The 144,179-nt window shown below is 34.3% G+C and overlaps 11 protein-coding genes and 2 long non-coding RNA genes across 18 annotated transcripts in view; 6 read left to right on the top strand and 7 right to left on the bottom strand.

Moving 5' to 3' along the window:
- The window catches only part of LOC123660918, a 4,058-nt gene extending 1,947 nt beyond the window's left edge, over positions 1-2,111 (top strand). For both annotated transcript variants that reach the window (XM_045595940.1, XM_045595947.1), the window contains exons 5-7: positions 1-38; positions 1,043-1,291; positions 1,631-2,111. The exon at positions 1-38 is cut by the window's left edge and continues 97 nt beyond it. In XM_045595940.1, coding sequence (XP_045451896.1) covers positions 1-38; positions 1,043-1,291; positions 1,631-1,761 — 418 coding nt within the window. In that variant the 3' untranslated portion in view covers positions 1,762-2,111. The remainder of the gene's footprint in view (positions 39-1,042; positions 1,292-1,630) is intronic.
- A 238-nt stretch (positions 2,112-2,349) lies between these two features.
- On the bottom strand, positions 2,350-3,904 carry LOC123665552 (anaphase-promoting complex subunit 15-like). Its single transcript, XM_045599842.1, has 3 exons — positions 3,598-3,904; positions 3,280-3,376; positions 2,350-2,942 (listed from the first exon to the last, which is right to left on the bottom strand). Exons 1-3 carry the CDS (start codon positions 3,715-3,717, stop codon positions 2,767-2,769), a joined length of 393 nt encoding a protein of 130 aa, XP_045455798.1. The 5' UTR covers positions 3,718-3,904; the 3' UTR covers positions 2,350-2,766.
- Positions 3,905-30,574: 26,670 nt separating this feature from the next.
- On the top strand, positions 30,575-32,296 carry LOC123660907. The gene is made up of 3 exons (XM_045595929.1): positions 30,575-30,752; positions 31,303-31,964; positions 32,054-32,296. Exons 1-3 carry the CDS (start codon positions 30,620-30,622, stop codon positions 32,294-32,296), a joined length of 1,038 nt encoding a protein of 345 aa, XP_045451885.1. The 5' UTR covers positions 30,575-30,619.
- Positions 32,297-49,742: 17,446 nt separating this feature from the next.
- Positions 49,743-50,620, top strand: LOC123665522 (DNA-3-methyladenine glycosylase 1-like). Its single transcript, XM_045599817.1, has one exon. It carries the CDS (start codon positions 49,945-49,947, stop codon positions 50,521-50,523), a length of 579 nt encoding a protein of 192 aa, XP_045455773.1. The 5' UTR covers positions 49,743-49,944; the 3' UTR covers positions 50,524-50,620.
- A 7,809-nt stretch (positions 50,621-58,429) lies between these two features.
- On the top strand, positions 58,430-59,075 carry LOC123665530 (nucleoside diphosphate kinase). The gene has a single exon (XM_045599825.1). It carries the CDS (start codon positions 58,561-58,563, stop codon positions 59,020-59,022), a length of 462 nt encoding a protein of 153 aa, XP_045455781.1. The 5' UTR covers positions 58,430-58,560; the 3' UTR covers positions 59,023-59,075.
- Positions 59,076-59,272: 197 nt separating this feature from the next.
- LOC123665539 (zinc finger protein 391-like) lies at positions 59,273-69,137 on the bottom strand. Its single transcript, XM_045599834.1, has 10 exons — positions 68,598-69,137; positions 68,187-68,496; positions 67,771-67,896; positions 67,388-67,531; positions 66,546-66,674; positions 63,996-64,299; positions 63,039-63,129; positions 61,362-61,438; positions 60,583-60,740; positions 59,273-60,411 (listed from the first exon to the last, which is right to left on the bottom strand). The coding sequence occupies exons 1-10, from the start codon at positions 68,727-68,729 to the stop codon at positions 60,272-60,274; spliced, it is 1,611 nt and encodes a 536-aa protein (XP_045455790.1). The 5' UTR covers positions 68,730-69,137; the 3' UTR covers positions 59,273-60,271.
- Positions 69,138-72,129: 2,992 nt separating this feature from the next.
- Positions 72,130-86,875, bottom strand: LOC123665482 (general transcription factor 3C polypeptide 6-like). Of its 5 annotated transcripts, none has more exons than XM_045599807.1 (5): positions 86,733-86,875; positions 86,380-86,543; positions 86,089-86,262; positions 85,285-85,407; positions 73,769-73,857 (listed from the first exon to the last, which is right to left on the bottom strand). In XM_045599807.1, exons 2-4 carry the CDS (start codon positions 86,534-86,536, stop codon positions 85,289-85,291), a joined length of 450 nt encoding a protein of 149 aa, XP_045455763.1. In that variant the 5' UTR covers positions 86,537-86,543; positions 86,733-86,875; the 3' UTR covers positions 73,769-73,857; positions 85,285-85,288. The 5 variants fall into 5 exon arrangements, with proteins under 5 accessions (XP_045455743.1, XP_045455738.1, XP_045455763.1 ...); XM_045599793.1 differs by having other exon boundaries at positions 86,756-86,872; XM_045599800.1 differs by lacking the exon at positions 73,769-73,857 and having other exon boundaries at positions 85,282-85,407; positions 86,756-86,875.
- Positions 86,876-89,666: 2,791 nt separating this feature from the next.
- LOC123660899 lies at positions 89,667-91,538 on the top strand. Its single transcript, XR_006744270.1, has 2 exons — positions 89,667-89,750; positions 91,417-91,538. It is a non-coding gene; the product is annotated as an uncharacterized LOC123660899 (long non-coding RNA).
- Positions 91,539-91,691: 153 nt separating this feature from the next.
- Positions 91,692-92,521, bottom strand: LOC123660888 (endothelial differentiation-related factor 1 homolog). The gene has a single exon (XM_045595913.1). It carries the CDS (start codon positions 92,375-92,377, stop codon positions 91,937-91,939), a length of 441 nt encoding a protein of 146 aa, XP_045451869.1. The 5' UTR covers positions 92,378-92,521; the 3' UTR covers positions 91,692-91,936.
- A 2,875-nt stretch (positions 92,522-95,396) lies between these two features.
- On the top strand, positions 95,397-122,287 carry LOC123665463 (probable nucleoporin Nup54). The gene is made up of 13 exons (XM_045599768.1): positions 95,397-95,492; positions 95,600-95,719; positions 97,323-97,415; positions 97,784-98,028; positions 98,160-98,310; positions 104,099-104,255; positions 106,354-106,462; positions 106,851-107,034; positions 107,279-107,367; positions 112,521-112,688; positions 113,864-113,983; positions 121,096-121,183; positions 121,773-122,287. The coding sequence occupies exons 1-13, from the start codon at positions 95,432-95,434 to the stop codon at positions 121,904-121,906; spliced, it is 1,719 nt and encodes a 572-aa protein (XP_045455724.1). The 5' UTR covers positions 95,397-95,431; the 3' UTR covers positions 121,907-122,287.
- LOC123665474 lies at positions 105,972-124,523 on the bottom strand. The gene is made up of 3 exons (XR_006745049.1): positions 124,513-124,523; positions 124,448-124,449; positions 105,972-106,058 (listed from the first exon to the last, which is right to left on the bottom strand). It is a non-coding gene; the product is annotated as an uncharacterized LOC123665474 (long non-coding RNA).
- LOC123665451 (zinc finger protein GLIS3-like) lies at positions 122,281-124,197 on the bottom strand. Its single transcript, XM_045599759.1, has 4 exons — positions 124,069-124,197; positions 123,760-123,986; positions 123,449-123,596; positions 122,281-123,093 (listed from the first exon to the last, which is right to left on the bottom strand). The coding sequence occupies exons 1-4, from the start codon at positions 124,195-124,197 to the stop codon at positions 122,311-122,313; spliced, it is 1,287 nt and encodes a 428-aa protein (XP_045455715.1). The 3' UTR covers positions 122,281-122,310.
- Positions 124,524-141,423: 16,900 nt separating the features above from the next.
- LOC123665440 (2-oxoglutarate-Fe(II) type oxidoreductase ppzD) overlaps positions 141,424-144,179 on the bottom strand; it is an 8,194-nt gene continuing 5,438 nt past the window's right edge. The window contains exon 6 of the mRNA XM_045599748.1: positions 141,424-143,505. Within this exon, the coding sequence (XP_045455704.1) occupies positions 143,278-143,505 (228 nt within the window). The 3' untranslated portion in view covers positions 141,424-143,277. The remainder of the gene's footprint in view (positions 143,506-144,179) is intronic.

Raw genomic sequence — 144,179 nt, 5'->3', positions numbered from 1 at the left:
TATTGATGACATTGCTGCCACAACATCTAGATATTTACGTGAGTTTTTATTATATAATTATTTAGTTACTACCTTTCTGATTGCAGTTTTGTATTTTCTTCTATTAAAATATATTCTATGCCACTCAGTAATAAGGTAGCAATAGTAGCTATTAATAGAATTTTTAAAATAGGTCTATTAGTTTTTGAGTTTATTCATGACAAACCTTCAAAAATACGCATTTCTTTCAGTGCAATCTAATTTTTAGTCATAAAGTATACTTAATTGTAATAATAAATAATTGTGTTTGCTCGCAAACGAAAAAAAACCGACTTCAATTACATCAACGAGTAATACAACGTAGATCGACGAAAAATAGTCAAGTAACTACGCGTTATCAAAGATTACTCAAAATGTAGTTATCAGATCTCGATAAAATTTATATGTGACCACATGATAAACATCAGCTTTCGATTAAATTAAAAATTATCAAAATCGGTACACCCAGTAAAAAGTTATTGCGGATTTTCGAGAGTTTCCCTCGATTTCCCTGGGATCCCATCATCAGATCCTGGTTTCCTTATCATAGTACCAAACTAGGGATATCCCCTTTCCAACAAAAATAGAATTATCAAAATCGGTACATCCAGTAGAAAGTTATGCGGTATAATACAACGTAGGTCGACGAAAAAAGCGTCAAGTAAAAACGCATTATTAGATATAACTCGAAAAGTAGTTGTTAGATCTCAAATAAATTTAAACGGGACCAATTGCCACACCACCTTTCGATTAAAAGAAAATTTGTCGAAATCGCTCCACCCAGTCAAAAGTTACATTTATAAATAAAAAAATACAGTCGAAGTGAGAACCTCCTCCTGTTTTGGAAGTCGGTTAAAAATCTTTATGTCCTCTCTCACACACAACAGATACAAACTAAATTTTACAACGATTAAAAAAAAAGTAAGAAATTTCTATGTGGGACTATTGACTGTACTAAGAACCTGTACATAAAAACAATAATAAAATATGAGAAACCTGAATTGTACTATCTTATCAATTGCAGGCAATGAAAGTAATAAAGTCCATGTGACTATAGACTCATCAAACCTAATAATTCAAACTGCAAAAGAGTTTATGAACCAGTACCAGAATGAAGTTTATGAATCTGGTGTGATGCTCGTCAAAGACATTGAAAGTGTTCCATCTCAGCTTGCGATGGCCTTTCACTACTACTGTGATGAGTACAACCCTTTGGTGAAAAGAAGTGCTATTTTCTTTACATTGAACTGGGCAAAGTGTTCTAATAGTTCTGGTAACTTTTATGTCAATTCTTATTATAAAACAATACAATGCTGTTTTGTTTTCAAGTGATAATGTACTAAGTCCATATTAATTTAAAGTAACTGACACAGTGAGCAGTTTGTACTGGCATATATTTATTCTGAATATATAAACATTAAAAAAAATTATATAAACCGTGTCCTTACAATAATGAATACAAAAAAAAATTATTCAATTTAATGCAGTTACAGTTTGGTTGGTACATACAATTTCAATAAATATGTTCAATCATTACATAAAATTTAAAGTTTTAATCCTATTTAAATTATTTTTTAATTTACAGACTACATTTATCAAAATTTACTTACAGATAAAAAAGCAACTCATGAAAATATTGAAAAATGCCTTGCGAGCAGATGGAAAACTGTAGATGAAGAAAAAATCGGCCCACTGTTGACCAGAGTGGTTAATATTGTTGTGGATGTTACTCAGTCTTTTTAATTTAATAAAATTCGTGTGATATATTTGTATGATACTTTTTTACATAAAACAATTTAAAAGTAATTACCTAAGTTTGTTTAGCAATCTCAATTATGTTATTTTGCATTTGAAAATGAAGAATTAGTACTCAATACAATAAAGGGGGAATAGAGTAATGTAAATTTGTTTGTAAGCAGCATTTTTATGCTATTAATAAAAGCTTATTTGCTTGTTATTAAATTCATAACAAATACTTATAATATTTAAATAATCATCACTATCATGGCAATTATGTTTAAGTTTCTACTTGTGATAATTTTTAATGTAATTGTATGCATGTTGTTGGATAATATATTTTTAGTTGAAATTCGTTTTATGATTTTATTTAATTCTTTTAATACAACAATAATACTATTAGTGGTATAGATTAAATAAAAGACTGTTCTCTTTAATCATAATTTTATTTATAAAAGAATTTTTTTTTTAAATTTGCACTTACCATAATCTGACAAATATAATTATAGTTTACATAATGGCTTTTACTTTATCAAAAGAAAAAATAATACTTGAATTTTTTTAATTACCTTTGAAAAAGTTTATGAACAAAAATTGCAAAATATCTGCTAATTTAATAAAATAAAAATATACATTATTTATCCAAATACATAATCATACACTGCATAGGGTGATACTGCTTGAACCATTTTACGAATATATTTCTATGTTCAATAATGACTAGAACATGGAATTATCCTTGATTTAACTGTATTCAATTTAGAGCTTGCTTGTATTGAAAGAAAGAAGATTAAGTATATGGTTAATATAAATTTAATTTTTACACACTTATTGTTATGTAGGTAGGTTGTTTTTTGTCCACACAAACCAATTAGATTTCAAATACAAAATTAACATGTTTTATAGATTTCCTATTTAGTGTATCAGTTATTGAAATTAAGTATTAATTATAACATTATATGAAGGGGCTCAAGATTGAAGCATACCCTAGGTGTCAAAAATGACTGGGTATTACTGTATTGGCCAGAGAGCACTTTGGTCTGGAGTGTTTGGATCTACAGTTTCGTTGGGATCATCTAGAGCATCAGGTTCCAATTCATTATTATTCCTCGGAGGTGAATATGAACGTAGCTCCTCGTCCTCATCCTCATCATGAGACTCCTCAGATTCATCAGATTCTTCATTACCTAATTGAGAATATAACAAATTAATTAATTAATTAAAGTTATATATAATTTTAGTAAAGTTATTAGAAAAGTGGTGTTGGGTAATCTGAAAGAGATCGCTATTTAGTGATAAGATCGCCCATTGCACTACATGTATCTAATATTAAGGTTTGCTATGTATATTATCTTTAGTTGCAATAGTGGTTTATTATTATTATTATTATTAAAAGTATCAGCAATCTTTTTGTGTTTTTGGTCGTTACAAAAGTTTGAGAATTGCGAGTTGTCATGTATAATAAATAATAATATATATGCATAAATGCCAAACAGTAAAGAACACTAAAAATAATAGGCTTACCTTCTTCTTCATCTGAATCAGCCTCATCTTCCATGGGTTCAGAATCTACCTTACCTAAAGGTTGACGTTTCATATATTGTTGCCCAATAGAATTAAGCTGTAATAACGAAATTTATTTGAAACTAAACATATCAGTGTAGCCCCTTAACTAAGCATTTGCTTTGTTTCCATATACTAACAAATTTAGTCACTAAAAGAAACAAAAGCCATAGTACAGTCTGATAAAATAACTAATCAAAAAGCTATTTTCAATATACACGTTCACGGCACACAACCTACATATACACATAAATGTCATATTAATCTTTTTTTATTTACCCATTGTTGATGAGCTTGTTCCATGTTAGTTAATTCTGCATCCTCGTCACAAGGACTATCGGCGCTAAACCAAGAGGGATCCACTAAACGTGGGTACAATATTGGGAACGGAATATTCATTGTTAAAACTTAGTGTTAAAAGTAGTAATAACACAACGTAGATACAAGTTATTAACGCTCCTTAAGTTGTAACTATAGTTATCGTAGCCGAAGAGAATATAAGTAACGATCGTAGCGGGTAGGTATATATTGGTATATATTTTTGAATCAATGCAATAAATGTCAAGACTCGGTTTGACTGTCACTGTCATATGAACATACTACTAATTAATCATAGAGGTTCCGCTTGCGTTAGCTGTGGTCAACACACGTGTTTTAGTGATCTTGGTGTCTTATTTCTTATTGTTTACAGTGTAAATAGTAGATTATTGTGGGATTAGTGGTTAAACTAACATTATTATTGTAGGTAAGTGTTTAATTATAATTGTGTTGTAAGTTTAGTGTATATATTTAATTTTAAAAATGGATCTCGATCGTCCTCCAGACCCGCCAGATACGGGTGGTTCTACTGACGATAGAATTACATCTGAATCCTCTTCCTCTCATCAAAATATGAGAAAACGCCCAGCCATTAACTCTTCCAGCGACTCCTCTTCTAAAAAAATTATTGTACATCCATCCACGGCTAGCCCGTCAATACAATCTCTTTACACACACCCATCCTTTTCCGAAGGCCCTAAGAGTTACTCTGATGACGACAAAGGTCCCTTCATTGTCCATGTTGCCCGTGAAACCCCAGACCCAGCCTCAGGAACTACTATTCGCGCTTTGAAATTCGGCCAATTTTTACACACACACAAAATTGGCTCGGTTGTGAAAGACGGCGTTAAAAATGTAGGCAGAAACAAGATTTCTGTTGAATTTATTTCAGCTCAAACTGCAAATGATTTCTTAAAAAATCCCATATTAGGAATGTGTAAGTTCAATGCTTCTGTACCGACTTACAATATAACTAGAATGGGTCTTGTAAAGGGTATTCCGGTTGACTGGTCAATGGAGGAATTAGTGGAGTCATTAGAGCTCCCATCTGGCTGCGGTTCAATTATGAAAGCTCGTAGGCTTAATCGCAAAAACATTCAGGAAGGCGTAGTCACTTGGGTTCCAACCCAGTCAGTGGTTCTAACTTTTAGAGGTCAAATCCTCCCAAGTAGAGTTTATTCGTTCCATACATCATTACCAGTTGAGACCTATAATTTACCTACCATACAGTGCCTAAATTGTTGCCGTTTTGGCCACATTAAGACACAATGCAGGTCACAGCCAAGGTGCTACAAGTGTTCACAATCGCACACAGGTGAGTCATGCGACGTAACTAAAGAAAATGCCACTTGCTTACATTGCTCTGGTAGGCATTTTACAACCGAGAAGGACTGTCCTGAATACCTCCGTCAAATTAAAATTAAAACCGATATGTCCACGGATAACATATCCTATATAGAAGCATCCTCTCGCTATCCTCCTGTTCGTCGGTCATATGCAGAGATGACAAAGGAAATGTTCACTCCCCCCGTATATATTCCCACTTCCTCAACACCACCTCCTTCTTCACCAAATAGGTCCTATCGTAAAACGGTAACGCATTATCCTCGTCCTGTAGCCGCTCTAGGCAAAGGGTACGATAAACAAGCCCATCAATCCATTGTAGGTGACATCCCTTCCTCTCTCCCTAATGGTTGTGCACTAAACAACCCTCAAAGTCCCTTAACCCCTTATAGTAGTAACCTATTAGAAAACCTCGTCCAAATGATCCTCAGTATTATTACTACATGTAATGATATGTCCTTACCGCCCAACGTTGCCGCATCACTTGCTCAACTCTTTTCTATTCTTAAAAATGGCCCCACTCAGCTTCCTTCAATGGAACTGTAAGAGCATCCGCCCAAAAAAACATGAAATCCTATCCTTAATCAACCTGCATAATCCTGCCATTATTGCCATCTCTGAAACATGGTTAGTTCCAGGTTCTCGTTTTCGGGTTCCGGGTTTCTTCTGTTTGAGAGATGACAGAAGTGATGGGTATGCGGGTAGTGCCATCCTTATTCGGCACAAAATCCCCTTCTCCCAAATCCCCATATCCTCCCCCAGCCAGCACATCAATGCTGTTGCTGTTAGATCCTGTGACATTTCCTTTTTATCTCTGTATATTCCTCATCCTAGTCCTTCCCTTATCCCTGAACTCCGTTCTATCTTTTCCTCTCTTCCTAGCCCTGTTCTTGTCATGGGAGATTTTAACTCCCATCACACCTCCTGGGGATCCCACCTTACTGATGGTTTTGCTCTCCTGTTGTTGGACGTCTTTGATGAATTCAACTTTTGCATTCTCAATGATGGTTCACCAACTCGGAGAGCTTATCCTAATCAGAACCCCAAATCTGCTGTAGACCTTTCCTTAGCCTCCCCTTCCTTAGCTTCTATGTTGTCCTGGAAAGCCCTCCCATCCACTTTTGGCAGTGATCACTTTCCCATTATCCTTGCTATGCACTTACGACCTTCCCTGCCTTCTAACCCTATCCCTATTCATAAATTTAAATTGAATTTTTCTAATTTCTCTCCTTATGCTGAATCTGTTGATAGCATGATTGACATCCTCCCTGATTCTCAAGATGATGGAAATATTTTAATTTGTTATGATCTTTTTCTTAATGCTATTTTAAATTCTGCTAATACCCATTTTCCTAAAAAGCACCACTCAAAAACACGTTTGCTTTCCACCCCCTGGTGGGATGAGGATTGCAAACGCCTGGCTGAACTAAGATCGGAAGCAGAAAAGGCATACTCTCTGAACATGTGCCCTGAAAACTTTATCAGGTATCAAAAATTGGATGCCAAGTTTAAACGCTTGGTGTCAAAAAAGAAAAAATTTTGTTGGGTTCGCTTCTGTGAATCCCTTACTCCCCGCTCTCCTCCACGTCTAGTTTGGAACCAACTTAAAAAATTTCGCCGCTCCCTAGCCTCTGATAGCCTATCCTCTAATGATCCTTCTGTATGGCTTAATGATTTTGCAGACAAACTCGCCCCTCCCTTTGTCCCTTGTGAGGACAACATCCTTACTTCAATGCCAGCATCTATCTCGGATGAAATGGATGCCCCCTTTTCTTTTTCTGAGCTTCAGTGTGCTCTGAATGGATTGAAAGATTCAACACCTGGGGAAGATGGCATTCCATACTCTCTTATCCAAAATTTAAATGATAAAGCAAAACATTGCTATCTTAACATAATTAACACCTTGTTTATGACAGGAATCGTCCCGCAATCATGGAAGTCTCAAATTATTATCCCAATATTAAAACAAGGTAAAAATCCCTTAGACAGTAATTCTTATCGTCCTATTGCTTTATCGTCTACTCTGGCAAAAGTTACTGAGCACCTTTTGAAAAATCGCCTGGAATGGATAGTGGAAAGTAGAAACATTCTGTCTCCCTCCCAATTTGGCTTCCGGAAGGGTTTCAGCACAACTGACAGTTTAAGCTTACTCACAACAGACATTCGATTAGCTTTTGCTAAGGGAGAATATCTTGTAGGCATTTTTCTGGACGTAGCGTCTGCATACGATAGTGTCCTTCTTCCGATACTCAGGCAGAAAATGCACCAGCTGAGTATTCCGCCAAGAATGGTTCATTTTATATGTAGTATGCTATCTTGCAGAACAATATCTGTGAGACATCCACTATTTGTGCTTCCTCCCAGATTTATCTGGAAGGGTCTCCCTCAAGGCTCTGTCCTCAGTCCCTTGCTCTATAGTATTTATACACATGATCTCGATATTTCTGTTGATAGCTTTTGTAACATTTTGCAGTATGCAGATGACATTGTTTTATATCATAGTTCAAATTCAGTAGAAAATTTATCTTTTCGACTTAACTCTGCTTTGCATTACCTAGGCCAGTGGCTGGGTGACAATTTTTACCAGGAAAAGAGTAGCCCCTGTCTTTGATTTGGTTTATCAGGGTGAGCGCATCAACCTGGTGGACAAGGCAAAATTTCTTGGTATAATACTCGACAGCAAACTGAATGGATTTTCCCACATAGAATATATTTCCAAAAAGTGTGAAAAATCACTTAATGTATTAAGAGCAGTAGTATCAGGTGTATGGTGGGGTGCACATCCCTACTGCTTAAAATTAATTTATCATGCCCTTGTACGTAGTCATATGGATTATTGTCTGTTTGTTTTAGACCCTATTAGTAAGTCACTATCACAAAAGTTAAATAAAATCCAATACAAAAGCCTACGGATTATCCTAGGTGCCATGAAATCGTCGCCTACTAATGCCCTACAGGTTGAGTGTGTTGACCCTCCTTTGCAAATCAGAAGACAATTTTTAAGCGATCGTTTTGTCATAAAATCATTACAGCTGTCTTCCCATCCTCTTTGGCCTAAACTCAACAAGCTCTCCCAACTCTGCAACCCAAACCGGCCACGTTCCTACATTTTAATCAGCTACTCCAAATTTTCAAACCTCCCAAATCCTCTCTCAACCTTTTGTATCAATCCCTTATTCTCTACTTCCTTCAAAGCCCTTACCTTTAATGTTCCTATCGTCACAGATTTGGGTCTGAAAAAAGGAGATCCTGGTATAAAGTTAAAATTTCAAGAAATTCTTCATCAAAATTGGTTAAATCATCATCATATATATACCGATGCATCTAAACTTTCCCCGTCCAGCTGTGTTGGTGCTGCCTGCTGGATCCCTAAATTTAAAATCATTCTCCAATTTAAGTGTCCCCCTGAAACATCTGTGTTTACCGGTGAAGCTATTGCTATACTGGAAGCCATCCTCTTTGCCCTCTCCCATGACTTAGGACCGACAGTAATTTTCACTGACTCACTAAGTTGTCTCTTAGCCATTAAGGAAAATCCCTTTCGTAGCAAATTGAAAATTTCTATTGTTTTTAAGATTAGAGAGGCTTTGCTCTCTTGCAGTCAAAAGGGTCTGCATATTCTGCTCGTCTGGATTCCAGGCCATTCAGGCATTGCAGGCAATGAGACAGCAGATTCGTGTGCTAAAGCTGCAATCCAAACTGGTATCCTTGATCACTACAAAAACTCCTGCCAAGACCTTCGTTCCCTAGCCAAAATCCATATGGACAAGTCCTGGAATTTATCTTGGAGTTCATCAAAATTGGTAAAGGGTAAATTTTACTCAAATATACAACCAGACATCCCAAGACGCCCTTGGTTTTCTCTTCATAGACATGCTCGTCGTTGGGTTACATCTAGCATATGTCGCTTACGTCTTGGCCATGCGTGTACACCTGTTCATCTGGCCAAAATCAGAGTTCGTGACCACTCATTGTGTGAATGTGGCCTTGACGAAGGCACGGTTTCCCATATCCTTTTTTCCTGTCCCAAACTCATCCGTCCTATATACGACATCCTTCCCCATGATATTCCCCGCCCTATAAATGTTCAATGTTTGTTAATGTTGGTGTTTAGTCCCTATTGTAGATTTTTGTGTAAATATTTTGAAATAAATAAAATTAAGTTGTAAATAAATCATGTGTCTGTCCTAGTGTAATTATTTTGTAATAGTTTAGTTACTAACAGCTGTAGTCTTAGTTTAACATTAAATGTTTGTGTTGTTTTAGGTTATGGTGTAACAATGAAAGTCTGACTATTTTGCCTGTTTTCCAAATTAAATAGAGACTGTTATCTCTACTGCACCGACCAATTAATCTCCTTCGTGTGTTCTCCACTCTACGTGACATTGGCGGAATCAACCGTGCTACTTTGGCACAACTGAAAGCCATTAAACCAATCAATCAATCAATTAATCATAGACTAATAATAGATGCGTGACAGTAACGCCCATCGCCAATTCGCCACCCCTTTACACCCGAAAAAAAAAGTAGCAAATATTAAAAAAATATTGAATAAAGGGGATATCTAGGAGTCTAAAGAAGCTAGGAAAATTGCATAAAAAAATCCTTGAATTTTTAGTTTTCCTGAAAAGGCGTGACCCTCACGGTCGTGACTCTTAGACACAATCTCCAAGTCTCACGATCGTGAGTATTATCTTTTTTATTTGATTTTTCATAAAAATAAACAACGAATTAGCTAATTATCATTATTTATTTGTTTCAATGACCTCTTCATTAATCTGTCTTTATATTTGAACAAAAAAATGCGTTCATAAAAATAATTATATGACAAAAATCAACAAGTTTGTAAAATAAACAAAACAAGCCTCTAAAAATTTTAACATCACAGAATTACAATTATATTAACTATAAGGAACAAAAACGAGATCACAAATTATTTAATATGGTAAGAATAGTAAAATGTAACATATTTTGAAAAGACGTAACTGGATATTATGGTTTGAGGTGATAAAATTGAAAACAGTTTTGGTTTCGAGAAAGACACAGGTAAATATTTGGAATATTTAATCTTTGTTCGGCTATGACATCCCTCCATCTTGCAAGACCTTGGTGTTTTTATGTTATCAAACACAGCCAGGTGATCATACCCATCATATCTTTTGCCGTGTGATGGGCGTATCGGTTTGTATTGCCTAATGATAGGAGGTGGTTTGTTTTCGTCTTCGCGGCGATCTTATACTGGGAAATTAGTTAGAGAGTCAGCGAGATAAAAATATTTTAAACATTCTAGTCGTGGTTTATTTTTGACGACCTGACGCAAGGAACATCGGCCACTGAAATGTATCATCTGTTCATCTATGCAATAATAAGATGGAACTTTTTCCAATTTGTTGCAGGTATCCTGAACCCGTTCGATTATCGGTTGCACCTTCCAAAGTTGATTGTTCATCTCAGTTTCAGTTGGCTGATTGTGATCAACTACATGGAGAGCATCGCGTAAAGTAATTAATCGATCGCGAACTATTTTGTCTGCTATAAGTCCAATCCTCATATTAGCTCGCCAGTACATCGGCATTCGTGGGTATGATAGGCATCCCATGAGAATATGTACGCCAAACATGTTGGCTATTTCTGCTTTTGTAGTTTTGATTTCATGGCCAGTCTTACGCTTGCAATATAAATGAGTACAACGAGCAATCTCCTCCTAAAAACTTTCATCAAAATAATCAGCAAGATATTCGGATGGTGTACTAAATGGTTTTTCTGGTAAATTTGCGGTATATTTATGTGGCTTATCAGTAAAAGGAATATTCTTCCAGGTGTCCTCCAAGACCATGTGGCTGCAGATTTTGTCGAGTCACCGTAGTACGAGAAAGTTCTCTGCGTGATTGCATTATTTGCGAGACATTGCCAGTAGAACGCCTTCTGCTTCCAATATGCAGCGAACTAGTACTAGGAGAGGTTGTTCTATTTGGTGTCATTACCTTACTTGAAGGTTCGGGTTCTATTTTAGCGCATGAACCTTCAGAATTGTCATCCTTGCCAACAAGATCAGCGAGAACACGCGGCTCTTCTTCAAGACCTTCTTCTTCGTGGAACTCTTCAATTTCTGACTTGTTTCCATCCCTAAAGAGTTCCAAAATACGTTCATCAGATAGAGAAGAAGCACTAAAATAAAAAAGACAAGACAACTGCTTAGCCACAATACCAGTTTTTAATCAATAAACAAAAAACTACATTGAAATGCATTTTATGAGTCATAACCGAAGAGTCACGATCGTGCTACTTGAAGTTTATCTGCAATTTATTTCTAGTTTATAAAACGAAATAATAATGACAGTTTGTATTTAATTTGATTAATGTTTCAATAGTAAAATAAAACAAAAAGGATTCGCAAGATATATAGCAATAAACAATAAAACACGATACTTACACGTGCCGCCGGTTGGATCAAAAATCTCGGCCATATTGTACCTTCGATTGAGACGAACTACGAAACTATTCCACGAATCAGGCTACACTACGAGTGAATACACATCTCTCACGATAGATTGTTGTCGATTACGTTCACAAAAATAAATCCGCGCGGTCTTGAGATTTTTTTTAAAGTACCCGCACTATCGTGTACCTTCAGGTGTAAAGGGATATTATATACTAATACTAGCTGTGCCCGCGGCTTCGCCCGCGTTGAAATCAGTTTGTCACAAAGTTTTACCGGCAAACTTCCACTGAAACTCTCATCAAAATCCGCTTAGCCGTTCCGTAAACCTTCCTCTTGAAGCCCTCTCTTCATTGGTGAAACCGCATGAAAATCCGTTTAGTAGATTTTGAGGGAATCGATCACATACGCTTTTGGGAACTTTGTTTTATAATACACTAACTGTTGCCTTGCTTGCAAATGCAATGCTTAATGCAAATTATTTTTTTATTTTAGTCATTTGAAATGCTTATCAAACTGAGTAACTTTTTAAAAGGCACAATTTAGTATAATTTAATAGTTATTTTTATAAAACCTCTCTATACACCACATTTTTAGTTTTATTTTCAGGCTGCAGTATAAATAACCTATCAGGCGAACTTATATAGTTGCTGTATATGTTTCATACAAACTATCAACTCCAACTAAACCCCCTGAGCGGCGGAATATCGCAAAATCCGTTCTTAGCGGACGTCTACTAACTTAACCTTAACCTTTCTCTTTTATATATATATATATATATATATATATATATATATATATATATATATATATATATATATATATATATACATATATATATATATAGATTACGATGTATTATTTGGACACTTCCTCACCATCTAAAGAGCATACATTTTAAATTTCAAGTCTCTTACCTTAATAACATAGGACTTTCCAACCCCGTTTTACCTCATTAAGGATCGAGTTTCGTAAAATCCATTCTCAGCGGATGTTTACGCCCTATAAGGAACCTATCTGCAAAATTTCAAGTTTGTAGCAGTTAGTGTTTCGGAGATTTCGGATTTCGTTTCCTGCTCAAAATATGGAGCAGCCCGACTGGGGCAATACCTCGACCTTACAGAAGATCAAGCTAAATAATACTGTTTTCAAGCAGTATTGTGTTCCTGTTGGTGAGTAAGGTCACCAGAGCTCCTGGGAGGATTGGGGATTGGGTCGGCAACGCGCTTGCGATGCTTCTGGTGTTGCAGGTGTATATAAGCTACGGTAATCGCTTACCATCAGGTGAGCCGTACGCTTGTTTGCCGACCTAGTGTCATAAAAAAAAATACCCTACCATCCCCCGTTTTAAGCCCAAAAGGGAGTTGATTCCTAAAGATACATTATTTAGACACCTTCTCACCATCTATAAGAGCATACATTGTAAATATTAACTCTCTTACTTCAAAAACATAGGACTTTCATACAAACTACCAACCCCCGTTTTACCTCCTTAGGGGTCAAGTTTCGTAAAATCCGTTCTTTACAGATGTCTACACTCTATAAGGAAACTATCTGTCAAATTTCAAGTTTGTATCTGTTACAGTTTCGGAGATTTCGTGATGAGCGAGTCAACCTACCATCCCCCGTTTTAACCCCAAGAAGGGGTTGATTTCTAAAGATACATAATTTAGACACCTTCTCACCATCTATAGAGCATAAATTTTAAATTTCAAGTCTCTTACTTCAAAAACATAGGACTTTCATACAAATTTCCAACCCCCGTTTTATCCCCTTAGGGGTCGAATTTCGTAACATCCGTTCTTAGCGGATGTCAACGATCTATAAGAAGCCCATTTGTCAAATTTCAAATTTTTAGGTGTTATAGTTTCGGAGATTTCGTGATGACTGAGTCAACCTACCATCCCCCGTTTTAACCCTAAAAGGGAGTTGATTTCTAAAGATACATTATTTGGACACCTTTTCATCATCTATAGAGCATACATTTTAAATTTCAAGTCTCTTACTTCTAAAACATAGGACTTTCATACAAACTTCCAACCCCCGTTTTACCCCCTTAGGGGTCGAGTTTCGTAAAATCCGTTCTTAGCGGATGCCTACGTCTTATAAGGAGCTTATCTGCCAAATTTCAAGTTTGTAGGTGTTATAGTTTCGGAGATTTCGTGATGAGTGAGTGACCTTTCGCTTTTATATATATTATAGATTGATATTTGAAAATAACAATTTTTTTTATTGTTAAAATAACAATCAATATATGAAAAAATGTAGTGATGAAATTACTTGCTATTTTATATTGAATTGAATATCTAGAAAAAAAAACGTAAATATCATTGTTAAACAAGTTATTTAATATTCAGTACATCTTTAGGTTAATCAATTTTAAAGCATAGCAGAGACCAAAAATTAAATAAAAATAAAAACAAAAAGATAATTTAAGAGCTGAATCTTTAAGATAACATAAAATATTTATATTTTATTTTATTTTTTTAAGTTGATTTGTCGTTTAATGGTGTTGATATCGATAATAACGACGAAAACGAAACTTTACTTCTGAAAAGATATTTTACAGGGAAGGATTTGAATAACATATTACAGAAATAAAATATTTTATTGTCAGATTTGTATTATTTAGTAAAATTAATTAGTAAAAGTTTAAAATTAACTACTGCATTTTACTATTTAGCTAAGCATTACTATGTTATTTGCAAAATTCATTATTATTGTTTAATACATGTTTTATAGTTAAGTTTAGTTTCTAATTTTACTATTTCATAAATAAATATAAAACTAACTTTAAAATTTACTATTTCTTTTTGTACAATTTTGTTTAATTTTCATACAATTTTATTATTCAATTGTATACTAATTGTTAGTTAAATTTTACTCTGTTTCTTTTATACGATTTAATTGTAAAACTGTTCGAATTTTTATACTGTTACAAAATTATTTTGCAATATTTTACTATAATTTTTATTTTCTATTTCTATATTTTGTAATGACTTCTGAACTCTAATGATTTTGCTATTTCGAAACTTCGCTTCATCTTAATTTAGAAAAAGCTCAGTCAAAAGGGGGGGGCTGTTATATCCCATTTTACAACGCAGTAAAAGCTTCATAAGCATTAATATTATACACTGTATTTTTCCTATAGTTTTATCATTACTCAGCAATTGAATTATATTGTTTCTTCGTTAATATTATTTTTATTAAAAAACAGTCAGTTAGACTCAGAGCCCCGAGTAGATCGGACATAAATTAAAGTTCGGAAGTCAATTATCCAACATTGTGTCCAATCTTTTAAATAAAGCAGTTAGCGGTGTAGTATAGTTTTTTTTTAAAAAGACAAACAGGGTCGGCATCCTAACAAATTGGTGTCAGAAGTGGGATACTAGAGAAGTCTGACGACGTAGAGTCAAGGAACAGACGCTGGTATCCGAACAGAGCCACCCTTAATTTTTGACCGACAGTAAGCCTTGACCAAAGGTTAAGCCTGCGTCAACTACAAAGGACGACGATAAGCCTCCGCTCTTAAGCGTGAGCCCGCTCCAGCCGCTCAAAGGACGACGATCAGCCTCCGCTCTTAAGCGTGAGCCCGCTCCAGCTACTGCATCCAGGACGACGGTCAGCCTCAGCATATCGTCTGAGCCCGCTCCAAGTCTCCGGGTCTCCAGGTCTAGCTCACCACACCAAGCGAAAAAATTCCATCCGCTCCAGTTACAAGAGACGTCACCGCAACGCGACACCGGTTCCCACGCGACGACATGCGAGTGTGTGTTGCCGTTTTCTTGTAAGTGTTTTGTGATATTTTTAAAGTATCAAATCGAAAATTTAACAGCTAAAAGTGCTGAAATTAGTAAAGTTTTCTAAATCAGTGTTCTAAATCAGTGTTCTAAATCGTATCAACTCTGAATCTACTTAATTTAAGATTTAAGCATTTTTATTCTACCATTGTCATATTGTACTTTTTGTATTTTGTTGTCCTATTTATAAGCTCAGCATACCATAATAGTATTTTAAGCTAATGTCTCTTAAAGCGGAATCATTGAAAAAAACCGAAATGTCTGAAAAAATAACATTATCCTTTTTAACAAAATTTATCAAATCATATAGTGGGGATAGAGAATCACTCCCTGCATTTCTTACCAATTGTGAGAATGCGATGTCACTGGCTAATTTAGACCAACAACAAATTTTATGTAAATTTATATTATCGCAATTAGAAGGTAAAGCTCAGGTTGCATGCAGTTTAAAACATTTTTCAAATTGGTCAGACTTAAAAACATTTCTAAGGTCTACATTCGGAGAAAAGAAACACGCGACTCATTTATTGTCCGATTTACAACATTCTAAACAATTGCCAAATGAAGACGTAACAAAATATTCATTAAGGATAGAGCAAATTTTAACGCGAATACATTCAGATATCCATTATAGCTGTAAGGACGAGAGCGAGCTCCCAGGCCGTATAGCTGCCATGGAAGACCTTGCTTTAAATTCATTTTTATTAGGGCTTAACCCTTCAATTTCTAATATCGTTAGGTGTAAAAACCCTCTAACTCTCAGTGATGCGATACAATACGCAACTGACGAGGAAAAATTATTTAATTTATACAAAATTAATTCAAGATCTCAGAAACAGTGTTCAATATGTAATAAGGTAGGACATAGTTCCTCAGATTGCTATAAAAATAAAGAGCCTAAATATTCGCGAAAATTATTTCACATAAATCCAAATAATAATTTAAATACAAACTCTAATATATTTTATAATAAAACGTGTAATTATTGTAAACACGTCGGTCATACGATCATGGAATGTCGCAAGCGTCAATTTAATATGAAACGCCGTGTGAATACTAGCAACGTGCAACATGACACGTCAAATGCTAATTCTAATATTGCCGGTGCACATACATGTGAAAACGAATCACATAATTATATAAATGATTCTCAATCAATTAATCGTCATGAAGATTTAAATTAAAAAGGATTTTGGTTCCGTGTCTGCCAAAATCCATTCAAGGTCATAAGGACACGCCATATTCTAACTTTCAACACAAAATGTTGAATCCTATTACGAGTAACTCTACTAAATCCAAATCTCAACCAAAAGTGTTGAGTCATACTAAATCTACTAAATCTAAATTTCAACAAATAATGTTGAATCCTACTAATTCTACTAAATCCAAATCTCAACCAAAAGTGTTGAGTCATACTAACTCTACTAAATCTAAATTTCAACAAAAAATGTTGAATCCTATTAACTCTACTAAATCCAAATCTCAACCAAAAGAGTTGAGTCATACTAACTCTACTAAATCTAAATCTCAACCAAAAATGTTGAGTCCTACTTATTCTACTAAATCTAAATTTCAACTAAAAATGTTGAATCCCAACTTTACTAAATCTATATCTCAGCCAGAAGAGCCGAGTCCTACTATTTTTAAGGGCAAAACTAATCATTATAAATGTCAAAATGTTACTAACTCTAAGAATATATCATTCAAATCTAACTTAAATAACTCTAAATGTATGTCTCGATCAAATGAACTTAATTCTACTATTTCTAGTGGTAAAATTAATTGCCAAAATAATGCCCAAAATACTAACTCTAATATTAAAACTATGTTACATACATGTGACTTAAATACTAATTGCAAATCCAAACCTATTTATGAAATTAACAATTATAGCAAAAAGGTGTCTTTACCTCATATTTACTTAAATTCGAAACTTGCCTCGAATAAATTGTGTTTCCTTGTCGATACAGGATCATCTATCAGTATTATAAAAGGTTCCTGTCTTTTACAAATACCAAATTTATCGAATGAAATTGTCAAATTAAAAGGAATTAACAGTTCTGAAAATCCTGTGGAAACCTTAGGTACTTTTCAAATGGAATTTAATATCTCTAACGAAACATTTAAATATAAATTTCACGTAACAGGAGATAATATTAATTTAAATCATTATGATGGAATTATCGGTAGTGATTTTTGCAATTTTTTTAAATCAAATATTAATTATTATTCTAAATTTATGACTATAATGAATCATTCTATTCCGATTATATATACACAACCAACTTATATCATTCCGGCTCGTGCTGAAGCCGTTATCGAGTGCACTGTATCAAATTACTCGCCCGACTTATATCATAACAATGAAGCTCTCGTATTAAATCACACCTTAAGTGAAGGTGTTTATGTCGCTAATTGTATAGTAAAGGTAAAACCAAATAAGAAAATAAATCTTTCTATTTTAAATACAACTGAAAATAATATTGAAGTAAAGAATTATCATGTAAAGTTAACGCCAATTGAACGTGATTGTTTCGATTCGGAATCTTGTTTTAATATTAATTCTATTTCGACTAATAAATTTGATCGTGCAAATAAAGTTTTGAGCCTTATACGCTGTTCACATTTAAATGATGAAGAGCGAAAAGCTCTCTTAGAGTGTTGTTATTTATATACAGATATTTTTCATATAGACGGTGAACCCTTAACCTTCACGAATGCTATTGAACACACTATTAATACAGGTGATGCACCTCCTATTCATGTCAAATCTTATCGGTTTCCCGAGTGCCATAAAGAGGAAGTCGATTCTCAAATTCGAAAGATGTTGGACCAAGATATTATCCGACCTTCTATTTCGCCGTGGAGCGCCCCGGTATGGGTAGTTCCGAAAAAGATGGATGCTTCTGGCAAACAAAAGTGGAGAATAGTAATTGATTACCGTCGCCTTAATGACGTCACTGTTTCCGAAACTTATCCACTACCTCTTATCACCGATATTCTTGATCAACTAGGTCATTGCAAGTATTTTAGTACTCTGGATCTTACAAGTGGCTTCCATCAGTTAAAGACATGTCCCAAAGATGCCCCAAAAACAGGATTCACAATAAGCACAAATTCAAGCATGTCTGGACACTACGAGTTTACTAGAATGCCTTTTGGGTTAAAAAATGCCCCAGCCACGTTTCAAAGGCTAATGAATACCGTATTATCAGGGTTACAAGGCTTACATTGTTATATTTATTTAGACGATTGTATAATATACAGTCAAAATTTACAAGATCACATGATTAAATTAAAACTTGTATTCGACAAATTTCGCCAATTTAACTTAAAGCTTCAGCCAGACAAATGCGAGTTTCTAAGACACGAAGTTACTTACCTTGGCCATATTATCACCGACAAAGGTGTTTCCCCAAATCCTGATAAAGTAAAGGCCGTTTCACAATTCCCAGTTCCTAAAAATCCTAAAGAAATTAAGTCTTTCTTAGGTCTAGTAGGCTATTATCGCCGATTTATCGAAAATTTCTCCAAATTAACTAAACCACTTACTTCTTTATTAAAAAAAGGACGCTACTTTTCACTGGTCTCAGGAACAACAGATCGCTTTCGATGTTTTGAAAGGAAAATTAATTAATGCCCCGCTGCTTCAATACCCAGATTTTTCTCAACCGTTTATAGTAACCACGGACGCAAGTAATTACGCCGTAGGTGCAGTTTTATCCCAAGGTCCTGTAGGTAAAGATAAGCCGATAGCTTACGCGTCACGTACTTTAAATCGTCCTGAAGGTAATTGTTCGACCACTGAAAAAGAACTTTTAGCAATGTTATTCGCAGTCAAAACGTTCCGTCCCTATCTTTATGGTAATAAATTTAAAATTGTCACCGATCATAGACCACTAGTATGGTTATTTAACGTTAAAGATCCCGGTAGTAGACTCATTCGTTGGCGCCTAAAACTCGAAGAGTATGATTACGAAATCGTTTATAAACAAGGTCGCCTTAACTCTAACGCCGATGCGTTATCTCGCTGTCCCGTCAATGTTATAAATATTAACACTTTAAATAATTCTAGTTATGAAAAATATTTTAAGGATCAATTTACTAATAAACTTTCTACTTCGAATACTATAATTTTGGAATGCACAGAAGGATTACATTTATCTAAACAAAAAATCATTGTGTGTCCTGTCTCTTTAGATTTCGACTCATCGATACCTCACTGCGAAGAAATATTAGCGCAGTTAGAAAAGCCCGAGGACTTATTAAATTCTGAACGCGAACCTTTTACAATTCAATGCGTAAATGATAAGAATAAATCTTACTATTTTCTGTTTACTAAAGTTCATCATTATGAAGAAACTAAATTTAAAGATATTTACAATTTACTAATAAAACTTAGAAATAAAATTGTAATTGAGAATCCTGATATTACAGATCTCGCTTTATCAGACTTTTCAGATCCATTTTCTAAACTAGCTTATATTAAAATATATAACATGATTGCTTATATTTTCCATAACACTAACATTAAAATTCATATATATAAGAACCAACTAATTTATCCTACTCCCGTGGAAATTCCTAAAATTTTAAAAGAAAATCATGACTCACCTATTGCAGGTCATCCAGGGTCAAATCGTATGTATAATCGAATTAAAGCTGCCTATTACTGGAAAGGTATGCGCTCTGATATCGTAGATTACGTAAAGAAATGTCAATTATGTCAAATTAATAAACCATTGAGAATGTCCAATAAGGCTCCAATGGAGATAACTTCTACTTCTACTAAACCATTTGAACGTTTAGCTCTCGATATCGTTGGTCCCTTACCTGAAGCAGGTTATCAAAAATTTAAATTTATCCTTACACTACAAGATGATTTAACGAAATTTTCTAGTGCCTATCCCATGGCCACGGCTACCAGTGAAGAAATAGCCAGAAATCTTGTACATTTTATGTCTCTTTTCGGTTTCCCTAAAACAATTTTAACGGATTTAGGTACTTGTTTTACGTCTGAATTATTCAAAGAATTAACTCAAATCCTAAAAGTTAAAGCTCTATTTACTACACCCTATCATCCACAAACAAACGGAGCTCTAGAACGCTCACATGCTACATTAAAAGAATATTTAAAATCATTCGTAAACGAAAACCAGAACGATTGGCATTGCTATTTATTTACCGCAATATTAGCTATTAATACTACCCCTCATTGCACTACTAATTTCACCCCTTATGAATTATTATATGGTCATAAACCTAACATTCCTAATTCTCTATATGAAACCAATAACAATACAACTTACAATGAATATATTCGATCTTTGCAATATCGAATGCGTGTTAGTAGGGAAAAAGCTATTCAAAATATAATTAATAGCAAAGAAAAGTCTAAACAATATTATGATTATAGTTCACGCGAAATTTCATATAAAACTGGTGACTCAGTATATGTAAAATACCATCACCGACTCCGTAAAGCTCTATCACCGATATGGAAAGGTCCATACAAAATAATAAAAGTACACAATAAACATAATGTAACTATACAAATAGGTCGTAAACATATTAAATATCACACAAACGAGATTAAGCCTGCTATTTCTAGACCTTAAATTTATTCATTATTATATTTTTCAGAGCTTTATGCTATGGAAGCCGAAGCCACGCTGAATCGAGTATCATTCCTATATCTCATAGTCCTGGAATTTATTTTGAACCTATTACGAATATTAATTTTTATAACGATTATTGGAAAGTCATAACATATATAGACCTTATATCTTTAAATCCTTATCTTAATAAAATTGAAAATTTACTATACGATACCTTAAACCTTTGTTCAAAAATAAATACTGACGAATTTTCTCAATGTAAAGATTTTTCAAATCCCGTTGAAATTTTAATAAAGTACAATTACATTAAACTGCAATCTTTAGAGCATATAATAATTAATAATCAATCGTCAAATAAAGTCAAAAGATCTCTAGAATTTGGAGGGGAAATCCTTAAATTTTTCTTTGGTACTTTAGACGCAGATGACGCGAGAAAATATGACGCCGCGATAGAATCCTGTCGGAAAAGTGAATCAGAATTGTTCAATTTGTTTCGAGATAATATTCACATAATTAAATCAACAATAAATAATTTTAACGCCACGATTTATAAATTAAACCAGAATGAGTTAAGATTAAATAACCAAATTAATAACATGAATGAAATATTTTCGCAAGTTACAAAAACTAATAATTTGCTTCTTCATATTTCTAGAATAAATAATTTGCTAAATATAATTGAAAGTTCCTTACTTTCTATTTCTAACTTGCTAGATACAACTGTAAACGCTATTTTATTCTCAAAGTTAAATATTTTGCACCCTAGTGTAATAAGCCCCTTAAGTCTTTATAATGAATTAACTAAGCATATTAATCAAATAAACAAACACTTAGACTTTCCAGTTCAATTAAATATACATAATATTCATTCATTAATTGATGTTTCGAAACTTAGTTCATATTATTATAACAATAAGATTGTTTTCAGTTTGCAAATTCCGTTAATAACACCGGATAAGTTCACTGTTTATAAAAATATCCCATTACCGACTCCTCACGATGAGTCACATGTACAAACTTTTGCGCTTATCCAACCTTCTGATTCTTATACCGCTTTAAGTGACGATAGAATACATTATGCTATGCTTAATAATTTAAATGATTGTAAATTTATTAATAATAACTATTCTATTTGTGAACAAATTACTATATTGTCTAGCATAACTAATCCTAATTGTGAATCGAAATTATTAACAGAAGTAACTCTTTCTCTACCTTCTGAATGTAACGCCAAGTTATTATTCGGCCAAATCGATATATGGCATAAATTAAAAAATAACAGATGGATTTATGTACAATCCGATATTAATAAATTAATAATAAAATGTAATGATGATATCACTGATCATTCTATTATTGGCACAGGCATTGTCAAATTAACTGAAAATTGTATTGGTTATTCTAAAACTTTTCAACTAGTGCCAACAATTACTTACCAATTTTCTGTTAAATCAGCTATAGATATAAGTTTCGATATAACAAAAGACGATTGTTGTAAAAAGAGCATATTTAATAAAAGTTTACCACATTTAACGCCAATTTCTTTAAGTAAAATTAATTTAGATTCTTTGAAATACGCGAATCATCAGCTGAATAATTTAGAATTAGAATTAAATAATCTTCAAAATGAATCACATTTTATTAAATATGGCTCATACTATTCCGCATTCACGTATATTTTAATTGTATTCCTATTTTTATTCTTAACCTATAAGCTATTGAAATGTTTAAGAAATCGTCAAGGTAAAGATAGATATTGTATCCAAATATTTAACCAGTGTCATAATAAAAAGTCATCGAAACATAGTTCTAAAATTACAAATTCAATTGAGATGACTGATATGTCAACTTCTGAAGAAGATAATAAATCGGTAAAATCATTACCAAATTGTAACAATTATGAACCTTATAAAACTGTAAGCAAGGTTCACTATTCCTCTGCACGAAATCTTAATAACTAATTCATGTTCTATTTTATTTGTCAAGTTTTATTTTGTTAATACTAAGAAATGAATTTTAATTACTATAAAATTTTAATTTCTATGTCATGCTATTTTACTATTTCTACTATATTATTTTATCAATGTGATTTACTAAATCCTAAATCTTTTGTAAAACGACCTGTTTTACTTATTTAACAAATGTTATATTATAATAAGCTAATAAAGCTAATAAGCTAATAAATTTAATTGCTACATTTTTACTATTTAGCTAAGCATTACTATGTTATTTGCAAAATTCATTATTATTGTTTAATACATGTTTTATAGTTAAGTTTAGTTTCTAATTTTACTATTTCATAAATAAATATAAAACTAACTTTAAAATTTACTATTTCTTTTTGTACAATTTTGTTTAATTTTCATACAATTTTATTATTCAATTGTATACTAATTGTTAGTTAAATTTTACTCTGTTTCTTTTATACGATTTAATTGTAAAACTGTTCGAATTTTTATACTGTTACAAAATTATTTTGCAATATTTTACTATAATTTTTATTTTCTATTTCTATATTTTGTAATGACTTCTGAACTCTAATGATTTTGCTATTTCGAAACTTCGCTTCATCTTAATTTAGAAAAAGCTCAGTCAAAAGGGGGGGGCTGTTATATCCCATTTTACAACGCAGTAAAAGCTTCATAAGCATTAATATTATACACTGTATTTTTCCTATAGTTTTATCATTACTCAGCAATTGAATTATATTGTTTCTTCGTTAATATTATTTTTATTAAAAAACAGTCAGTTAGACTCAGAGCCCCGAGTAGATCGGACATAAATTAAAGTTCGGAAGTCAATTATCCAACATTGTGTCCAATCTTTTAAATAAAGCAGTTAGCGGTGTAGTATAGTTTTTTTTTAAAAAGACAAACAGGGTCGGCATCCTAACAGTACGTTTGCGTCGATTCGGCTTACCCCTACCATGACTGCGAAACCTAGCAAATACGATATCTACGAAACGATTCAGCCTGTAATATCCTACATATGCCTTTTTCTCAAAGTAGAGCGAGCGATCGATTAGAGCTTAATCCACAACGCTACCACACTGTGGGTTGGCAGATAAATGTTCCTATGATTCACGATTGCTATTAGGTATTTATGATAACAACCGCGACGATGGAACAGACGGCTTAACGTGTTTTCCAAGGCACTGTAGGGTGACTCACAAAGACAGACATCCAAACCGGAGAAAATTATTTCTACAAATGCAAATATCAATTCCCCGTCATTCGGCAGAGACGAAAATTACATAGGTAATCTTAAATCTATCTTTCTTTATAATACATACTATCCTTACATTACATTCTTTCTATTCTACTATACCCATACAATGGTCTATTACATTACCTATACCTACGCGTACATTTCGCGTCAAGTTGTAACTAGTCTAAGATCCCAGTATAGAACGACCTTCACCGAGCTGGTTAATGGATGAAAAGTATTTTATATCAAATTAAATATGTCAATAAATATATTGCAAATGGTTTATTTTCCAAAAAATAATCAGCCCAAAATATGATTATTAAAGAATTGAATTAAAATTAACATTTCATTGGTTTGGTTAATAGACAAATTCCATACTATTCGAAAGTATAAAACCTATAGAATATGCAAACATTATAGTTATTCTCACTATTTTTTCCCTGTCACAACTCTTGAGTAAACAGGTATAAACAAGTAAATCAAAACTAGTTCTTTGCACCGATCTGGTTAATGAATCAAAGTAAAATAAAAATAAAGATTATTTTATTACGAAGACGGTGGTATACTTCTGCGAAAAATCAGTCCTAAATTCCGGTTGTCGAGTGAAATATTGCTGTGAGTGAATACTACGTGCGACAGAGAGATCACAGCAAACCATCCCATACGATAGAAGAGGACTTAACATTGCAGCCGTGTGAAGTTCATCCATTGAATGAAAGAAAGTGGGCCACTAGGGTTCATTGACGATTATACACCTTTAAGGATAGAAGAAATCGTAAAAATAACTGAAAAAGAAAGCGATGACGAAGAATTTTCAGAGGTTGAAGATCACAATTATATGTCCGATGACTCGGATGCTGAATTTAAAAACCTTTTTATTTATATTTTATTACAATAGAAAGATTTTTTTTTTTCTATTTTCAACCTAGTTAAAAAAAGAGGAGGTTTTCAATTCGATTGAATTTGTTTTTGATGTATTCTTCCTCAGAACTTTTTACTAAGTGGACCGATTTCGGTAAATTTTTAAAGTAAACCTTTACGCATACTTGACTTGTGGAGTAAATAGGCTGGAAAAAGAACTTCGTTATAATTTTACTACAGTTGTATTTAAAGTATTATAATATGTTAACTTCTAGGCGCTATGTCAAGTTGAAGCCTTATAATAAAACAAATATGGTTCACATCACTCAAGGATCACTAACAATAACCCATCCAACTTCATTAAGCGTGACGCGGAAACAAATTACAGATAGGCATAAGTTCTAAAAATATTTGTTTTGGCTTATATTGATCTCATGAAGGTCCCCTGCAATTCTTTTTTTTTTTTTACTCTATTTCGTATAGACATCGTCCGTTTATAATTTTATTACATCCACCTGCAGATTGATAAAATAAAAGGAATACTGTGAAGAATTAACAAGGCAAAATTGTACTACTATCGCAGTGGTACCAATCATCGACACTTTAAGAAGATAGTGGCCTTCTTTATAAAATTAAAGGTCATTTAGTCATCTTTAAACCAAAAGTAACGATTAAGTATGGTAAGGTATATTCTTGATATAATAATAATCTCGGTCAATCTCGAAAAGTTCCAAGCAGATCAAGAAAATTTTTTGTTCCGTTTTGTGACTATGGACGAGACCTGGATCCACCATTTTGATCCCGAAACGGAACAACAATCGATGACTTGGAAGCGAGCCTCCTCACCGACGCCAAAGAAATTCAAAGTTTCAAGTTCGGCGGGAAAGGTTATGGCATCTGTTTTTTGGGACGCACAAGGCATAATTATGGTGGAATATTTGAAAAAGGGAGCCACACACGGGCTCTTACTACGTAGACCAAATAAGAAGATTACTGGAGGCCATTAAGGAAAAAAGACACGGCAAACTGCGAGCTGGAGTGCTGTTTCACCAAGACAACGCACCGGCTCACAAAGCCGCAGTTGCGATGGCTGCCATTCAAGAAACGGGATTCGCACTGCTCGAACACCCTCCCTATTCGCCAGGTCTAGCTCCTAGTGATTTCTACCTCTTTCCTCGGCTCAAGGAACGCCTCCGAGGCAAGATATTCGAAGACGATAGCGAAGTAATGGCCGCTGTTGAAGCGTTTTGGGAGGGTTAAGAAAAAGAATTTTTTTCAAAGGGAATCCCGGGTTTAGAAAAAAGATGGACTAAATGTATTGTTTAATGAAACACTTTTTTCGGATTTTATCGCGGTTTATTGTTAACTTTTGATTCCCGACGTTTCGGATACTTTACAGCAACCATGGTCACGGGAGGACTGAGGTGTCAGACATCGTATCGTTACAAAGTTATTCGAAACTACCCGACATACATCAATATTTTATTTAGTCCTATCTACGCAGAATGTGTAATTGAGTCTTTAATCGGTGGTAAATTATGCTTGGTTTTTGATTTAATTATATTAATAATGGGGTCCCAAGCAGGTGGTAATTGCCAGCCATCTTCTCTATTGAAATTTGGATGTTTTTTAATTTCAATAGCCTCACGGATCATCCTTGGTTGGAATCGGTGTTCTTTTGCGAGGATCTGTGGTTTATCGAATCGAATATAATTGCTAGCTGTGTCTAGACTGTGTTCACAGATTGCGGACTTAGTATAGCGACGATGTTTTACTTACCCTTCCAGTAACAAAAAATAATCAAGAAATATAATTTGGTTATTGTCATATTTCTATTTTATTTAATTTTATTTACGACTCACAAGATTCTGTGGTGGCATAAAATTTTATTTATGCTTATATTCAATTATAGCATCAAAAAGATCAAATAGCAATAACATTCTTTAATTTGTCGTAACTGCATAATTTTTTTTTTGTGATATGTGTAAACGGTGACTGATTTTTAATTATTATAGGTGGTAATTGTGGCTTTCCTAATAACGACTAACTAATTACTAATATCTATTGTTTACAGCAGGGATGATAAGTTCCCCTTGAAAAATTGAAAACAATGGCTATAAAAAAAATATTCTCGTTTATTTTTTAAGATAAGACGAATGTGTACGAGTCTACAGTCAGCTAAATTGTTATCGTCGTCATGAAACGAAAATTAATGATCGTTTGTTCTTCGTTTAATTTTGTAAACATTTTTTTGATAGATATACTTGCTGACTGAAATTATAGAAAAGTAAACTGTGTGTATCCATCCGTGGTATTAACACGTATACCAGCCAAATCAGAAATCATGCAAAAAAGTATCGGTAATTTAGTTACATTGATAATTGTAAGTTACTTGCTTGTAGTTATATTTCTAAGTCAAGTGAGTCGAATTTTATAATAGGGATTTTTGATTTTTATTTTGGGAAAACCACATCAATAGATGTCTAAAATCGCGAGATATTTTATAATAATATTATTTTTAAAAAAAAGTATTAAAGAACCTTCTCCTAAAGAAACATGAAAATATATAAAAAAATGTTTGCTACGGTTTCAGTTTAGGTGCGTTATAAAAATGGACAACTAATAATTTAGTATTTTCTGTGAAACATACTAAACAAAACTAATAATAATACTTTAATAGTAGATATTCTTATAAAATAGAATTATCACATGTTAAATGAGTGTATGTGTAGCTCAGGGGTGTCATATGATTGTACGCTCCTGCGGCTAAAATGACGGTAGTTACGATCTTGGCTTTGATAAATAAAACGATTTTATGCCATATCCAATAAACAAAAAGTCATTTTTCTATCTAAAAAACGGCAGTCATTGCTACTTTATTAGTAAAATTAAAATTTAAGCGAATATAAGAAATATAACAATGTATTTACGAGAACGTATTATCCTTTTATTATTTTTTTTAATTATTGTGTACAAAATAATTCGGTCCGAGTTTTAACAGGTGGCTTTAATTGGCACGTACATATTATGTTGTTTAGGAATAAAATAATACGGTAGATTCTGATGAGCTACTGAAAACTAGCTGACTACTAAACTAGCTGACTCGGTAAACGTTGTCTTGCCGCTAAATACTATTTAGAGGTAGGGGTTGATCGTAGAGGGTTGAACATTTAGGGTTGTATGTATTTTTTAATGTTGTATCATAAAAAAATAAAATAAAAATAATTTATCTAAAAATTAAAAAAAAAATAATTAGGGGTGGACTACCCTTAACATTTAGGGGAATGAAAAATAGATGTTGTTCGATTCTCAGACCTACCCAATATGCACTCAAAATTTCATGAGAATCGGTCAAGCCGTTTCGGAGTAGTGTAAAACAACACCGCGATACGAGAATATTATATATTTGATTATGCTTTAATTTTTGAAAAAAAAAAAAACTTGTTATTGTTGAATCTATACAAAATTTGTTTTAATTTCTTGCATTTGCGGAAGATTTTGCTTTGCTGCTTTATTTTGAAGAATTATGCAGATAAAGCGCAGATAATACAGTAATACAAGTACAGTAATAAATTCAACTAATAAAATACATGGAGAAAGGTTTCGACGTTTCAAGAGTGGTGATTTTAGTGTTGAAAAAAGTCAGGTCAGGAAGTCTAAAAAATTCTATGACAAGATATTGTACACAATAGTCGATGAAAATTAGATTTAAACAAAAGTGAAGCTTAATTAATGACTAGTAGTGACACAATAAATAGTTTTACTATGATTAAAAGATACGGAAATACTTTTAAAGTAAGCTAATGCGTGCCATAAGAACTGAAGCTGAAAGTTGTAGAAAGGTTACTTTGCACTTGGAACTCTGGTTCAAAAACAAAGATTGGAACATTATGATGGAAAATGAAAAGTAAATGCCTATTCTTTGACACTTTTAAGAAAAAAAAAGAGTACGTCAAGCCCTTTAATCATTTTTATCAAATCTAGTATCAACACTAAAACTCAGTATCCACTTTTTGATGATAATGTTGTGCATCTGGTGTGACCAAAAGAGTATTGTATATATATATAATTGTACTTAACTGTCTGTAACTGTAATCTTTATACTTTGTTTGTAATATATTTGTGGTGTTCAATAAAGTATAAAATTAATGAGCTAAATTGTCGCCTGGAGGAAATAAACTAATTTACTTATACACGGGGTTCGTAAAAGCATTTGTTGAAGTACAAAGTAGCTGCTAGAGGATAGGTGAAATATTAACTCGAAATAATATATTACGAAAAGAGAAAATTTTATATAATAAATAATCTGCTAAAACCTGGTGATTCCATTACATACATTCGTAATATAATGCAATTGATACGCTTGACCCGGGTCTTACGAGAGATATCTGCGTAGAAGATCATCGTGGTGAGTGTGATCGTGGGCTGTAGCTACTGCTCTAGCTGGCCACCCCCATGGGAGCTCGTGGCGGAGGTCCATGCCGAGACTACTGAGACGTCTCGGGTAGGAAGGCTCTCGATGAGAACGCCACGTTGGACGGGAACCTACGGGTGCGCCAGACGGAGTAAGAAGCACTAATGCGGAGGTGGGGGAAAACCTGGCGGAGCAGCCGTATGGCACACAAGTAACGGCTGACTTGCATTCGGTCCTAGAGCGGTGGATGCGCCGTAAGCGCAATCCCCTCACCTTCCGTCTGACGCAGGTTCTCATCGGACACGGCTGCTTTAGTGACTACTATGTCGGACGGCCCACAGAGAGCCGACGACTGGATCTCATGATTGTGGCGTAGCGGTGGACTCGGCCCAGCACACCCTCGAGGTGTGCCCGAGATGGGTGGCTCTGCGTCGCGATCTGACGATAGTCTTTGGAGGGGACTTGTCACTGCCGAGCGTCATCACTGCGATGCTCCGGGACGACGAGTCCTGGAAGGCGATGGTCTCCTTTTGCGCAACAGTAATGTCCCAGAAGGAGAATGACTAGCGGGTGAGAGAGGAGGCCTCGTCGGCCTCTCTCCGCAAGCGAGAGTTCCACTACCACCTTGAAACTTATAAAGCTGACCGATGGTGGGATAGCCATCCAACCACTGGCTTTGAAATACACAGACCAAAGACGGGCCACGGCGTCTTCGGTGTGACAAAGCCAGTCCTGTGGTCACCAATCCGCCTGCCCAGTGTGGTGACTATGGGTAACACACATGAGTTCACGCCATTTTTGGCCCGAACTTGTGGAGGCCTATTTCCAGTAGTGGACTGCGATAGGCTGAAGAGAGATAGAGAAAGAAGTGAGATCATTCACATTTCAGATTTACGTTGGGACATTAATTTAAAATTATTAAATAGCTAGTATGCGGAAGATTTCACCATTCCTACTGTATTTCCCGGATATGGCTCTTTAGGATTATAGTGGTCGTTTGCATGGAGTATAATTCAGCAAATCGCCGGTTCACTTTTTTTCGGGAAAATTAAAATTTTTATTAATATTTGGATGGCTTCAAAAGATGAAATATTTTTAGAGATAGAATTTGAAAATTAACTGAAAGATGTGAAAAGTGGTAGCTTTCATTTCTTTGATTAATCAGTTAATTTCGTGGGACAGTACAGATTAATCAAAAAAAAAAAAAAAAACTGGCTGAATTAATTTGTAGGCCCAATAAGAATGTTCCTATTTAGTTTTATATCATTAAAATTATTTAAAGGTTCAAGTAGCAAATTCAATGTCAATACAAAAACATTCTTCCTTAATGGATAATAATAAACCAGAAAATGACATCGTGGAATTTATGAGTCCTAAAGTATATTTACCTGACGAGGCGACGTTACCACAACTATCAATAATGAAAAATTCTAGTAAGTATTATAATGTTATAAATGTTTTTTTTTTTATTTATGTTTTTTTTTATGCATGTATGCTCCTTTACACGACGCGTTGGCGCAACGGTCATAGCACTGGTTTGTGGCTGTTGCGCTGGTGGTTGCGGGTTAGATCCCCGCTCATGACAAACATTTTTATGGGCCATACGTGTTTACCGTGGTCTGGGTGTTTGTGCAGTCCTTGTGGGTCTCCCACCGTGCCTCGGAGAGCACTTTAAGTCGTTGGCCCGATTGTTATCATGTACACCCGATCGTTACTCAGAGTAGGGAAGATATCCGGCAACCAGCATTTAGGCAGCGCGGTGGATTAAGCTCTGACCCTTCTCCTACATGGGGAAAGAGGCCTTTGCCCAGCAGTGGGATATTATTAGATTTAGCCGGCTAAAGCGAAATATACGTATATGTTTATACGTATATGTATATACGTATATGTATATACGTATATGAATTCAAGATGTAACAAAATGCTCTAAGATCAGAGAATCCACTATAGAATTGTGTTAATCTTGATATAATTTACTTTCAGAAGACGATGCTACATACATATTATCCAAATTAAGCGACGAAGAATTGTTAAGACTATTGAACGTTGATCCAAGTAAGAATATTTATGATCTAAATGATATTGTACATATAGCACTTGAAGGTAAAACTCTTCAAAATGAAAAAATATCTTTTCCGAGTCAAGATAGAGAAAATATGGGTAAATTGACAAATGTTGGTAACAAGAAACGCCTACCAGAAATAAGCAATAGTCAAACGGCTTTTTATAAATTAAATCATAAAGAAATAGTTTCTCAAAGTCAAAAGAATAATGCAAATTTTTTGGCTCTAAAAAAACTTCATAGTTTGATACTCAATCGACCTCGATTATTATTTGAAGAAGAAAGGCTAGCCGAAGGAAAAAAGGAATTAATCTTTGATTTTTTGGTTGCTCAACTAAAAACTTTGTGTTGTAAAGGTACAATTAAAAAAGAAAACCCGCAAATTAACTATTCAAACAAATCACAATCAGTCTCAACCGATAGAAACAATGAACTTATGTTTTTAATTTTGAATGAAGAAATCAAAAGTAATGATAAGGACGATCTAGTACTGGTAGACCCTAACACCCTAGAAAGAAATAGTAGTGTCTTGATTTTAGGACCTATTACAACTCCATTATCCGATAGACAACTAAAATTAGTCGTAAGTAATAAATTTTATAATAATTGATAATTTATATAGTTATAATTTTATTTTTATTTTTCATCTAATATGCTTTCCAATCGTTTCAGATGAATCGTGTTTCAAACGAATTATCAAAACCTGAATATGCAACACTACTTCAACAGCTTTCTAATGGTACACTTAACGATAACAGTGTTATGAAAAACGTAATGTATGCCCCTGAAACACGAAGATACATAAAAGCTCATAGATGTAATCATCAATCAAAATTAGCAAAAATTTATGGTGGACCAAAATGGTTGATTTGTACTGGTTACTTAAATATAAACACACCGAGCTTATATGATTAATATTAAACACCATAATAAATTATAATATTAAATGCCATAAAATATATTATTATATTTTTGGAGTATACTCCTTAAGAATTGATTTTCATATAAGGCCTACGATATGAAAAAATGACGCTGTGTGGCTACGGCAGTAAAGAATATAGCTACCCTCTCTCTTCCCTTGGAGGTCGTAAGAGGCGAGTAAGACATAACACAGCTCCACTACCATCTTGGAACTTATAAAGCCGACCGATGACGGGATAACCATTCAACTGCTGACTTTGAAATACACAGACCGAAGACGGGCAGCAGCATCCTCGGTGCGACAAACTCAGCCTAGTGTTCAACAAGCCGTCTGCCTAGCGTGGTGACTATGGACAACACACATAAGTTCACGCCATTTTTGGCGCAAACTTGCAGAGGCCATAATAAGCCTTTTTTGTACCTAATTAGACAGTCGATCTAAAGGAGTAAACTCCAGTCGTTCGTCGGAGCTGGCACACACACTTTTTTAACACTCTTCAAAATGTTGAATTTGGATAAACGCATAACAGCGCTTAGGCTTATAGGTGGTTTGCTTTCAATTGTTAATAATTTCATGAGCACTTAAATATTCCTTTACTAGATAACTCCTGGCTTTCAAGATTGATCGTTATCAGATATTTATAAGATCACCCCTCTACGTATCTGTTTTGTGTGCTTTCTAAAGGGTCTGCAAGGATATGCAACACATATTGGTACTTTAATACATAATTACATAATTCAATGCCAAGCAGAAATCGAAACTTAAATGCGACTATCTATATTTACATACTGATCTTCGATCCATCGCCATATCGTTTAATTAAGACGTTAATGCATAGTTTTTAAAATAAATGCAAGAAATAAAGTTAATAATTCAAAATATTTAAAATCAAGGTAGCGTGGAGCTGATTTTCATTAGTGAAGTTCATTAGTTGGCTACCTCACCTACAATTTTTTTATCGCCACACTTAAATAATTAAATACTTAAGATTTTAACCCCAAAATAGTAAGTTAGTGGTTCCAGGCAAAACGATAATTAAGTCACACAGTCCCCACATCACTAAAACGCTAAGAAATACTGCACTAGTTTAAGGTTGTCTGTCTACTTGGTGGAAGGCCTACTGACAATGCGTTTAGCAGTATGCAATTACTGTATGGATCATCAGCACTTCTAACCATTCTCCCCACCCATGGTTATATTCGAGCTAGCAATTCTTTAAACTAATTCTTCTAAATCGATTACGTAGTAATCACAATTCTAAAGTTTAAACCCGAAAAAATGCTGGTAATAGGAATAGTCATGTGCGATATCTTTAAATGACTGCTGTTTCTAGTTTATGGATAAAATAAATAAAGAAAATCATATAGAGGATATGAACTTAATAGCTGCTGTGAATCGAGTGCAGTATAAGTATTGAGATCAAACATTCAAAACGGACTGCCTATAGTATATATTGTATTTCATCATGAAGTACAAGCAGAATGTGCGTATATGTATGCGTAGCAGTATATCTCCGTTTTATCAACTTATTGCAAATTTCTCACTAGTTTGGTGTTGCTAAAGTCAAGATGAGGTATTATAATATACGGTAAAATTATTTGTATCAATGTGGGCAATTTTAATTTAATAAAAAGCTTTACCGAATTCCATTAGCGGTTTTTCCCTTTTGAATTTTTACCTCGCGATTCACCCGTTTTACGGTATATGTTTATTTATTTATACTAGTGGACCGACGATCTACGTAAGATTGCCGGTGTAGGCTGGATGAGGATTGCGGAGGACCGGGATGTGTGGCGCGAACTTGGGGAGGCCTATGTCCAGCAGTGGACTGCGATAGGCTGAAGTGAGAAGTGAGTGAGTGGTCGCCCAAAGGTCGAAACTCGAACAAAATTAAAAATTTAAATAAAAGAAAACCACAAAATAATGAAAATATAGAACCTTTTTTTAAACATTTTCAATTTGACTCATATTTGACTACAAACTTTTACAATCAACAAATGCGTATGTGTGTCAAATATATAGTGGTGTGTAATGTTTTTTTATTGATTTAATGTACTTTTTATGCATATTTTAAAAAAAATATGAGCATTCTGCCCTCCTTCACTATATTAACTATACGTGTGCGAAATTTCCACTCCTCCCAAAGAAGACATTTATTTTCTAAATGTATTTGTTACATTAAAAAGTTAATAAAATATAGTCTAGCTAACGAAAGCATTTAATTGGGGAATATCTAGCGGAAACCTACTAAGATTTAAATCTAAATAATATTAAAACAAATTTAAAAACCTTAATTATTCCAATTACTAGTTACTACGTCTGAAAACACAATTAGAATTTAAACAATACTCGGCAATATAAATCTTGTTATAAACATTGACAAATTTCGGCGATTTTAATAGAGATTGGGAAGAATCGGAATTAGAATATAGTAATAGTTAAAAAAAAAAACAAATAAACAAGATGACGTTTGATTTTTTTTTAAATATGCCACGTTTTTACCTACCCCACCGCAGCCTGCAAAATAATGATACTTGTATTAGAAAAAATACTAATCGATAGATTTTCAATAGCTCAATTCAACTATGTTGTTCTTTTAAATTGCTCACCTTAAACTATTTAATTAAAAATCAAAAAAGTCGTTGAAAAAAAATCATTTATCAATATTTTCAAACTCCTTTAACTTTTGATGTATACAATATTTTAAATTGCTCAAAGTGTTAAAGAACTGCTCAAGTTGCATTTATAATTTGGGGGGTTTGAACCCCCAAAACCACCCCCTGGCTACGCCCGTGAAACCTGCGGTTTTATTTACGCCTTAACAAATACAGATTCAACAACCGGTCGGGTACAGAAAGAATATAAGTTATTTACTATAGAGGTTCCGGTTGAAGATACAAAGGAAGCAGTGAAATGGTTTAAGGCCGACTGAAATTAATCATTGATTCGATAACTCTGTTTTGTAAATAAATTTTTGTTTGGTGTTTGTGTTTTATTATTTTTGAGTACCGTGTCATAAAAGATGAGAGTGTGTAGAGAAAGAGATGAGTGAGTGATAGCAAATAAAAAAATAAAATATGAAGAGTAGATCGTGAATGAAATGTGAAAGTGGATACAAGGAATACTATTTTACAAGTTTTTGAGTTATTAACCTTTTAACAGGCAACACCGAACACCGTAATATTACGAGTACATTCAGCTATATAGCTGAAGCTTCAGCTAATTGTAAATAATTTTATGAATTTTACCAAAACCGAAAAATCGAATGTCGATTTTCAAGGGTGAAATATCGATTCACTGAATCAATTCAGTAGAACATATCGATTTAAAAATAGATTTATTTGGTCCGATCCAAAGAGCAACACGGAGGGGAGTAGCCATGTACAGGCGTTCCCCTCTGTCAAGGTATAAGGCCAAATGGCCATATGCGTACAATAAAACTAGTTGCAGCCGCACTGATCACTAGACTAAATCTAGTTGCGCGATTGAATCAACGTCCTTCAAAAAATGCCAAATTATTCTGTTTTTTGCTTCAAAAAAAGATCTGCCACGTCAAATTTACTAAAACATAGCGTTACCTTTCATACGTAAGTATTTTTTAATCACATTATTACTTGTATACTACTTTTAAACCTTTTTTAAACTTAAAAATTACAAATATTATCGGTCGTGTTGACTCGATTTGTTTACCAACATAGGCCGCTCGCCCTCATACAATATGCGGATCGGTCGAGCGACTGATCGGAGTCTATTTCCGAGAAGTCACTGTCGCTGAGCGATAGTGTTGTTACCGGTTTGTTTGTAGATGGTTATCGATAAAAATGGCAAAGGCAAAAGAGGAGACAGACATTTTTGAGATCTTGATTTATTTATAATATAATATTGCTAGCTTTTTTTAATAAACATAGTTTTATAATAAAATTGCATTAAATTAAATATAATACGCGTATTACGAGTATTAATACATTTTACTAGAATTACTTAATGTAAACTTCGACCATAATGTTTTATATAAAAATTTGGCAGGTTTTCTGAAAATCCAAATTTAAGGGATACATGGAAAAAAATTGTAATAACAGACAGACCTGGACGCCCACAAAAAATAGTGTAATTTGTTCAGATCATATCAATACCACTAACTTTCAAGTGTTGGCGAACAATAGAAGGATTAGTCGAGGGCACCAAACCAACACTAACGCCACACTGTTTTTGTCCCGTAAGTTTTTTTTTTGTCTCATGTACAAGGTAATTAAGATATGGTTCACCTTTGTCATAGTAGTGAAACGAAACTTAGATTTGTCAACTTTGAAAATTAACAATGTTAAATCCATCCTTTCAGAGTCATCAACAAATCATTCAATCTAGCAGATGACAGGCTATCATCTTATGATGCCATTAGTGCTACGCTCCCTATTCCTGATTCGTTGACATCACAGTGTACATCATCAACTCCTCAAAATGTGGGTTAATTTTAAATCGTTTATTGTAGACTGGCATTGTTTGGCACAACAACGTTGCACCAAACGTATTGTGACATAATTATAATAGTTAGACATATGCTGTCACGACACTTTTTTACCGACTTCCAAAAAGGGAGGAGGGTCTCAATTCGAGTGTATTTTTTATGTATGTTACTTCAGAACTTTTGACTGGGTGGACCAATTTTGATAATTTTTAATTTAATAGAAAGCTGATGTTTATCATGTGGTTGCGCTTAAATTTCATCGAGATCTGATAACATCCTTTTGAGTAACCTTTGATAACACGTATATATTACATATATTGTATTACTTGTCGATTTAATTGAAGTCAGTTTTTTTTTTTCGTTTGCGAGCAAATACAATTATAGTAGATAATGATGTATTCTACAAAGTCTTACTACATTTTGTATTTCTATTATCATTAGTTTTTGCAGCGTACGCAATGTAAAGAATTTTTTAGGATATTTTTTTATCCCTTGGGTTACATTATTGGAGTTTTAGTAAAGATCCCTAATATTTTTAAAAATATAGTATAACCTATGTCGCTCAAGAATAATGTAGCTTCTCAACGATGAAATAATTTTTTGAATCGGTCCAATAGTTTCGGAGCCTATTCAATGCTAACAAACAAACAATCAAATCTTTACTCTTTATAATCGTTTATTTTACATGAAGATGTTTGATTTGTAGTATATAATAAATTAAGTCTATTTTTATAATAATATCTTACCTTTGTATCACTTTAAAAACATTATTTCCCTAACGGAGTAGTTGAATTTATCGATAATGCATATCGACAGTTGTTACAACCACGGCTGTTAGCAACTTTTCAGTGTAGTTGCGGCGTGTCATTATACTGTAATGACATAGAATGTATCTATGTGTGTGTGAAAAATGTAAGTGTGATTTTAATTTAGTATGTGTGAGTTTCGTAGTGACAGACGATTATTTTTGTGTGGGAATTAGATAAAGTGTGCATGTGTGTAATTTCCCCCCGCAAAAAATGACAGAAACTTTTGTATCGGTAACAAACGCAATGGCCACTCCCCTCCGTGTTGCTCTATGGGTCCGATCGTGGTCCGATCCGAAGAATCGATTCTTCGATTAATCGATTTTAGATCACCAATTTTTTTTTACGTGGGGAAAATCTATCATGGATACCCTCCAGCGCGGGGGCGCCAGAAGGTCAGTCTCCTACCGACTAAAAAACCACCACGTGTGAGCAGTCGTCCGCCTGGGTGGGGTGAGATGGGGTCGCGCCTGCATTCGCCACCTAGATCCCCATGACCCTCGGACTATGATTCTTATTCCGAGCCATCATGACCCATGCCTAATCGAAATCTTTTGACAAATTGACAGTATTGACAGTTGAAACTAAAAACCTATAACTAATCATTGGACAATAGCATAGAGAAAAGTAATATAGGTACTTAAAAGACAATAGTCTTTTGCCTTTCCCTATTGCAACCTACCCCACCCCAGCCTGCAAAATAATGATATTTGTAATCAAAAAAATACTAATTGATAGATTTTGAATTGCTCAATTCAACTACGTTGTCCTTTTAAATTGCTCACCTCAAATTATTTAATTAAAAATCAAATTTAAAAAAAAAAACAAATATTTTCAAACTCCTATATCTTTTGATGTATACAATATTTTAAATTGCTTAGAGTGTTAAAAAACTGCTCAAGTTCCATTTATAATTGCTCAAGTATAGTTTGGAACAGATCCACTTCCCTTAATTTTGAAATAAATATAAATAGTTTGAAAAAATAAAATAATAATATTTGTAAAAAAAAATGCTAATCGATACATTTTCAATAGCTCAATCAAAGAGTATAATAATATATAGGGAAAAGCTCAATTCAACTACGTTGTCCTTTTAAATTGCTCACCTCAAATTATTTAATTAAAAATCAAAAAAGTCGTTGAAAAATATTCTTTTATCAATATTTTCAAACTCCTATATCTTTTGATGTATACAATATTTTAAATTGCTCAACGTGTTAAAACCCTGCTGAAGTTGCATTTATAATTGCTCAAGTACAGATTTGAACAGCTCCACTTTCCTTAATTTTTAAATAAATATATAAAGTTCGAACAAATTTAACGTTTACATCATAAGATAAGGTGAGCGCTGCGGATGCGCATAGACAATGATGGGAAGCCAAAAAAATTGTGGATATTCGTAATAAAAAGATGCTAATCGTTCGATTTTCAATAGCTCGATTCAACTACGTTGGCCTTTTAAATTGCTCACCTCAAATTATTTAATTAAAAATCGAAAAGTCGTTGAAAAATATTCTTTTATCAATATTTTCAAACACCTATATCTTTTGATGTATACAATATTTTTAATTGTTCAACGTGTTAAAACCCTGCTGAAGTTGCATTTATAATTGCTCAAGTACAATTTGGAACAGCTCCACTTTCCTTAATTTTTAAATAAATATAAATAGTTTAAACAAATTTAACGTTTATATTATAATACAGGTGTACGCTGCGCGTGCGCATAGACAATGATGCGAAGCAAAAAAATTGCGGATATTCGTAATAAAAAAGATACTAATCGATAGATTTTCAATAGCTCAATTCAACTTCGTTCGCTTTTTAATTGCTCACCTCAAATTATTAAATTAAAAATCAAAAAAGTCGTTGAAAAATATTCTTTTATCAATATTTTCAAACTCCTATATCTTTTGATGTATACAATATTTTAAATTGCTCAAAGTGTTAAAGAACTGCTCAAGTTGCATATATAATTGCTCAAGTACAGTTTGGAACAGATCCACTTCCCTTAATTTTTAAATAAATATAAATAGTTTGAACAAATAAAATAATGATATTTGTAAAAAAAAATACCAATCGATAAATTTTCAATAGCTCAATTCAACTACGTTGTCCTTTTAAATTGCTCACCTCAAATTATTTAATTAAAAATCAAAAAAGTCGTTGAAAAATATTCTTTTATCAATATTTTCAAACTCCTATATCTTTTGATGTATACAATATTTTAAATGGCTCAACGTGTTAAAGAACTGCTCAAGTTACATTTATAATCGCTCAAGTTCAGTTTGGAACAGCTCCACTTTCCTTAATCTTATTATCTATTATCTATATATATATAAGAATCAATTGCTGTTCTTTAGACTCGCTAAAACTCGAGAACGGCTGAACGGATTTATCTTATCTTGGTATTGAAATGTTCGTGGGGGGTCTAGGGAAGGTTTTAAAGGTGAGAAAAATTCGAATAATTTCCGGGAATACGGTGATTTCCCTACGCCCGGATCTCCGTCGACGGGTAGGAAGTCTTGTAGGATTAGTATTTTTTTTTTACAAATATCATTATTTTATTTGTTCAAACTATTTATATTTATTTAAAAATTAAGGGAAGTGGGTCTGTTCCAAACTATACTTGAGCAATTATAAATGCAACATGAGCAGTTTTTTAACACTTTAGGCAATTTAAAATATTGTATACATCAAAAGATATAGGAGTTTGAAAATATTGATAAAAGAATATTTTTCAACGACTTTTTTGATTTTTAATTAAATAATTTGAAGTGAGCAATTTAAAAGGCCAACGTAGTTGAATTGAGCTATTGAAAATCGAACGATTAGCATCTTTTTATTACGAATATCCACAATTTTTTTGGCTTCCCATCATTGTCTATGCGCATCCGCAGCGCTCACCTTATCTTATGATGTAAACGTTAAATTTGTTCGAACTTTATATATTTATTTAAAAATTAAGGAAAGTGGAGCTGTTCAAATCTGTACTTGAGCAATTATAAATGCAACTTCAGCAGGGTTTTAACACGTTGAGCAATTTAAAATATTGTATACATCAAAAGATATAGGAGTTTGAAAATATTGATAAAAGAATATTTTTCAACGACTTTTTTGATTTTTAGTTAAATAATTTGAGGTGAGCAATTTAAAAGGACAACGTAGTTGAATTGAGCTATTGAAAATTTATCGATTGGTATTTTTTTTTACAAATATCATTATTTTATTTGTTCAAACTATTTATATTTATTTAAAAATTAAGGGAAGTGGATCTGTTCCAAACTGTACTTGAGCAATTATATATGCAACTTGAGCAGTTCTTTAACACTTTGAGCAATTAAAAATATTGTATACATCAAAAGATATAGGAGTTTGAAAATATTGATAAAAGAATATTTTTCAACGACTTTTCGATTTTTAATTAAATAATTTGAGGTGAGCAATTTAAAAGGCCAACGTAGTTGAATCGAGCTATTGAAAATCGAACGATTAGCATCTTTTTATTACGAATATCCACAATTTTTTTGGCTTCCCATCATTGTCTATGCGCATCCGCAGCGCTCACCTTATCTTATGATGTAAACGTTAAATTTGTTCGAACTTTATATATTTATTTAAAAATTAAGGAAAGTGGAGCTGTTCAAATCTGTACTTGAGCAATTATAAATGCAACTTCAGCAGGTTTTTAACACGTTGAGCAATTTAAAATATTGTATACATCAAAAGATATAGGAGTTTGAAAATATTGATAAAAGAATATTTTTCAACGACTTTTTTGATTTTTAATTAAATAATTTGAGGTGAGCAATTTAAAAGGACAACGTAGTTGAATTGAGCTATTGAAAATGTATCGATTAGCATTTTTTTTTTTACAAATATTATTATTTTATTTTTTCAAACTATTTATATTTATTTCAAAATTAAGGGAAGTGGATCTGTTCCAAACTATACTTGAGCAATTATAAATGGAACTTGAGCAGTTTTTTAACACTCTGAGCAATTTAAAATATTGTATACATCAAAAGATATAGGAGTTTGAAAATATTTGTTTTTTTTTTTTTAAATTTGATTTTTAATTAAATAATTTGAGGTGAGCAATTTAAAAGGACAACGTAGTTGAATTGAGCAATTCAAAATCTATCAATTAGTATTTTTTTTATTACGAATATCATTATTTTGCAGGCTGGGGTGGGGTAGGTCCTATTGCAGGGGCGACAATCTTAATACAATGAAATTGGAAATTTTATTATTATTAGTATGCTAAATAATGAAGCAACCTGAAAGCATTGCATTGTAATGCTATAATATACTTTTTAATTTGGTAGCATTAATTATGTGATTGTACTACTGCACTCAAATATAGATGGCAGTGCGTACACTTCTGCTACATGCTTTTATAAAATAGTTTGGGTATTATGTGTAAGATGGCGTTTTTTATCCTAATTTTTTGTTAGTGTGACCAGTGCAATTTACGAAAATTTGTAATTAATTTTATTAAATATATAATGAATATAATAGTTATCCAACAAAGCGATTCAATAAAATTAACGCTTAAGTTAAATTATGTAATTTCGGAAAGCTCAAATCCATGTCAATAATGTTTTTCAGTATCTAATTTTTTTTTATGGGCAACACTAACTTCAACTTCCCAGTAATGGCGGTTCACAGTGTTTGAAATTTGAATTGTTTGAATTCTTGTTGTGGCTGTCGTTTGCGCAAGAGTGCATTCGGCTATTACTATTTGTGTTCTGGTTTTCAAGATTTTTTAATTGTTTGAAGTGCTTATCTCCACCTAAGTCCGTTGAGTTGAGTTGTCGCTCCTCCGGCTATCTCGAGTTTGTGCTTACAACGATATAAATCTTTGAACTGAGACAGAGACTCTTATAGTGACCTTCGTGGTATTTTATTTGGAAAAGACTCTTTCTAAAACCAGTGTGGTATTTGTTTTTTTATTGAGATAGGACTCTTGGCACGTTTTGTTATATTTTATGTTAAACATTACCATGTCTAACAAAAGGTGTTGCGTCCCAGGATGTGTGAATTTAAAAGCAGCAGGTAAGTGGTAATTTGATTTCATTACCCTAACGTGGACTGAGAAAACAAATTAACTTCACATACTGTTAGAAATAATTTTTTTGTGTCTTCTTACGCTTTTTATTGATGGGAAGAAATTCAACAATTTGGGTTATGTCATAACTGTTAGTGTATATGCATTAAATTACATTATTTAATAACAGTTCTTACTAATATTACTTACCTACTACCTGTATAATATTATAAATGCGAAAGTAACTCTTGTCTGTCTGTCTATTTTGTTATGGAGACAGTTTGAGTCCTGAGGCAGGACAAAGACTATATATAACTCGGGTGAAGTTGCAGGCAACAACTAGTATTAAATGAATTCAGTATTGTTTATTTAATACCCGTAAATGCTTAATCAAAATGTATAGAAAAAAAATAATATTAGTATATGTATATTATGGAACTAATTAAAAAACATCAGAAATTGAAATTATGATATTATTTATTTCAGGAGTAACGGATACTTTGCATAAATTTCCTAATCCTGTTAAGGATAAGGAGCTTTTTAATTCATGGGTTTATGCCATTGGAGGTGACATATTACAACTTGAAAATATACACATTTTCAAACATCGTCGTGTATGTCATATCCACTTTGAAGAAAAGTATTGGTGTCGGAATAATCGTCTTAGTAATATTGCTTTACCAACAAAGCATCTGCCTGGTAAGTGAATAAAATTTTATACAATAACAATAGAATATTTTTGAGGGTTCCCTAATAGGCATCATCAGGCCTTTATTACAAAGCCATTGGTCCAGTATGTGTATTGGTATGTTATTCAGATGGACAACATGCTAACATACATACAGATCTGTGTGTTAGCGGGTTGTGTCTCATGAATCATAAAAGTAAACTGTTACAGTGTCTATATTGCTGCTATATAATAGTATGCTCTTACTTATAATAGTCCCCACTCTCCATCAGTCTGTCTGTTAGCTAGCTAGATGTATCTCATAAACTGAGTATGTTAACACATGGAATTTTCACATAGTATGCATTTCAGTTGCTACTTCAACAAATAGTATAAGGTGCTAACTGAAGTCCAGTGATCCAGAGTTGGCAAAAACATTACATTAAAAAAAAAAGACAATACTAATTCTCTCATGATATTATGGTTTATATTATATATTATTGCAGGTTTGACAGTATCCAAGTTTATTATGGCTGGTACGACAGTATCCAAGTTTAAAAGTGAAGAAAGAGTTTTGAGAGGAATACAAACTTCAGAACCCTCTACATCGAGAGGTATGCAACCATAAACTTAAATTACGTGATAGTATGTGTGTAGATATATCAACGTTTCCTTCAAATGCACATTATACATAGCAAAACATTATAACTAACTGTAGAGCATTCATAATTGGGATATTGATTACTTTATTTACTCTTATGCAGAAAATAATAATTGTCAAAAGTAACTTACATAAATGTTTGAAAAATGGTAAATTGATACATCACCAATATTCAAAAATCAATTAAGTTAACATGTTTCGTATTGCTCTCCTGAAAAGTTTAATTTAGGCGACTCTCTGTCTGTCTATTAAACCGTCCGTCTTATAAAAACAGTCAAAGAAATTAGTATCACAATTAGGATATGTGATATGATATTTGGATATTGTGTACAAGTCAGACCATTACCTAAATAGTGGATAGATAGCTTCACTGTTTTATTTATAACTAGCTTTCACCTGCGACTTCGTCCGTGTAAAAATACCCTATGTCCTTCTCTGGAACATTACGACGATCGATTCAGTAGATAAGCCATGAAAGCGTAACAAATATACAAACTCCCTTTTGCATTTATAATATTAGTTAGGATAGTTAGGATTAGGATATATATGTAACTATAGATATGTAAATTTAACCAAAATAATTATATTTGCAGATATTGTGGCTCCAATATTTAAGCTGCAAGGTACAAACGAAGATGTTGAAATGAAGGAGAATCTTGGTAAGTTCTTATTTATTTAAAACTGTGACACTTATATTAATTCTTTGCTGTAACCATTATGAAATAATACAAATTATTGATACAAACAACCAGTTTATAGAATTAATATATTTCTTCTGTTCATAAAAATAGTTAAGGTATTTATCAAAATGAAATTACCCACTAATATGTTAAATGCAAAAGTAACTCTTGTCTCTTCACCTTCAACTGTGGAACCGATTTAGATAAAATTTTGTATGGAGATAGTTCAAGTTCTGGGAAAAGACAAAGGCTATAGATAATGCGGGCAAAAGCTAGCATATCTATATGAATGAGATCACAATTTAATTTCTTTTTAAATTTATTTCAGATCCAAAAACTTTGAATAAGGATGCTGACTTACAACTGCATGTTCAAACAGTTATGGGAGATGCGGAAATTAAACAGAATTCTGGTGAGGAATACATAATTTTTTATATTAAAAGGGAAGGTTATTCTCACCAGCAGAAAAATATTTGAACGTTTTCAACAATTTTAGTCCTTCCTTATTCCCAGCATAGGCAAAAACTTGAACCTCATTTTCATAGGTATCGGTAATTGCTGTGATACAACAGACCCTAGGCTTTGACGCATCACAGCTTAGGACGCAACTGGGGAAAATGCATGATAAAGGAAGAAGAAATTTTATCTTTAACACTAAAAAACTGACTAGGTGTTTAATTAAGTATATTAAATAATTGTTCTACACAAGTCACATAAGACGATTTGAAAATCTGCCTTTCCATGCCCAAAGAGCCTATGTACATTCTAATCTATTGTCATATCAATTTCCAGAACTTATCATCAGTACGCCTCATATGGATACTGCATCTGTACAACTTTCAGGTCCCACTTCAATTGAGGATAAGAATACTAAGGAAAAAACTGGTAAGTAACTAATCCTACTAATCCTACTAATATTATAATCCTACTGGACGTAGAGAAGGGTTTGGACATGAAACCCACCAACCACGCTAGTCCAATGCGGGTTAGTGGGTGCACAGTAAACCTTACTCGGCCTGTATAACGCTCATCCGCCGCCGCCGATTGATACCCTGTACTGGCACCAAATGTCCAAACAAACCTCTGTATTTGAGCTCCGGTTGGTGTTTTCGACAGTTTAACGTCTTATCGAGGATGATCCCTTCCATCTTAGATAGTTTAACGTTTTATCGAGGACTTCTCTTCTCTACTATCCTACTAATTCTACTTATATTATAAATGTGAAAGTGTGGATGTTTGGATGTTTGTTACTCAATCAAGCAAAAACGAAAAGAACATAGGCTATATATCACGCGGACGAAGTCGCGGGGAACAGCTAGTACAGTATATTTTTGCTCTTATATGGTGATAGTTTTCAAATAAATTCAGGACAAAACGAACGCATATTTTTATATTGTTTGTAACGTATTTGATAAATCTACTAATTACCATTTAATGCACGTTTCCAGAAATTATCGTTAATTCATCTCATCTTGAATCTACCCCTGCACAGTTTCATGCTCCAAGAACTATTGATGTACTTTTTAAGAAAAATATTGGTAACTCCTTAATCTCTAGTCTTTAGTGTTAAAGTTATTATCAGTAAAGGAACAAATTCATAAATATCATTTTTAATATTGTACAAAGGTCTTGGCATACACCCTGTTATAAAGAGGTCCGCGCATGAGGTCATACTCAGAGCAGTATACACAAATTTTATTTTTTCGTCATCTTGGGAACGGATGATAATGGTTCAGATGACTTAATCTCATTTTAATGTGTATCTTACATCCCATGGGATAAGAATAATTACGATTACCAGTGAATTTATAAACATTAAAGTATTTCTCTTAAGTTTTGTGAGATATTATGTGCTTTTACAACTAACATTTTTTGTTACAGGAACTTCCAAACAGAATAGTCGTAAGAATGCGTCTCATCTTATTCGGAAACAACATCTGAAACGTATTGCTGTGACTGCAGAAGAGAACGCTTTGTATGCTAGGCTTACACGAGTTGGTGTAAAGCTTAGTAAATGTAGAAGCGAAATTAAAAAACAAGCCATCAAAATTAAATGTTTACAAAATCTCAATACTCATCCGCAATTTTTGAAAACTTTGGAGAACTTGTCGAGCACCTCAAAACTTTTGACTCTCCTGCAATTTAGAGAACACAAGAAAGGCGCTAAAGGTCGACGCTTTACAATGCAAGAAAAAATTGTGGCACTAGCAATGATGAAACAAAGCCCAAAAGGATATCGTTTCTTTAGGAGAATATTTATGCTGCCTTCTCGCCGAACGTTATTAAACGTAATTAATATGGCAAATATAAACCCAGGGATAAATGAGAATATATTTGCTCAGATAAAAAAATCTACAGAACAAATGAAAACAACACATAAACTTTGCGTTGTTTTATTTGATGAAATGTCATTAAAACCAAATGTACAATACAACGAGAGAAAAGACAAAGTAAGTGGATTTACAACGGATGGTGAAGTGACGTATCCTGAATATGCTGACCACGCTCAAGTTTTTATGATAAGAGGATTGATAAAAAATTATAAACAACCGGTTGCATACACATTTTCACAGTCTGCCATAAAGGGGCCCGAATTGGCCAAGCAATTAAAAAGTGTTATAAAAGAATTACAAAATGCTGGCCTCATAGTGGTAGGAACTGTATGCGATCAAGGCACTAATAATGTCAACTGTATAAAATATTTGCTCAACGAGTCAAGGGCCAATTTGTTGAGAATCGGGGAAGAACCCAAAGAAAATATCATTATAATAAATGATCATGAAATTCTTCCCCTGTATGATCCGCCGCATTTAATAAAATGCATAAGAAATAATTTATTAACGAAAAATTTAAAATATGCTGAAAATGAAAAAAATAAAATAGCAAAGTGGGAACATATCAGGATTCTTCATAAAGAAAATCCGGCATACAGAGGTATACGCTGCATTAAAAAATTAACGGATGCGCACTGTGATCCTGCAAAAATACCCAGGATGAAAGTGAAATTCGCCACCCAGGTCTTCAGCCAAACTGTAGCATCAAATATGGGATATTATGCAGGTAATTTTGGAAATTATTTAAATAAGTCGCATACAAAAAATGTTTGGTATTCATCACATGGAAATGAAATTTAACATCTAATCTTTAAGATATGAAAAGAAATAGGTTTTTATTTTTAATCTCGTGTCTATGGCATTTTCTCTAATACTTACGTCGCAAACTAGTGAAAATTGTTGTTGTAATTTGTTCTGCACTCACAACAGGCTTTCTATTTTACAGATAAGCGTATACTACCAGCAGAGGCAAAAGATACTGCTGACCTTCTCTTGTTTTTCGACCAATTATTCGACTCTGTTAACGGAAGCTGCGGGAAATCGAACAAGAAGGATAAAACATTCAGCAAACCTCTCCTTGGACCAGTGAAGCCGAATTCTATCCACCATAAAATATGGAAAAAATCTATATTAACTTTAAAAACTATGAAATTTATAAACAAGAATTCATTAAAAAATGAATATGTACCCACAATAAATAATTGGGTGTGGACATTAGAGGGAATAGAAACTCTATTAAAAATTGTAAAAGAAAAATATGGTGTAACATCGGTGTGGTTGCGGCATCTCAATCAAGACCCAATTGAAAACTTTTTTGGGTCAATTAGGAGCCATGGATGCCGTAATATTAACCCTACACCAGACCGATTCGAATCAGCATACACTACTTTAATGATTAATAGTCTCTCTAGTGTTCACGCCCCTGGAGCTAATTGTGAAATTGACAGTGGATATGCACTTTGTGAAACATTACTCACAGGTGGGACTAGCAAAGTAAACAAAAATTGTGAAATGTATATTCCCGATATTATATTATTACCCCTTGAAGACAAAAATGATCCCCGCGAAATTGGCGGGTTACAATATGTAACTGGTTATTTTATAAAAAAAGCACAAGAAAAGGTCTTCAAGGGGTGTGCACAGTGTAAAAGTGACTTTATAAGCAATGAAGAGCCAGAATATTTAAGATATCGGGAGTATACAGATAAAAAATGGCTTTGCAGTCCCACTAACTCTCTCCTTAATTGTGTGTCTAATCTGCAGGATATTAATTATACAGTAATAAAAGAAAATTTAGAAAAATTATACCTAATGGAATTAATAAAAACAGTTGTTTTTATGACAATGGAATTTAATTTTATAAAATGTCAAAAACACAGAGTTAATTTAATAGAATTCCTACTGAAAATATCCTGCAGATTTTTTATAAATAATTACTGCAAAGAAATAAACAATATTTTAACGAATAGGAGAGAGTGTGATGATGATTCAGATTTATACAAATTTAAGGCAAAAAAGCTGTACCATAAATGTTTTAAAAGAAAAAATAAATAGCTAATACCATTTATGTGTTTTATTTTGTTTAATAAGTATTACGGTTGTAAGTAGTAATAACTAGATATACCTATAAATATAGCTATATATGTAGGCTGCCGCTCTATATATGGTATATATACGTATACGGTATTTATAGCTATGGCTAATTCAGAAACTTAATATCAGATGGCGCCACTTTCGTTTCCCGTCTAGGCCGTCGAGTTACATCTCTATTTCCTATATATAATAAAGTACTCTGTGCCCTATTGGGTTTGGGGTAGGCATGATCGATATTAGAAAAACATCGATGTTGACATCGATGTCATAATCGAAAGCCCAACATCGATGCTCGATATTTATCCAAAACTAAACATCGACGTTGGATAACATCGATGATTTTTACATTAATAATTTACAAAGAAATAAAATGCAGTGAAATAGTTTGAAATAGGGATGATCGATATTAGAAAAGCATCGAGAGTAACGAAACTATTGGAACAGCTTACTCTGGTTATCATCGGTTACGTCATCGGTGACATCTAGTGTATAATATTTAAACTTAATATAACCCAGCACGCCAGATGGCCCTAAAGAGTATATTGAATTATTGACGTTCCCATATTTTATTCTCAAAATATCGATGTGTCGATATTATCGAAGTTCAAACATCGATGTCAAAACATCGATGTTTTCTAGCTAAACATCGATATTTATTCACCATCGATGAATATCGATCATCCCTAGTTTGGGGATACATTTTAAACCAACAAGTATAACAAAACAGTCCTTAGTCTTTTGCCTTTCCCTATTGAGGATAAATTTTAATTATTGAGGATATTTTTAAGTTGAATTAAATATAAACCAGAAGCATCTTAGTGGTTTTTCTTAGTGACGTGTTTACTATTAACTAGACATGTTAGTATCAAAAAAAAAACATGCTAAATAATGTTAATAAAAATGCAAAAGAAAGAAATAATCAGATGTGGCTGGCTAAATGAAGATCCACTTTATATATCTTACCACGACAATGAGTGGGGCAAGCCAGTATATGAAAATATATATCTTTTCGAAATGCTTTGTTTAGAAGGTCAACAAGCTGGCTTATCATGGATAACTATTTTGAAAAAAAGAGAAAACTATAGAAGGCTTTTTTATGATTTCAACCCAAATAATATTGTACAGTTAGATAGTAATGATGTATACAAACTTTTATATACCTCAGACATTGTGAGGCATAAAGGCAAAATTGAATCAATCATACACAATGCTAAATGTTATAATAAAATGAAAAACAATGGAGAAGATTTTTCTAAATTTATATGGAGTTTTGTGGACAATACTCCTATAGTAAATAATTGGTCAAACCATAAGGAAGCTCCAACAGAAACTCAAACCTCTATTGCACTTTCTAAAGCTTTAAAACACAGGGGATTTAAGTTTGTTGGGCCAAAAATTTGTTATGCATTTATGCAAGCCTGTGGCTTAGTAAATGATCATATAAATGATTGTATCACTAGGCAATAAATATGATGTCATGAAAACATTTTATAGTTTGTTTCTTACTGTTACTGTTATAAACTACAAAGTTGAAATAAAAATACTAAACAAAATAAATAAAAAACTAATTACGATAAATAGGCTAGCTAAAACATAAATAATTTGTAAGATAAGTTATAGTAAATCCTAAGAATAACATTCATACATGCCATTTCGAATAATTTAATCCCATGAATAATAATTTCCAAATTAATTTTCACTATCATCGGCTGGACTTTTACGGGACTTTCACTGGCACATAGCTGATGTAATAAGAAGTTACTTAGGCTACTTTTATTTTATAAATTTATCTATTTTATCACTGCTAACTGAACAATAACTTTTTTGTTAAATTCCACACGGACGAAGTCGCGGGCACAGCTAGTTTTAAATAGATGTTTTTTATATATTTTCATCTTTATATTTATCATTAATATGGCCGCCAAATAGAATATAATTTAATAATTCAGAAAGTTTTATCACATTTTACACATAGTTGCACAATTTAGATTCTTATTAAGTATTTATTTCTAATACATTTATAATTTAACTAAAAGAATATTTGTTATTGACCTTAATTACTAATGGTGTTTCCTGTTAGAATTTACTTGTCTTTTTTCTTTTAATAGTTAGATTTAGTATTTCGATTTAACTTAGTGAATGAAATTATTAGAACTAATAAATAAAAATAAATAATTGAATAATATTTTAAATATTGTTAGAAATTTGTGGAGTTTACTCCTAAAAAATCGATTTTCATATAAGGCCCCCAGTATGAAAAACATATGCGGAGTAAAATTATTGAACGAATGACCTCGTTACGTTTCTCGTATCGCCATCTATCAGAACTCAATAGGGTTCCGATAGACGACGACTTTTTCTAATAACGCCATCTATTACGATATTATATACCTCGAACTTACATCACAACTAAATAACCCTTTTTTAAGCAGTGTTGTATTCCTGTTCCTGAGTAAGGTGACCAGAGCTCCTCTCCCCTCCGGCCCCACACACATGGCAGCACAGAATATGCAAAGACTATCCCAGGAGAACCGGAGAATCTCTAGACTTCCGAGCTTAGGTGCAGGTCCTGAGCCTGACTGAGGGGGAGGGGGGGCAAATCTGTGCTCAACACATTAACTGCCTGGGGTAAACAGAGCAGTCGGCAGAAGTCCCCTTAGACTATGACCGTGGATTTCTGTAACATCAGGGGGCTTCATACCAATCTCAACGCCGTCCACTACCACCTCCAGACGGCGAAGCCAGCCTTGCTCTTTTGACCGAGAAACAGATATCCTCTCCAGCTAATACCTCTTATCTCTCCTGTCTAGGCAACAAATTAGAATACTTTTTTGTACCGCAGGCTGGAGTTTGCGCGTACGTCAGAGAGGATGTCTGCTCTCGTCGCTTTGGCATTCTTGAAGGGACCTCTCCATCCGCTGGTTACGCATAGATAGTTACGACCATCAACGTGTCTATGCCTGCTTGTATATGTCCCACAGCGGTAATGACGAAACCGATCGACTTAAGGCGCACATCTAAATGGCTACAGATTCCGTGCTCGACCAGCAGGGCTATTCTGTAAATAACCATTTCGATATCGAGCTTCACCTGAGTGACAGCGCTCACTTCGAAAGCGAATCCACTTGACCTTGGTTTGGAATTCTGTAAACATTCCGTCCGCACAAGCGATGTGAAGTGAGTGTCGAATCGAAGAGCGGCAATTTAGAGCTGTGTTTATTTTATCGATATTCTTTTCCTATGACTTTATTTTAGAATATGTGCATGAAGTCAAGTGTCGAATCAAGTCTCGAATTGTGATGTGTGAAGCGGGAAATCCCCTTACAAAATACCGAATTCATACTATTAAATGTCAACGTTCTCACGCAACAGGGTTCGACTCGTCACCGCACTCACAAGTGTGGCGCTACGGGACTGTCGAGTTTTAATGAATACGAATTTGATATCTCACCGCGGAATCCGCTGTCGAGACACGAAAATGTTCTTACAGAATAGCACTACAGATCCCATGCGCAGAGATCGTGATACTTGGTGGTTTTAACGCCCATCACACCGAGTGAATCGGCTGGCTCACAACCGATCATACGTGAAGATCTGTTTACGACTTTGCCTCAGCATATGATCTGACACAATTAGTAGTACCACCAACGCATAACCCTGATGTGGAAGAGATGCGACTTCCCTGTTGGATCTTCTGCTGACCTCTCATCAGGACAATTATGTGGTTTCTGTTGACGCTCTACATGGCTCGTCGGACCACTGTCTAGTTTGGAGTTCTGTGCCCGTTACACGCCCATCATGGCTTCGCTTTGCGGGCAGCCGCTGCGTTTGGCACTATAGGCGTCAGCTGATTGGGATGGAATGCAGTCCTTCTTTGCAATGATGTCTGGATAATCCAGACATCATTGCTGATTCTGTTGCCAAAGTGGTGCTGCAACCCATGGAAATTTTCATTCCATGCTCTGCGGTGCCTATAGGTGGCAAATCCCAGTTCTGGTTTGGTCGACCATTCAAAATAGCTGCAAGTCATAAACGAGAAAGCTACCTTTCAGCTTGGGCCAATTCATCGATGTCCCAGGATGTAAAAACCAGTGCACTAAAAAAGGAGTATAACTTTGCCTCCAGATCCTTCAAAAAAGTGCCGAGATTGCCGAGGCAAAAGCGGAATACGTGTATAGAATTGGCGAGAGATTGGTTCGACTTCCTTCGGGAACTCGTGCATTCTGGTCGCTCGCCAAGGCTGTCCAAGGGAATTTTTGTAAGCCATGATGGTATCATTGCACACAAGGGACGACTCGTTAGCCCACACAGCGAAGGAGAAGGCCGATCTTCTAGGCTCTCTTTTTGCTTCCAACTCGACTTTGGATGACCGGGGAAAAATACCACCGACGATCCCTCGGTGATAGGATCCGAATCATTAATGCCAGAAATAATTTTCCGATAGAACTCCGTGCTCAAGGCCTCTTTTCGTTGGACATCAATAAGTCGTCCCTCCGTTAGTCCTACGAACTTGTGATCCTGAGTTGGCACCCATCCTTACGCATCTTTTCCGGCACTCTTATTCATTAGGCGTCGTCCCGCGCTCGTGGAAGATAGCTTTAGTGCACCCAATCCCCAAAAAAGGGGACCGCTCAGATCCGTCCAATTATAGACCAATAGCTATAATATACTTTGTTCTCAAAGATTATGGAATCCATAATCAACTGCCAGCTCCGGCGGTATTTAGAGAAGCACCAGCTGATTAGCGATCGCCTATATGGCTTTCATTGGAGTCCCTCGGCTGCATGGTTATAACATAACATAACATAACAATACACTTTATTGTACACCAAAACAGAAATAATACATAATATGGACTTAAACAGAGTATCATTAGGCACAAAGGGCGGCCTTATCGCTAAAATGCGATCTCTTCCAGGCAACCTAGGGGCAGAGGAGATGGTATTGTGTCAGTGTAGGTGTACAAATTGAGACATAAACGTTTGAATATATTTACTTATTTACATACATATATACATAAACATATACATAAATACATACATACGTACATACATACACATATACATACATATATACATAAATACAAATATACATAAACATATACATACACAAACACATACATACAAACATACATACATACATACATATATATATAATTTTATTCACGTTGGATATCAAGATAATGCTTCCTGACAGCCTTTTTAAAAATAGAAAGCGATTGTACACGTCTAATATGCAAGGGTAAAGAATTCCAAAGTCGAGAAGCTTGAACAGTGAAAGATTTAGTATAAAAGGAAGAGGAGTGAGGGGGAATTTCAAGAAGTAAGGTATTCTCAGAACGAAGACTGCGTTCATGGATATCACTAAGAAATTTAAATCGTTGCTTTAGATAAGCAGGTGCAACAGGGTTAAATAGAATAGAGTAAAGTAAGTTAAGAATATGCGTATTCCTGCGAAAGCGAATAGGGAGCCACTTAAGTTTTTTACGGAATTCAGAGATATAATCATATTTACGAAGTCCAAATACGAATCGTATACATAAATTCTGGATTCGCTCAAGTTTATTAATCTGCTCTTCAGTAATGTCAAGATAACATGTGTCTGCGTAGTCCAGAATTGGTAATAGAAGACTATTTGCAAGAGCAATTTTGGTGGGAATTGGAAGTAGATTACGCAGTCTGCGAAGAGATCCACCCGAAGCAAAAACTTTACGACTGACTTCACAAATCTGCGGGCCCCATGATAGATGTTGATCAAAAATAACGCCTAGATTCTTCACATTTTCACTATATGGAATTACAATACCATTAAAAATTACAGGAGGTAGTTGAGATCGATTTATATGGCTAAATAATTTAGAACTTCCTATAATTATAGTCTTAGTTTTGGTTGGATTTACTACTAATCCGTAAGCTTTACTCCATGTAGTAATGGCAAGTAGATCACCATTTATACGAGATACGCATAGAGGCAAGTCACTCACAGTAGAATGAGAGTATATTTGGAGATCGTCTGCATAGAGGTGGTAGAGAGAAGTTATAATATTACAAATGGAATTAATAAATATAGAAAATAATAGAGGGGAGAGCACACCACCCTGGGGGACACCAGCAGCAACCAATGACCAGTTTGAAAATGTGTCATTCAATTTAATTCGCTGCCGGCGACCCTGCAAGTAGTAGTAGTAACTTTGAAACCAATCAGTGGCCTCTGGAGATATGTTAAGAGAACGCATAATGTCACAAAGTATATCAAAGTCTACAGTACTGAAAGCGTTACTGAAATCAAGCAACGTCAATACTGTAACCTCGCGTCTGTCCATGCTAGATCTTATGTGATGTTATCTTCTAATATTCTTAACTCAGCGATAGGTGGAAGCAGCTCAGAGCAAGGGAGAAGCGCTGGCGGTTAGTTTGGACATAGCGGATGTCTTCTATCGGGTGTGGCATAAAGCATTTCTAACAAAGCTACCATCCTATGGGTTTCCCGAGAAATTATGTAAATGGATCACCAGTTTTTTGACAGATAGGAACATCAAAGTCGTTGTTGTCGGTGCATGCTGATGTCTGTCTGATGGTGCTGTCTGAAATCAAGTCTCTTTTAGCCAAAGCCTTGCAATGGATGCGACTTTACCTAGTTGAGTTTAACCCCTTTAAGACACAAGTTTGCGCGTTTACCGCTAAAAAATCATCCTTCGTCGTACCTCTCCAATTTGAAGGCACCCCCTTAATCTCCTCGGCCAGTATTGGAATACTTGGCGTCGACATATCAAGCAGTGTGCAATTTAGAGGTCATCTGGAAGATAAAGGCCAAACTATCCTCTAAGAAACTTAGTGTTCTCAGTAGGGCGAAGCAATATTTCATGCCTTCCCACCTCCTACAATAATACAAGGTGCAGATCCGGCCCCATATGGAATACTGCTTTCACGTGAGGGCTGGAGCGCCCCAATATCAGCTCCTTCCATTTGACCAAGTTCAATGCCGGGTGGCTCAAATCGTCGGCGACAATGTTCTCTGTGATTTGCTTGAGTCGTTGGCGCTGCGTAGAGATGTCGGGTCACACTCTGCATCTTCTACCGCATCTACCACAGGGAGTTTTCTGAGGAATTATTCGAACTAATACCTGCAAGTCCATCACCGGACATCCCGACAAAATTTCAAATTCCACTCACATAACCTTCCTTCACCACCAGCCTTCTCGAATATGCTAGTGTTGTTTGGAACCCCACCTATATTGTGCACTCACAGCGCGTAGAAAGTATACAACGTACTTTTACGAGGTATCTTGCTTTTTCTGCCAGTGGCATCTCACACAGACAGCCATACAATCAACGATTGGCTTGGTTTGGGATGATGAGCCTTCGGGACAGGCGCGCACTTCTCGAGCTATGCTTTTTATATAAAATTCTCCATCATGATGTACATTGTAGCAGCTTGGCTGAGCGTATATCTCTTTCAGTCCCACGTAGGTACCCAAGAAATAAAATCCATAACATCTTTTATATTCCAAAATCAAAAACTCATATGGGAAATCAGGCGCCCGTGGTTAAACTGTGTTTGAATTATAACAAAATTGCAAAAGATTTACCAGGCATTGACATATTTGGTGATCATTATAATGCATTTAAAAAGAAACTTATTGCTCATTTTCACAAATAATATAGTTTTTTTTTTCTTTTTTAATATTCTCTTTTGTAAACCTTTTTTATGTTCTACTTGTAATCCTTTTTTTAAGTAATTAATAGTATTATTTTGTGTTATGCAACCTGAAAAAAAAATTGAATGTTATGCATGCTAGTTATTGATATATGTATTAAGGACCTTACTGTATACCTAATGTGCTTATTATAACAATGTAAAAATATGTATATTGTTAGTATGCTTAAATAAATAAATAAATAAATAACCTCAATGTCCGGAAATCTACAACAACTCGTTTTTTACGCCAATTCCTGCCTCGCACGATCACTGTATGGAACCAGTTGCCACCTACGATATTCCCGAACCGATACAACTTAGGACCTTCAAAAAAAAAGAGCATACTCTTATTTGATAGGCCGGCAACGCGCCTGCTAATCCTCTGCGGTAGCAGGTGTCTATGGATGTTGCTTTCACTTACCAACTAGTGAGCCAACTGTCCGTTTGCCCCCTATTCTAAAAAAGGGCGTCATTTAATTCGTTTATTTACCATTTGATATGGTATTAATCTTTTTTTTAGTCTAGTAAGCCTTTTTTGTGCCTATTTAGGCAGTCGTTCTGAAGAAGTAAGCTCCATTCGTGCGTCGGAGCTGACACACACACATACTTTTTTTAGTTGAAAAAGGATACTCCACCAGAAGGACCAGCATGCAGCAGTATCTTGACATACTTAATACCTCAAAGGGGGCATCCATTAATTACGTGAGCTGTTTTTCGATCAGTTTAAATTTAAACTTTAAACCCCACATAAGATGAGATTTAGTGAGATTTGCCTGGACCCCCCTCCCCTTACGTGAAGATTGACGTTGAATATAATAGAGATTGACGGGAAATAATAAACTGTTCAAATATACTGTAGTTAATTTATTTAAATTAAATAAAATTCGAAGCGAAAACTAAATGAAAAACATTGATAATGAAAAAAAAAATTCGGTACCATCGAGTTATTTTACTCCCTCAATTACAAACACACACACTTTTTCGTTTATTGGATCCCTCTCCCCCCATTCTGAGCTCACGTAATTAATGGATGTCCGCAGTCCGATGTCCCCAAACGAGTTATAACCGCGGTCTACACAGGTCGTGCAACAACAGTAGTGGGGGTTCGTCACCGTCAGCTTAATTGTTGCGTTTTTCTTTTCAATTTACGGCCACCAAAGGTATGACTAGCCCGTTGGTGCACTTTGTAGTGGCCCTGCTTTTGGTTCCGCGGGCTGTGAGTTCGATTCGCATCTGAGTCTGGGTGTTATATTTGTATTTATATATCCATTGTTGCTTACCATATATAACAACAAGCGATCGTGTGTGTATATTACCTATAAGATATTTAAAAATTTATTTATTTAAAATTTAGGTTATTTCTGTTTCTTCATGATTTCATTCAAAAATGAAATGTTCTTATAGTTTTCACTTTTGGTTTTCACATAATATGTTATAATACCTATTATTTAAAAAAAGATACTTTTCAGTTTCGTATGGTGGATTTATAATGAGAACAATAATGTTGACTTAATTTAACATCTTATAAGAGACTTTATTGTGGGTGTAGTGTAATTTTTGATCACGCGGAGTCACGCCACACGTATGCACTACGCAACGATAGTGTTTTATTTTAACTTTTAAGATTTAAGCTTAAGCTTTAATTTTTTTCAATTTCTAGTCTGACAACACCACTTACGTCATATCCTTATCCTATATTTTTTGTCATTAACCGGCTGCAGCTTTGGTGGCGATTATTCCTTTCATTCTTGTCGTAACGCGTGCTTTGTACATAACCTGTACCGGTAAATTTAGAAATTATTCAGAATGGCCGAACAACGTGAAAGAACTTTCATCATGGTCAAGCCCGATGGTGTACAACGAGGTCTTGTTGGAACAATCATCGACAGATTCGAGAAGAAAGGCTTCAAGCTTGTAGCTCTTAAGTTCGTTTGGCCGTCGGAGGAACTTTTACAGAAGCACTACAGTGACCTTGCATCGCGTCCATTCTTCCCTGGTCTAGTTAAATACATGAGTTCAGGACCCGTTGTACCTATGGTATGGGAAGGACTCAACGTTGTGAAAACCGGACGTCAAATGCTTGGTGCTACCAACCCCGCTGACTCTCTGCCTGGAACCATCCGTGGTGATCTCTGTATCCAAGTTGGCCGCAATATAATTCACGGCTCAGACAGTGTGGAATCCGCTAAGAAAGAAATTGGTCTCTGGTTTACCGAAAAGGAAGTCGTCGGATGGACCCCTGCCAATGAGAACTGGGTTTATGAATAATTTCTATATTTATTCCAATGTAATTAAGTAAACTAATAAACAGTAATACAATTTATTGTCTTAATTTTTTTAAGCCTTTTTATTACACATAAAATAATTAATTTTTTAAATTTGGAGTCTTTGATTTAAGGAATTAAAAAAGCAAAATATATTTCAAATATACATAAAAGTTATTTAAAGAAGTTCTTTAATTAATACTTTTAATTTTTTTTTAATTTTATGGGTAGTGTAGTTAAATAAAAGAAACCAAAACTGTCTTGTTTCTTTTAATATGCTTTTGGGTCATTCTTAAATAATAAACGATATCTAGTAACTACAGAAATGCATCATTTGGGTGCATTTGATTTTACAACTTTGTAGTTACATCTCTGACCAAATTCAATTTATTACAAGAATTGTATAAAAAAACTACATTTCTTTCTATATAACACGTTAAACGCCGCCTTGATTTTTTAGTTTTTCTGTTTGGACTATGGGTCCGTTGGTTCCGTGGCGGACACTGCATGACCGTGAGAAATAGGTATGGTGGTGGAATAAAAACTTATCATTAAAATTTTGTAAATAAGCTCTTTAAAGTGGGCCCAATAAGTGATGCCCAACTGGTGACCCCCATGGTGTTCAACGTGTTAAGAATAATTAAGTAACCAAGGTCGACTTATTTAGAATTTTACAGTATGTGAATTAAAACCACTGAATACAACTTGACCATCTTTATCCTACGATATATATTTACATGTGTGAGCGAAGAGTAACACCAATACCAGGTTCCTAATTTTATATCAAAATTATGATATAAAACATAATTTCTTAATTCCACAGCCAATGATAATCCCCTAATATTAATAATTATATTACACGAGTACAAACATGGAGCCCATCAAATAGCCCACCTATACAACTGGACACAATGTATTGCTAAAAATACAAAAATAAATGTTGATGTTATATTAAATCTTGCACTAGTATGTATTGGCAGTGTTGTGTCGCTCCTTGTATCCAATTCACTCTTACAACAAAATAAAGGGACCTGCTAATATAGACTACTTAGGTAATAAAACCACATTTCCATATTTCATGATTTTTCCTTGTAGTGTTACATCTACATAAAAATAACTCCTGTTAAATTATACTTGATTCTATGAGTTATTTAAACTATGTACAATTACGTAACTATGTTTCTTTATATTTATCTAGTACAAATCTTACAATGTGGTGGGGAATAAATATTGAACTTAATTTAAAACTAAACTCATAGAGTTTGATCATTCCGAAGTTCAACTTCAACCGTTGTTTGCGTTCCTTGTTGTTCACTACTCTGTTGTTGTTGTGACCCTTGTTGCTGTTCTTGCTGATTTTGTTGTATTCTTGAAGGTAGTGGAGCAGTTTGACCTGGAGTTTTGGATATAATTAGAGGATCATTAGTATGAGGAATGTTTTTTTTTATCATATTAAAAAAAAAAAATATTAGGCAAAATGTTAGTCAGGAACACCTTGTGTGTAAGTCAAATTCTATATTTTTAGATTTGGATGTAACATTGATAATTATTATTGTAGTTATACCATATTTATCGTGTATCCCTCGATGTCGTTTTAATGCGAAGCGATCAGCAAAAGCAGCAGTACATATATCACACTTAAAAGGTTTCTCGCCAGAATGCACTTTAGCATGGTTTTTAAGATGTGCTGCTTGACTAAATGCTGAACCACAAGTTTCACACCTATTACAAGAAATATAAATTTTAGCATTAATAATAATAATTAATATCTTAACAAATGTAACTAATATTTTAAAACTATTTCACTAAACATCAGACTAAAATTGCAAGTATGTGGAATGAATTGAATACTGACTAGATTCTTAATATAAAAATATGTCTTTTATACATATAATTAGCAATAGGTACCCGTGCGAATAATTCGCACTAAATATCGTCAAGTCAATCATGTTGACGTTGTTCTAAAATTAAAGCCGTCATATATCATATATAATAATACTCTAAAGTTAAGTTGTTTGCCTCCCTTTTTAACCTTAGCGTAAACATCTTAACCTTAGTGTATTAATTATGTACCTATATGATTAATATAGAAGACTCAAATTATAACAATTGTTGCTATATACAATTATTGAATGTTGGTATTTCTTACTAATAATAACAATATACCTAATAAATATGTTTATTTAACCCTTTATCTAAAATAGTTAATGTTTTAAATAACACAAGAGACGATCCATGTGAAACTTAATTACCTATCTATTACTATGCTTATTTTTTCACTTTTAGGGCCTCAATGAATGTTTAAGTTATTTCTAGGCCGTTTTAACATCTCTGTATACTTACTTGTAAGGTTTCTCTCCGGTATGTATACGTCGATGATTCCATAACGTCGCATGCCTCGCAAAACCTTTATCACAGACCTGCATAACAAAATAATCGTATATTACACCTAAATTAAAGTTATTTATATATAATTAATAAATGTAGTATATAAAGCAGTTAAATATTTGTATGAACAAATATCGTGACGGGCTTTGGTGTCTATAATTCAATTGATTTATAAAAAATTAAAGTATAAATTAAACTTCAACGCGGATGCGAGCGCACGGACTGCGTTATGGTCTAAGATCCACACTAAACCCGTTTTTCTTTTTCTTTTTAACAGACTTCAAAAAAGGGAGGAGGTTCTCAATTCGACTGTATTTTTTTTTTAATTTTTTTATTTATGATACTTCAGAACTTTTGACTGGGTGGAGAGATTTCGACAAATTTTCTTTTGACCGAAAGGTGGTGTGTGTCATTTGGTCCCATTTTTTCGAGTTATATCTAATAATGCGTTTTTACTTGACGCTTTTTTCGTCGACCTACGTCGTATTATACCGCATAACTTTCTACTGGATGTACCGATTTTGATAATTCTTTTTTTGTTGGAAAAGGGATATCTCTAGCTTGGTACCATGATAAGGAAACCAGGATCTGATGATGGGATCCCAGAGAAATCGAGGGAAACTCTCGAAAATCTGCAATAACTTTTTACTGGGTGTACCGATTTTGATAATTTTTTAATTTAATCAATAGCTGATGTTTATCATGTGGTTATATATAAATTTTATCGAGATCTGATAACTACTTTTTGAGTAATCTTTGATAACGCGTAGTTACTTCACTATTTTTTCGTCGATCTACGTTGTATTACTCGTCGATGTAATTGAAATCTGTTTTTTTTTCGTTTGCGAACAAACACAATTATTCAGTAACAGTCAAAGAGTGACACAGAGTGAGACAGAGTAACACGCAAACCGTCATAAAACCAGACTTTATGCAGATATCCAACATATTCGAATTATTTATTAAATATGTGGATGACTAGTAAGTATCAATATACATCATTATACAGTTATTCCTGACAATCCAGTAGTTATGCCAGGAAAAAAAGCCAACCCCAACATTTTGTTTTATTACAGGCTTTATACTGTCACTTTGTATTAAATTTATTATTTAAACTCATTGGTGCGATTATAAACAAAAAGTAATTATTCAATTTTTTATGAATCCTGGTCAAGAATTTTTTACCTAACCAGTTTGCGATTTATTTTTAATAATTTTCATCCATTAAACAGGTGGTCTCTAGTTCAGATCTCCTACTCCATTAACTTTGGTTAATTTGATTAAAGTGCGTTCTAGAAATCTAAATTTTTGCATAAAAAATACATATTTTTATGCATACGTACATAATCACTGTACATTTAAAGACAAATAGACATAACAGTTATTATGAGTAATTATTATCAATTATTTTTTACATTTTATTATTTGATGACGCGTTAGCGCTGCGGTCACGGAATTGTTTGTTGCGCTGGCGGTCGCGGCTTCGATCCCCGCTCACGACAGACATTTGTATTGGCCATATAGATGTCTGTCCTGGTCTGGGCGTTTATGCTCGTGTATTGTGTGTTCCCCTCTACTGGGGGCAGTTGATGTAGCGTTTATATATATTTATTTTGTCAAGAATTTACTTACCTCACACACATAAGGTTTCTCTCCTGAATGTGTTCTTTCATGATTTTTCAAATGCGGAGACTGAGAAAACTGCATTCCACAAGTTTGACATCTATTAAAATGAAATAAAGTAATAATTTAACGTCTTGCTCACACAAACACAATCGTATTTTTTTTTTTTTTTGTTCAAACTAGTTAAAACCACTATCATGAGATTTAGAAGAAAGAACTTAATATATATATAATGGCTTAGTCACAATTAAGTCTGTAACATCCTATTGCTGGCTCGAAACTTAATCCACTAAACTGTACCACTGCGGGTTGGCGGATATAATCCCGACTATGAGTAACGATCGTTATCAGGTGTATATGACAACAACCGGACCCGACATCCAATCCGGAAATAAATCTTTGTAAAAATACAAATATCGATCCGGAGCGGGAATCGAAGCTGCAAACCGTGTACGTAGGCGCCGACACGGCACACGCACTACTAGACAGGAGCGGCTGTTTTTTTTTTCCTACCTTGTACCTTTTTCCTAAACCTAAATGAAATTTCTCTGTGACAAGTTTCAATTGTGCAAATTTAAAAAAATCGCTATTATTATATTTTGTACTAGCTGTTCAATTAAATTGGTGAGGTGGAATTTAACAAAAAAGTAATTGATCAGTTTGCCGAGTAATAAAATAAATAAATTTCTAAAATAAAAGTAGCCTAAGTTACTCCTTACTACATCAGCTATCCAGCATCCAGCCAGCGAAATTCTCGTCAAGATCGGTCGAACCGTTTCAGATATTAGCCGAAACGTTTGTTCCGGCAGACAGACAGACAGACAAAAATTGTAAAAAAATGTCATTTTGGTATATATGCCTATATATCCATATGCACTTAGTTAACACACGTTATTTTAATATTACAAATAGATACTCCAATTTTATTTATTTGTATAGATTATTTATATTAAAAAAGTTAAAGACCTGTAAGGTTTTTCGCCGGTATGGATTCTTGAGTGATTTTTAAGGTACACGGCTTTCGCAAATGCAATACCACATATGCCACATTTGAAATTTTTTTCACCAGAATGTAACTTTTTATGTGACCATAATGAAGAATATCTTGAGAAAGAGCCTCCACATATGTTACAATGGAATGGTTTGTCTGCATTTGCTTGGTTATTTTTGTTTTTATTTCCACCAACAAATACTATACCAGAACCATTACAGTTCTGACATTTTGTTACTGATGCTAAATTTCTTTTTTTCACAGGATGGTGGCCTGGCACTGTAAAAAAAATTAACTAGCTTAATATACACTCAAGTTATATTCATATACTAGATGTGCCTGCGACTTGGTCCGCGTTTTGGGTATTTACAAGTTCAACACGATTCTTTAAATTGGCATAACTTTTTTATTTATGAACTGATTGTCATGAAACAAACACTAAATGTTAAGTGAAGCTTATCACAATATATTAGTGAAAACCACATCTAAATCGGATAAGCTATTTCTGAGATTAGCATGTGCACAGACAAACAGACAAAAATTCTAACAATCATTGTTTTAGGTGCTATTTGCGTTGATAAAGGGCCCAATAATATTTTTTTCTCTTATATCTTCCATGTACAGACAACGATCTGTTAAATTTTTATTATATGTATTGATGTAATAATATCTAAAATCTCTATTAATATTTGACGTCAACTATAATTTTTTTGTAATCATCACTAGATAGAGCTACATAGTATAAAATACTGCAGGTTATAAAAGATTGACACTTTTTTTTTTAAATATGACTTGTAGTAGTAGTACAGTAGATATAAATGTGACCTAGTAGCATAAAATTTATTATAGAAATCTATTATATATACATGTCTTACTGGTTGACATTTATTAACAACAAAATTTATGTACCAAAATCGTATAAAGAAACTAGTTGTGCCCGCGACTTCGCTCACGTGGAATTTAACAAAAAAATTATTTTTCAGTTTGCAGAGTTATAAAATAAATAAATATCTAAAATAAAAGTAGCCTAAGTTACTCCTTATTACATCAGCTATCTGCCAGTGAAAGTCAGTCCAGCCGTTTCAAAGATTAGCTGGAATAAACAGACAGACAGACAAAAATTGTAAAAAATGTTATTTTGGTATATGTACCGTGTATATATCCATATGCATTTAGTTAAAAGCGGTTATTTTAATATTACAGACACTACAATTTTATTTATTTGTATAGATAAATATTATATTTATAAAAATAAATATTATATTTATAAAAAACGCTCCCATTTTTTGGAACATAGTTAGGAGTCAAATGTCCTATATATTTATTTTTATTTATTTACTGTTTATTGTACACCACAATATGCAAATACAAAATAATAATAATACAGACAAGTAATGTAGTACAAGAGGCGATCTTATGGCGAGTTAGCCATTTCTTCTAGACAACCCGAAATAGGATTGAGTATTATTTATTCGAAGATCGCGTAGGTGGTGCAGTTATATTACAATAAACTTACATACAAATATCGACACATTAATACTTACAAGCAATACATATATACATTAGAATAATATAATATAATAAACTAATAAATATAACAACAGTATCATATCATAGTACTTACAATCAATTTTGCCATAAAAATTAAAAATTAAAAAAAAAATTAATAAATAAAATAAATAAATTTATTTGGAATCGCCCTCAGTATTAAGGTAATGCTTTTTAACTAATTTTTTTAACGTTGGGAGTGATTTGGCTTCTTTTGTATATAATGGTAAATTATTCCATAGCTTAATTGCCCGAATGGTGAAAGACTGACTGAAAAATTTTGTTTTATGAACAGGCAATTTTACCATTAGTCTCCTCGAAGATCTTAGGGAAGAATGATCCCCAAGAAATTCAAACTTATCTTTTAAATAAAAGAGCCTTAGAGTCGAATAACACAGTACAGAAGAGATAAAATATGCAAGTTTCGGCGAGAATGTATTGGAAGCCACTCGAAATTCAAAAACATGGTCATATTTGTGAAGGCAGAATATAAACAGTATAGCAGCTCAAGCCTATGAAGTTGGTCCTCTGTTAGATTAATATAGCTTATATATCTATCTAACTTACGCACTGTCATTGGTTCCTGAGGTAAGCAACTTAATGCTTGTTATAGGTAACAGTCGACTGATATAGCAAATTTTTTTTTCATCATGCCCCGTGTCATCAAAAATAAGTAAAAGAAAGACCCTACCCTTCTTTGGTGTTTACGTAATGTTTGTTTGGCCCGAAACACATGCAAATAATGCTTAAATAAATATAAATAATACACCTAGACTCAAGCGGGAATCAAACCCACAACCTCTGGAGCAGAAAGGACACTACAAACTGTTAAAATGGGCTAGTCAATACTACTAAAATAATAATGTTGAAACATTACTCATTATTTGATTTGTTCTTGTCAAGTGATTTTGTACGTCCTATCTTTTTTAATCTTCATTTTGTACCTATAACAGTTTTATGATTATAAGTGTCCTTACAAGGTTTTTGTTGTTGTTGATTGTTCTGCGCTGTTGCTAGTGGATCAGTTGAATTTTGAACTCCACTCACACCACCTACTTCAAATTTAACATTATTTTCTGTTGCTACAAATATTTGTGCTGAGTTAACTGAAAATATAAGAGAACAATATTATTTTACTGAATAAAATATTTTCAATAGTCTAACAAATTAATACTCAACTATGTATCGAAGAACTAACATAATTATTAGCATACAAAATTATACAGGTGGTGCAATAGAATGTGCACATTGCATCATCTTTTTTGTGGGGTAGAAATGCACAGGCAGGAGCTTACTACCGTTGGGTAGGCACTCTTATTGAGTTTTATCTACAATGAGTCACTTCCATGGAAAGCATCACACATTTTACGAGAACTGTCATTCATACATTGTTACTAGGTGACTATATTGTTTTTATTAAGCTTTGAGTGCTAATTTATTTAAAATGTGGGTAAAATGTTTTGAAGGGACTAGTTCTACGTTTAAACGATAAGCAAAAGGTCGTTTTCGTAATTCCTTAGTTTTATTTTAACTATACCCTATAAATATGCATGTTCTATTGCGCTTTCCTGTATATGCTTAATCACAACTGAAGAGCACAATAATATTCACGATTTTTATGATATTATTTGTGTTACCAAACAAAACCACGCAAAACTAAAATAAGTTAAACAAAATTACAGCTTTTAACTTGTTTCTAATATGGTTCACAATATGCAATTGTCAAATACAAGCAATAAGTAACAAACAATTATATCTAAATATACTCTATGTTTTGTTTTAACTTTTCATTATCTCTGTAAGCAATTAATTAACTCACTTTGATTATTTCTTTGTTCGACTGAATCTTGAGCTATGCAGTTTTCACACCTAATGAGTTTCGGTCCTTTTCTTTTAGGATTATTTGCTATTGGTCCTCCACATGTAATGCACTTTTGGACTTTGTCAATTATTACTGGTTTAGCTGAAACGTGGAAAATACTATTTTTAAAAAACAAACCTTTTTACAATATATGTTATAGATAATATCTTATATGTAAAACATTCTGTAAAAGCAAAAATCTAAGCAAAGTCAAACATTTCTATTCTTTCAAAACAATATTTATTTTATTTTTATTTTCCACAACAATTATAGATTTGTACATGCAAAAATCACATTTTAGTAAAAACTATCTTATTACAGTTAGTGTTTCAAATACTTACTGTCTTGTATTTGCACGTGATGCTGTTGTTGATCATTAGGATCTGCTGAAAGAATTTGAATATGAGGTGGCATTGTTACTTCGTTTGAGGTGCTGACTCCTGTTGCGACTACTGTAATATTGCTATCTGAAAAACAAAAAAAAATTAAGTAAACAAATATCATAATAAATAACTGTTTTATAAAACAGTTTCGCTCTGAAAAACACAATAATGTTCACATGTAATGTTATCAAAATCAACTACATCCAAAATTATCAATTATATACAAGCAAATCTGCATTTTTACAATAATGTTCTCACAGATATGGATTTATTTATTCCGATTTTATAAGCTTAAATATATGAAAAAGAATTTTAAATATCTTTAAATTATTTTACAGTTATACTGTTGTAAAGTAACAATATTCTTCACTGACCTGCATCTTGAGCATGAATCCGTTTATGAGCATTAAGAAGTGTGAGGTGGCCAAACATTAATCCGCAAACATCACATTTAAAACTAATATTTGATATTGTGTTTTGAATACCATTGGGTGCTATTTGCATTTGATTTACTAAGGCATAATTGTATGAGAATGGTTGAGCTATGTAGCATGTCTTGTCATCACTAGTGGTCAGTTGGGCAATGTTCACTCCTCCTGTGACACCACCTGCTCCTCCAGCTGTCTCAGTACCAATTTTGCCAATCATATTAACATTAGTTGTATAACAAAATGTGGGAAATTCCTAAAATAAATGATAATAAAATAATTTAAATAGTTGACAACGTTTTTTTATGATAAGTACACATTTTTATTATTAAAATGAAGCCAGGGCACTATTAGTACCTGTTGTGTTTGTTGTGTTTGCTGCGTTTTCTGTTGAGCATTTTCAATGTTTTTTCCTTGCGATTTTTGTGGATGCTCCTGGTATTGTAGAGTCGGTACTGAGCCGGCTTGTACAGCGTTTGTAGTGAACATTGTGGTTTTATCTCATTACAACTTTATTATTCTGAGATTTGCTTTATAATACACTGCGAACTATTATTTAGGATTAAGTTATACGATTACATTGTTGTCAAACCAAAAATGTTGCGATAAATTTAAAAGCGCGGCTAATTGTATACGCGAAAGAGAAACTCCCAAAACATACAGTGCGAAGGTAACGGGGAATATTTCTTATCAGTCTACTCTACTCGTAAAAAGATCATTCGCCGATGAAAGCAGTGTCTCCGTAAATAGTGTCGATATAATGTAAGAAAAGGATGACGGACTATCTATAGACGCGCTTCAAGTAAACTACAGTCGCCATTGTTAATTTCTTTGCCACTGTTTGATAAATGAAAGCTTTAAATGCCATCAAAAAACGGTCCAGACTTGAATAAATTTAGGAGTTGTTTATAATCTCTTACCTAATTATATTAAAATCGATTTTTTACAGAAATACACTAAATTCAGTAATATGATTATATTATTTCTATCTCACTTTGAAATCTTCAATTTTCCATCTCACTGAATAAATGAAATGGCGATACAAATAAAATGGCGACCAAATAGTATAGATAATTAATATCCAAACTCGAGTTAGAAATAGATACTTAAAAATTAAAAATATACTACTTTTAATGTCGGAGTTACTAAAGTTAAATAATTCAATCATTTTAAAATGAATTTATGAAATTAGTCTTTCATTTTACTGTTTTTTTTTTTTAGTGAATTAAATAGTGACCAAAATTAATCTCATGTCACAATGTTAGTTAACATACTCCTCCGAAACGAATGGACAGATTTTTATGAAGTTTTGTGTGCATATCGGGTAGGCCTGAGAATCGGCCAACATCTATTTTTCATACCCCTAAGCTAATAAGGGGGATGAGGATTAAGGGGTTTATTATCATATATGGCAAAACAACGGTTGCGGGGTCAGTTAGTTAAAATAGAAAATGACAAAAAATTTAAAAAAACTAACTAAAAGCACGTCTAATTATGTCACGTTTGGTAATTTTAATATACGTTACTCTTAAAAACTCATATCATATTGCATTGTAGAACGTAGATAGTTCAAACGTCAAACGTGAAAACGGCGTGCCATAAAATTACGTCCCTAGTACACAAAAAGCTAGTACAGTACCTACGTATGTCAACTGTCATCGTAAATCATTCCATTCACCGTGTTCACTACAGCTACTCTCTGCCAATCAATCAATCTCGTACAACATTCTGTAACAACATTTTCGTATCTCGACAGCGGAATCCACGGTGAGATATCAAATTCGTATTCATTAAAACTCAACAGTCCCGTAGCGCCACACACGTGAGTGCGGCGACGAATCGAACCATAGTTGAACTCTGTTGCGTGAGAACGTTGACATTTAAATAGTATGAATTCGGTATTCTGTAAGGGGATTTACCGCTTCACTCATCACAATTCTAGACTTGATTCGACACTTGACTTCATACATATATTCTAAAATAAAGTCATAAGAAAAGAATATCGATAAAACAAACACAGCTCTAGATTGCCGCTCTTCGATTCGACACTCACTTCACATCACTTGTGCGTACGGAATGTTTACAAAATTCCAAACCAAGATCAAGTGGGTTCGCTTTCGAAGTGAGCGCTGTCACTCAGGTGAAGCTCGATATCGAAATGGTTAGGTATTTACAGAATAGTCCTGCGCTCTGTGGAGCATGGGGTCACCACTCACCAATTCACATTTAAACTATAGAATTTATGCGATTTTAATGGGTTCTGTAGAAAAATCTGACCAGTTTCAATAGATTTTTTTTTATTGTTAGATGATTTAATAAATAATATTATACTAAATAACATTATACATTAAAAACATTTTTTAATATAACTTCGGGTATTAATAACACTGTTTGATTTAATTTCAATGAATTTTGTGTCATAAATCTTATTTTTACTTGCATAAAAATAAAGAAAAAAGGTTTCTAGGCTTTGTGAAATCAAAAAATATATATATTTAAATGTATTGTATTTGCGTCTAAAATTCGCAAGAAATAAAAGGCTTTTTTATTTTATTTATTTATTTTATTAATAACACAAAAATAGTATTTGAAATACTAGATCATTCAATAAGTCCCGAGACTAACCTGGAAATGGCGCATATATTAAAAACTCTTTTGATTTTTAAAAAGTACTGGCTATCAATACAAGAATATGTGTCAAATTTTTAAAAATGGAACAATAAAATTATTGATTTTGAAACATTTATGTGACGCTACGGTTGTAATTTCGATACAATGGAAAAAAACGAGTTTCGCGTGTTGATAAAACATTGTTTTTTAATGGGAAAAAATACCGTTGAAGCACAGCAATGGCTTATAAAATGTTATGCAGGATCAGCTCCCTCTAAAGCAACCATTTGTCGGTGGTATGCCGACTTCAAACGCGGTCGCATGGACACCAATGATGGAGAACGCTCAGGTCGTCCGAATGAAGCAGTGACTCAACAAAATATTATCCAAGTCCTCAAAATCGTATTGGAAGATCGGAAGGTAAAAGTGCGAGAGATAGCCGAGATAGTGAAGATTTCAGCTGGTAGTGTTTTCACTATTTTACATAAAAATTTGGCCATGAAAAAGCATTTTTCTAAGTGGGTGCCGCGTTTGCTTACAACTAATCAAAAAGAACAACGTATCAATGATTCAGAGCGATGTTTGGCGCTGATGAATCATAATAAAAAGGATTTTTTACGTCGGTATGTAACAATGGATGAAACCTGGATATACCATTTCACTCCGGAATCCAATCGGCAGGCAGCGGAGTGGAGAGCGGCTGGTGAAAGCCGCCCGAAGCGTCCAAAGACTCAGAAATCGGCCGGTAAGGTTATGGCGTCTATATTTTGGGATGCGCATGGAATACTTTTACTACTACTACCTTGAAAAGGGGCAAAATATAAATAGTGACTATTACATGTGCTTATTGGAGCGATTGAAGTACGAAATTGTGGATAAACGGCCTCACATGAACAAAAAGAAAGTGGTGTTTCACCAGGACAACGCGCCTTGTCACAAGTCCGTGAGAACGATGGCCAAAATTAACGAATTGGGCTTCGAATTGCTTCCTCATCCCCCTTATTCGCCAGACTTGGCCCCCAGCGATTACTGGCTGTTTGCAGACCTCAAAAAAATGCTTCAGGGTAAGAAATTTGACTCAAATAGTGAAGTTATCGCAGCAACGGAGGCTTATTTTGAAGCCAAAGACAAATCGTTCTACACACATGGGATAGAAAAGTTAGAAAAGCGTTGGAGGGACTGTATCGCTCTTGGAGGAGACTATGTTGATGAATAAAAATTAATTTTATAAAAAAGACCTTTTTTAGTACTTAGTCTCGGGACTTATTGAACCACGTGTTACATAATAATTACAGCCTAATTCAGTAGACAGTTTTGCATGCTGATTATAAATAAATACAGGTTGTTTATTGGTAACATAAATAAAATGTACTTATTTGTTAGTTATTCTGTTATTCTCAAAGTTTAGGAATTCCTGGTATAAAGACAAGTCTAAAATAAAATAAAGTCACAATACCTACAAGCGTTATAAAGTAGAAACAGGCTGATTGCAATGCACACAATGCGGGGTGCATTGATGACAGACCTATCCTATTAGTTCACTGCATGCCTGACACTGGTTGTAGGTATGGTAGATATTGTAAGCTGCAAGTTTACTGATACTCGTATTTAAGGTTAAGTACAGACCTCTCAAGGAGTTTGTTGCCAAAACACTTGAGTTAATGAAATATTCCAACTTTTACATCAATGTTTACAGCTATTTACTCTTGTCTGTTACAACAGTGTTTTTGGTCTAACAGATCTACTTTCTCTCGTCAACTACTGTAGCATTCTGTATGCATGTGTACCGTATCGAACTATAGGGGCTATAACACCAAGCTAAGCTGGATTTATTTACTTTTAACGAAATAATCAAATATAACATTATGATCGAATTTAAGTCTCTTTTCTATGTCTGTTAGTATGTGACAAATTCGGTTGTGCCAATGGTGACAAGTTTCTGGTTTAATTTTTTCTAAGATGTTATGGCTAGGGCACCAAAAGTTTGGTATATTGTGATTACATAGGCTTTCCTTAAGTTTATTTAACATCTTTAGTACTAAAAAAGATAAGGAATTTTTGCACCAGTAACTCTTATCATTGCTGGCACATTCCCAAAAAAATAAAGTTTTAATAAAATAGCTCGTAAGTTTAGTAAAACCTTGTACATCCCTAAACTGCTTAATAATTCGTATAGTGCTTTTTAAATTATTACTGTTTTTAAGAAAATATCGTTCTTGAAAAGGAAATGCTAATCTCCAACTATAATCATCACTATTCGGTTTAGGAACTACAAAATATCGCAAGATTTTTGTAGACTCAACCCTTGTAAACAAAACTTTTGAATGAATAGGTTTTTTTGGTAAAGAAAACGCAAAAGATGGCACTAAGTCGATGTTAATTACATCATTGTCATCTTTTACAATTGTTATCGTGTTAGCAGGACCCGACAGATTCGTATGAAGTTTATATTTATATTTGTTATCAACTTTCAAGACCCTCATACCATCTTCCAATGGAAGACTATTTATAGCAACATCAACAGTTCTTTGCATCCAAGATCGAAACTTTACCACTGACAACTTAAACTCCTCGTTGCACCAAGAGGTAGTTTTTACAAAACCTTGATTACTTGTTGCAGCAATTTTTGATAATCTTCGGAATTCGGATGGCATTACGATAGCTGTATAGTCGTTCGATGAGTTAGCTGCATCCAATATTATTTTATCGTAATTAACTGGGAATTTTAAGATAATGTTAATATCGTATTCATTCGGCTGACCAATGCGTAATCTATCAAAGTAGCTGCCTAAAAAATCTAATTTGGGCCTTAAACTGTCAAACAGTTTATCCCCTTTTCGCATGATGTGTATAAGTTTTTTCAAAACTATAAATAATATACGAGTATATTCTTTTTTCTGTTTTTCTTTCAATCTTATGTAGTGTCTGTTAATTTGATGAAAAATGGCTTCACATCTCCCTGCTTTTATCATAGTTTTCTTTTTTCTATTTTGTTTCATTTTTCCACCTGAAAAAAAATTATTTTTAGGAACGTGTATAACAACATACTTCAATAAGTTGACAGTGAAATAAAAAGCGTATACTTTTCCCTATTGAAAATAAATTAATATACCTTGCTACAATATATCGTCAAGTTTTTCAAAATATTTAAAAATGATGATTTGCAACTTAATTTAACTTAATTGTACTTAATAATAAAATTATACCCAAATAAAGTAGTAAAAAACAAGATCACAGAGAGCATGTTGGCAGTATCTCATTAAATACGGATACCATACATTAAATAGCAGCGATCCACCGTGCAATCCGATCTCGAGGGAACGTCTCGAGGGAATGTAAGTTGTGTTGTTCAGGATCTCCAAGTTAAATTTACAATTAGGTCCGAAGTTTTTGCAGGAAAGAGTACCTAGCACACGCGTACATACATACATTTTCATATACACTGTCGCATTTATAATAATTCTATATCTATATAATATATTATGTACATATATATATACAGGGTGTCCCAAAAAGTAGTGATAAGCGAAATTCCAGAGATAGGGCACCCCTTGGGGTATCCGAATCACCCCTATGTATGTTCAGCGATTTTGCATAGTTTTCGAGTTATGAATTTTTTTATATGTTTTTGAGAATTTTCCACCTGAACAACTTTAAAAATTTCTAAAAAAAATTGAAGACTTTTTAGAATTTTTGTTTTTGTATCTAAATATTCATGAGCTGTAGCTTCCCGTTTAAAAGATTCAGCTTCTTAACTTTGATGGAAATTGTGAAAATCTAAGTGTAAAGTGAAAATTTTACGTTTTGAGAACTATGACTTCAATTTTCAACTTAGAATTAAAAATCTAAACAGGCGATTTTATGGTTTCTAATTAGGCTTAAAAACTTCTCCAGAGTCTCAGCTTTCATAATCATAAATAAAAAGTTGTACTTAATGGGGCTACTTTTGCTAAAATTTGCCTTCAAAGACATCAAGGTGGAAAATTCTTAAAATTACCAATTTGAATAAAAAATATTTTTTTGTTCAATTTATTATTCCTTTAAGGTTAATTAGTCTGTTAACCAACCAAAAGATTGCAAGAAAACTAAGATCGAAGATTTAATAAACATTTGGAGGTTATTTAGGTTTAATTAATAAAACGAAAAGTAATCGTCTTAAAATTATTTATTATAAAAAGTTTTCAATATGTCGACCTTCGTGCTCGATACATCTTCTACATCGTCTTAAAAAGTTTTCTTTGAGTCTTACGAATGCTATTCTGTTGTTTTTAATTGTTTCTTCTGCCTGTCTCAATTTTCGTCTTAACTCCGCTACGTTGCTAATGTTTTTAGCGTAAACTATTTCTTTATAATATCCCCAGACAAAGAAATCGATTGGATTCAAGTCTGGGGACCGCGGCGGCCGATCCATCTGTCTCTAAATCTTTCTAAAATTTTGTCTGACTATTCTTGCAAAGTGGCATGGTGTACCATCGTTTTGGAAAATCATGCTCCTACGCGTTAACAGATCGACGTCTTCTAGTAAGACGATCGACGAAAATCCACACCTGACACTTGAATCCAATTTTCAAGAACAGTTTAGCGTAAAGTAATGGTCAGGCATCTTAAACGGGCAGCTGATTGGACCGTTCGAATTGCCTGACCGTTTGAACGGCGAGGCCTACTTGGAATTTTTAAGAAATGACCTACACGTAGCCCCATTAAGTACAACTTTTTATTTATGATTATGAAAGCTGAGACTCTGGAGAAGTTTTTAAGCCTAATTAGAAACCATAAAATCGCCTATTTAGATTTTTAATTCTAAGTTGAAAATTGAAGTCATAGTTCTCAAAACGTAAAATTTTCACTTTACACTTAGATTTTCACAATTTCCATCAAAGTTAAGAAGCTGAATCTTTTAAACGGAAAGCAAGAGCTCATGAATATTTAGATACAAAAACAAAAATTCTAAAAATTCTTCAATTTTTTTTTTAGACATTTTTAAAGTTGTTCAGGTGGAAAATTCTCAAAAACATATTAAAAAATTCATAACTCGAAAACTGCAAAATCGCTGAACATACATAGGGGTGATTCGGATACCCCAAGGGGTGCCCTATCTCTGGAATTCTGCTTATCACTACTTTTTGGCACACCTGTATGTATATATATATATATATATATATATATACTTTATTGCACTCAAAAAATACATGTAAAAACAACATAATAATAATGTTTATGGCAAAGGTGGACTTATCTCTAAAAGAGATTTCTTCCAGTCAACCCATGGTCATGAGTAAGTGTTTAATACAGCGAGGCAAACAGTGCAAGAAGATTTACTAAGAACAAGAAGAAAAAAAAACGTAAAAAAAAGAAAAGATGATAAATTTGATAAATCTATACATATATATTCAAATATACATACATACATATATATATATATATATACATATATATAGATATACATATACGCAAACACATACACATACATATACGCAAACACATACATATACACATACACACATACATACACACACATATACATCTATAATATACTACATACTAACAAATACATGTATGGATACATACCAAAATACAAAAATACACTTGTACACATACATAAACATATACAAACTCACTACAATACATACGTAAATACATACATATTCTATAGATGATTACACATTTGCTAGTGAAAGCAAGTGTTTCTTTAATTTATATTTAAAGGAAACAAGGGAAGGACTAGTTCTGATGTCACCTGGGAGATTGTTCCATAGTACGGAGGCGCGTACCGTAAATGAATTTAACTTAAATTTTGTCTTACATTTCGGTATATCTAACATAGCTTCACGGCCAGGGCGCCTGGAACGAGTAGGAGAGGGCAGGGGGTGAAATCAGGATTGAAGATACAACGGAGCATTCGGATCATTAAAGATATTGAAGAGGGTGGACAGGATGTGCATATCACGCCGAAGACGAATAGGGAGCCATTTTAACTGAGCACGAAAGTGAGAGATGCGATCAAATTTTCGCAGGCCAAAAATGAATCTTATGGCAAGATTTTGGAGACGCTCTAACTTTCTAAGTAGCTCCTCAGTCACATCCAGATAGCATACATCAGCATAATCAAGGATAGGTAGTAGAAGGGTTTGTGCAAGCATAATTTTGGTATGAAATGGAAGAAAATATTGGAGACGCTTGAGAGAGTGGAATGTGAAGTGTATTCTTCTGCTGACTTCGCTGACATTAGCTGCCCAGGATAAATTGCAGTCCATAATGAGCCCTAAATTCCTAACTTTATCACAGTAAGGAATCGGAACCCCAGAGTATGAGATTTTAGGAACCAATCCCCAATCAAGCCTGCTTCTCAATCGACTACTTCCAATAATAATAGCTTGTGATTTAGCAGGATTGACCAACAACCCAAATATTTAGCCCAGACCTGAACTGCAGCAAGGTCGCTATTTAAAGTTTCAACAGCCTCATGCAGCTCAGTCAACTTGAAGTATCTGTATATTTGTAAGTCATCTGCATACAAATGGAAGGGCGAAGTGATAACACGAGAAACATTATTGATGAATACAGAAAATAGCAAAGGGGATAAGACGACACCTTGTGGAACACCAGCAGTAAGCTCCATCCAATCTGATGTGGTGCCGTTGAAAGTAACGCACTGCTGACGTCCAGAAAGATAGGAGTGAAACCAGTCAAGGACAGCGGTTGAAATGTTAACCGCGCGCAGGGTACCAAGAAGAATGTCATAATCAACTGAGTTAAAAGCGCTGCTTAAATCAAGCAAGATCATGGCATATATATATATATATATATATATATATATATATATATATATATAATATTATAAAATATATATAAAAGCGAAAGGTTACTCACTCATCACGAAATCTCCGAAACTATAACAGCTTCAAACTTGAAATTTGGCAGGTACGTTTTTTATAGGGCGCAGACATCCGCTAAGAACGGACTTCACAAAACTCGACCCCTAAGGGGATAAACCGGGGGTTGGAAGTTTGTATGAAAGTCCTATGTTTTTGAAGTAAGAGACTTGAAATTTAAAATGTATGCTCTATAGATGGTGAGGAGTAGTCCAAATAATGCATTGTAATCTATATATATAAAAGAGTAAGGTCACTGACTCACTCATTACGAGAACTCAAAAACCGCTAGATGGTCCCATCCCTCCAGGATGGACAAAGATGAAATTTGGCAGGGAGATAGATTATAGTCTGTTACAAATGAAAATGCATTTTTTTTAAAATACCGTGTATCCACTGGTAAGTGCTACAGTATCTCTTTTACGCGCAACCATAATATAATAAAAATCAATACCATATTGACGGAACTTTGTCGCAACAAAGGTCGGAGATCCGGGATTTAGGGGTCATTTTTAATTCGAAATTGTTGTTTTTACCTCACATGAATAACATAATTAGTAAAGCTTCTAAAATGTTAGGCTTTATCATTAGTAATAGTAAACTATTTCGCAAGCCAACCACAAAAATTACTATCTATAACACTTATGTACGGAGTCACATGGAATACTGTTCTGTAGTTTGGTCACCGCATTATAATGTACACCAACTCAAGAGCGCATTCAGAAACGCTTTCTAAAGCACATTGCTTTGTCGTGTGGGTTACATTCATATGTCGATAGATTAAAACATTTCAAAATGCACGGCCTATCGACGCGCAGAAAGCTGCACGACATAATATTTCTTTACAAAATAGTAAGAAATAAATTTAAATGTCCTGCCCTCTTGAGTTCGATTGAATTACATGTTCCACGTCATCTGCCTCGAAGCGTGCTTATAAATTCGGGTTTGTTGCATCAGTCATTTGCCAGAACTAACCTTAAAAAATTCTCTGCCATATCCCGTATATCGAAGATATATATAAGTATATGTGAGAAAGTGGATGTCTGTAATGATAAATTAGCCTTCAAAAAAGTTGTTTTGGGATTGGTGAGGGACTAATTACCTACTTTTAAATTATTTTTGTGTTTGTTGTTTATGTTTGTTTTTAATTTACTACATCTATTTTTAATTATACTCATCTGTATTTCAATTTGTAGATATAATATTTTATAATACTTACTAGTGTTACATCTCTTTTTAACCGACTTCCAAAAAAGGAGGAGGTTCTCAATTCGACTGTATTTTTTTTTTTTTTTTTTATGTATGTTACATCAGAACTTTTGACCGGGTAGACCGATTTCGACAAATTTTGTTTTAATCGAAAGGTGGTGTGTGCCAATTGGTCCCATTTAAATTTATTTGAGATCTAACAACTACTTTTCGAGTTATATCTAATAATGCGTTTTTACTTGACGCTTTTTTCGTCGACCTACGTTGTATTATACCGCATAACTTTCTACTGGATGTACCAATTTTGATAATTCTTTTTTGTTAGAAAGGGGTCCTCCTGTTATCCTTAGTTTGGTACCGTGATAAGGAAACCAGGATCTGATGATGGGATCCCAGAGAAATCGAGGGAAACTCTCGAAAATCCGCAATAACTTTTTACTGGGTGTACCGATTTTAATAATTTTTAATTTAATCGAAAGCTGATGTTTGTCATGTGGTCACATATAAATTTTATTGAGATCTGATAACTACATTTTGTTGAGTAATCTTTGATAACGCGTAGTTGCTTGACTATTTTTTCGTCGATCTACGTTGTATTACTTGTCGATGTAATTGAAGTCGGTTTTTTTTTCGTTTGCGAGCAAACACAATTATTGTGCATATTGTGACAACTTAAAACGTTGCACATTTAAGCTTAATATAGTTTTTATGTGAAAATTGTAATGTAGCAACGACTGTTTGTCCAAATAAAATAAAATAAATGAAGTAATGTAATATTATTAAAATTTATACCCACACATTTATTAACGTCTCAGCAAAAAATAAAAAATATTCTATTCGAAATGGCCACCTTTAGCTTTTATACAGGCCTTATCTATTTGGCCTCGAATCTATGGATTTACGCACTGTTTCCAGGGGAAATTTCCCCACTGCTTGCTCCAAAGTTTATTTAAGAGACTCAATGTCACCGTGTCATTTAGAGCAGGCCATGTCCTCTAAAACTGACCATAATTTGAAGTTTAAAGGGTTGAGGTCTGGCCTAGATGAGGGCCAGTCTTCAACTCTTATAAAGTCCGGAACGTTGGTTTCAAGCCAGGCTTGGGTAGTTCGTGCCTTGTGACCAGGTGAAGAGTCCTGCTGGATAGGCCACGGTATATTTTTAAAAAGTGTATTGCTGAGAGGTTTCACAACATAATCCAATACTGTATCTTGATACAATTTGGCTGAAGTTTTCACTCCTTTTTCACAAAAATGTAGTTTTGTGACTCCTTGATAAGACACGCCCCACTAAACCATCACTGACGCAAGATGATGACCACGTTGTACCTTTCCGACAACTTGAGCAGCTTCTTTAGAACTGTGAGCGTATACTTTATCATTTTGCTTATTGTAGTGTTCTACAATCGTGAAATTTTTTTCATCGGTAAAGAGGATATTTCTATGCCTTTTACACGCGTATCGCGACAGAAGGCGTTTTGATCGATCGACTCTCTTTAAAAAAAAATGATTTAGTGCATGTCCTGTATATCGGCGATAAGCACCGAGCTTCAGGTCTTGTTTTATAATACGCGACAGAGTCCTAGCGGGAATCTTCATTTCTCGCGATAGGATTTTTTGCTTCCTAAAGGGGTTTCGACAAATTCTTGCTTTAACAGCATTAACAAACTTTGTAGTTCTAACAGCACGCGGCCGCTCCGATCTTTTCTGGTCTTCGACATACGAAGTGTTGCTGTATCTGTTGATAGTACGATATACAAACATGCGGCCGATACCAAGCTTTTGAAGTGTCTGGAATAGGATCGACGGCTCCATACCCACTTTGTGCAAGGCGATCACTGCAATCCTATTTTCTTTAACACCCTATTCCATATTGCAATTTGATAATGAACACGAAAAAATATGTGAAATGGCGCAAAATCGAAATAAGTTTTTAAAATAATATAAGTACGTGTTCCAATTTCAAAATAATTAAAAAATTGAAAAAAAGAAATTTTTTATGTAACAGTATTTATGGCCAGACTAGTTATCTATTATATAAAAATGAGTCGCTGAATGTGTTGCTAAGCGCAAAACTCGAGAACGGTTGGACCGATTTCGCTAATTCTTTTTTTAAAATATTCCTTGAAGTACGAGGATGGTTCATACAGAGAGAAAAATTCTAAAAAAAAATTTAAATTTCCTGAAAAAGTCTAAAAACAACACTTTTCTATACTCCCATACAAAAGATTTGTGATAATACTTAAAAGTCAATTTGAACTTTAATACCATACCACGTTTGTGTTAGGCGATACGAAGTTCGCCGGGTCAGCTAGTAGTACATAGATAGATATATAACTATAACTTCTGTCCTTCTTCATCAAAAAAAAAAAAAAATAATATCGGAATAATTATTGTAAAAAAATCTTTGAGAATCAAGTACCTACTTAATAATATATAAAAAATAGGATTAAATAAAATACAAATCTTCAGCCTCACATCCTTCCTACTAAAGACCTTGGAGAGACTATGCGATAGGTACCTGAGAGATAACGTACTACCAAAAGTACCCCTACACAAGAATCAACATGCCTATAGTGCAGGTAAATCTACAGAATCAGCCTTACATGCTGTAGTGGGCAAGATCGAAGAAGCACTCATAATCAAGGAATCCTGCCTAGGCACCTTTATTGACATCGAAGGGGCTTTTGATAAAACAAATTTCAACAGCATAGTTACAGCGCTAAACCGCCATAAAACCAACTATAATTACTTGGATCAGAAACATGCTGGCAAACAGGATCGTAAGAGTAGACAATGACAACAAATAAGGCGCTATCGTTGCTAAAGGATGTCCCCAAGGAGGGGTATTATCACCCTTGCTATGGAACCTTGTAGTAAACGATCTAATATCCTTGTTAAACGACAACAGACATTATACAATAGGCTATGCAGACGACCTGGTTATACTCGTGGCGGGCAAGTTCACAAGTACACTTTGTGAACTAACTCAGACAGCCCTGCTATTAGTAGAAAGATGGTGCGAGGAGCATAATCTATCCATAAACCCGAACAAAACAGAATTAGTTACGTTCACGAACAAACGAGACTTGGGAAATTACACTCTACCTAAACTCCTTAACTTAACCCTGAATCTAACCTCAGAGGTAAAGTATTTAGGTGTAATACTAGATAATAAGCTAAGCTGGTCCGAACACATAGAAAATAAATTAAACAAAGCCAGCATCATCTTCTGGCAATGCCGCAGGATGATTGGCAAGAGTTGGGGACTTACACCCAAACTGACCCTATGGCTCAACACTGCGGTCATTAGACCCATAATCAGCTATGGAGCTGTGGTGGCGCAGAACACTCCTCACCACAACGCAATCCAAGCTACAAAGCTGGCAGAGGTTGGTGTGCATGGCAACCACGGGCAGCATGAGAACCATACCAACAACAGCAATGGAGGCCATGCTAAATATTCTGCCACTTCACCTATTTATCCAACAAGAAGCTGCAGTTACTGCAGTAAGACTAAAGACTCACAAACTACTGTGTTCAACAGGCATACCACACATAAAGATTCTGGAAGAAATAGCCAAAGACATTCCGTTCATGGAAGCACCAAATGACGGAATACAGATCAAATATATTTTTGATAAAAAGACAAAATACAGCTGGAAGAGGATTCACGTGTAGCCTCAATTGGGCGAGACCTGAGTATCTTCACGGATGGCTCTAAAACGAAAACAGGGTCAGGAAGCGGTATCTTCTCCGAAGACCTAAATATTAATATATCACTACCCATTGGTACCTATAACACAGTGTTTCAAGTAGAGTGCTTGGGTATACTTGAGGCAGCCAGAACAATCGGGAGGAGGAACGTAAAGGATTCCCACATCCGTATATTATCGGACAGCATGTCAGTACTACAGGCATTGGATAGTAACTCGACCACGTCAGGTATAATCTATGAATGCCATAACACCCTGATGCAGGTAGGTGAAAATAATGACATCACACTGCAATGGATCAAAGGTCACAACAACACACGCGGTAACGACAGGACAGATGAGCTAGCAAGAAGGGGGTAAAGTATGACGGCTATAGGGGCCGAACCGATTATACCGTTACCTTCTTGCTGGCTCAAAGGCCAAATTCGACAACGCATGAAACGCAAACATATCACACTATGGTCCGAAATTGAGGACTGTAGGCAAGCCAAGTTGGCGCTGCCAGAAATTGATGCCAAATTGGCAAGAATTCTAATAAATCTGGACAGACGCCAACTGAGACTAATAACTGCGGCACTGACTGGACACGGTCCGTATAACAAACACCTATTTAATATGGGCATTACCGACAGTCCCCTGTGCAGAGCTTGCATGGGAACAGAAGACGCATACGAGACGGCTACGCATGTACTTCTTTACTGTCCAGGTGTAGCGGCTTACCGGGCACAACATCTTGGCACCCTGAAGACACTTCCGGAGATCTTCAAGAAGCCAAAAAAGCTTCTGAAGTTTCTGGAGGAGCTTGGGTGGCAAGAGTGAATCGAATCACTCCCACACACGCAAAATAGGCGCAAAGTCGTCGAGTTGCGGAAACCAGCCCGTGTTAACCATACCATACCATACCAAATACAAATCTTACCTAATACTGCAATTATTTTATGTAAGTAAAACTCACAACAAATTTACTATAAACAAATAAGAGGACAGAAATAAAGATGGATTGTTCCAGTTAGTGAAATAAACGGCTTCTTGTCAAATAACTTAATAACACTGAGCAATATGATACTGATACTGTTTTAAAACACGTTACATCACACAGGATTTTCCCGTTTTGTTTTATGCTTACATTTTCTCACGGCAGTCAATATAAAGGCGAATGAACAAACCATAGATCTGCGATTAGTGTAAACAATCGTAGCAAATGTATGTCAGTAAAGCACACAGCAATTAATATACTTACTTCCTTGATTAAGTAACTAATTATTTTATTTAAAAATAGCTGTACCTACCCATGACTTCGTCCGCGTGTATTAGTGACTTTGGACAGCATTTTTTGGATATACCTATTATATATATTATTTTGGATTATAAACACCGTCGTTTGGGTATTTACAATTTCAACGTGACTCTTTAAATTGGCATAACTTTTTTTTTTTTTATAAACCGCTTGGTATGTAACAAACACTAAATGTTAATCGGATAAGCCGTTTTAAGTTTAGCGTGCACAAACGCACATACAAACTGACAAAGATTCTAACAATAATTGTTTTGGATGTTATTTGCGTTGATAAATGTCCCAATAATCTTTTTTCTCATATATCTTCCATGAACAGACAGCGATTCGTTACATTTTTAACGTATGTATTGATATATCCTATTCCAATTATCATTACATAGCATAAAACAAAGTCACTTCCCGCGGTCTGCATACTTATAGATCGTTAAAACTACGCAATGGATTTTGATGCGGTTTTTTGTAGTAAAAAGAATGATTCCAGAGGAAGATTTTAGTTCGCAGTCCGAACTTATTCTTTTAAACGTCTTATTGAGACTCATGAAGATTTATTTAAGATTTTTTGCAGTTATGAAGACTTTGTATTACTATGAATAGCCTATCAATGACCAAAGCTTTGACAGTGTCCAGTTAAGCCGATCTTAATCTACCATAGTGTCTGTTATAACTGAGGTAATGTACAGCAGGAATTTCCTGCTCAAAATATGGAGCAGCCCGATTGGGGTAGTACCTCGACCTTACAGACCACAGCTAACTAATACCCACTATTTTGGTAATACCCACTATGTTAGAGGTAATTTTTTTGATAAGTAGCATTACGATCTAATTGATTAAATTTTCCAAAAATTAAAAAATATATATTCTTTGATATTTTCTTTTAATAATTGATTTGGTGAAAGTTTGTGAATGCTTTTTGCTTAGTTGTGATTCGGAGACAACTTATTAAGGTGCGTTCGGCTAAGATCGAACAAAAGGGTAAGATAATACAAAACGAAATACGGGACATTTCTTAATGTTGATAACATAGAATGCAATACTGTTTCACTACTCACATGCACCACTCGTCGATTTGTATTTGAGTCGATTTTGCATTTGAGTTTGAGTCGATTCGCATTTGCATTGTTTTTATTGTATTTAAAATTTAATAATATAATTCAAATGAATATTTCTATAGAATCTGTTAATATGTTGTGTATGTTTACAGACCCTGCCACAGGATTCATATCCTGCTGGGGGGTCGTTGAATGCAAGGCCAACTTTAGAAGTAAGGATAATATATCCAGATTAATTTCATTAATTTAAATAAGGTTAGTAAACATTATTGTAAATAAAAAAGTGATACATACAAAGTTATGGCTTTAAGTTTTGCGCCCACTCTTTTTTGAATTGTTCTATAGCATCTGGAATAGTCTTAAAATCTGCTGGTTTTATGTCATCCTCCATAGAATCAGGCACTTCAACTGGTTGATCTGTTAATTTTTTTAAAAATATATCACTTGATTATTATAAGTTATTATGTTGAAATTTGAGTGATAAGTCCCCTATGAAGTATTATCTGTAGTTTATCAAAGTGTTTTGTCTAATTAACATTATTTAAAAAATATTATAAGTTTATATAATATTTTAGTTTTTCTCTTAAATCCACACCAGGGGTCCATACCAGTGGTGATAGGGAGTTAAAAAGTTGCTAAAAACAACACATGATTAATGGAAGACCCCTATAGTATAATTAAATATCATCATCATCATCATCATCATTACAGCCTAAACAGTCCACTGCTGGACATAGGCCTCCACAAGTTTACGCCAAAAATAACGTGAACTCATGTGTTTTGCCCATAGTCACCACGCTGGGCAGGCGGGTTGGTGACCGCAGTACTGGCTTTGTCGCACCGAAGACGCTGCTGCCCGACTTCGACCTGTGTATTTCAAAGCCAGCAGTTGGATGGTTATCCCGCCACCGGTCGGCTTCTTAAGTTCCAAGGTGGTTGTGGAACCTTGTTATCCCTTAGTCGCCTCTTACGACACCCGCGGGAAGAGAGGGGGTGGCTAAATTCTTTAGTGCCGTAGCCACACAGCCTACGCTTAAATACACTAAGTACATGTAAAAATGTATATTAATATTTTATCAAGTAAGTAATCATATATACCTTCTTTTCCTTCTTTTGGTGTTACATAGGCATGCTCTACAGATATTAATTTCCTTGTCTTACATACATACTTAAGATATTTTTCTGGTAATTTGTCAAACAATGAATCTTCACAATGAGGTGATGGATCATCTTCAAAGAACATAAATGTCCCTAAAGGATTTTCTGTAGTACCTGAAAAGGGATTTATTCATATTAGTGACTAAAAAAAACAGATATAGACAGATTATTTACACATTAACGGCGAAAAACGGCCGTTAGATAATCACAATGCTTCATGTATTGATGTACCTGTAAAAAATGTGTCATCTAGTTGAAAAACTGGATGTTTAGTTTCAATGCCTAATACATGAATACTGTTATATTTGTCCAAATTAACACTGTCTTCAAATTCAGCGAAAACTAAAATTTCTTCGACGTCATCTGAAGCGGTTCCTGTATCACTCATGTTGTTTCTAGAGTAAATTATAATATATTATATTATTCAATAATATTACTTTTGATTATTTTTTATTTCTTTAACTTAATTGCATAATATATTATTTATGATTTTGTTTATTTGCTTAAAAATAATGGCACTAAAAATGGAAAGTGAGAAAGTGTGTTGACTCGTGTACTGAAAAAAAATAAGAAACAGTAGGTACTATATACTATACGAAACACGGACCCACAGAGCCACGGCGCTTTTATTAAGTCCAAGTTATTTTCAAGTTTCCAACCGCGGTTTCCAACGCGCAATTGTCAACACATTGTTTTGACTTTTGAAGTTTTGCGTTTGTCATTCAATCTCTTGTCATGCTCCATGCTCTTGTCTAGTACATTTTAGGAATAACTAGTAAAAATCGATATTATTTATTCAAACATCGATATTTAAAGAAAAGGAAAGTTTTCAAAGTAAAAGTTTATTTCATTCGAGTAGTGTTTTAAAATACTTTCAAGCTAAAAAACAATTAAATTTATAGAATGCTAATTTTTTAAGAATAAAGATTCAAACATACTTTTAAAATTAGCATTCCAAGAGAGTAAATTGAGTTGTATGTCCTACCAAAAGCCAAAATCTTAAAACTATTAATTTACTACATAATTTTTTTATTCCTAGTAGGTAGGTGTTTATATATAAAAGAAAAAAAAATGTTGTAGACCACACGACTGAAGTAAAACTTACGAAACGTAACTCTCTCTCTCTTTCTATCTTCACTTATTTATATCTACCTCTCAACTTCCATTTGCCTCGCTCAATCACACTTTTCGTAACGCTCTCGTCACGCATTACTCCCCAAACAAGCGTTCAAAAAACAATGCTTATACCTACATTGACATATTATGACGCATACTTAAGTTAATGTCAAGCATTAAGTAAGGAAATTACAAAAAATCAATAATATCTTTATTTGCGATTCATTTTCCATTAGTACTCTTCATATTAAAAAAAACAATATTTCTGTGACTATATATACTCTTATTATACTCTAACGCAATTATTAGTATACCTTTATCTTTTTAAAAACACCCGTAGGCAGACTCGAGATCAAAATTATTAAATGTTGCGAATAATCTTTTTACAAAATAATTAGTCTTAATATCTGTGGCATTACCCCACGGCAACCACCCTTAGAAATACCCATTTCCACTGAAGTGGAGCTGGGTGGAGTAGGGTCGAACATCATTACAGCCTATACAGTCCACTGCTGGACATAGGCCTCCACAAGTTTACGCCAAAAATAACGTGAACTCATGTGTTTTGCCCATAGTCACCACGCTGGGCAGGCGGGTTGGTGACCGCAAGGCTGGCTTTGTCGCACCGAAGACGCTGCTGCCCGTCTTCGGCCTGTGTATTTCAAAGCCAGCAGTTGGATGGTTATCCCGCCATCGGTCGACTTCTTAAGTTCCAAGGTGGTTGTGGAACCTTGTTATCCCTTAGTCGCCTCTTACGACACCCACGGGAAGAGAGGGGGTGGCTAAATTCTTTAGTGCCGTAGCCAAGGGGTCGAACAGTACCAACATAATTAATTGACGAACATTCCTAACTGTGAGCATGCCGAAAACGTGGGTCTTCTAGTCAAGGATAACAAATGGAAATTCCCCAGAAGCTTATAATCCAAATTTACACCAAAGAAAACTTTAGTGGCACTGACAATAACTTTCAATGTATGACGTAGATACTATATGCATTTAAGCAATAACGAGATATTCGAAGCAATTTAGACCTGCTAGAAATGCTTTCATTAAATTTGTAGAAACAAAACTGGTAGTCTATCCGGTTTTATTACGTTTTTCTTATCCCGTGGGTTATACAGGGCGCGTTCCACTAAAGGCTTTTAATCTGATGGGATCATCATGAGATCCTGGTTCCCTTATCATGGTACCACACTTAGAATATCTACTTTCCAACAAAAAAAGAATTATCAAAATCGGTTCATAAACGACGAAGCTATCACCGAACATACATAAATATATATATACATACATACTATGCTGTGTGGTTACGGCATTAAAGAATATAGCCACCCCCTCTCTTCCCGTGGGTGTCGTAAGAGGCGACTAAGGGATAACACAGTTGGAACTACTACTGGTTACTACCTTGGAACTTAAAAAGCCGACCGATGGCGGGATAGCCATCCAACTACTGGCTTTGAAATACACAGGCCGAAGACGAGCAGCAGCGTCTTCGGTGCGACAAAGCCAGCCCTGCGGTCACCAACCCACCTGCCCAGCGTGGTGACTACTGGCAAAACACATGAGCTCACGCCATTTTTGGCGTTAACTTGTGGGGGCCTATGTCCGGGAGCAAACGCGGCTAAGGCAGTCTTGGCTCTGGCTTGGCGCGGTGCACTTGTTGTATCCTGTTAGTAGCTTAACCTAGACTATTTCAATAATTAATTTGTACAAACGAATTAATTGTTACCTATTATATTACAGTTCTTCCGTGCCCATGGCGCATGGAACTGCGCCGAAATATCGGAGCCTCAAATATAAAAAGGTACATGGTATAAATCCCGAAAAAACGAATTCAAATAATGTTAAGAACCATGGAAATTTAAAACAATATATTATTATATTACGATCTATAATTTGGCTAAGTAAGCTTTGGCCGTAAAGGTGGAAGGATAGAAAGGGCTTTACGGTCGCGTAGTGGAACAAGGCCACAGTCCTCGAGTTATGATCATGATTCATATGCATAATATTATTATGGTTATGAATCATAACTTATGATCAAAGATAATATAAAATATAAAGGTAGTTATGATGAGCATTTCAACTGATGTTAAATAGAGTTGATCCATCTAGCCTTGCGGTCTATATCACTGAAAAAAAAAGAGCGATATATATCACTTTAATCTTAGGATATATATCACTCTTTTAGCTCTTCAGCTCATTTAGCTCAGTGAAATAATTTTTTAATGCAACCTAATGTTGTCAACAAAAAATACCTTTTCGCTTGTACAAAGCAAGACCTTATTCTTGACTCTTCTATGACCTTGTGAAATATGAATCGAAAAGATACGGAGACATAGCTAACTCTCTCTTTCGCATGATAAACGCCATCGTCCGATCGAGTGGCTGTGGCTCACTAGCTCAGTCTCGTTTATTCTCGCTCAGTGCGTCAGTATCTCGAAAATGAATCATAAAGCAAGTGAGCTAGAGATATATTTGAAACGCAAGTAAGCTGATGAGAGACTAGTTCACTTGAAAAGATATGTTACATTTGTAATTTGTATCTCACTCAAAGAGTAAAATAACTTATTGTTTTCTAATGTTTACGCGAATTTTACTCATTTAATAAAACACTTTTTTCGGATTTTATCGCGGTTTATTGTTAACTTTTGATTCCCGACGTTTCGGATACTTTACAGCAACCATGGTCACGGGAGGACTGTGTAAAGTATCCGAAACGTCGGGAATCAAAAGTTAACAATAAACCGCGATAAAATCCGAAAAAAGTGTTTTATTAAATGAGTAAAATAACTTGCTTAAAATCTCACTCATGTGTTACCCAAGTCTAGATCCATCAGTGGATAATAATTATATTTTAAGATTAAGAATGCTTAAACTTAGAAACTTAGGTGTTGTTTAAATTTTCGCAAAATACTGAAAACCATTGAAAATGAACTTAGGTACCTATTATATTATGCGAAATTTTTGAACAATTTGCAATTTTCATTATACTCAGGCTTGTCTTTGACGTAATGTCAAAACAAGTAAACTTTGTAAGCTATAAAGTATTTGTATTCATTTTAATATCGATAAAGATATTTAAACAATAGCGTGACTGCAGCGGTAATTTAGCGTGACTGGGACTAAGTACAGTTTCAAATATATTGTGATAATTTAATCACACTGAATTCCCCTCTAGTGTTCTTTAGAAGCCGGAGACTTCACGGAACTAAATTATGCCGATAACGGTCTAATTTTGAGGTTAGGTCCTATGAGATTTCTTTTTCAATTTTTTCAAGAATGGTGCATTACCTTGGGTAAAGCTTTAGATTAGGAAAAACTGAATTTCGGGACCGTGGGGGGAAGGGGGGGGGGACGCTACCCCTGGTACCACTGTCACACCTCAGAACCCCATGGTTATGGAGATATCCATGGTTAAAGTTTTGAGGTTAGAAGAAGAATTTCGTAGCTGAAATGTGAAAATAACGTGTGAAACGTTATTTTCACATTTCACACGCGTTTTGTCAAGTTAATCTACCACCTTTAAAGTTAGAGGAACGCTTGGCTCCGGCGCTGCGGGAAGTGCAGCCCTTCCGCCCTTGCGTGCGAAAGCACGCTCACTCACGCTCCGTTCCGCAGCGGATATTTTCACATTTCAGCTACGAAATTCTTCTTCTAACCTCAAAACTTTAACCATGGATATCTCCTCTACGCATTCGTTCCCGCGCTTTCGCACGGCGGGCGAGGGCTGGCCTCCCTCCGCGGCTTAAAAAAAACACTAGGGGTAGGACAGACCAAGACCACGTGGACAGTGAGGTGCTCCGATTCGGTTTTGGGTATTTTTCGAATTTCTAAACCTATATTCTAGCACGCAATGTTACTAATTTTATTAGAATATTATGTCTGACGCGTTATTTTGTTTAAAAGTGTCGATTTGTAACACAATGCAAACAGTACGAGCTCAAAGGTATTATAATAGCTTTAAATTCTTCTTCTAACCTCAAAACTTTAACCATGGATATCTCCATAACCATGGGGTTTTGAGGTGTGACAGTGTTACCTTGTATAGATTCCCCTACACCCTCCGCCCTCCACACCCAAAAACCCCATAATTCGGTTTTTCCTAGTCTAGATCTTAGCCCAATTCTAAATTTCAGCCGTTTTTTTTTTTAGATGTACCAGTCACGCTAAATTACAGCTGGAGTCACGCTAGTGTCCAAATAGCTTCAGCCTTCTAATATATAGGTAAACTTACAAGTATCTAATTAAATAATAAAAAAGATACCGTAACAAAATTTTTGTTTTTAAAATTCAAATCAAAATGACGTAGTATTATATTTATTAATGATGGCTGTGACTCGTAGATATTATAAGCTTCTAAAGAATTTTAACACAAATTATATAAAAATTCACTTTATATTTACTATTTTTTAAAGGAAATGATTGTATTAATCATAAATAAAACTATTTTATTGCATATCACATCCACATTTCACGATCGCTGCATATTACTTTTTCCCAATGGTAACATCATGAGAACTTTCCAGAATCAATACAAATAAATAAAATGCTTACATCATATAACGTGACTTTAAGAATTTTACTGTAATAAAATAACTTTTAACAGCAAAAATATGAGAAATATTATGCAATAAAGAAATCGGAGTTAAGTCTTCGCCTCCCAGGGAATCCGTTATTTCTGTCCTCCAGGAGGCTGTAGCGGTTGGCCACGATCTTTTCCACGTAGTTTTATTCCAATTGCTCTTTCGATCTTACCTAAGACAATGTTGTTAGGAATACCACGACCGGCTTCATAATCGTTAACGATTTGAGGTTTTTCACATATTTTTGTAGCTAGGTCTTTTTGACTCATGCCTTTAGCTTGTCTGCCTTGCATTATAAGTTTTCCTAAGTCAAGCGGTATTTTTTCATGTCGAAGTTCCTCAGTCTCTCTGTCAAGTTTTGCAGTATTTTTTGTTGTAACATGTTGTTTATTAGTTCCCGCACCGAATTTCTGTTGAGTTTCTACTGGTAAACCTTGACGACGTGCAGCATTAACAGCTTGCTCAGTTTTTAATGCTGACGCCTTTGGAGGTTTTTTTCGGAGAATCGTTACAGTATCCCAATCCGACATTTTTAATAAGGTATGGGTGCTGGCAAAATTATGAAATAACCAAAATTTTGTAATCACTTTCTTTTACTACAAAATGTGCAACTAGACACAGGCTATTGCCTGAGACACAGATTAGACAGACTATAATATTATATCCATGGAGCATAGACTCATATTCAGTGTTACCAGTTCGAAATTTGTCTCCGAGGTAGATATGATTTCAGAAATTGGTAATTTCCTAACAATCCTACTTTTAAGAGTCAGTAACTCAGTACATGATTTATCACATATATTTATTTAAGTTTTATAGAAACTTCACAATAATAATACTATACACATAATTAATGTTTCTACTGGGTAACAAATATTTCACCTCTTTTATATATAAGGAACCCCATGTAAAAGTATAATCATTGATCATCAATTTCCTAAATATAGCCCGAAAAAAATTAAAAACTAAAAAACGAATGGTGATAAGTTTATTATATCCTTTATTTATTATTTGATAGCTTCTTATTTTAAATATTTAATTCGATTATCTGTATTTAGTTACTTGAACCCGAGTGATAATGCATCTTCTTCATTTTACTGTGTCACTTTCACTCGTTGTGAATTACTTAAAAAGTACGGTTTATTAAGAGTTAATATATAAGTACCTAGCTTATAAAAGTTAGCACTAAAATTTTGTAGAGTTGGTTGTACTGACAAAAGTATATCCAAAAATTAATTAAGACCAAGTATTTTAACATTAAAACTTGACTACAACAAATTAGGTAATTATAAACAATGTATTTCATTCAACATCAAAATAAATTTTCGTGCTTGAATGGTCTTGACTCTTGCCAAAAGGGTATATAAAGGTATATCACATAATATTCTTTTATTACACTTAAAATTTTTGTACAGTTATTTATAAACAAATTTAGTTAGCAACAGCGGACTTATCTTCAGATGAGATCTCGTCCAGTCAACCTGTGATACAGTGGCGTAGCGTGGTTGTCGGCCCCCGGGGCGGAAGAAAATTTTGCTGTGCTCTTATTTAGTATTTTTATCGTAGTGTATTATATATATATTTCAATAGTAACAATGTCATTAAACCGTTATTGGGTTGGACTTGGCATATTTACGTTTGAAGTTTTATATTTTGAAACTTAAAATAAAAAAAGAAATATATCAATAGATTTTTATGTGCTACAATCTAAAGAAATATTCATAATATAAAGTAAAACCTTTACAATGAACACTTTACAATAAAAAATTGACATTCGCAATATTTTGGAAGCATTTGTAGATAAAAAAAAGAAGAAAAAAAAAACAATTAATAACAAAAAACAAATTAATAACAAATCGCTTTACGGTAACTTTATTAAACAAATTATAATTCGTGAAAGTTTATAATATAGTTAAAGAACATGACGTATTTTATCGCTCATGCTGCTCATTCACTTAGACTCATTCACCTCTAAAAATATTATGACCACATCCCTATTTGCCTTTTAATAAAAGATATTGAAATGTCATATTCATTAATATTACTTATCTGTACTCTTAGAATTCGTATTTTAGTAGTTTTTATGTGTTTAAAATGATAAATTGATATTTATTTTCAGTGAAATAAATATTAAATGTAGTTTTACAAATGTCCATAAGCTAATGTGTAAGTGAGTGATAAATGCGGAAAAAACGTGAATTACGATTGATTACCAAATACGACTCTTCCAAAAAAACGGAATTATATACAGGAAGTAAGGGACAGCTATCTTTTAACTTCGCCAGTATACTCATAACACTATTCTGTGTTTAAAACTAGTGGAATTTTTTGTCAGAAAATTTCCAAATATTTAAAATTTTTTGGTATGTTTATTTTTGGCTTGTCGCTTTTTTACGTTGTTTTAAAGTCAACATCATTTTCTTGACATATTTGATAGTTTACCATATATGATTGCTTTATAACGCTTCAACATATCTGATGGCGGGGAAGTAGACCGGCTCCCCGCCGTCACCGGCTTACATAGGTAGTAGCTACGGACCTTCCCTCAAAGTCAACATCGATATTTGTGTGGCTGGAATAAGTGCAATAGAAATAGTTATTAACCACAAAATACGAATCAATGGTTTCAATTTTAGGATAGTTCTCCCTTATATTTTGTATGTAATAGAAGTCATTCTCGCTGATTAGTAAACATAAACGTGTAATTTTCACAAGTAAAGACATTGCCAGGCGCTACAAAGTATCATTCAAAGAAAAGGGATTTCCCGACTTCGCCACAAAATAAGCAATTAAAAATTCCGCGCTCCTTTCAATCGGTTCGAATTTTTAGTTACGATAAAAATAATGAAACAAAACATGGTTCAAATATTTACAAAATATTTTTATTATTTAAGTATTGTTAAATTTTGCTCCCCCCTAAAAAGTGTCACCCGGGGCGGGCCGCCCCTGCCACCCCCACTACGCTACTCCACTGCTGTGATAGTGAAAACTAATGTTACATAGTAGGCTAAGAAAGTGCAGTAATTTAGTTAATATACAGATTCTTGAAAATAAAAGCTAATTAAATAATATTGATAACATCTTACAATATATACATACATAGTTCATATACATACTATATACATAATATACACACCACTACTTATTTATGATTATACAGTACAGTATACACATATATATTACACATATTTAGGGTATAAACTGTAAAGCCAATGTAACTAAACGAATTTGCTGTTTTAGTTATTGAATCTAGAAAAATGAATAATTAAGTAATTAAATTAATTAAACAATAAAAAAAATATTAAACATGTATTTGACGGTGTGGCTATAATAAATTAATAATTATAGAACTTATAGAAGATATGTCTCGATGGTTGTGATTAGCGTAATAATCTGTGGTTGAATTAATTTTTACGACTCAATTGAGATTTAAATCATATGCGTGCATTATTTTGGCATTATTAACTTCGACATAAATTTAAATAGTTTTTGTGAAGTAAAAAACTAGTTAACTAGCGAGTTATGTGTTTAGTTATGATCTAGTTTGGTCATTCTAAACGTTAACGTATCGATTTTTTTTGATAATGTCGTTTTCATTTGGTTCAAACTCTTCACAAAGCTCTGGTTTCGGTTCTGCTGCTAAACGTAAGTTTTCACGGTAATAAATGTCTTATCTAAGTTTAAAGTATATTAATTTGAATCTGAAATACCTATCAGTGGCAGTTATGTTTAATATTGTTGATGTATTGTAGCAACTTTTTCATTCGGAAGTACAAATACTGCAACGACTAGTACTGCGGGTTTTGGAGGATTTGGTACATCAACAAGTGCTTCTGGGTTTGGTACATTTGGTGCACCATCATCAACTGCAGGTCAGTACTACGTTTGTACTAACAAAGTTCTTTTTTACTAAAGACGACTTTTGTGTATTCATGTAAAAATGTGTATGTACATAACATTTTCAAAAGTGTAGCTGTACCATCACTACATAGTATAAAACAAAGTCGCTTTCTCTGTCCCTGCACATGTATGTACGCTTAAATCTTTAAAACTACGCAACGGATTTTGATGCGTTTTTTTTTAATAGATAGATTGATTCAAGAGGAAAGTTTATATGTATAATAACATCCATTAAATAGTGGAGAAACACTGTTATTTTTGAGTTTTCTAATGTTATGTCGTAAATAATTATTATTTTTTTCGCTTAAATTGCAAACGCAGGCTGAACCCTACGAGATTTATCAAAATAATGTACTAAGTATTGTACACATTAAAAAGGTCTACAGAAAACTCCGCTATGGTGTATGTCTATCTCTTATGAATATCCCACAATAACATTATTTTGTCATTTACTTTTTACGACAAATAATGGCTAATTTTCAAAACGATTTTAACCAATACAGCATTAATCCTTATTTAATTAAACACCTTAAATACATTGTTGATTTAATATAGATCTATATGTCTCTTTACAGCATATGATTTAAATGAATATTTTCGAAGATATTACAGATTTAAAAATTGCGGTACATAGCGTTTGCGGCGGTTCCGGTCGGCTTTTACTCTAAAGTTAACGCGAGCGGGCCACGGGCAGTAATGAATAAATCAAAATTACTGGATCGATTTTAATCATTTTTTTTCAGTGAATGATATAGGCTATAATTATATTTTATACCCGTGCGAAGCCGGAGCGGGTCGCTAGTTGTATATAAAAATATGTAAGATGTAAACAGTATTTGTATACACAAAATTTTGACTTGACATTTTCAATATTATTGCTTGACTAATGAATACACAAATAAATTTATGTATTTTAAAATGTCTATACTAAACTACTAGCTGACCTGGCTAACTTTGTACCACCTTATGTTGTTATCTAACTATAATTGTTTATCAAAATAAAATATAGCCATTTTATCAAATTCTTTAAAATCAATCCAGTAGTTTTGGAGATTAGTCTGGACAAATATTGTGATACGAGATTTTTGTGTATATAGAAGATAGAAGAAGATATACATTTTGCAAACTTTTACTTGTTATCAATGTTCAGAATCTGAATATTATATGTAACATTATGATATATGATGACTTATACATAATGAAGCTAATTTTTAGTACAATTGTGAGTTAAACTATAGTACATACTTTTCATTTGAAAATATTACTTATTATTGATTATTATGAATATTGTTCTGACTTTGTGTCGGCTTTGAAGCACCTGTATATATACATGTGTTCGACTCCTAACTATGTTCTTTTAACCTATCCTCCTGGGTTCTGTAGGTGTAGATCACATTCTACGTACACTCGTCCATTTAAACAGTCAAATTAAAAATGGACTTGAAATTTTTTTTTTTCATTCAGAACATTATCTATTACATCCTTAGAACCCCCCCATTTTAACGTAGGAATGCAGGAACAGAATCGAACACCTATATTTAAAGTTGTGTATTTATTTTTTGTGTTATTTTTCAGCGACACCATTTGGTCTTAGTACAGCTACAACAACTACTCCTAGTCTTTTTGGTGGTACTGGTTTTGGATCTACAGCAACTAAACCAGCTACAGGTAACTTATATAAATGTTGTTAAAGTCAACATAAATAAAATACAGTATAATTTTTTATATTGTTTGAATATAATATATTTATAAATATTTAGTCAGGGTTGAAATAACTCATTATATCTATTACTTTTGAAAATATTAATTTATTTTATTTTTTCATAAATGCATCTAACCTGTTCTTAAATTGATTTGTGTCTCTGTGCTGTCACTTTTTTCTCTGGTACTTTATTCTACATCTCCACTACTCTATTGCCGAAAAAGTGCTTGTATATAACACACACATATTAGATCTTGTTTTTTTTCTAACTTAAAGTAGTTGATAGTAGTAGACTTCAGTTGTTATTAAATTTTATTTCATGTTTTATTTCCAGGATTCGGAACGGGTACATTTGGCACAAACACTTTTGGAACTAACACAGGGTTTGGAACTGGCACCTCAACATTTGGTAGTGCTGCACCAACATTTGGTACTAATACACTCGGAGGCAGTACTTTTGGTACTGGATCAAGCTTTGGCTCGACATTTGGCGCTAAAACTACCAGTACTGGTTTTGGTGGAATTGGAACAGGACTCGGAACAAGTACTTTTGGCACAAATACTTTTGGTCAACCACAGGTAATAATAAATTATTTGTTGAGGCTGTTATAATTTTTTTCTATTAATGATTTAAAATATTTTTTTTTACCTTATTAATAAAAGTGTTATCATATTTTAAATGTTATTAAACTTTACTGGGTACATTTCAGCAACAGCAATTACAACAGCAGCAACAGCAGCAAGGACCAACAAATGCTCATGAAGCTTTAGTTGCAGCTGTGTTTAACTGTTGTGTGTTTGGTGATGAGAGAGATCAGGTGCTGGCCAAGTGGAACCTATTGCAAGCTCAATGGGGCACTGGTAATTCACTGTTTATTTTATAACTAGCTGCTGCCCGCGACATCGTCTGCGTGAAAGCTATACAGCACCAAAAATACCTACGATTTATACCTTTTAAAATAACATTCATTTACCTACCCGTTTCTTCTTTACATTTCATATCTACAGAAAAATTGTCTTGTCTACTTATATTCATTTAATTATGTTTATCGGCTTAATTACTTATATTGCGTGATTTTTATAGTGTGAAGCTAGCTTATATAGCATGGTTATTAACATAAAAACAACAACATTCAAATATGCGTCGTTAGATTACACATTGTTACAGAATGTGTTGAGGAAATAAAGGTTCACTGCTCGTTCCCGGTAGGTGATAGCATGATAATATGTAGCCTATATGTTGACCCGACTTCTTAATAATACTCGTGCCAAATTTGAAGTAAATCCATGCGGTACTTTTTGAGTTTATCTCGGACATACATACAGACAAACAGACAAAATTTCTAAAAACTATATTTTTGGCTTCGGTATCAATTGTAAATCACACCCCAAGTATTCTTTTAAAAAAATATTCAATGTACAGTTTTGACTTTCCTACTATTTCATTATATGTATATAGATTATAACCAATTTCATACAAGACTAGACTAAATTTATAATGATTGACAGTCTTAAAAGAGATATACGTCATATGGACACATTTTAAAAAAATGTAAATGCCAAGTTGGTTGGCAGATTCTTCACAATAGAACATTTTTTTTTTCTATCCAACTGCAATCAGCCCTTGAGCTTTAAAAAGATTGGTTATTTCTTAAGTGGCAGCTCGAGATTCTTCCATCCTGCAATGCGTCATCTGATTATAAGGTTTCATTTCCTTTTGAGTCTGTAGATAGCCTATGTGCTGTGTGGTTACGGCACTAAAGAATTTAGCCACCCCATCTCTTCCCGTGGGTGTCGTAAGAGGCGACTAAGGGATAGCACAGTTCCACTACCACCTTGGAACTTAAGAAGCCGACCGATGGCGGGATAACCATCCAACTGCTGGCTTTTTAAATTCACAGACCGAGGACGGGCAGCAGCGTCTTCGGTGCGACAAAGTCAGCCCTGCGGTCACCAACCCGCCTGCCCAGCGTGGTGACTATGGGCAAAAACCCCCATGAGTTCGAACCTAAAAATAAGGCCCTCAGTTCCCGGCAGCCCCACTATTCCCGGCTACGGCAGCGGCCGTGGTAACGGTGGGGTAGAGGGTGCTAAGAATCACCGGGGTACGGGAGGCTGCCATAGAAAAATATTCCTGGCTACGTATAATGGACGCACGCTACGGTTGGACCATCACCTCACCGAACTTGAGGTAGAACTTAGTCACATTAAGTGGAGCATACTGGGGTTGTCTGAAGTCCGAAGAGAGGGAGAGGACACGATGATCCTGGACTCCGGGCACTTGTTCTACTTCCGTGAAGGTGATGGGCTTTCCCAAGGTGGCGTCGGTTTTCTGGTTCACAAGACTCTCACTAACAACGTTGTGGAAGTCAGTAGTGTGTCGACCCGGGTAGCGTACCTTGTACTTAAGCTCACCGACAGGTACTCCCTGAAAGTGATACAGGTATATGCGCCGACCTCGGCACACTCTGACGATGAAGTCGAAGCCTTGTATGAAGATATTACAAGGGCCATACATGGCACTACTTCGACCTTCTACAGCGTTGTTATGGGAGACTTCAACGCTAAAGTGGGAGTACAAGGCCGCGACGGATCGAGCATCGGACCACACGGATTGGGGCACAGGAATCACAGGGGGCAGACGCTTGTCAACTTCCTCGAATCGGAGGGGCTCTTCTTGATGAACTCATTTTTTGAGAAGAAGCCCCAAAGGAGGTGGACATGGCAAAGCCCCGATACTGTGACGAGGAACGAGATAGATTTCATCATAGCGGATAAAAGGCATATATTCAGAGATGTCTCAGTGGTTAACAGGTTTAACACCGGCAGCGACCACCGGCTAGTACGGGGCACTCTGAATATATGTCTCCGAAAGGAGCGGACCCGCTTGATGAAATCTACTCTCCGACCTACGCTGCCCCAAATACTATGTGGCTCCGAGCAGTTTCAGTTGGAACTCCAAAACCGATTCGATTCGCTGGAAACTACTAGCGACGTGGACGAGATAACCGACAACGTGGTGAAGACGGTGTGTACACTGGGTCGCAGGCACTTTCCACCAACAAAGCCAACGAAGCAGTCCAAACTTTCTCCCGAAGCCTTGGATCTGATGCGGCAGAGGCGCGAGTTGCCGGCTGCTTCGCCAGAACAGAGGGCTCTTTCCAAGAGGGTACGGAAAATTATTCGCCGAGACCTCCGCTGCTCAAATACGAGAGAGGTTGCTACTCTGATTGAGCAGAATAGGGGGTCCAAAGTTTTCCAAAGACCATTGGGGAGAAGCCTTCTTGCGAAGCTTAAAACAGCAGATGGCAGAACCGTCTGCTCTCGCCCTCAGGTCCGAGAAGAGGTTGAGAATTTTTATGGACAGCTGTACTCGTCGAGCGCACGCAAGCCTGCGACTTGGGACACCGAAGATCCACGGGCACCATTGTTGCGCCATTATTCGGAGTGTATCCCGGACTTCGAAGAGGATGAGATTGGTGCAGCGCTCGGGCAGCTTAAAAACGGAAGGGCCCCGGGGGATGACGGAGTTACCACTGAACTCCTTAAAGCCGCAGGGCGACCTGTCCTGAAAGCCTTGGCAAGACTATTTAACGCCGTCATCCACCGAGGTACCACGCCGGAGGCGTGGTCCAGGAGTGTGGTGGTGCTGTTCTTTAAGAGAGGCGATAAGTCTCTGTTAAAGAATTACAGACCGATCTCACTTCTGAGCCACGTCTATAAGCTGTTTTCGAGGGTTGTTACGAATCGTCTCGCCAGAAGACTCGACGAATTCCAACCACCAGAGCAGGCTGGGTTTCGAAATGGCTACAGCACCGTGGACCACATCCATACTGTTCGGCAGATTATCCAAAAGACGGAAGAATATAATCAACCGCTGTGTATGGCATTTGTGGACTACGAGAAAGCCTTCGACTCCGTCGAGACCTGGGCTGTCCTGGACTCTCTGCAGAGATGTCATATCGACTGGCGATATATCGAAGTACTAAAATCTATGTACGACGCGGCGACGATGACCGTTCATGTCAATGACCAAAGAACAAGACCTATTTCCCTCCGGCGCGGGGTAAGACAGGGTGATGTAATATCACCGAAACTGTTTACCACTGCGCTAGAGGATGTTTTTAAGACCTTGGATTGGGGGGAACGGGGCATCAACGTCAACGGTGAATTCATCTCTCACCTTCGTTTCGCCGACGATATTGTCATCTTTGCGGAGACGCTGGATGAGTTAGGCCAAATGCTGGCCGGCCTAAACGAGTCCTCCCGACGTGTCGGTCTCTGTATGAACTTGGATAAGACGAAAGTTATGTTTAACAACCAAGTCATACCGATACCGGTATCGGTCGATGGTACCCTTCTCGAAGTTGTTCAGGATTATATTTACCTAGGCCATACTATCCAACTAGGCCGCAACAACTTCGAGAAGGAGGCCGATAGGAGGATTCGGTTGGGCTGGGCGGCGTTTGGCAGACTTCGTCGAGTCTTCACTTCGAAGATTCCGCAATGCTTGAAGACAAAAGTTTTCGAGCAATGCGTCCTGCCTGTGTTAACATACGGAGCCGAGACGTGGACACTGACCAAGGGACTGGTCCACAAGTTTAAAGTCGCTCAACGTGCAATGGAACGGGCTATGCTTGGGGTCTCTCTCAAAGACAGGATTAGAAATGAGACTATCCGCGAGAGAACGAAGGTAACCGACATAGCCCACAGAATTAGCAAGTTGAAGTGGCAGTGGGCTGGTCATCTGTGTCGCAGGACCGATGGCCGTTGGAGTAGACGGGTCCTAGAGTGGAGACCGCGTCTTGGCAAACGCAGTGTGGGACGTCCTCCGGCCCGTTGGACCGACGATCTACGTAAAATTGCCGGTGTAGGCTGGATGAGGATTGCGGAAGACCGGGATGTGTGGCGCGAACTGGGGGAGGCCTATGTCCAGCAGTGGACTGCGATAGGCTGAAGTGTAGATAGCCTATAATAGTCTGAGGACTCCAGAAGTGTCTTTGCTTATATCTCTTGTAGGACTTTCCTATAACTTCCCTGACAGGATTTGCAGATACTCATGTACTGCAATATTCTACGTGAACCAAGGTGTGCATGCTACTCAAGGTTTTAAGTGCAATTAATAATAATAATAATATAATCTTTATTCCTTCAAATGTTAGTACATCACATAAACACATTACATCAATTATACTTAGTCACTGAAAAAAACAATATATCTCTGGGTCTCTGTGTGGTGGGGTCCATTCCTTTCCGATAGTTTAAAACAATTGTAGAAAGGAATGAATCTAGTTTACATTTTGCATTTGAATATTCCTTAATTAAAAGTGCAATTAAGTAAAATATTATAAAATATATTCTATACATGTAAGAATCACTTCTAGAGCTATTCAATAGTTCTGTGAGTTTTGATATGTCCGTAACACCATATAGCATCATTGGTGGTGGATTGCTTGCTTTTTTAGGTTGTGACTGAGTTTGACTTTCCATTGGCTCAAAGGATCCGGCGAGTCCACTAGATGTCCACTGTATCTGTTGGAAATATTAATAGATCTGTGAGAGTTCGCGGTTGAGTTCTTATGTCCTTTAGATGGTGGGTTGCTTGATATTTTTTTCTTTTTGGATTGAATTAAATGGGAATTTGTTGCAATGTAGGAGGACAGCTGTGACATCATTATCTATTATGATCGTCACTGGTGCTGTGGGAGACAAGTTTTTCTTTGTGGTGCTTGTTATGCTATGATTACTACCAAGTGAAAAAGATCTAGGTCTTAAGGAACAGAGGCTCGGATGAAACGCCTGCTGCACAAGATTTCTTTATTCATATACATTTGTAATACACAAAACTATCCAGTTGACTAAGTAAATTTTACATTACAGTGTATTAAGCCATTTTTGGCATGTATATTTAACTAATATAATAAAATAAAAAATTCATTCATTATTATAGTAAATCGGAGACACTTTAACTTTACACTTAACTTTGACAGATCATTACTATATTTTGTTGTGTGTCAAAGTTATGACCCCTTTGTGGGTCACCTACACACAGATGAGATTTTAAGATAGACATATTAAAGGTTGTATTATGTTTTTACATACCTTTATAGTAGCAAAATTTTCGAGTTATCTAAAAAGTATACCTCTGAGAAAAATTTTTGACATTAACTTCGTTTGTCAGCTTCCTTTTTTTTACAGAGTTCACTTACGAAGTTTGTTATGTAAACAAATTTTATAAATTTAATTTTACGCACTAAATGTGGAAAAAAAGTAATTTTGCGATTTGACTGTCAAAGTTACCCTTGTCAATCCAAGTTACCCTGAGTGACCGTAGTGTCAGTTATTAGTTATAACAAGTCGAAAACAAATCAAATTAAATTTCCATTCTTACCTATTTCTATAAATAACATGTCATATCTAATTGCTATGAAAAATGTTAAATATTTAGGTAAAATAAATGGTTTTTGTTAGGATCTTGAGTAAATCGACCGTGTAAGTAAACTAGGTGATGATAGTATATATAAGTCATCTTCATATATAATATTGCTAAGTGTGTAGTAATAATTATACATAAAGTGTATTTGAAATTAAATCTTACTCATATTACTATATAAATTATCTTAAAATTTGTAATATCTTTACTCTGAAGGTCAAGCATACTACAGCCGTACTGCACCACCGTTAGAGCTCAATGAACAAAATCCACTGTGTCGTTTCAAAGCAGTTGGATATTCGAGGCTAGGAGGCAAGGAGGATAAGGATGGACATGTTGCATTGGTCTTTAATAAAACTGAACAAGAAATAAAGTAAGTCAATATTTTCACTACATTTTGAAAGTTTTGTCACACTAATGACATTAATATTAGAAGTCATCTATGTAAGAGCCTTGTTATTTACTTTAGAAGTCGAGTTGCAGACTATTAATAGTTTTTTGTAACTATATTTTGATTTTATAATTATTTATTATAGGTTCCGCATTAAAAGGTTTGCAAATACTAGATTAACATACTTTTTTAATTCTAAAATAAATTCAAGTTGGTTATTCTCTATTAACACTTATAAGATGTTTCATATATATATACTAGCTGAACTCGGCAAACGTTGTCTTGCCGCTGAACGCTATTTAAAAATAGGGTTTGGTGGTAGAAGGGTGAAAATTTTGGGTTGTATGTATTTTTCAACACCAAATCATAATAACATAAAGAATAAATAATTTATCTAAAAATTAAAAAATATATAGTTAGGGGTGGACTACCCTTAACATTTAGGGGGATGAAAAATAGATATTGTTCGATTCTCAGACCTACCCAATATGCACACAAAATTTCACGAGAATGGGTCAAGCCGTTTCGGAGGAGTTTAACTACAAACACCGCGACACGAGAATTTTATATATTAGATATATATATTTTAATATGCACGTGAAACAAGTTACGAGGCATTAAATTAAATCCATATACCATAGAATTTTATGGTGTACATTAAAAAAAACCAGTCAAATAGACGCAATATTCTTGACAAAAAATAGGCTTTTAGTTTTCCAAAAAACTTCATTATTTTTGTATATCTATATAAAATATTAAGCTGTTCTACTATCGCATGTCGCGTTACTTATGCCATTTTTTAATTATGAACCAATAAACTATTTTAGCTTTTTAAATTTATACATATCCTGTTTTAAATTCGAAGAAGTTATAAGGCAAAATAGTTCGTCTAATTGTTTATCAGTGCAAAAGAATTCGTCTATCGGTGATTATTCCTTCTTTATTGTACAATTATATTGCATAATTTAAATTTGTAAAAGTAATTCTGTCATTTGTCAAGTGAGACAGTATAAATTCTGAAAATTTCAGTTTTTTAAATTAGTTTTTAAATACCAATGGGTCGTGGCCAACCCGTGTGTGAAGAGCTTCGAAAGCGAATAGTTTGTGGGGTCGATGCTGGCAAATCAAGTTACCAAATATCTAAAGACTTGATACTTCTCAGATTTACAGTCCAATCTATCATACATCACTATAAAAAGAATAGAACAACTTCTTGTTTGAAGAAAACTGGTCGACCACGCATCACAAGTTCAGCAGAAAACAGAATCCTGAAGAAAATTATCAAAAATAATCGTCGTGCTCGAGCTGGAGAACTCACGGTGCAATGGAAGGACATGATTCACAGAGACGTCTCAGTTGATACTTGCAAAAGAGTCCTAAAAAGAATCATCACATCATCATCATCATGAAGTTTGCTCGTGGTCATTTAAATTGGACTTCCGATCAGTGGCGTAGTATCATTTGGAGTGACGAGTCCAAATTTGAAGTGACATTGAAAGGAAAAAAGTGATTCGGAACAAAAATGCCGAATTTTTCATACTGATTGTCTCAAACGTTAAGTGAAGTTTCCGACGTCTCTTATGATATGGGGCTGCATGTTTGCACAAGGTGTTGGTGGTATGCAGTTTGTGGATGGTTCTATCAATTCTGTAAGGTATCAAAACCTTTTGGAAGAGAATTTACTGCCCTCTATTTAGGATGGTGCTTCCTGCTATACTGCAAGGACAACAAAGACGTAGCTACTGGCGAAAAGCATCCCTACAATCGAATGGCCATCTAACAGCCCTTTTGCACGCAATTTTTGCGTTAGTTTTTTAGAATATTTTTTAAAAAAATTTATGTTATGTAAAGTCATGAAAGAATTTCAGTTATGTTAAAATAAACTTTAAAAATGTTCCTCAAATTGTGGTTTACTTTTTATTAAACGTTCTTAATTATTTTACCAATATTTGCTTTCTATATTTTACGCTTTGCATTACTTTCCATACTAGACGAACTATTTTGCATCGAGGCTCGTATACAAAAATCAAAATTATTAAACTCTTTATAGTAGGCATATTTCATTTATTTTCCTTTACAGAAATAATCAACAAGCACTCAGCACGTCATTATCAGGCCTTTTGGGAAATAAACCAAATTTAGCTTTAAATATTGAATCCGTGAAGGCTGTATCAGAAACCAAGACTCAGGTGTGAAGATTGCAAATTTTTTATTTATATTTTACTTTAACTCTATAGAAAATGGCTTAACGACTAAAGAATCTATAAAAATTGTTAATCTGTTGTTATTTCCCATAATCTGTAGTTCTTTTCCACTGCAAGTCGAAAGATAACATAAACTCGCTTTCATCAGATCTCACAATTTTTTCAGAGACATGCCAGCTATCTATATAATATGAAAAAGTTTAGATGGATAAAATAACCGAATAAATCTGGTGGAAGTTACACAGAAATAAGTTTTAGTCTAGAATAGCTCAGTATACTTTTTGTTCCAGGAAAATATTGTTCCTGTGGAATAGAAAATATTATGTAATTTTTTTTAGGGATGCTAACTGAGTCAATATAAACATGTTTGCAGGTAGTAATATATATTGTCGACAAGGGTGCTGGAGGGGTGCACATAAGTGCATCAGAGCTGGCTACGTTTTTAAACACTGGTGTTGCAAAAACAAATCTTACAAATGCAGGCTGTAGCAGTATAACACCGGTTACCCGTCCTACACCTCAGATGTTAGAACAGTACCTGCAGAATCCACCACCAGGTATGGTTCTTACACGCTTTTTATTATAGTTAAGATGGCAAAATTAAATAGAACATAATTTTTATTTTATACTTTCTGATTAAAATTAAAAGAAATTTTTGAAATTTCAATAATTTCAAAATATATTTGATCCTATTAATTTTCCTAATGTCTTCTAATGATTTTTAATTACGATATATCTGACATTTTTATACTAGTATCTAAAAGAGAACTGATGTTGATTGTGTGTTTTTTTTTGTAATAGGTATGGACATGCGGCTGTGGAAGCAGGCTCAAGCTGATAATCCTGATCCTGATAACTACATACCAGTGCCTATTATTGGTTTCTCAGAGGTAAAACTTAAAAAAAAAGTTTTTATTATCTTTGTATTCTGGTCTAGAACCTAGAATTTATGGTAATTTTTGAAGTGAAGAAAAAAAGGCAATCAATATTTATAAATTTTCGTATTTTATATATATATGATATTTATTATTATTTCAAAGAAGTAAAAAAGTAAAAAAAATTAAGAAGTTAGCACCTGATGAAGTGAGGATCTAAAAAAAAAAAAATTGGCATGCGACCATACCCACGATTCCAACCCTTCTAGCAATCTAAAAAAAAAAGATAATTAATTTAGAATAATACCACTACCGTCATCATCACTTCAGCCTATCGCAGTCCACTGCTGGACTTTGGCCTCCACAAGTTCACGGCCGAAATTTTGGCGCGAACTCATGTGTTTTGCCCATAGGCACGTATTTTGAGTTACGGAACCCTAAAAAATGTAAATAAAGAAGTTCTTGATCTTTTTATTACCTACAAATTTGCGATTTAACTATTTTCCATAGGACTTGTAGTATAGCCGGAAATCGAGATAAACCGTTTTTTAAACTTAAACCCCGCCTCCGCACCACTTCTCGAACTCAGATCGCCCGTAATTTATTTTTCCTTTTATTTTCGTTGTATTCTTTTCCTTTTGCAATGGGTTTCATCCTACTATATATATTTTTTTTGTTTCAAAAATTATCGGTACTTGTATATAACCTCACTTTTACAAAACGACTATAAATACGAAAAATAAGTCTAAATGCATTTATTGATACCATTTTTATTTCATTACATTTTGGACCAAGAATGTATGGAATCGTTTCCATCTCCTTTGGGGATAGTTCATGCAATAGAGAAGTCTATAAAGATAATTTACACCAAATTTGAAGTAATTCGGTTCAGTAGAACTTATGAAATCGTGGGTAACGTTTTAAATAAGATAGTTTCGAAAATCATGAAATGAAATTTTAGACTTACGTTTAAATAATCGGTAACGTACCTTCAGATGCAGCTTTTTACTACCTACACAGACTCTCTGCACCAGGTGGGCAATACATTTGTTGCGGTTTTTCATTTGTGGAACTATTAAATATGATATAAAAAACACGGTCGCAGGTATACGGAGAATCCCTAACGTCTTGTCATCTTTTGTTCGATTCGCTCCGGTCGAGCTGGTTTGGATGCCGCGTCAGAAAAACAGCCTTTCTCCGAAAATAATTTCATTTTCTAAAATCTTTCTAAAGACATATTCTTAAAGGCTTAAGAAAAGAGCTTTGAAAAAAAAAAGAAAAAACAAAATAGATTTTTTTTCAGACTAGATTAATACCCCCTTAACATAATGTTTACAAATTAGATTGATTCATATATCTAATGTACTAGCTGTGCTCGCGGCTACGTCCGCGTGGAATTTAACGAAAAAGATTTTGTTCAGTTCGCAGTTGTAACATTTTAAAATAAAAGTAGTCTAAGTTACTCCTTATTACATCAGCTATCTGCCCAGCCGATTCAGAGATTAGCCGGATAAACAGACAAACAGACAGACAAAAATTGTTTAAATTGTTATTTTGGTATATGTACCGTGCATACAATTATACATCCACATGAATTTAGTAAAAAGCAGTCAGACAGTCAGCTGGTGACAAGAGGGCTGGTGCATTTTTTGCCCAGAGAATCGGCATAGCGATTCAACGGGGAAATGCTGCCAGCATTCTTGACACAATTCCACGTGGACATGAATTATACCAAAACTATCTGTAAATATTTAGTTCTTAAGTTGTGAATTGTAAATATGTATAATATTTTGTATAAATAAAAAAAAAAAAAAATTAAAAGCAGTTATTTTAATATAACAATCAGAACTCCAATTTTATCTATTTGTACACATTTTTATATAATTATGGTCTTGTTTCTGTTACCAAGTTTTGACGTAAAGGTAAAATTAAAATATTCGAGAATGATATATTGTCGTGACATAGAATCATATAATTATACTAGCGGACGCCTAGTGGTCGAAATTCGACCAAAATTAATTTAAATTATAAGTTTGAACGTTAAACAAAAGAGTATATATGCGTGCATGTGCCAAATACATGGCAGTGTGTGTAATGTTTTTTTTTATTGATTCAATGTATTTTTCGTGTATAATTTTAAAAAAATATTAGCATTTTGCACTCCTTCTCTATATAGTCTATAAGTGTGCGAAATTTCATACTCTGTCAGCGCAATTTTCGTAAAAAAGATTACCAAGTTTTTGCTTCACGTTTTTATTTGCGTACTTCCGCAAAGAGCAAATAAATGAAAAATATTAAGAGCCATTTCACAAAAATCGGTAACAATCCGCGAAATTGTAATATTTTGACGTCGTTAATCTCAGTGTTGGATGCAATAATGTAATTTATATTCTTGAAATATAATAGAGCAACCTTTGTTGAAGTCCATAGTCAGGTCAGAATTTTGATTTATATTATGTGTATAAAATTATTAACCTTTTCATCAGCCTCCTCCCTGGGTAAACGGTCGCAATGTATACTTTGAAGGCCTACTTTTCAATAACCTCTACGTTGAAACCATTTTAAAAAAATATCATAATATGTGGAATATAATTTTGTTGTCCACTATCATAGATTTTTATTCCATTTGTATCTCTATTAAACGATAAAAAAAATTTAAAGTTACGAATATTTTCCAAATAAGTACAATTTTAAAAGCGATATTTCTCTTAGAAAACTAAGAAATTTTAACGAACTATCTTCATCAAAGTAAACTTACATCATTAAGGAATACAAAAAAAAATAATTAAAAGATGTAATTATTTTTAATACATTTTATATTAAATAATAAAAAGATAGTATATATTGCCACGCATCAAGCCCGGTAAATCAGTCGAGCGCTAGCGCTCTTAGAGGTAAGGTCCACGCCAAATTCTCCGCAGCCGTCTCTTTCGCTCACACGCGCCAAGCGCCTGTTGTTATAGCGGATAAAACGCATTTGATACTTTCATAATAAAATATAAATAAAATAAACATATTACGAAAATAACTGTAAAATAATATAATGATAATTTCTGTAAACAAATGTATAATTTAATTTTCTTTTCTCACACTATCAATACAAATAGGCATTTCAATCTGTTTGTCTTGTTATTTGTTAATTAATATGTGTGTCGGTGTCGATGTCATTAAATGCTTTTTTATTCATATCGTAAATATTAGATTCATTCGTAAACTGAAAAAACTAAATCAATTTAAAAAAATTGTTTCATAAAATTGATTTTTTTTATTTTATTTTAAATTTATTGACTGTTCTTATACAACATACTTGAAATTTTTAACAAATTAATTATGTAAAAAACATTTTATACCATAGTTGTAATTTTTATTATACATCAGAAAATGATCACGATGGTCTTTTGGTTGTCACACTATACGTACTAGCACAAAGATCGCGCGGCTCGTACGACTCGCGCGATGCGACCAAATTTACCTAAACTTGCAGAGCGTAAAATTGTGAAATGGCTCTTAATAAACCATAGACGAAAGTAAAATTCATTTTATGTTCAAATGCTTAACGATACTTTATTGCTAAAATTATTGAAACCTGATAATATACTGAATATTTTTGCTAATAATTAGTAGAGGTACAGAATGACGAAGAAAAATAAATAAATCGAGCATCTGTATAAAAGACAACAAATTTATATTTCTTTTATGTAAAATAATCGGTAAAAAAGACGTGACATATAAAATTTATAACACGGCCTGACTGCGGCCTGTGCCTAGAAAAAAAATTCTGCCCTATTAGTATTATTGTCACATTATTTATATTTATTATGAACAAAACCTTGCGCCGGCGACACAATCTCCCTAACATCTAAAAAAAAGTACAAATAACATTGTTTTTCACGAATCTCTCATTGGGTAATCCTAAGTCTCATCCTAAAGTCCCACAAAATTTTCCTGTGAACTACAGTAAACTTTTATGCACGTGCTATGTACTATCTGGGGGCATTGACAGGGGTTTGTTTACTAAATAAGATTGTTCCAAAAAAATAGAATATAGATTTAATACCCTAACTACTTTTTTTTTTTTAGAAAAAAACACAATTACTCTACATAAATTATACAACAAAAAATATTAATATTGCTTTTGTTTTTGTAAATTAATTAATTATTAAATTTATATATATGACTGCTTTAATTTTGAAACAACGTCAACATGTTTGACGGTCGATAATTTTTTTGCTTATTTAGTGCGAATTATTCGCACGGGTAAAATAATTTATAGACTATTTGATATCAAACTATTAAACTTTTTCCCAGTTATTAACCGACAAAAAAAAGACGTGGTTCAGAATTTGACTGTGTTATTAGTTTTTAAGTAATCGACTTCGACTATCGTGATGTTCTGATATTAGTCGATATTAATTGAAGTCGTTTTTTTTTGTTTGACTAAAAACAATAATTGTAATCGTTTTAAACTCTGCTGTCGCTCATACTTGTAACCTGTAAAGGTATGATTCGGATCTGGGCAGTCGCGACCCGGCAGCCGCGGCCCTGCAGCCGCGACCGCGGTCGCGACCCACCGCTTCGTAGGGAATTGTATGCAATAGTAACCAACGCAAGCGACCGAGCAGCGCGGCCGGGGGGCGTGGCCTACGCGCGGCCTTGGCAGCGCCGCCGAGCCGCTCCGGTGGCAGTTGGGTCGCGCTGCCCGTTCGCAGAGGGTGACAAAATTGAGTTTTATTTAGTCTACAGTAACCCCTGAATTTCTTTTCCTTTACATTTAAGTGCCGTTTTATCAGGATTTGATAGGTGCCTTCATCAATTCTAGACGTATATAATGAATCGATGTTATTTCTCTTTGATGATAGCAAGATCAACATTATTTCATCATCCTCTTCTTCGTCTTCTATCAGTCTCTTCACGAGTTCTCGCTTTCGTATATTTAAATAGTCAGACATAGTGAATATTTTATACACGACTGGAATGCACAAGCGTTCACACTGAGTGCTGTTTGACTACTACACGTGGCAGTCGCTGCCTGGGTCACGGACGCTGCTATCCGTAAGCTTCTAGCAGCGCTGCACAGCAGCGACAATGGGTCGCGGCAGCTGGTCGCCACTGCCGGGTCGCGGCTGCCCAGATCCGAATGCTGCCTTAACTGTTATGGCTGTCGGCAGATAAAGTTCCGGGCGCGCTGCCAAGGTGAGGAGGCGGCGCTGCAGGCGAGCTGGCTGAGGCGCGCCGCCGACACGCTGGCCGCGCTGCGCACGCGCCGCGCCGCCGCCGCCGCCGCGCTCGACAGCCGCGCCGCCTCGCTGCACGCGCTGCGGCACACGCTGCTGCAGGTACTGCTTCCCCTACTACACCAGCTACGTCTACCGGAAGAGTTAGCTGTGCAGCTTCACCTGTGCGAGACCAACCTTAAAATAATTACAGAAGATCACAGCTAAGTAGTACTGCTTCCAAGCAACGTTGTGATCCTATGGTGAGTAAGGTGACCGGAGCTCGTGGAGGAGATTGGAGGGTACGGTCGGCGACGCGCTTGAGATGCTTCTGGTGTTGCAGGCGTCTACGAGCTACGGTAATCGCTTACCATCATGTGAGCCGTACGGTTTGTTTGCCGACCTAGTTGTATAAAAAAAAGTTTAAACAACTGCATAAATCTACTGTTCCCACACACGCTCCGATTCACATGCATAGGTAGACCTTGGATTGACCGTAGTGTATATATTCTCCATTACCTGGCAGCCGATCGGCTTAGACTCGGATCACTTTCGTTTCGACCTAGAAAGTAAAATAAAATTTGATTTAACAATACCTAACAATTCTTTTTCGTTTAAAAAGACAGAAGTTTTTTTTGATCATAAATTCAATTGTAATTCAACCGCCGTTCTTTAGGCGCCTAAACGGCACACGAACCACTAGACCATTACCAGCGCAGTTGTCAACATCAGTTATACAACAATACAAAATAAAAATACAATGTCTTCTGTGCGATCCAGCGAAAATGTAGGTAACATAACAAATTTCATTAAAATCGGTCCAATAGTTATCCTCACAAACTTTCCCATTAAAAGAAATACAAATGTCTCAATCGAAAATTGTTCCTTTTACTTAAAATTGTTGCAATATCTAAAAATGAAAGCCAATAAATATGATACTTATATTTTATATTTACTGATACAGCTTTTCACTAAATGTGGCATGCTCTAAGCCTTTGTCTCTGATTCATCATCCGACTACGGCAAAGTTAAAAGGACGGTTATAATTTCATCAGTCTATGTATGTTCATCTGTTCCCACATACCTCCAAAACTACTTTTAGTCAAATTAGCTATCACAATGGACAATTTAGAAGCGATTTAATTGTTCACTGGTTATAGGCTACTTGGTGAATATCATCACGTTCATATCTTGAATGTAGCACTAAAGAACATAAAGTGAATCATAATTTTTTTTGTAGTAGTAGTTGGGTTTTAGTTTTTTATTTTATCTTGTTATTTAAAATAAATATCATTTAGGTGATAGCTCGTCAAGAAGTCGTCGGCCGTGTAGGCATAGCCCTGAGCCCAGAAGAAGAAGCGGCCAGGGCTCGCTTGCAGGAACTGGCGTCTCAACTGGCTGCTCCACCGTTGTATAACGTGAGTATTACTTTTTTTATCAGTTAAAATATTACTGTATTTTATCACCTAATTTGTTTTCCTGAAATTAGCCAATATTGTTACATATTCAACAGATCTCAAAGAAACATTTATCTAAATAATTATTAGCAGATTTTACTCTAAACTATAAACAAATGAATTGTTTAAGTTTTTTTGTTGTTTGTGTTCCCTTTTTTGCCTTTTTACAGCATTTCGGTTATTAGAAAGCTCCAATGTAAGTTGAGCTCAGCTTTATATTATGTTCAATCATAGTAAAAGGGGTTTAGGGTATATTAGGTACATTTTTTTAACCGACTTCCAAAAAAGGAGGAGGTTCTCAATTCGACTGTATTTTTTTTTTTTTTTTTTTATGTATGTTACATCAGAACTTTTGACCGGGTAGACCGATTTCGACAAATTTTGTTTTAATCGAAAGGTGGTGTGTGCCAATTGGTCCCATTTAAATTTATTTGAGATCTAACAACTACTTTTCGAGTTATATCTAATAATGCGTTTTTACTTAACGCTTTTTTCGTCGACCTACGTTGTATTATACCGCATAACTTTCTACTGGATGTACCGATTTTGATAATTTTTAATTTAATTGAAAGCTGATGTTTATCATGTGGTCACATATAAATTTTATCGAGATCTGATAACTTCTTTTTGAGTAATCTATGATAACGCCTTGACTATTTTTTCGTCGATCTACGTTGTATTACTTGTCGATGTAATTGAAGTCGGTTTTTTTTTCGTTTGCGAGCAAATACAATTATTATTTTTAATTTAAAATTAACACCCACGGGCTCTAAATACGCATGCCTTTTGTTAAACATGCATTATAATAACCACAGACGATTTATCAATAGAACTACAAATCGACAGTCCAGTGACTGCCTAGTGAAGCTAGGACGTGTTCTGACGCTGAAGGTTTTTAAAAAAAAGTACTTCTTCACTTCTAGACACACATACATTACATACTTACAGATATACATATACCTATATAATTATATATCCATATTCACACATATACTTGTCCCCACCTACAGGTAATTTTACTTTCTTTGTACATCATACACCCCTCTTGTGTGACTACTTCATAGAACTGGACTTCACGTGTACCGCTACCATCTTGATATATATTTACATTGCTGTTAGCTAGTTATCGATAATTTTCAGTTTTCAGATTCTATTTTTTGTATATGCATAACAGTTTACCATGGTACCAAATATTAAATTATTAGGTCGTTTAAAAGTGGGTTCGGTTTTTGATCTACAAGTAAGTCCGTCATAAAAATTCCTCTTTTTAATAGCTAATAAATCAGTAATCGTTAAATTTTAAATTCTTTAAGCTATAGGGCTTTATTATGTGTGCCAAATTTCATGCATGTAGATTCCGTAGCTTACGAATTGGTAAGTAGTAAGAAGTAGCTCGCATAGATTCGTCTAATATTACACACGGCGCGTTGCTAGTTCCTTTTTTGACTTTGGCTGGAAAAGCTGCCGCGTGTCTATATAAATTATTTAATGTAACACTATGGTTTGAAAACATTTATCATTGAGTTAGATAGCTTTTATGTAAAAAGTATAAGCAAATTGTTCTACGTGACAAAAAATTTGAAAATGATAAAGTGCGAAACTGTCTAGTCAATATTTGAACATTCACCAAACGCGTGACGCTATTATCTTGATGTTATCGGTCCTTATCTCCAGACATATTATAGACAAAGTACTTTGAGAGAGAACGGTGTTAACACGGTTGATCTAATTTCGGTGAACTTGAAACTCATTGAAATGAATAAAACGTAAATGATGTTTTTCAATTCCTACTACTACATAGTTCACACTTTTTATTATACTCGTATACCTATCAACTTATAATATATTATAACTATAAAATTTTAACAAAATATTTACATATCGTGATATTTTTTTTAAATCATTAATAAAAAAATACTATTTATCCATCCACTCAGATTCAACTATGTTTTTTTTTAAAGATTGTAGTGTATGTTAATTCATAAATGAAAATAAATTTTAAAAATTGTTTGATTATTAAGTATAAATTAGCCTTAATTTTTTATAACTTATTAATATAAAACGTCTCATTAAACTAGCATCCTTCTGCTTATGGCAATATAGTGCTAAATGATACGTAAAAGATGAAGTAATACTAAGAAAGGTCATTACTACGTTACTTTAAAATCGACACATTTGAAAAAAAATGTTGAGAAGACATGGGTAAAGAGGCTAAATATTAACCGACTTACTTAACTGTAAAACTCAGGTGACTCGGTCTTTGACACGACACTAACGTACACACGACGATATTTTTAATAATAATTATTTAAATGCCTGGACAGACTTCGTTCTGTCAAAAGCTAATAGTATTTTTTTTTAAGTATTAAAACCTTCTGTGGGCCTTAAGGAACATACAAAAAAAACAAAAAAATTGCCGAATTGGTCGAACCATTCTCGAGCTAAGCGCTTAACAACATTCATTTTTATTTATATAGATAGATTTAATTTTATTATTTTAACTAAAGTGCTAATTAAGTTTCATATTTAGGTTATAATATCGATTCTGATATCGCAGTTAAATGGAAGGACGCCAGTTTAATAAACACGTACGATAATTACTATGTTTACACTTTTTAAATTGTTTTCTTCATTAGGTCACAATATTGGAGTCATTAAAATAATAAAACATAAATCGAAAAGTTTTAAAGATAGTCAAAATTATTCCTGGAAAAAATATATAGGGTATCCGTCTATTAATTCCGTTCCTTCAAATGGGATGTTCTGCAGGTGAATAAATCACGTTAAGTGGAAAAAAATTCTTATCCATTTTATAATTGACTATGTTTAAATAGACAAGCTACCATGGTAGACTCACATGCAGGATGCTGCCTTATTGATCTTACCTGCTCACGTAAACACGTCTTTCAGTTACTATGAATTAACATTCTACGAGGAAAAGATTTATTTCAAATATGCAGTTCTTTAGTTGTATTCGTCAGTTACAAATGATTTTCTACTTTATGGATTTTTAAGGCTATTAAAGTAGTTTTAATTTTACTATTCTATCGTAGCCGGAAAATTTAAAAATGAGCGAGGAAAAAACTTCAAATTGGTTCCATTTGAAGGAACAGTCAGGAGTCGAACAAATTATGTATCGATGGTTTAGTTTTAACTGAGGTAGGGTACAGCAGGAATTTCCTGCTCAAAATATGGAGCAGCCCAGCACAGCTAAATAATACTGTTTTCAAGCAGTATTGTGTTCCTGTTGGTGAGTAAGGTGACCAGAGCTCGTGGGGGGGATTTGGGATTGTGGGTCGGCAACGCGCTTGCGATGCTTCTGGTGTTGCAGGCGTCTATAAGCTACGGTAATCGCTTACCATCATGTGAGCCGTACGCTTGTTTGTCGACCTAGTGACATAAAAAAAAAGGTTATCAGGATAATGCATTTTTTCACATGGACATTTTAGACAGTCTTACCTTAACACATTTAGTAAAATGCATTAAAATCATATAACTGTTTACAAGAGTTCTTTAACTAGCCGAGGCGCGTTGAGAAATATCATTGTCACTTATCTACGTATCTGGTTATAACCAGTTATGGACGTAAATGTCATGGCGGGTATAATTCCTTGATTTATGGACAAAATATTTGATTGTAATTTGGTAGCAAAAAAAAAAAATACATTGTTGCAAACTAAAAATATCTCGTGAAGTGTACTTTCTTTTCCTGCAAAGTATTTCACGTTCGATGTGTTAGTGATTTATTTTCCACGAAAAATCAATCAATCAAGAATCACGACAATAATATTGGTGGTTAGGAGGTTCTCGATTAGATTGTATTTTTTTTTCTTTAGTACCGTAGAAATTTCCTTAGTCATAAGTAGGACAAGTTAAAAAAGTCGATGCGATCCTTCAAATAAAGATTTAAAACAATAATAACATGTTTCATTTAAAAAATAAAGAAAATATAAAACTTATTCCTTTAAAATATTTGACATATTAAATTATTGCACTATAATTAAAAATATGGTGCAACAGTTTTTGCCACAGTGTGTGTTATCAACTTATCAACGTCTACAAAAAAAAAAAAAAAAAATTAACAACAAATATAAAATTTTCTATGTTAAATTTCATATATCGATATTGATATAATAGATCATTTTTCAATTGATGCGTGACAGTTTAGTTTTTTAATCTAGCTTCACTCACAGATTACCTATTTATCAATGGCGGCAATTACAGTACCTACGATCGCTTCATGATAAATTTAAGTACAATTTTTTTTTATGTTATGTATAATTTTTTTCAAACAATTTAATTTTGTCCGCTTGAAATTTATTAAATCTTCAAATAATATAAATTAAATCTTTCTACAAAAGATAGTTTGTAATGAAGTTTTAACGTTTCTAAAATCAATAATCTCTAGTGTTATTTAATCACTCTTTAGTTTGTTAAAATCATTATTGAAGAGAAAAATAATTAAATTTTTCAGAGGCATCCAGTACATTTGAATTAATGGTTATTATAATATTATAAATAAGAGATTGTCCGCGGATTGTCTTAGAAATTGATTATATTCAAAAAGAGGTGCTAAAGTAGTACTTATTATTACAATAATTTATTTTAACATGTATTTATCCATTTATTATTTATAATAAAATGATTAGTAGCCTTAAAACAAGTTTAAGTTATGTAGTAAGATCTCAGGATCCCCAGACCTTACTTATTTTCTGATGGACAAAATATATACAATAGAGTAGTATTAGTATATATATTGAACGTATATATGTCCGATAGCTAAGGCTGTGGTGGCCAATTTTCAGATATACGTTGCTAAAAGTACGTAAAAATAGTACTGACTTAGGTGTATTGTCAGGGCTAATTCTTACGTATGTTGTATATTCCCTATATTATAAAAAATATAAAATTAAAGCCGCCAGACACGTTCTGTCGGCAGTATTTATTGTCAGACAATAGTTTGAATATAATTTAAAATTCTTGCAAAAAATATTAGCATTTTTTTGAACGAGTACATTTTTTTAAACTTTGTTATGCTAAAGATGCTAAAGCTAATGAACTGATTTAAAACTTAATACAAGCTCTATGCTTTTACAAAGTTGTCCAAAGTCCAGTCCCAGTCTTAAAATAATTCCTGACATATCATAAGAAAAAAGAGCTTAAAAGTATACTTAGATACTTTAAATATCCAAAACACAAATTTACTTACAGTTACTATGGGACTATTTAAAACTGGCTTATATTGAGTTTAAATAAGTTCATTAAATTAATGCCTGTCATAATGATGAAATAATTTTACTCAATTTACTAATAATTAATTTACTAATTTTACATTTTTTATTTTATTTTAAAATGCGGTTATTTTAATATTAGAAACAGACACTCCAATTTTGTTTATATTTTGTTTTATTTGTATAGATATATAGTATATCTTATATATAGAATTCTCGTGTCACAATGTTAGTTAAAATACTTCTCCGAAACGGTTGGACCGATTTTTATGAAATTTTGTGTACATATCGGGTAGGTTTGAGAATCGGCTAACATCTATTTTTCATACGCTTAAGGAAGGGGATTAAGGTGGTTAATTACATATATAGCAAAACAACGTTTGCGGGGTCAGCAAGTATATATATATATATATATTATTACATACCTTTTTTTAGGTACTATATTAGCAGCTGATAACAAAATTGGCCGTCGGTCGTGCCTAGCGGGAATGTATACGTTCACTGTACACACTAATCCTACTATTGTATTCATTTTATCCATCAAAAATAAATAAGGCCTGTGGCCATTGGCTCTTGGATCGTTATTGTGTGAAGTAAATTTTAATACCCTTAACATAAAAAAATAACAAACATCTATACAGATTTTCTTCCTCTATTTCATCCCTACAGGGAGGGTAGGATTAGCATAATTGTGGACTTGTTATTACACATTTTAACCCCTTTAGTTAATGATTTTTAAAAATCCGTTCTTAGCGACGTCTACCAACTATAAACTTAGAGCGTCTATAACACAAAAGATTCTTACGAGAACTTGAAACCTGCAAAACCCTCTTTAATGCGGCTGTGGCGCGAAACCGTCTTGGACGGGTCTACTAACTATTAACTACTTGTTTGTCAAATTTCAAGCGTGTAGTACAAAAAAATAAGTAATTACATACAAACTTGTGAAAGCCCTTACACCTTTTTTAACCGACTTCAAAAAAGGAGGAGGTTACTCAATTCGACCGTATATATATATATATACATATACATATATTGCATGTTTATATATATTTAATGCATGTTCTGTGATAACTTCGTCGTTTATGAACCGATTTTGATAATTCTTTTTTTGTTGGGAAGGGGATATCCCTGGTTTGGTACCTTGATAAGGAAACCAGGATCTGATAATGGGATACCAGAGAAATCGAGGGAAACTCTCGAAAATCCGCATAACTTTTTACTGGGTGTATCGATTTTGATGATTTTTAAGTTAATCGAAAGCTGATGTTTATCATGTGGGCACATTTAAATTTCATTGTAATCTGATTACAACTTTTGAGTAATCTTTGATAATGCGTATTTACTTGACTATTTTTTCGTCTACCTACGTTGTATTACTTGTCGATATAGTTGAAATCGTTTTTTTTTTTTTTTTTTCGTTTGTTGTCCCTCTGCTGAACATAGCCATCTTTCTTTATGTAGGAGAAGGATTGGACTATCAGGTTTTCTTTATATTCTTTCATGTACATGTTCATATTCATGTTTATTTATTATGCAATTAAAGAATAAATGAATAACCGGGCCCGTTACCTTAACTTGTTCTTCGAGGCACGGAGCCTCTAATTTAGCCCTTTGGAGAAATGCGTTCTTAGCAGACGTTTGCTAACTATAAACTACCCCCCTACCAAATTTAATCTTTGTCCGTGAAGCGGTCTTCGATATTTCGTGATAAGTGAATGATCTAACGATTTTATTATTATACATAATATATATTTTGCGATTATTAATTACCTATGTAAAAGTATATTACATAAGACTTTGATAAAAATCTCAAGATGTGTAAATGGAATTGTTGTTTAGGGTCGTCTAAATGAACTGCTGTGTGCTGTCCGATTACAACGCAGTGCAAGCGCAGGAGCACCGCACGAGAGATACCACTTGGATCCAGGTGAGATTCTTTAAATTATATATTAATGTTTCTTTTGGTTGAAGAAGCATATTATTCTGTTGAAAACTATACCTTGCTTAGTATTGAATAATCATTGCTGCCTGTAAGAAATACCGTAATGTTAGAACGTCTTGATTTGGATGATATTCCGTTGTATTTGTACTTGTCAGGACTATATAAGAAGTACTTAGTACTTGTATGAGCATTTCAATGTGATGTGTCTGTCTGTCAGCTAGAGAGTTTTGAATAACAAACATGTGACCATATGTTTCACAAATATTAACAAAAAAGTAAAATTTAATTTGTTAAAGGTAATCTTGATTAGGAAATTTCTTATGTAGCCGGCCAAAATGTGAGAATTTAGTTTAATAATGTTACATTACTAGTCAACGACAAACTTTATAGCGCCATAAATAAGTATACTTTAAGTTCAACGAAGGGGACGAAGTTAGGCTTAGAAACGACAAACGAAAAGATTAAAGGGCAATCGAACGTCATCAACGCTGTTAATTGATTTTAATTTTAGCCAAAAATATTGCACTTATTGTTAGTAAATGTTTTATGGTATTTTTTTTTTTATTTTTTTTAGGCGCACAAGAAGATGTGAAGCAATTCCTATCTCTACAACAGCGTGGTATGGCTCACTTGCTCGATACGGCAAGGAAGGATCTTTCTGCTCTGAACACTATCGCGGAGGGGATGGCTCGTCTTGTAAGTACTTAGCAAAGCGTTCAACCGGTGAACGACTATTCCACGCATTTCGTTGAGTGGTTCGGATAATTGTGAAAAACTATAACGCCTGAGATACATGATACTGTGTATAAACCTAATAAAGTGTTTTTAACTTTCCTTTCATGTTTTTATAAATATAAAAAGTTTCTTAGTTGATTGTAATTATGGATTAAAGTCGAATATTTTTGTTCAAACAATTCATAAAAACTTATTGTACAACCATAATATTTACTCTGTTAAAAAGTATCTTGATAGTGATATACCGAATGTGTTTGAGAAATAATACTGTTCAAATATTATTGTATTCTCATAGGTGTTTTATATTGTAGCCGATATATTGCATTAATATAAAATAAACAACGAAAAAATTAAGAAACACTTTTTATTTAAAATTATCAACTCTTAGTGCTTAAATCTATGGGTAAGTCTTTTTGTCTGACTAGATCTTCAATTGGTTTGCATTCCAGTCGTTTGGCACATATTAAATTAAGGGGTACATCCTCGAAATTGTCGTATTTCCCAGGCTTTTTAAATGTTTTGTTAAATATATCCTGATCGTCTGGAAATGGTTTTTCATTTATCGTTGGTCTTAATATTGGGTGGTTTAGGCTACTTGTATGATTATTTCTGTAGCCATGATCGTAAATTTGGGAATATTCTAAGTAGGACATTTCTTGTGTCGGGACTCTGATAGGGAATACGTGTTCTATTGAGGGGACTATGTCAGGGTATACGTGTTCTAGTGAGGGAACTCTGGCAGGGTATACGTGATCTAGTGGTCTAACGTGTGGGGTGTGGTCTATTACGGGAATATAGCTCAAAGGAGCGCCCAAAGCTGATCCTGAGTAGGTTGGGACGGAATTAAAAGATAAGATGGGTGTTGGTTTAGCAGGAGGACTATACGATAAAGATTGTGGTGACGTGGATTGATGATACATCGTATTTTCTCGTAAAGGAGAAACACTGTCGGAGCTTTGGCGTTCATCGGACGATTCGCGTCTCGGATTATTACTTTCATTGGTAAAATGTTTGTAGGTTTTGACGTGTTTTCTTAGGCTGGACGGGTCTGTGTACCGCTTGCTGCAGCCAGGAATTTTACAGCAGTAGGGCTTATCAACTGTATGTGTACGAGTGTGTTTGAAGCGGTCACTTGAGTTTGAGTAGGCTTTGCCGCATCCCTGTTAAAAAATATTTTCCCATATACAAATGTGTTGATTTTTCAAAAGTAATTTTACACAAACAATTCGTAACATAGAAGCGGTTAATTAATGACTAAAACTATAACTGAAAACCCTGATAAATCTAATATATAAAATTCTCGTGTCATTGGTGTTAAACATTGAACTCCTCCGAAACGGCTCGACCGATTTTAATAAAATTTTGTGGGCATATCAGGTAGGTCTGAGAATCGGCCAACATCTATTTTTCATACCCCAAAGTTATAAGGGGGGGGGGGGGATTAAGCGGGTTAATAACATATATGGCAAAGAAACGTTTGCGGGGTCAGCTAGTAAAGTATATTTAATTATTTACCTCATAAGGACAGACGTATGGTTTCTCTCCCGAGTGTGATCGTAGATGTATCTTCAAGTTTTCTGCTCTAGAGAAACTTTTTTGACATTGATTGCACGTGTGTGGACGTTCATTGGTATGGGTCCTTACGTGCACGAGCATTTTGTACCTATTGAAGAAAAAATAAATTTTTAACAAATTTAAATAATAACAATAATAGACATTGACACTTTGATAAGTGTTTGTAAGATAATTTGAAACTTTGATATTAAATCTGATAGTCGAATTCCATTAGCATCCAAATAGACTTATGTCCAGGAAGGAAAACTCACCTTGCATTAAAGCCTCTTTGAGGTCTGAGGCAGTCTTTCCAAGAACAGTAAAAGAGTCCGTCTCTATGTGCGTGCGCGTGGACTCGGGCTATGTGCGCAGACAGGCGGGTAACATTTGGGAACCTCATGCCGCACCCTCTCCATCCACACATGCCCTCACTAATCTCTCCCCCAGAATTGCTCGTGTGCTCTGGGGAAGATCCTCTTAAAGAATCTTTATCTTCATCCTATAGACAAAAATAAAGAATAAATTACAATATAAAAATTATGTACACGCGTAAACGTTTACATTTTTGTATAAAAACGCACCTGTAGTGGAAGTTGCGGTAAAACATTTGTTCTTGCAAAATACGGGGCGAATCTTTCCGCTTGTATCCATTTTGTTACCCTACATCTTTCATCGCAAATCTGCGGTCTCATTTGAGGAAAAACTAGCATTGTTTGTTTATATTAGAAATAATAATTCAATAATTTAACAACCACTGGCTACCGCGGGGTCGGCCTGTGTAGTGATGGCTCGCGCTCGCTGTTCTTACTTATACAACGTCTCGCAACGACACCGAACTGATAAGCCGCTGAGTCCCCTGCGAATACGATGCTTGTACTACGAATATCTTCTTCTCTATCTTACCGTGAGGTCGATTTCGCTAATCTCATTTGCTAATAATGTGTATTAATGGAGAATTACAGCTAACGCCGAGGGTTTTTGTTATTTTATTTATACGACAATTGGATTTAGTTCTATATAGAAACGAGTTACGCCATCTACTAAGTAGTATAGTAACGTAGGAACGTTATCAGAAGCCGCCTGCCGCGGCTACAGTCCAGTTTTTGCCAGTCTGATGGGCCTCGGTTCAATAGGTGACTGATATGACCGTGTTTATTTGAGCCGACCTCTTATTCGTTTAGTTTGGTTTAATATAAATGTTAAATATATATTTGTGTATATCCAAAAATAACAAAGATATATCTCATTATAAGGTATCGTTTAATATAAATGTTAAATATATATTTGTGTATATTCCAAAATAACAAAGATATATCTCATTATAAGGTATCGTTTAATATAAATGTTAAATATATATTTGTGTATATTCCAAAATAACAAAGATATACATATCTCATTATAAGGTATCGTTTAATATAAATGTTAAATATATATTTGTGTATATTCCAAAATAACAAAGATATATCTCATTATAAGGTATCGATTTACTATTTAGATTTTGACATTAATTAAATTATATTTAAATGTAAATTGTGTGGTAATAAAAAATACTAATGATTGTTACAAATGTATTAAAACAATAACTTGATTTTAAATGAGTTCAAAGGTTGTAAAGACAATTTTACAAATTACAAAAATTATAAATTTAACGGCGTTGAGACAGCTATAATATAAATTATAGGAGGCAAATAAAGCTAGGTAGTTGATTCATATTCATAACTCAATATCAGGTCTCAAACCATTTTTATACGAAATGGCAAACAAATATTTTTTTATTATGAGTTATAATTAAAAAGTTACCGTTGTATATTTTTGTAAGGTGACATAAATTTTAATGATAAGATATATTTTATTTTACTTTACTGTTAATTACATATATAATCTGTAAAAAGATATCTTGTAGATATAAAATGTAATATTACAACTTAGTATTAAAAATGCGTTTTGAAATATGGTGTAATATTAACACGCGTGATCTAGACGATGCTTAGACCTATATCTTATCACATGAAATAAATTTTATTCGTGAGTTGCAGCGCGTGCTACTAGTATGGTCATTAAGTTTCAATGTGTGAGTTACACATTATATAATATATGTTTATAACAACAGATAATCGATTCGTTGTGGTAGGTTAGATAATTTAGCATATAAAAAGTCAAGTAATTACTTCACTTATTTTTCAGTTTCATATACTTAGGTACTCAAGTGTACTTAGTATATTTATCAAATTAATATACATGACAGCACAGAACGCTTTATCGTCATTCAACAATGCAAAATTTTTGCGTCATTATACGACACTCATTAAGTACATAATTATATTATTTGTTCAAGCGAGTAACATCATCGTCTGTTATCAGAAATTGAACTTGTGTGCGAGACTTGACGAATAGTAAATGTTTGTCTGTGTGTATGTGCGGCCCCCTGCGGCTGGCGCGGGCGCTGGTTTTATCTGGTTAGCTTATCAGCCGACGCTTGGTGTCACCGGTGCGACAGTGAAATAACATTATATACATAACTCAATAAGACGTAAACAAATTCTTGATATAATGAGCATTCATTATATTACAATATGATATGTACTTAAATATAATTTATTGTATACTTCAATATGAGTGTTACAAAATAAGTATTAACGTTGTTCATATACAGAGATATCATTGATAATAATAAAGCTTTTGGACTGACTTGTTTAAGTTTGTATAAATATGTGTTCTAAATATAGCTTCTACTTCAGGCGGACTTTGTATGTATCGTAGGTATCGAGTTGGTAACGTGTCAACACGTATTCACGCTATCGGAGTCCGTCGGGGGCACGAGTCAGTTACAAGGGTGAGATTGAACTGGTTTAATCTTTCAAGATATCGTTCTCCTGAGTAAATTCCACCTACTTTGTGTCATCATAACAACATTGAAGTGAATTAGTACGACTGGAATAGATAACTGAACGTTTTATTATATTTACTAAGATTTTTTTTAACGCGGGGAAAATCCTCATCGATATCCCATCGGCACGGTGGCTCCGGAGAGGTTATGTAGACTTTTACTGACTAATAAACCACTACGTGTCATCCGCTTGGGTGGGGCGAGATGGGGTCGCTCTAGCATTCGCCACCTTGCCCTGGCTGTATATCCGGACGACATCTCCGGGCCCCAGCACAAAGGTGTGGCTTCGCTCATAACAAGGCTACCCCTCAGACGAGTGGGGTCGTGTCGTCCGGTCGGCCGAAGTCCTCCGATTGTCGGCCAGAGACCGTCTCCTCTTAGCTCCAATACGTCTGCGCCTGAACGGGTCAGCAGAGGCGTCATTCTCCCTGGCCTGCTTCGCGGTCTCTTTCTGCGTCATTACCTCTTCGCAGAAGGAAACCACTGCCTGCCACGATCTCTCACTGTCAAGCATAGCCTTTACGGCATTCGGCAGCTAGAGATCCTGTCCGAGGATCGCTGAAAGCGCGCGTCGCTGCCTGTCCTAAGCGGCGCACACCTCCAGCGTGTGGAGCGCCGTATCCTCTGGCGCCCCACACTCGTGGCAGGCTGGAGTTGCCTCACGTCTCGCGATTTGGTGCAGGTAGTTACCGAAGCATCCGTGCCCGGAAAGTACCCGCACCCGACAGAAGGTCAGCGGTCCGAACTGCCGCCTCACACACTTTCGTAGGACCGGTCTGACCGCGTCTACTGTCTAAAGCCCGGGGCCCGGCGGGGCTAGGTCCTCCGTCCACTCCCGCAACAGGGTGTACTTTTTTATGTGGTGAAAATCCTCATGGATACCTTCCGGCGCGGGGGCACCGGACAGGTTATGTCAGACTCTTACTGACCAAAAAACCACCACGTGTGAACAGACCTCGGCCTGAGTGGGGCGAGAAAGAATCGTGTTAGCGTGCACCACCTCGCCCCGGCGCACAATGGGAAAATCGCGTATGTTTCGTCTCAAAACTCCGTATCTCAGTTGTTTCAAAACTAAATGAGCTGTAATTTTGCACCCATATACTTGTATGTACAAAGTTTAATGGAAATAATTTTGATTTTGAAAATTCTATTTATTAATTAATTTAAGAAATAAAACTTAAAAAAATACATGCATTCATATCATATTCATTCATTCATATTGAAAAATAAACAAAATTTGTCTTTTTTGTAATTTACATAAAATGGAATAATAGTACTAAACGAGAAAAAAATATGTAAAAAATTCAGGAAGCTCCTACAGATTTTCGTTGATAGCAAGAAGGGCCTTGGCTTCATCTAAAAGTTCTTTCGATTTTGTTTCTAAGGTGTTTCTCAAACTTGATAAGTATGGATCAGAAGTGTATAATAAGGTATGGAACACGTCTTCATTGGTAGCCACTCTTGTTCCAGTTTTTTTTGTAATCGATATTGACAACTGGAGTGAGAAATAAATAATAAATAAATAACTATCTACACAATACACACACGGTCGTCTGTTCCTAAATTAAGCAACTTAATGCTTGTGTTATAGGTAACAGCCGACTGGTATATAGCTACATATATAATAATATTAGCTGTGCCCGCGGCTTCGCCCGCGTTGAAATAAGTGTGACACAAAGTTTTCCCGGTAAACTTTCAGTGAAACTCTCATCATAATCGGCTTAGCCGTTCCGTAAGCCTTCCTCTTGAAGCCCTCTCTACATTGGTGAAACCGCATGAAAATTCGTTCCGTAGATTTTGAGGGAATCGATCACATACACTTTTGGGGACTTTGTTTTATAATACACTAACTGTTGCCCGCGACTACGTCCGCATGAAGCGCGCGTCGCATTTAACAAAATGGTTCGTTGAATTCGTCAGGATTGTGGTATGAAATAATGTGGTAATGATATAGTATTGTAGTGTAAATAAGTTTAAAATTACTGCATGCAATTTAGTTTTTAATATGGTTCAACGTAACTATATGCCACGGAATAGCGTAACGCACGCTCCTCCGTGACTCCGTGACGACAGGGGTAAATAAAAAGTATTCTAGTAACGTAAAGGTTAGATATTGTAAAAAATATTTTTTTTGTATTACTTGATCAACATAAATGTTTCTTGAACACTTAGGGTTGCAACACGGTTATTTTGCTTTAAAGCGACCCTGCGGTATATATTTCATACAAACTATCAACCCCAATTAAACTACCTTAGCGTTGGAATATCGCAAAATCCGTTCTTAGTGGACATCTACTAATTATAATCTACCTCCCTGCTAAATTTCATCTTTGTCCATCCTAGATGAATGGACCATCCAGCAGTTTTTGAGTTCTTCTGATGAGTGAGTCAGTGACCTTTCTCTTTTATATATATATATAGATTACGATGCATTATTTTGGATATCTCACCATTTATAGAGCATACATTTTAAATTTCAAGCCTCTTACTTCAAAAACATAGGACTTTCATACAAACTTTCAACCCCCGTCTTACCCCCTTTGGGATCGAATTTCGTAAAATCCTTTCTTAAGGGACGTCTACGCCCTATAAGGAACCTACTTGCCAAATTTCAAGTTTGTAGGTGTTAAAGTTTCGGAGATTTCGTGATGAGTGAGTCAACCTACCATCCCCCGATTCAACCCCAAAAGAGAGTTGATTTCTAAAGATATATTATTTGGACACCTTCTCATCATCTATAAGGCATACATTTTAAATTTCAAGTCTCTTACTTCAAAAACATGGGACTTTCACACAAATTTCCAACGCCCGTTTAATCCCCTTAGGGGTCGAATTTCGTAAAATCCGTTTTAACGGATGTCTACGCCCTATAAGGAACCTACTTGCCAAATTTCAAGTTTATAGCTGTTATATTTTCGGAGATTTCGTGATCAGTGAGTCAACCTACCATCCCCCCGTTTTAACTCCAAAAGGGAGTTGATTTCTAAAGATACATTATTTGGACACCTTCTCACCATCTATAGAGCATACATTTTAAATTTCAAGTCTCTTACTTCAAAAACATAGGACTTTCATATAAAATTCCAACCCCGTTTTATCCCCTTAGGGATCGAGTATCGTAAAATCCGTTTTTAGCGGATGTCTACACCCTATAAGGAACCTACCTGCTAAATTCCAAGTTTATAGCTGTTATAGTTTCGGGAGATTTTGTGATGAGTGAGTCAACCTACCATCCCCCCATTTTAACTCCAAAAGGGAGTTTATTTCTAAAGATACATTATTTGGACACCTTCTCATCATCTATAGAGCATACATTTTAAATTTCAAGCCTCTTCAAAAACATAGGACTTACATACAAACTTCCAACCCCCGTTTTACCCCCTTAGGGGTCGGATTTCGTAAAATCCTTTCTTAGCGGATGTTTACGCCCTATAAGGAACCTACTTTCTAAATTTCAAGTTTGTAACTGCTATAATTTCGGGGATTTCGTGATAAGTAAGTCAAACTACCATCCCCCGTTTTAACCCCAAAAAGAAATGGATTTCTTTAAACACATTATTTGGACACCTTCTCACCATCTATAAGGCATACATTTTAAATTTCAAGTCTCTTACTTCAAAAACATGGGACTTTCACACAAACTTCCAACCCCCGTTTTATCCCCTTAGGGTTCGAATTTCGTAAAATCCGTTCTTAGCGGATGTTTACACCCTATAAGGAGCTTTCCTGCCAAATTTCAAGTTTGTAGGTGTTATAGTTTCGGAGATTTCGTGGTTAGTGAGTCAACCTACGATTCCCCGTTTTAACCCCAAAAAGGAATTGATTTCTAAAGATACATTATTTGGACACCTTTTCACTATCTATAGAGCTTACGTTTTAAATTTCAAGTCTCTTACTTCAAAAACATAGGACTTTCATACAAACTTCCAACCCCCGTTTTACCCCCTTAGGGGTCGAGTTTCGTAAAATCCGTTCTTAGCGAATGCCTAAGTTTTATAAGGAGCCTACCTGCCAAATTTCAAGTTGGTAGGTGTTATAGTTTCGGAGATTTCGTGATGAGTGACCTTTCGCTTTTATATAATGTATAGATAGATAGATGTATAGATAGATAGATGTATAGATAGATAGATAGATATAATGCGGATGCGAAGAATTCTAATGGTGGAAAGCTATAAGTATAAAAATGTGACAACGCGTCTATTGCGTACGCATCGCGATATCTGTGCTTATCTTTATACTTTCAACATTTTCTTTTTATTTCACTGACAAATAAATCTATGTCAGAGTTCCCAAATCTTCTGACTAACATTTTTTAAAATGTTTCCACTCGATGTTTGGATAAATCCGACGCGATTCCGCGTATTCTACGGCGTTATGAGATAAACTTAAATAAGACGTGAATACTACTGTGTTGCATATTTCTCGCCATTTCCACAAAACTCGATTTATATTGGTAAAAAAAAAAATACAGTCGAATTGAGAACCTCCTCCTTTTTTGGAAGTCGGTTAAAAATATGGAAATTGGAAGAAAACGATGAAGAAGATGGTGACACTGATGTGTGTACTGTTCTACTTGTGGTCTAATATAGAAGTACAAAAAGCTTCTAATTATCTAAAGTTTTACCCGTGTTATGGAAGATGCCTTCACTTTTGAGCTCGAAAAAAATTTTGTTTAACCCTTTTACCGCCTGAGTCGGATTTTTCCGATAAAAAATTTCGGGCTTATTCCGCCTGAGTCGGATTTATCCTACACAAAACCCTGTGTGTTATATATTCAATTTCTAAACGTATTATGATGTTTTAGCCTAAAATACATTTTTTTTTCGAAAGTTTATATATTCAACCTTTTATTTAGTGTTACAATTCAGCTTTACTATATCAAGAAACAAAATAAAATACTATTTCAATTAAGGTAAATTTACTAATATTATCCCGAAGAAAGTGTATTGACTTCCAATGCCTATGTCGTATTTATCCGACAGTAGTGATGAGACATAATGTTTGTTAGCTATTATAAGATATGGAATATTCATAAACAAAAATATTATACTAAATACCAAGTTATTGAATAAAAAAAAGTACATTAAGTATGTATTTGTTATTTAATAACGTGTTGTTTTTGCTCTGTATAAATCTATATTTTGTAAGAAATTAGCAATTTAGTTATTTTTGTGCGGACAATTATAAATGCTAATTCCCATCCCTAGACTGAATCCTTGTCGCCCGTACACGACACGACCGTTCATGGCGTCACAACCGTATGGAATTTCCCATTAGTGTTGCGCGTGTTTTTGTGATATAGTAGTTAGTAAATTTTACGTTCGTGTTTTTAAAATTGAAATGTACCATGACGACTGCTGAATAATTAATGCGAATTCTAGAAGGTGATGACGATGACGAATTTGTGTCAGACGAAGAATTTGATATTGATGAAGAGGTATATATATATTTTATTAAATTGTTTTATTTAAATTTATTGTGCAGTGAGAAACGAACATCATTTTAATACGTAATGCTCGTGCAAAAGACTTAACACAAATTAACACAAAATCAAGAGACTTTCAGCCCGTGTCCATCTGCAGAGTATTAACTTTTTTATGAAGAAATAACAATCAAGACTGATTAAGTATGTTTAAATACTGATTAGCGTATCTTTGAAAATTAATTTATGTGCGGTACTATACTTAATAAAGAAATTAACCTTTGACTAAAATTTGGTAATTTTTATTTATTTCAGTACTTTGTTCATCGATAACTATACTTTACAACACTATGCAAAATTGTACCTAAAGGTTGCTGGGCGCTACAGGCACTTCACGCGAATTATGACATGGTGGTTAAAGGATTAAAAAATTTCACTTGAAAACTGAAGGTTGCTTAAATTGTTTACTAACATAACACAATTAAATTGATTTAATAATAATTTATTCTATTTTAATTCTAAAATTTTAACACATCTAATAAGATATTTTATAATTGTGTTTGCTCGCAAACGAAAAAAAAAACAAAAAATAGTCAAGTAAATACGCATTATCAAAGATTACTCCAAAAGTTGTAATCAGATCTCGATGAAATTTAAATGTGACCACATGATAAACATCGGCTTTCGATTAAATTAAAAATCATCAAAATCTGTACACCCAGTAAATGTTATGCGGATTTTCGAGAGTTTCCCTCGATTTATCTGGGATCCCATCATCAGATCCTGCTTTTATTATCATGGTACCAAACTAGGGATATCTCCTTTCCAACAAAAAAGAATTATCAAATCGGTTCATAAACGACGGAGTTATCCCCGAACATACATTAAAAATATATATTTATAAATGGTCGAATTGAGTAACCTCCTCCATTTTTTGAAGTCTGTTAACAAGAATCATCAAAATTATTTATAAAAATAAACTGCTACTCTAGTGGATAATACAGCTCACTACGTTACAGTAGATTTGGCCGTATAACATCATTTGTCCGAACCGAAGTAGTCTTATTGGGTACCGATAAGTGGTTTCATGACAACGATGCGTACGCACCATTCCATATAACGATAAATGCCCGTATAAATACGTGTTATTAAAGATTACTCAAAAAGTACTCATTATATCTTGGTCAAATTTGAATGACACAACAAGACAAGCACCAGCTTTCGATTAAAACAAGAGTCATCAAAATCGGTATATCCAGTGAAAAGTTATGCAGTATAATACAAAGTAGGTCGACGAAAAAATAGTCAAGCAAATACGCATTAATAGATATAATTCGAAAATAACTTGTTAGATCTCAATCGAATCTAAATGGGACTACATGACACGCACCACCTTTAGATTAAAAAAATAATCATCGAAATCGGTCCACTCAGTAAAAAGTTCTGAGGGAACATACATTAAAAAAAATACACTCAAATTGAGAAACTCCTCCTTTTTAACCGACTTCCAAAAAAGGAGGAGGTTCTCAATTCGACTGTTTTTTTTTTTTATGTATGTTACATCAGAACTTTTGACCAGGTAGACCGATTTCGATAAATTTTGTTTTAATCGAAAGGTGGTGTGTGCCGATTGGTCCCATTTAAATTTATTTGAGATCTAACAACTACTTTTCGAATTATATCTAATAATGCGTTTTTACTTGACGCTTTTTTCGTCGACCTACGTTGTATTATACCACATAACTTTCTACTGGGTGTACCGATTTTGATAATTCTTTTTTTGTTGGAAAGGGGATATCCCTAGTTTAGTACCATGATAAGGAAACCAGGATCTGATGATGGGATCCCAGAGAAATCGAGAGAAACTCTTGAAAATCCGCAATAACTTTTTACTGGGTGTATCGATTTTGATAATTTTTACTTTAATCGAAAGCTGATGTTTATCATGTGGTCACATATAAATTTTATCGAGATCTGATAACTACTTTTTGATTAATCTTTGATAACGCGTATTTACTTGACATTATTTTCGTCACCTTACGTTGTATTATACCTCATAACTTTTTACTAGGTGCACCGATTTTGACGTTTCTTATATAAATTAAAAGCTACTATTTGTCACGTGGTCCCATTCAAATTTAATTGAGATTTGATTCGTAATTTGTGAGTTATATCTAATATTGCGTATTTACTTGACGGTTTTTTCGTCACCCTACGTTGTATTATACGTTATATCTTTTTACTGGGTGCACTGATTTTGATCTTTTTTGTATAAATCAAAAGCTAATACTTGTCATGTCGTCCGTTTTAAATATGATTGAGATATAATGAGCAATTTTTGAGTAATCTTTGATGACACGTATTTACATGACGATGTTAAGACGACTGTGGTCATGTTCAATACTTTGCCACAACGCCATCTATCAAAATGTTATGAAATTACTTCGTTCACTATCGATCAAATTACAATATTCCACTAGAGTAGAGAGTAGCAGTTTATTCGTTATAAATATATTTGAGCTTTTAATTTTTGAGTTATTGCTAATACTGGGTATTTACTTGGCTATTTTACGTCGACCAACGTTATATTAACCTCATTACTATTTTACTGGGTGGATCGATATCGATGATTCTTTTTTTAATCGATAGGTGGTGCTTGTCATGTGGTCCCATTTAAATATAATTGAGATTTGACTCGAACTTTTTGAGCTATATCTGATATGGCGTATTTACTTGACTGTTTTTGGAGTTTTCTCCTTAAGAATCGATTTTCATTTAAGGCCCCGGAATGAAAAAATTGAACAGTAAAATCTACTGAACGAATGACCTTGTTAGAGATGGCGTTCAGACGTTTTCTAATAACGCAATTAGGTTCCGATAGATGGCGTTATTGCATTAATTTATTTACAATTTGATATAGTAATAATATATTTCTTAGACTAGTAAGCCTTTTTGTGCCTATTTAGACAGTTGATCTGAAGGGGTAAACTCCAGTCGTGCATCGGAGCTGTGTGAAAACATGAACATTACATATTTTTAATAAAAAAGACATAAACCGTAATTCAATATAAATCCGCTTCAACTAAAAAACCCGCCGTAATAAGCGATGTCAGCGCTTCGCGCGAATCGACGACGGGCCTTTTATGAAATTTCTGCCTACAATCGCTAACAAAATGTTAGAAATAACAGTAAATATTATATAATTCTACAATTTTATAATGTCGCGTTATATGGAATACGAACAAAGTATTACTATTTTTTCGTCGATCTACGTTGTATTACTCTTCGATGTAATTGAAGTCGGTTTTTTTTTCGTTTGCGAGCAAACACAATTATTTGGAAGTCCGTTAAGACGTTTTAGTTTTCTCTTTAACTCAACTTTTAACATAATATTTACGGAGTCTCATTATAATTTTTTTTAACAATTAAGCTGAGTTATTAAAATAAAAAAGGAGTAGTTATTTAATTAAATTCGAGAATTTATAAGATATTGTGAGAATTAGCGGACAATCTTAGAACAAAGATAACATAAAGGTGACTTTGTAAACTTTTACACAGACGTCAAATGAAAACTTCTCAACAATATTTTACTAATGAGAGCAGATAAGATTTTGAAAGTATGTAATTTAAATCTTGCATTGTACATCCTTGAATATGATCTCAATCATCAAATATCTGATATCTGACTCAAATTGCTAAATTATTCGTCTTCATTCAGTTTTTGCTTAGCTGCGATTTTTTTGGTCTCTGACTTTTATGTCTTGTTGGTAGTTGAAAAGATATATTTTTTCCTTAAAATTTTCATATTATAACTTCAGTTGTATTTTCACGTCAGCCTATTGCAGTCCACTGCTGGACATAGGCCTCCACAAGTTCGCACCAAAAATGGGTGAACTCACGTATGTTGCCCATAGTCATCACGCTGAGCAGGCGGGTTGGTGACCGCAGGGCTTTGTTTCACCGGAGACGCTGCTGCCCGTCTTCAGCCTGTGTATTTCAAAGCCAGCAGTTGGATGGTTATCTCGCCATCGGTCGGCTTTATAAGTTCCAAGGTGGTAGTGGAACTGTGTTAGTGTGTGTCAGTTGTATTTTAGTACAACTTATTAATTAAAGGACTAATAAATTGTAGGTTAGTATATACGTAAATCAAATTTGTTAATTAGACCAAAAAGAAAATAAGGTGATATGAAAATTCGTACTAAGAAGAAATTAACTTCTGCAATAGAAGTGTATATGTTATGTTATTATTATATAATCAAAATATGTTGAAATTTTGGTACGTACTAGGAAGACAAACTTATCATGTTGCGATTGTGATAGCTTTGATATAATTTATGATAAGGAGTTAAACCCCGTCTGAGCATGCGAGCTGCATGATAATGTTCACGCAGTAGTAACGTGAAATTTACTTGCGTGTGGGAATCTTTGCGTTAGGTATAAAGAAATGTTATAAATGATATATATTGATAAGTGAACATACTATTATTTTTCTTTATTTTTTAAGCGACTTCAAAAATGGAGGAGGTTACTCAATTCGACCGTATATATATATTTAATGCATGTTCGGGGATAACTTCGTCGTTTATGAACCGATTTTGATAATTCTTTTTTGTTGGAAAGGGGATATCCCTGGTATAGGGATACCAGGATCCCCTTGATAAGGAAACCACGATCTGATAATGGGATCCCAGAGAAATCGAGGGAAACTCTCGAAAATCCGCATAACTTTTTACTGGGTGTACCGATTTTGATGATTTTTAATTTAATCGAAAGCCGATGTTTATCATGTGGTCACATTTAAATTTCATCGAGATCTGATTACAACTTTTGGAGTAATCTTTAATAAAGACTACTTTTTACTTGACTATTTTTTCGTCTACCTACGTTGTATTACTTTTCAATTTTATTGAAGTCGGTTTTTCTTTCGTTTGCCAGCAAACACAATTATTTCTAATCAAGATATTTCTAGAACGAATTTTGGTTTTTCTAGATATGGATTAACTTGATACGACACAAATAATAGGTCAGGGAAAAACTCTTGGTATTTTTTAGTAAAAAGCTGCAATAAAATCTTTTAGGTTGTGTTGTTTGTAACTGGTTGGTTTTAATTCCATGAAAAGGTGACATTTTAAAAATGAAATTAAAAAGTACAAAAACCGGTTTCCCGCCTTTTTTCATTTGTTTTCTGTCGATAAAAATGTACGAAAAAGATCGTAGTCTAAGGTCGGTCAAGCTGCGAAGACTACCGCGATACCCGGGTTGACACGCAATAAGATGATGTTGAATGTATGGTGAGATTGGAAGGACATCATTCATTATGAGCTTTTACCACCGGGCAAAACCATCGGTTCGGATTTGTTATCTAAAAAGCTCATGTGCTTTAAGCGACCAGAATAGGTCAACAGAAAAGATGTGGTCTTACGTCTTTAGCCACTAACAAAAATTGAGAGTGTGACTGGGAAGTCTCTAAATTATTACAGCAACGGAATCCCACCTACCTACGAGATGGTGGCAAGTTATCGAATAAAATGGTACATACATATTATAATTAATGTAAATAAATTTTGTAAGATCTTACCTTGGATTTCCATATAAAATATTAAGAAACTTGTTGCCGACTGAATATTATAGCCAACATTTATGGTCAAATAGGTATTATTCACGCGTGTCACTTCTATGTTTATAATCTTATATATAAAATTCTCGTGTCACAATGTTAGTTGACTCCTCCGAAACGGTTGAAGCGATTTTTATGAAATTTTGTGTGCATTTTGGGTAGGTCTGAGAATCGGCCAACATCTATTTTTCATACCCCTAAGTTACAGGGGGAAGGATTAAGGGGGTTAATAATATAAAAAAGTCGTCTTTCTACTAACGATAAGTCATATTGGTATGTATTTGTAACATCTGCAAAATCTAGATTGAGAATGACTTTGTTAATAAAACAACAATGTACCTATGATGTTAAAACGAGAAAACATTGGCTTTTAATTTTTGACTGTTTCATTCACTAAAAACCAAACTATTGACATTAGTATCTACCGAACTTAACGTCAGATTACCACGCATTTTATTGATGCAGTAATTTTTTTTTTTTTGTATAAAATTACTAATTCCGTTTAGTTACAACTTCAATTTTGAATAATTGTTAATTAAACTCTTAACTTCTTCTTTAACAAATGTTACCAATTTTTTTCTTGCCATTGAGTTACTACGCCTACGGTATTTTTTATCATCACTAATCATCATCACTTCAGCCGTTCGCAGTCCACTTCTGGACATATGCGTCCACAAGTTTGCGCCAAAAATAGTGTGAACTGATGTGTGTTGCCCATAGTCACCACGCTGGGCACTCGGGTTGGTGACCGCAGGGCTGGCTTTGTTGCACCGAAGATGCTGCTGCCTGTCTTCGGCCTGTGTATTTCAAAGCCGTAAAAAAAAGCCGTAAAAGCAGTTGGATGGTGATCCCGCCATCGGTCGGCTTTATAAGTTCCAAGGTGGTATCGGAACTGTGTTATCCCTTAGTCGTCTCTTACGACACCCACGGCAAGAGAGAGGGTGGCTATATTCTTGACTGCCGTAGCCACACAGCATTTTGTAGCAAAATAATAAAGTAGTACTTATTTAAAAATAAAATTAATAATTTTTTGTTCTCGCTGAGAACAGCAAGACAGACAGCCTTATATCGGGTTATTCCACTTAAAGAGGAATCTTTAAAAAAGGACATTTTTTTTTTACTTAAAAAATATTAAAATGTATAGAAAAACCTTGACATGCACAACCGTATTATTTACGTTAAATTATTGCGAGAAAACTTACCATACTCAGAATATTGCCTGTTCCTTAATTGTTTGTTTTTCTTTCGTAACAGTAGTTACACTGATGGCAATCAGTCGGCCACTGATGACGTTTACTTTCCCGCCAAAAGATCATAGTGGGATCGACCACACGCGAACCACGCCAAAATAAAAACTCGAAAATAGTCACCGCGATTATGAGGCGGCTATATTAAAATAGTCATTCTGCGGCCTGACGATTGTAAATTAGCGTTCCCCCCAACAGAGTTTTCACGTAAAAAATAATTATTAAGTAAATTGTGATTATTTGGTTTTTGTTTATTTGTAGGTATATAAATATTAAATTATATAAATTTGATTAGTAGCATTACCTATAATGATTAACCAGTCCTCTTTGTTGATTATAATAAAATTTAAAACGGAATCAAAATAAGGGTAATAATAATAGGTAATAAAATAATAGGTAATAATAATTTATTTAAATAAACATTATCATAAAATAGGATAATTTGGGATACTGTCACCCCAATATCGTAGAATCTCAGAATCATTTGTTGTAATGAACTATAAGAAGTCAGCGAGATAGCTACTAAATAATAATAAGCCATGTATTTCGTAAACGAGATTTTCTCGAGAACGAGAGACGTCGAAACCTAAAAAAAAAAAAAAATCTGGTTATATCTGTTTAGACATTTCTTTTACATCCATATGAATATAAATAAATGTAAATAAATATTACAAATTTTAAGAGCTTGGTTCGTATCCTAGGATTAATCAAAACTTTTATGATTTTTTTTTATGACTTATATATATCTTCTTCTATATACATAAAATCGTTAGGGCATTGGGGCGCATAAAGGTGAAATTTAGCAGGGAGGTAGCTTATACTTAATTGAGGATTTTGTGACAGGACTAAATTAAGGACTCGAAATTTTTTTTATAAATGTTTTTCATTTTTGGTGCTATAAATACTTCAAATTTATTGTAATACTAGCTGTGCTCGCGACTTCGTCCGCGTGGGATAGTGGCTTTACATGTTCAACTTGATTCTTTAAATTGGCGAAACTTTTTTATTTTTGAACCGATTGACATGAAACAAACACTTAATGTGCCAAGCTTGTCAGAATATATTATTAAAAAGCACATCTAATACAGATAAGCCGTGTCTGAAATTAGCGTGCACAAACGCACTGACAAACAGACAAAAAATCTCACAATCATTGTTTTGGGTACTATTTATGTTGATAAAGGTCCCAATAATATTTTTTCACATATACCTTAAATGTACAGACAGCGACCCGTTACATTTTTATTATATGTATTGATATGTAATTTTTCTCTGATAGTGTACAATAAAGAGTATTTGTATTGTATTGTATTGTATGTCCAATAAGAACAGATTTTGAAAAATGTTCGAGCGTCAAATAAGGGTTAAAAGTTTGTATTTGTTATACGAACCGTACGTCCATCATTTTTTTTAAACAGAAGCATAAACTTAATTCTTGCACTATTGATTAAATATATACAACAATACAATATGCATTTCAGCATTAGTGGAAAATCTACACTCAAGGGATGAAATAGGGGCTGAAACTTAAAATGAAAAATTCGTCATTTTTGAATCTAAGAATTCTTTGAATCTGATCCTTCTTCTACATAGGAAAAGAGTCCTATACCCAGCAGTAGGATATTACAGGCTGAAGTGAGGTAACAAAGTTGCTTTTATTAGGAAAAGGCGGCCTTCTATTTATGTGTGTTATAGAAAACATATTTATATTTAAACAATAGAAACACGCAGCCAGCTCTTGGCGTTAATGGGATTTTTCTCACCATTGCAACTGTGCCAGAAAATTTATAAAATCTTTTATGTTGAAGCAGTTTAGTAAGGGACATCGAGCAGCGTTGAAACAATAGTATGTAACGTATTGTACACTAAACGAAACCTTGTTTAGTAAAGTAACAAATTATTACGACAAATACTGCCACTATTTCCACTACCTATATAGCCAAAAACTCATCTTGTAAACAACTGGTGGCTTTGTTTCGACTCTCCTCTTAGCGCGCTATGTTTAACTTGAAACAGTGATATATGTTATAAATATTATTATATTATATTTATTTACATCGCCGCTCACTCGCGTCATAGGCCTTCTACCATGGCTGTGACCGTTGCGCCAACGCGGCGTCGCGAAGAATTGTTTGCTAACAGTATATGAAAAATCCGAAGTAAAAAAAATTTCAAAAACTCATCAGCGGACTACACCTTGGGGACCAGAAACCCTTACAGCTGCTAAAGAAAATGAGAGAACTTAGCTCCGGAATGATCACAAATGAAGGCCTCCGTATCGAGTGGCTCAATCAGTTACCCACTCAAGTACGCGTCGTTCTATCAGTGAACACAGAATCATCATTGAAGACACTCGCGGCAATGGCTGACAAGATGGTCGAATACTCCGAGCCCGCGACGGTAGCTGCCATTTCAACTGCAGCACCGATGAACGACGCCGTGTCTATCCAGCTTAATATTTTATCAAAACAGTTTAGTGGTATGTTTTGGTTACAATATTTTAGTATGTACTATCGCATTAGGTAATAAACCTGTAATGGTAGTATATTTATAGCAATAAATAAATAAATAAGTGTTGAAACGTATGGAGTTTTGTGACAAAAACACACATTTGAAAGTAAATGTTATATTAAAAACATAATAAACCTTAACGTAACCTTGTTTTTGTTTCATTTGACGCTTATTTATCTTTTACTGACATATCAGTTATTATAACCGACTTAACCTTTCTTCCATTTTATGTTCTTTTTTTAGTTTCCGATGGTTTCCGTTTTCGTTAGATGTCAAATTATTTCTAACGAAAATTTATCTGATGTGGTACAAGCTACAAAAGAACGGTTGAAAACTGAAGAACCAAAGTTTTCATAGACCAACTACACATCAGCCAGTGCATTACAATCGAAGTCACACGTACATTGGCGTCAAAGTTGTAACACCAACCTGGCAACCTTTTTTTTGCATCGGGGTTTAAAAATCGGTTCTATTCATTGAAATTACAAAATAACGTCTCGCTGCTCGCTAAGCGTTAAGAAGAGATACAAAAAAAAAAACATTTGTCTGTAATCAGGTATTTTATTTCAATGACATAATAAAATTTAAACAAGACCAGACAAAAGCATGAGATTATAACAAAGCAAAGAATATACATATATTTGTTTTTAATAAATCGGTTCCAAATCTGAAGCAACTGAGATAGAAAAATAAGTTTACTATTACAATTTTTTAAATTAACATGGTTATTTTGATTATTAAAATTATTTAAAACGGGATATTTATAATTTTTTTTTTAATTTTTATTTTGCGAAGCTCGGTATTCCGACATTGTCTACGAATGTCTTGTTCATCAGAATCTCGTGTAAATCCCGTTTTAAATTTTTTTTAATAATTTAAAATTTACCTAGAAACAAAAAGCTACAACCACATAGATGGCAACCCCGATCTTGTTTTCAAAGAATGTACGGCCACAAGCATTTCAAACTAAATTCACAATAGTTTTAAGTTATATTTTGCTACTTAAAAATTTACTAAGTTCAACTGGTTGTATTTTGTCATAATCATTGATCCTATTAACACTTTTTACTAAATTATTCTATGAATACTTAGTAGAGAAAAAAAATAGTTTAGTGTATATTTTAGAAGCTGGCAACCACCAACATTTTCAAGATTCAATCTGTAACATCCCACGTTTGGGCAGAGACCTCTTTCGACATGTAGGAGAAGCCAACATTTTACTGATCAAAATAAATTACTATACTTTTAAGTACAATAATAATTCGCCATATTGCTAAGTAAGTTGAAGGCGATAATTAAGTACAGTTTAATTTAATACTTTGTATTTTTTTTAATTTCGATGATCAATGCTTTACAATGTTAGCTTTTAATTTAATTATTAAGCTTGAACGGAAATTGAATATTTACTAATACTCCTGTTTAAGTACAGGTAGCAAATTGAGTTATCAAAACTACCACACGATTTACTTAATAAAATAATAAGTAGTCGTGAAGAATGAACACGATAATAAATAAAAAATACTTTTAAATAAGACTTAATATAACAAAATGCAGAAGCAAGAACACAAGATCTAATACATAATTATGTATATTTAACTACACAAGTAGCAGGAAATGCGATCACACATCGCTATTTGCTCGGTACTTAAAATTAGGAAAAGACTAAAGATAAAATAATACCATTCAAAATAAGCTCAATAGACGAAGTCGTTCACAAATTGATCATCACATATAAAGTAAATAATATCAAATCTGGAATGATAATAGATATTACAAATCTTTAAATTACTTATTTGAGCATTAGCGAATTTAATATTTTTAATTATATTGCATATTTTAATATCGTTTATTTAGAGGTTATAAGGACACTTTTAAAATGTAAGTACTTAGGAATTGTATTTTAATTTAGGTCTTCTTACATATATTCGTTTTACGTACGTGTTTGTTTTGACAGCGCAGGAAAAGAAAACTCAAAATTGGTCGTTTGCCTAATGATTAACTTCGTTACGTACTCGCTATAAAAGTATTGGTGCCATTTTAAGGAGCGGCAGCGGCATGGTGGCGAGCGACGGTTTTGTAAGTATCCTTCCCATCGTCGCGTACTAGTCAAGCGTACGTTTCCTTAAAGCGCTTTTGGATGTGATGCGCGGCGTTGAGAAGGCGGTGGTGGAGCGTGAGGTGCGCGTGGGGGGTGAAGGCGGGCGGCGCGGGCGCGGGCGCCGCGCGCGACATCACCGGCACGGCGGCGTCCTTGTCGGGGTGGCAGAAGAAGGCGACGCAGTGGCGGCCGCGGGCGCGGGCGTACGTGCCCGACGGGACTACGACGCGGTGCATCTGTGAAAACATATCATTCTTTATGACTACTAGAAAATTATAATTGGAAAAAAACTATGTCGCATATAGTTTTTTGTACAACTATGCAGCTGATGGTAGGCGATTAGTGACCTTAGTCTATAGACGCCAGCAACAACAGCTTTGGAAACGCATAATCGACCCAATTGGAAACTGGAAATTGGAAACGCATAATAAACCCAACCCTTCCCAGGATCTCTGGCTAGCGTTTTCACCACAGGAACACAACATTGCTTGAAAACAGTATTATTTAGCTGTGATCTTCTGTAAGGTTGAGGTACTTCCCCGAACGGACTTTTCCAGATTTAGACCTGTTCTGACCTACCTCAATGAAATATATATCCCATTGAGAAATTTCATTTCAGTTTCAAAAAGAAAAAATATTTAGCAATGTAGGAGAAGGAGAAAACTTACTAAAATAAAATTTTATCATAGAACTTATGGAATCTATCTCGAAATTTACAGAAAATCGGTCCAATGCGAGTGGGGCTCCTAAATGAAGATTTCCTAAGAAAAAATGGACATAATTATGTAAATATGTAATTATTTTATATTTTTTGTTTTATTGGTTATTACTGGATAGCATTGTCATAAACCTGCTTAGTTTTTTTAATGCTATTTATTGCATAAATAATTAAAAACTCTATATTATCTTG

Source organism: Melitaea cinxia, chromosome 2 (genome assembly GCF_905220565.1).
Source record: "Melitaea cinxia chromosome 2, ilMelCinx1.1, whole genome shotgun sequence".
In the NCBI taxonomy this organism is placed as follows: Eukaryota; Metazoa; Arthropoda; class Insecta; order Lepidoptera; family Nymphalidae; genus Melitaea; species Melitaea cinxia.
This window is presented reverse-complemented; position numbering and strand designations above follow the sequence as displayed.

Excerpts from the sequence above, each read along its gene's own strand:
- LOC123665552 (XM_045599842.1), bottom strand. The coding sequence starts at position 3,717 with ATGAATATTCCGTTCCCAATATTGTACCCACGTTTAGTGGATCCCTCT. Across the intron at positions 3,377-3,597 it reads AACAAGCTCATCAACAATGG|CTTAATTCTATTGGGCAACA; the intron begins GTAAATAAAAAA and ends TCGTTATTACAG. Across the intron at positions 2,943-3,279 it reads TGATTCAGATGAAGAAGAAG|GTAATGAAGAATCTGATGAA; the intron begins GTAAGCCTATTA and ends ATTCTCAATTAG.
- LOC123660907 (XM_045595929.1), top strand. The coding sequence starts at position 30,620 with ATGTCAATACAAAAACATTCTTCCTTAATGGATAATAATAAACCAGAA. Across the intron at positions 30,753-31,302 it reads ATCAATAATGAAAAATTCTA|AAGACGATGCTACATACATA; the intron begins GTAAGTATTATA and ends ATTTACTTTCAG. Across the intron at positions 31,965-32,053 it reads ATAGACAACTAAAATTAGTC|ATGAATCGTGTTTCAAACGA; the intron begins GTAAGTAATAAA and ends CAATCGTTTCAG.
- LOC123665522 (XM_045599817.1), top strand. The coding sequence starts at position 49,945 with ATGTTAATAAAAATGCAAAAGAAAGAAATAATCAGATGTGGCTGGCTA.
- LOC123665530 (XM_045599825.1), top strand. The coding sequence starts at position 58,561 with ATGGCCGAACAACGTGAAAGAACTTTCATCATGGTCAAGCCCGATGGT.
- LOC123665539 (XM_045599834.1), bottom strand. The coding sequence starts at position 68,729 with ATGTTCACTACAAACGCTGTACAAGCCGGCTCAGTACCGACTCTACAA. Across the intron at positions 63,130-63,995 it reads ACCGGCGAAAAACCTTACAG|ATGTCAAACTTGTGGAATGC; the intron begins GTCTTTAACTTT and ends TCATTTTAATAG. Across the intron at positions 60,412-60,582 it reads AGGGATACACGATAAATATG|GTCAAACTGCTCCACTACCT; the intron begins GTATAACTACAA and ends CCAAAACTCCAG.
- LOC123665482 (XM_045599787.1), bottom strand. The coding sequence starts at position 73,849 with ATGAAACAAAATAGAAAAAAGAAAACTATGATAAAAGCAGGGAGATGT.
- LOC123660888 (XM_045595913.1), bottom strand. The coding sequence starts at position 92,377 with ATGTCGGATTGGGATACTGTAACGATTCTCCGAAAAAAACCTCCAAAG.
- LOC123665463 (XM_045599768.1), top strand. The coding sequence starts at position 95,432 with ATGTCGTTTTCATTTGGTTCAAACTCTTCACAAAGCTCTGGTTTCGGT. Across the intron at positions 98,311-104,098 it reads GCAAGCTCAATGGGGCACTG|GTCAAGCATACTACAGCCGT; the intron begins GTAATTCACTGT and ends TTTACTCTGAAG. Across the intron at positions 107,368-112,520 it reads CTATTATTGGTTTCTCAGAG|ATAAAGTTCCGGGCGCGCTG; the intron begins GTAAAACTTAAA and ends GGCTGTCGGCAG.
- LOC123665451 (XM_045599759.1), bottom strand. The coding sequence starts at position 124,197 with ATGCTAGTTTTTCCTCAAATGAGACCGCAGATTTGCGATGAAAGATGT. Across the intron at positions 123,987-124,068 it reads TACCGCAACTTCCACTACAG|GATGAAGATAAAGATTCTTT; the intron begins GTGCGTTTTTAT and ends TTTTGTCTATAG. Across the intron at positions 123,094-123,448 it reads CATACGTCTGTCCTTATGAG|GGATGCGGCAAAGCCTACTC; the intron begins GTAAATAATTAA and ends ATTTTTTAACAG.